The 122,890-nt window shown below is 39.5% G+C and overlaps 4 protein-coding genes across 6 annotated transcripts; all 4 read left to right on the top strand.

Moving 5' to 3' along the window:
• Positions 1 to 21,326: 21,326 nt before the first annotated feature.
• On the top strand, positions 21,327 to 49,412 carry PCF11 (PCF11 cleavage and polyadenylation factor subunit). Of its 3 annotated transcripts, XM_060104371.1 has the most exons (17): positions 21,327 to 21,707; positions 25,429 to 25,554; positions 27,485 to 27,673; positions 28,028 to 28,222; positions 29,630 to 30,747; positions 31,155 to 31,335; positions 31,444 to 31,927; positions 32,712 to 34,276; positions 36,376 to 36,475; positions 41,876 to 41,995; positions 42,482 to 42,587; positions 44,452 to 44,635; positions 45,610 to 45,765; positions 46,171 to 46,263; positions 46,828 to 46,863; positions 48,311 to 48,540; positions 48,959 to 49,412. In XM_060104371.1, the coding sequence occupies exons 1-16, from the start codon at positions 21,516 to 21,518 to the stop codon at positions 48,524 to 48,526; spliced, it is 5,061 nt and encodes a 1,686-aa protein (XP_059960354.1). In that variant the 5' UTR covers positions 21,327 to 21,515; the 3' UTR covers positions 48,527 to 48,540; positions 48,959 to 49,412. The 3 variants fall into 3 exon arrangements, with proteins under 3 accessions (XP_059960354.1, XP_059960355.1, XP_059960353.1); XM_060104372.1 differs by having other exon boundaries at positions 31,444 to 31,534; positions 48,311 to 49,412; XM_060104370.1 differs by having other exon boundaries at positions 48,311 to 49,412.
• Positions 49,413 to 59,776: 10,364 nt separating this feature from the next.
• LOC132494163 (uncharacterized) lies at positions 59,777 to 60,503 on the top strand. Its single transcript, XM_060105187.1, has 2 exons — positions 59,777 to 59,809; positions 59,862 to 60,503. The coding sequence occupies exons 1-2, from the start codon at positions 59,777 to 59,779 to the stop codon at positions 60,501 to 60,503; spliced, it is 675 nt and encodes a 224-aa protein (XP_059961170.1).
• A 268-nt stretch (positions 60,504 to 60,771) lies between these two features.
• On the top strand, positions 60,772 to 96,292 carry LOC132493949 (ankyrin repeat domain-containing protein 42-like). Its single transcript, XM_060104889.1, is given in 10 exon segments — positions 60,772 to 60,836; positions 64,360 to 64,523; positions 72,584 to 72,666; positions 72,668 to 72,689; positions 75,563 to 75,682; positions 76,535 to 76,670; positions 81,202 to 81,402; positions 92,436 to 92,561; positions 94,081 to 94,186; positions 95,810 to 96,292. Coding segments are annotated over 10 exon segments (1,146 nt in total). The 5' UTR covers positions 60,772 to 60,778; the 3' UTR covers positions 95,940 to 96,292.
• A 1,997-nt stretch (positions 96,293 to 98,289) lies between these two features.
• LOC132494162 (ankyrin repeat domain-containing protein 42-like) lies at positions 98,290 to 113,730 on the top strand. Its single transcript, XM_060105186.1, has 5 exons — positions 98,290 to 98,342; positions 98,450 to 98,625; positions 104,749 to 104,875; positions 108,904 to 109,048; positions 113,629 to 113,730. The coding sequence occupies exons 1-5, from the start codon at positions 98,290 to 98,292 to the stop codon at positions 113,728 to 113,730; spliced, it is 603 nt and encodes a 200-aa protein (XP_059961169.1).
• The last annotated feature ends 9,160 nt before the right edge of the window (positions 113,731 to 122,890 follow it).

Raw genomic sequence — 122,890 nt, 5'->3', positions numbered from 1 at the left:
CCAAACTGGGGTATTTTTTTTACTGTCAATAGGCTAGTTCCCCTAGGGCCAGTGACTCTGTAATAATAAATACCCTAGGTTGTGAAGAGGTTGACATTTTTTAAAGGTCCCTTTGGACTCCACAGATTCTTTCAGAGAGATATCATTTGGTAAGCCCCTTTAATATTTGTTTTCTCATTTAATTCTCACAGCTACCTTATAAAGTATCATTTATAGACCTAATTTATACTGACAGAGAAACTGGGGCTCATAAATGTTTAGTTCCCCAAGTTCACCCTAGCCAAGAAGTATTTAGGATTTGAACTTTGGACTGTCCAAAGCCACTGAAGTTTCCATTATCCTACTCTTAGAAATGGCAATATCTATAAGGCTGCCCTTTTCATTACTGGGCCCAGATGCCTCACCTGTGGACTCAGAGTTCTTACTACTTGTGTGAACCCAGTGTGCACATTTGGAGGCACTCTCTGTTCTCAATCAACCATGAAGGAGTAACTCTGGCAATAACATTTTCTCTTAAAACAGAGCATTTAGAGTAAGTCTTCAGGACACCAAAGTAGTAGCTGCAATTTAAAGGCATGATAAGGGGCAGAGAACATTTTGTTCTAGCCAGTCTGTGACTCTATCCGTCAAATTAACGATTCCAAAAGACTTTGAAGGTTCAGACTGCTATAGAAAGACTAATTGGAAAAGCCCTGGACCTTGATTGTATTTAACCCTGATTCAATAATATTAACTGCTTGACTTGCTGGTTAAGTTTTGTTGTGAGTGACTCTTTAAGACATTTGAGGATGTGGCTAGGAATATGGTTGACACCTCCGGTGTTGATATTTCCTATTAAAATCATTATGGACACCAACTTAAATTTTTTTTTATTGAGTATAGTTTATGCACAATATTATATGAGTTTCAGGTATACAACATAGTGGCTCACAATTTTTAAGATATACTCCGTTTATAGTTAGTATAAAATATTGGCTATATTCCCTGTGTTGTACAATATATCCTCGTAGCTTGTTTTATGCTTAGTAGTTTGTACCTCCTAAAACCGTATCCCTAACTTGCCCCTCCTCCATCCCTCTCCCCACTGGTAACCACTAGCTTGTTCTCTATATCTGTGAATCTCTTTCTTTTTTGTTATATTCACTAGTTTATTTATTTATTTATTTATTGGCTGCATTGGGTATTCATTGCTGCACGTGGGCTTTCTCTAGTTGCGGCAAGCGGGGGCCACTCTTCGTTGAGGTGCGTGGGCTTCTCATTGCAGTGGCTTCCCTTGTTGCGGAGCATGGGATCTAGGCGTGCAGGCTTCAGTAGTTGTGGTGCGTAGGCTCAGTAGTTGTGGTGCGCGGGCTCAGTAGTTGTGGCTTGTGGGCTTAGTTGCTCCGCAGCATGTGGGATCTTCCTGGACCAAGGATCGAACCCGTGTCTCCTGCATTGGCAGGTGGATTCTTAACCACTGCACCACCAGGGAAGTCCCTACTTTATGTTTTACATTCCACATATAAGTGATATCATACAGCATTTGTCCTTCTCTGACTGACTTGTTTCACTTAGCATAATGCCCTCCAAGTCCATCCAGGTTGCTGCAAATGGCATTATTTCATTCTTTTTAATGGCTGAGTAGTATTCCATTGTATATGTCTACCACATCTTCTTTATCCATTCATCTGTTGACACTGACTTTTCTTGAAGTAAACAATGCAACCACTAGAAGTTCCACAAATTTATGTTTTTAAGCAGAACCTCAGCTCTATTCAAAAAGAAATTCCGAAATTATTCCATCTCAAGGCATGCTTTTTTAAGTTAACTGTATTGAAGTATAGTTGATTTATAATATATTAATTTCTACTGTACAGCAAAGTGATTCAGTTATACATATATACACATTCTTTTTTGTATTCTTTTCCATTATGATTTATCACAGGATATTGTATATAGTTCCCTGTGCTATACAGAGGACCTTGTTGTTTATCCATTCTATATATATTCAATAATAATTTGCATCTGCTAATCCCAAACTCCCAATCCATCCCTCGCCCACCCCCCTTCCCCTTGGCAACCACTAGTCTGTTCTCTATGTCTGTTTCTGTTTTGTAGATAAGTTCATTTGTGTCATATAAGTAATATCATATGGTATTTGTCTTCTCTGTCTGACTTACTTCACTTAGTATGATAATCTCTAGGTCCAACCGTGTTGCTGCAAATGGCACTATTTCATTCTTTTTTATGGCTGAGTGGTATTCCATTGTATATATGTACCACATCTTTATCCATTCATCTGTTGATGGACATTTAGGTTGTTTCCATGTCTTTGCTATTGTGCCACAATGAACACTGGGGTGCATGTATCTTTTCTAATTATTGTTTTCTCCGGATATATGTCAAGACATGTTTTTTTTTTTTTTGTCTTTTTTTTTTTGCGGTATGTGGGCCTCTCACTGTTGTGGCCTCTCCCGTTGCGGAGCACAGGCTCCGGATGCACAGGCCCAGCGGCCATGGCTCACGGGCCCAGCCGCTCCGCGGCATATGGGATCCTCCCAGACCGGGGCACGAACCCGTATCCCCTGCATCGGCAGGCGGACTCTTAACCACTGCGCCACCAGGGAGGCCCCAAGACATGTTTTTAATGAGAAAATTATCTAGTTCTAAGGTGAAGATCAAGCTAAGCATAAGAACAAATGGATTCTGAACCCTCATTAACCTAGATACCACCTATTTAGACTTGGTGATAATTTTGACTGCGTTTAGGGTAAATTAATCTTAGCTTAGCAAACCCTTTCTTCTTAAGACTAACTCACAATGTGGGGTTCCTGGATACTTAACGGATCTGTGAAAGTGGTTATGGAGGTTTCAGAACAATTTCCAACGTCAAGTGGGACCTATCAGGCTAACTCACATGTTAAATTTGGTGTTGTAATGATCTACTCAGTGTGACAGATCAGCTCCAATGGGCAGTCACAGATTATCTTAACTATTTAAATAAATAATGAAACAAATAATTATCATGAATTATTGTAGTTTGGTTAACAACATTTTTCAAAATTTGGGATACATGATGTTAGGGGGTGGGGTCTATGTGTACAAAAAAGAAGTCCTTGATGGTGAAAAGTTTGGGAATTACTGTCCTGGAGTATAAATTAATAAAATCAGCAAGACCACAGAGGGATGTGTAAAATGTAGTATACTTTTATGTATATTACCCCCAAAATTGAATGGGAATAACTAAAATGTAACAGTGGTTGTTTTTGGTTTATGGTCTGTAGGCAATTAATCATTTTCTTGTTTTCTGTATTTTTTGGATTGTATTTAATGAGTGTGCATTAATTTTTAATTGTAACTACATATAGGTTTTGTAATTTAAAAATCAGATCATGATTTCTAAGCAAGTATTTTAGAGAACACTAATCTATACACATTTATGTATTATTCTTTAAAATTTTTTATTTTGTATTAGAATATAGTTGATTTACAATGTTGTGTTAGTTTCAGGTGTACAGCAAAATGATTCAGTTATACATAAACATATATCTATTCTTTTTCAGATACATTTCCCATATAGGTTTTTACAGAATATTGAGTAGAGTTCCCTGTGCTATACAGTAGGTCCTTGCTGGTTTTCTGATTTATACATAGTAGTGAGTATCTGTTAATCCCATACTCCTAATTTATCCCTCCCTTTCCCCTTTAGTAACCATAAGTTTGTTTTCTATGTCTGTGAGTCTGTTTCTGTTTTGTAAAAAAGTTCATTTGTATCATTTTTTTAGATTCCACATATAAGTGATATCATATGTTATTTGTCTTTCTGTATTATTAACATGTTTCATTTAATCAGGTCCTTAACACCACTACATTTTCCCCTATTTTATCCAACTCAGACCCAAAAAGTATACCTAAAAGTATTTAATGCTTTTAAATTGATGGTGAATGACCTCTTGGAGGTCTGAATCTTGATATTGGCTTGCAACATCCAGAAAATAACATCAAACCTGTCAATTGATTGGTAATAATCTAAAATGGGGTAGGCTGGGGACTTCTCTGGTGGCACATTTCTTAAGAATCGCCTGCCAATGCAGGGGACACGGGTTCAATTGCTGGTCCGGGAAGATCCCACATGACGTGTAGCCATGTGCCACAAGTACTGAGCCTGTGTGCCGCAACTACTGAAGCCCGCATGCTCTAGGGCCCATGTGCCGCAACTACCGAGCTCGCATGCTGCAACTACTGAAGCCTGCGCGCCTAGTGCCCCTGCTCCGCAACAAGAGACCTTGAGGGTAAAGTCTGTGACTGTTTATCTCTGTATTCCCAGCATTTAGCCTAATTCCTGGTTCATGGTCAGGCTCAGTACATGTTTGCTGAGTTATTAGCAAGATGACAGGTCTGATGCTGTGATTTGCTTCCATTAGTAGCAATAAAAACCATAAAGATACTCTGGATTACTTGTTTTCTGGGAAATAAAAATAGTGTATTGGACCAGGTGAAGGACAACCTGGATGCTAGTGCCAATCCCAGAACTTCCTACCCAGTGAAGTATATTCTTTGAATATTTTTCACCTCTTTGAACATCTATACCCTCATCTATAAACTGGGTTATGATGATCTCACAGGGCTGTAATGAGTATCAAGTCAGCGATTGTGGGTAAAAGCTTTTTGTAAATGAACTAGTAAGCTTCAGGCAAGAACAAATTTAAAACTGCTCAAGTTCTGAGTTTGTCCTTTTTAAGGCAGCAATAATCCCCAGAAAATTCTCTTCCCAGTCCTCTGGGCACAAAGATAACTATGCTATAGTTCAGGTCTCTTCTTATTCCTAGAGCCTCCATGAGCTGAGGCAGCTTTCAAATTTTGAGGCCTCTCATCTTGAATCAGTCTTCTCCCTTTAATGTAGCTAGTATTAGGGATATCTAAATTTAATTTAGGATTAACATTTGTGAGAAGGCCTTTCCTTGCTCCCTGCAGATTCAGTACTAAAGAGTGGCCAAAAGCTGAGGCTGCCTTGTGCTTGAAACCTGGGCTAAATGGCTCCAGCACATGGAATACCCCTCCCCTCAGCCTCTGAGAACTGGGCCTCTTAGTACCATGAGAAATAATGTAACACTCATGTCATTTTTCTCCTGTTCTTTGAGTCTCACCTTGATTTGCTCTAGCAGGCTAAAGAATTTAGCCACTAAGTCAATGAGAGGGAGTCCTTAGGATTTAAAGACTTTTGGGAAGGGTAGAAGAGGGGGCACGGGGAAGATTACAAATGAAAGAAGTGCCTTCTAATTGATTACCCTTAGGGAGGTTTTCATGGGCCTCACCTAGGGCTATACTTAGGATCAAATGGAAAGATGGGATCATTAACTCTGCCCTGGAATGCAGTCTAGCAGCACTGATGAGATGATTGCTACCATCTGATTCCTCACAGAGGCTCTGGTTGTTGTTGGGAGCTGTGAGCATTTTGCAAATTTCTCCAGTGTTCCTACTGCTTCTGTTTTCATGATAGTTTTAACTACCTTTTCCCCTTTATGGGAGAAAGGACCTTTTTCCTTTATGGTGCCTCTAATCTCAGGTTAGGTTTTTGGACTTTAAAGATTTCCTTTCCAGGCCATATGTGTCCCCACGAACACAGGAACAACTATAAGATTCAGTTTTTCAAACCTGCTCCATTCAGACAATTTCTACCACATTGGCCATATTCAATCTTATATATTAATTCCTCACCTTTGCCCCCATTATTGCCCCCACCCAGAATGCTCCTCCCTTGTTAATCTTAAATCATCCTAGGAACTTCTCTGGCGATCCAGTGGTTAAGACTCTGTGCTCCCACTGCAGGGGGCATGGGTTCGATCCCTGGTCAGAGAACTAAGATCCTGCATGCTGTGACGCCAAAAAAAAAAAAAAAAAAAAATCCTTCTATACCCAGTTCTCAAAAGCCGTCTCAATTTAATCCAGCTTTACTCAACCTACTATGTATTGTGTAGTAAGCAGTGTGTTAGATTGTGGAGACACAAAGTTTAAGGAAATGAGAATGTGGTTCCTGACCTATGGCGCTCACATTCTTGGAGGGAAGGAAAGCAGGAAAACTCATTGAATAAAATGTGATCAGAGATATCACTTTTTTTTTTTTTCTTTTGTGGTACGCGGGCCTCTCACTGTTGTGGCCTCTCCCATTGCGGAGCACAGGCTCCGGATGCGCAGGCTCAGCGGCCATGGCTCACGGGCCCAGCTGCTCCACGGCATGTGGGATCTTCCCAGACTGGGGCATGAACCCGCATCCCCTGAATCGGCAGGCAGACTCCCAACCACTGCGCCACCTGGGAAGCCCCAGAGATATCACTTTTAGCCGCATGGGAAATACACATGCCTGAAAGGGTTTGGGGCAACTCATATATCTTCTATGAAACTGTTTTGAACCATTCAAACTCACACTTAGGTATATTTACTGGAAACTCATTATACTCAGAGTCAGTTTAGTTGATGTTATTTTTGTGTCACAATCAGATTTAAGCCCCTTGAGTTTAAGAACCATATTTTTTTTGTATCCCACCAATGGCACATAACACTCAATAATAATTATTTGGCTTAATAGTTGGTTGCTTGATTTGGAGAAGAATAGAGTTGAAGAAAGAGCTTGGATTGGGGAATCCGGCAGCGCTGAGTTCTAATTTTAGCAGTAGCATTTGTTAGTGGTAGACTTTGGCAAGACATTTAGCCTCTCTGAGTCTCAGTTCTTCTTCTTAAAATGGAGATGAGAACACCTTCCTCTCAAGTTGTTATGATTTTATTAGATAAGTGAAATGTTTGGATTTAAAGTCAAATTCTTTCTTCTTCCCCCTCCTCTTTCTGACAGGACTATCGGAAAAGGGATGATCCTTTGCACCTACCTCTTCACAGCCAACGTAACCATATTTTTAAAAATGAAAAATCGGGCATAGGCTTTAAAAGCTTTTTTCCAGCTTATGAAAAGTCTTGCAAAAGCATAAAAATTAAACCATATCTAGTGACTCATGTAATTACAAGATGTAAGCTTCACAACGGCAAGGATCATGTCTGTCTTGTTCAATATTGTGACTTGCTTATCTCATACTGGATGTTCAATAAAAATCAAAGGAAAGGATGAATAAATTGATAATAATAAATTTATATAAAAGAAATATAGCAATTCATAAAAATTAGTTTAGAATATCTGGAATATTTGAAATTTGGACTGTCTCAGAAAATCCAGATCAAATCTTTATACTTCTGACCCCAATATGACTGCCTGTGGCACAAACCCATGGGTCTATAGAGTTTGATTCAGGACAATTGGCAATAGGATTTCATAGTGAAGAAGTTGTTCCTGACAGCTCTGTAGCTGCAGGCAGAATAGGCACAGAAGGGCAGTTTCTCACACAGTACAGTCTGAAAATGCCTCAAAATATCAATTTTGAAATGAACAAGAAGAATATCATCTAGCCAACTACTTTCTGGAAAAAAGTGAAGCTTTCGACCAGTTAAGGGGATAGCACCAGGTTTCTATGATATTTTCTAGTTTTCAAAACACTTTATACACAGACTGTCATTTGATCTCTACAACAACTGTGTGAATTAGTCAATTCAATAAACATTTGAGCATTTTCTAGGTCCCAGGTACCGTGCTTATTACCATAAGACATAAATTTGGATAAGTCATTGTTTTTTCTTTCCAGTAATAATAATAATTATCATTTTATGGGTTCTTATTACTTGCCACGCACTATCCTAAGTTATTTTTTGAAATGTATCATCTCATTTAATCCTCAAATAATCTGTGAAATTGGTATTATTATTATTATTTGTTTTAGACATAAAGAAAATGATGCTTAGAGATGTTAATAACTTGTCACGGTCACACAGTTAACAAGTAAGACTGACAAGTAAATTAATAAGTAAGATATGGCATTCTAACCTGAGCTTACCTGACTCCAAAGATCCTGTTCTCTGAACAAACTACCAAAAAGTCCTAGTAAATAATTTGACTAACAGTTGCTCACTGCTAGAAATGGGTCTCAAGTCCTATGTGAAATAATATAGGATATAGTAATTTAAAAATTAAAAATGTTAAATGGTTCTTGTTAAATAGGCATTCCTTATGCCAACTTTTTTTTTTCAATTCAGTTTTTGTTGTGTTAGATCTTAGTTGCTGCACGCAGGCTTTCTCTAGTTGCATCAAGCGGGGGCTACTCTTCACTGCGGTGCACAGGCCTCCCATTGCAGTGGCCTCTCTCATTGTGGGGCACAGGCTTTTAGGCACGCGGGCTTCAGTAGTTGTGGCACACAGGCTCAGTAGTTGTGGCTTGCGGGCTCTAGAGCACAGGCTCAGTAGCTGTGGCACACGGGCTTAGTTGCTCTGCAGCATGTGGGATCTTCCCAGACCAGAGCTTGAACCTGTGTCCCCTGAATTGGCAGGCTGATTCTTAACCACTGAGCCACCAGGGAAGTCCCCTCTCAGGTTTTTTGACTGAGGTTACACAGCTAGTAAGAACAAAGCTGAGATTTCATTCATTTTTTTTTTCATTCATTTATTCATCACTTCCAGGGAAATCCCTATGCCAACTTTTTTGGACAGTATTGATCAAAATTTGAAATACTTAACACTTGTGCCAGGAATTCTGCTTTAGTAATTATCAAATGAATCCAAGTAAGCAAATATATGATAACATTTTAGTCTGAGTTCTTCCTGAAACAGTCCTTGAGACAAGGATTTGAGTGTAAGTGATTTATTTGGATAGTGGCCCCAGAATCACCTGTGAGGGAGCAGGGAAATGAGAGAGGGAAGGGTAGGTGCAAGATTAATTAACAGATCACTACTGTGGGCAACTGGGGTTCAGTCCTACTCAGGGGAGCTATACAGAATTTGCCTCAGAGGTGTCTTACCCAAGAAAGTTGAGGTAGTTATCCACAAATTCCCATCCATCATTGGATGGTGAGCCACTGATTGTTAATGCCCAACCCATGCATGATGCAGGCTCTCTCCTCCCACTCAGAAAGTCTAAGGCCAAGTCACAGGTGCCTGAAGCAGAAAGAGATCCCCTAGTGTAAAAAAAGCATTGAGGGCCTAGGGAATATCTGTGGGGCACTGACAGCTCTGTTGCAGTATATTAATACTCTACAATGGTGTAGTATATTTAGTGTACAACTATTTTTAGTGTAGTATATTTAGTGTATATTTAGTATACAACCTAAATATACTATTTAAAAAAAATAAATTTATTTATTTATTTTTGACTGGGCTGGGTCTTCGTTGCTGCATGTGGGCTTTCTGTAGTTGTGGCGAGTGGGGGTTACTCTTTGTTGTGGTGCACGAGGTTCTCATTGTGGTGAGCACAGGCTCTGGGCATGCGGGCTTCGGTGGTTATGGCACACGGGCTCAGTAGTTGTGGCTTGCGGGTTCTAGAGCGCAGGCTCAATAGTTGTGGCGCACGGGCTTAGTTGCTCCGCCGCATGGGGGATCCTCCTGGACCAGGGCTCGAACCCGTGTCCCCTGCATTGGCAGGCGGATTCTTAACCACTGCGCCACCAGGGAAGCCCCCTACCTATACTTTAGAGGGAATTGGCTAAAGTTTTCTGAATAAGCTTATGACAAAGAGATATACTTTCTGTTAAGCTTTTTCCAAGACTTAAAACTGGGAGTCCTTAAACTAGTCTGGAGGGTCAGAGAAGGCCTCTTTAGGAAAGCGACAGTAACCATGTGTATGTTGTAGGGAGGGAACGCTGAGGGGAACAATTCAAGCAGAGGAAATGACTTTATAAAAAAATATTTATTTATTTATTTTTGGCTGCACTGGTTCTTTGTTGCTGCGCACAGGCTTTCTCTAGTTGTGGGAATAGGGGGCTACTCTTCACTGTGGTGCGCGGGCCTCTCATTGCGGTGGCCTCTCCTGTTGTGGAGCACGGGCTCCAGGCGTGCAGGCCTGAGCAGTTGTGGCACTCAGGCTAGGTATTTGTGGCTCACAAGCTCTAGAGCGCAGGCTCAGCAGTCGTGGCGCACGGGCTTAGCCGCTCTGCGGCACATGGGATCCTCCCGGACCAGGGCTCAAACCCGTGTCCCCTGCATTGGCAGGCGGATTCCCAACCACTGCGCCACCAGGGAAGCCCAATGACATTGTTAAAGCCCTGAGAAAAGAAGATTCTTGGAGCTCTGCTTAAGTGGGGGGCAAATTAGAGAACAAAGGCTGACTGGCTTTCTGAGGCTCAGGGGGAGGCAGGGGCCAGAGTCGGTGGGAACTTGTAGGATTAGGGACTTGATGCTGGGGCACTGGGAAGCCATGGAAGGGTTTAAGTTTTTGCAGCAGATGTTTAGCGTGGTGGCTCTGCCGCAGAATAGAGAAAGTGGGGAACTACACTACACTGCTTGGCCTATAAGTTCTTTGGCTAAATGAAGAATGTGAGGTTGTCAAGAATATATTCCAAGGTCTCTAACAGGCTGATTATTGTTGTATTTAAACAAAAGAATGATATATTCATTTCAGGTAATCAGAGATACTTTCCATTTTTACTACCTAACTTGATTTAACAAAGGACCTTGTTAATGTAAATTTTTAACTGTCTAAGAGCTTTGCACATAGAAAAGACTTCATAGGTATTGGAGTTATTAAAAATTAATATTCAATATATTAAGATGACAGTTGAAAAAACTTAGTTTTCATTGTCTTTGAACTTAATATATTCAATTATTTTATTTATATATCTAGAAAATGTCAAAAATTGCCTGATGAATGTTCAATCAACTTCACTTGAGTAAACAAATCTTCATCAAACAATTATACTTAATCACGTTTCTTTAAACATTTAAACTGAGTTTATAAATTTAGTACATTCTATTTCTTTTAAACACTTTAAATGCTTGCCCTCATAAGCAAAACTTTCCAAGTTCTTAGTTCTCTTAAATATTGCAATAATATTTATGAACAGTAAAATTATTTTATAAGTCAAAAATCAGTTACTCAATTACACATTTTTGTTTGAAAACTGTAAGGTTATGTATCAGATTCTCTAAAATGTTAAATTCTCTAAAATTGCAAATACTCCTTTTTAAAAGTGAATTACCTAAACTGATATAATAGTCAATTTATTTAAATAAAACCACTCATTTCAAAACAATGAGAGTTCTTTGAGCATATGATAAAAGGTGTAAAGTCTATTATCTGAGGCATAGTGTTACAATTCTTGTTCAGAGGCAGAGGTTTTTAGAGAAGGCTGAGGTTGTTAAGTCCTTTGATTTGTATCAGAGAGAGTAAGACATTTCAAAGATGGTAAGAATAAGACCATGTAAAATGTCTTACAATCAGAATTTTTCTTTGATTTAAAATGAAATGAATAAATAGAAGCATATGAAAACCCTGGCTCCTCCAAGATCATAGGGCAGTTGATTTTTCTGGATTAATCTGTCAATGTCAAAACAATTTAAAAAATAAACACAGTTATTTGTTTATTTGTAACAGAACTTTCTCTGAAATGTTCTAGATGATGAAGGTATATAGGAGGTCATGAGTCCAAAATAGAATGCATTCACAGACTTTTTGCAAAAGGTTAATATTCTTCAACAGAAAGAAAATGAAACAAATCCTCTGAGGAAATGATTTACTTTAGAGCTAAAATATTAATATGTTGCTGATGATATCAAGGTGTTTCACAAGTCTCTTATCAGCTATATCAAAATATTTCACATATCAAATCAAGGTGATTGGGAAATAATGGCCATATATTTACTGAGCTACATTTATAACTTCATGTTTTCTTTTATTTCTGTAATTTCCATTTGGATATTTCTTTTTAGAGATTCATTTCTTTGTTTAAATTATATTTCATTCATTTTGTTCATCTTTTCCTCAAATTCTTTTAATATATTTATGGTAACTATATTAAAGTTCTTCCATCTTAATTCAACATCTGGGTCATCTGTAGATCTGCTTCTATTTTCTATTGACTTTTTTTTTTTTTTTTTTTTTTTTTTTTTTTGCTGTACACGGGCCTCTCACTGTTGTGGCCTCTCCCGTTGCGGAGCACAGGCTCCGGACACGAAGGCTCAGCGGCCATGGCTCACGGGCCCAGCTGCTCCGAGGCATGTGGGATCCTCCCGGACAGGGGCACGAACCCATGTCCCCTGCATCGGCAGGCGGACTATCAACGACTGTGCCACCAGGGAAGCCTATTGAAGTCTATTGACTTTTTTCCTCTTGATTTTGGGTCACATTGCCTAGTTCCTTCTCAAGTCTTTTAATTTTTAATTGATGTCAGCCAGAAAATGTTTTAAAAAACCATAGATACTAGAGTACATATTACCTCCTCTCCCCTCAGAGGACATGCCCTTTCTTCTGTTAGGCATCTAGGATAAGGAGCTGTTCACTTTGGTCCAATCAATAGTTGAGGTGGTCAAGGATGGGTTGCATCTTTAATTAGTTTTGCTTCATTTCTGTTTTCAAATGTCTTGAGGGAAAGATAGATTCTATGTATGTTAGATGCCTCTTTTCTAGTAGTATGTTTTGACCTATGTACCACAAGACCCTGTCTTTGTCATCTAGTGCAGTCTTCAGTTTCATACTTTGGCACACACTCAGCAAAAGTCCTGCTGCTGGGTCTTCCTGTCTTTCATGATCCAGTGTGTGGTAGCAAAGGCACCTTGAGCTGCTGTACTCAGCAAGGTTGAAAGCTGAGGAGGCAGCCTGGGGCCAGAGGAAGGTTGTGGCTCATACTGGCTGCAAACTCATACTACTGCTGCTATCTAGCTCCCTTCTTCAAATAAATACCAAATATATACAGATTATTCCAATATTGGTTTGATTTACTTCATTGTCTCTATGTTTACCAACCCAAGGAAACTGGGGTTACCAGTTCAGCAGGATGAGGTTGTTTATGAAGCAGAGATTTTGTATCTTGGGCTGCATATACCCAGAGTCATTATTCTTAAGCCATTAAGGAGCGCACTGAGCTCTTTTAAAATGATATGATAGATTGAATCATTGCTCCCAATGCTTCATGAGCTTCCTGTATGCAATTCTACATCCACATACTTATCATACTTAGTGTCTTCTACTAGAGGAGGCAGAGGACATCTCCCCTCACCCCAACCGATGACGTACTTGGCCTTGTAACTTGTTTTGGTCAATGAGATGTGGGCCAAAATGACAAGTGTGCTAGTTCCAGGCCAAGACCTCAAGAGGCATCTTATGTTTCTGCTTACTCTCTTGGACTCCAGTGACGCTCCATAAGAACATGTCCCAGGTAGCCACTGGTCCAAGGAGAATGAGGAAATATGTGGCACAGGCTTGAATCCAACCAGCAGCCTGGAGTCAAGCCTAACTGATTCCAGTCAAGCCTGGCAGAGCCACCTCCAACCTACAGACCAGTGAGAGAGGAAAAGCCAGGCAGCTAAAAGCCCCTGACAGTTTAAAGTTGACTGATATGCAGCAAAAACTATTTCAAACCAATGGTTAGTATTAAACTTTTTTTTTTAAAGTTTATGCTGTTTTGGCTCTGTGAAATTTTCTAATTTGTCTTAGGGTTCTTTCTTTATTTTTTTTTTAAATTAATTTTGGCTGCATTGGGTCTTTGTTGCTGTGCACAGGCTTTCTCTAGTTGTGGTGAGCGGGGGCTACTCTTTGTTGCGGTGTGTGGGCTTCTCATTGCTATGGCTTCTCTTGTTGTGGAGCATGGGCTCTAGGCATGTGGGCTTCAGTACTTGTGGTGCACAGGCTCAGTAGCTGTGGTGCATGGGCTTAGTTGCTCCACGGCACGTGGAATCTTCCTGGACCAGGGATCGAACCCGTGTCCCCTGCATTGGTAGTCAGATTCTTAACCACTGTGCCACCAGGGAAGTCCAAGTTTCCTCATTTGATTAGCCAGGTAGCTCATTTATTTGCTACCTGATTGAATTGATGTTATTTTCAGATTTTTGCTTGTCTATCTCTATGATTGTTATGATCATTCTAATAATAGAGGTAAAGTAACTGCAATTATCAGGATGCTTAGATTTTGTGTATTTAATTGTAATGCAGTTTAATAAGAGTGTGTGCATTTGAATAAAAGATTTTTAATTGCTTTACATTTTTCCTAGTGTTAAAAAAAACATTTAGGGGCTTCCCTGGTGGTCCAGTGGTTAAGGCTCCACACTTCTACTGCAGGGGGTGCAGGTTCGATCCCTGGTCGGGGAACTAACATCCCACATGACGCAGCCAAAAAAAAAAAAAAAATTGCAGAAGAAAAAAAAGGCTTTTAAAATAATGGCTTCATCTCAGAATAAAAAGGCACTATATATAATTCATTGAGCATCTGCCAGGCACTGTGGAAAGTATGTATATCATCTTTTTCCTTAAAAACAAATTTAATTTTTTTCATTAGTTAATACTTTCATAAGGTAGAAAGTTCAAAAGGCAAAAAAGAGAATGAAGGGAAAAGATTTCTTCTTACCCTGCTTCCCAGGCTTCCCTGTCCAAGGGCAATTAATGTTACCAGTTTTTTTTTTGTATATTCTTCCAGTGATATTATCTGCACATACAAACATATACATAATACGTGTATATTGTGTTACCCTGATTTTTTAAAATCAATGTAGTGTTCACATACTATTACAGCACTCTGTATCTTGCTTTTACTTATTTATTTTTTCACTTAACAATGTATCTTAGAGAATATTCTGTAGCAACACATGAAGAGCTTTCTCATTCTTTTAAAAAAGCCACGTAGTATTCCAATGCACTGGTTCTCAAACTGATAGGAGTCTTGTGGTCAAAATTATTTTCATAAAACTAGGATGTTATTTTCCTTTTTCAGTATCTTTCACTAGAGTACAGTGGAGTCTTCCAGTGTCTACATGTCCTGTGCTATTGTAACAGAATGAATGCAGAAGCAAACCTAAAAATCCAGCTGTCTTGTATTAAGCCAGACGTTAAAGAGATTTGCAAAAATATAAACCATGCTACCCTTCTTTCTGATTTTTTTTGTGTGTTTGGAAAATGTAATTTTTTTTTAAGAAAATATGTTTTTAGCAGTCTCACAGACTTAGAGAATGAACTTATGGTTACCGGGGAGGGGGTGGGGGGAAGGGATAGTTAGGGTGTTTGGGACTGAAGTGTACACACTGCTATATTTAAAATGGATAACCAACAAGGACCTACTGTATAGCACAGGGAAATTTGCTCAATATTATGTGACAACCTAAATGGGAAAATAATTTGAAAAGGAGTGGATATACGTATATGTATAACTGAATCACTTTGCTGTCACCTGAAACTAACACATCATTGTAAATCAACTATACTTCAATATAAATAAATTTTTTTTTTTTTTTTGGCACGCGGACCTCCCACCACCGCGGCCTCTCCCGCTGTGGAGCACAGGCTCCGGATGCACAGGCTCAGCGGCCATGGCTCACGGGCCCAGCCGCTCCGCGGCATGTGGGATCCTCGCGGACCGGGGCACGAACCCGTGTCCCCTGCATCGGCAGGCAGACCCTCAACCACTGCGCCACCAGGGAAGCCCTAAAAATAAAATTTTTTAAAAGAAAAAAATATGTTTCTAGGGAATTCCCTGGTAGTCCAGTGCTTGAAACTCCGCGCTTCTACTGCGGGGAGAACCCCTGGGTTCGATCCCTGGTGGGGGAACTGAGATCCTGCAAGCCATGCAGTGCGGCCAAAAAATAAAAAATAATGTTTTTATATTAACAAGTAAAGCGTTTATTATTGTTATTTTAAATGAATAAATATTTTTATGTCTAAGTTCTAATTTTTAAAATGATAAACATTAATAGATGTAATCCATATAAACTAAAGCTATTGGGGGTCCTCAATAATTTTTAAGAGTGTAACATGGTCTTGAGACTAAAAAGTTTGAGAACGGCTCTTCTATTGCACAGGTGTACCATAATTTAGTCTGTCCCCTGCCAATGGACATTTCAATTGTTTTCAGTGTGTTGCTCCTTCAAGCCATGCTAAGATGAATAACCTTCTACACACTTCATTTCCCACATGTGAGTAAATCTGTCTTGTGTTCTTAGAAGTAGAACTGCTGGGTCAATGTACCAGGACAAAGCCCACAATAATATCTATCACCTCATTCCATCCTTGTAATTACCTTATGAGGTGAAACGTCATTAATTCCTTTTTACATATGAGAAACCAGAAGCTTAAAGACGGAGATAACTTTCTTAGAGACATTGGGCTAAGAAGCTGCTACAGGGAAAGGAGTGAAACCATTTTATCATCCTCCATGCTTTGAACCACTATTCTGACTTATGGTTTCTCCATGCAGTATATGTATACACTCTTTCAGTTTAATTCACTTACCTGATAACAGGCTCTATTCTTGCCTTGGCCCAGTTTATTTCCTGGCACAGAACAGTCCTGGAATTAGATGAACTGGGCCTCTCAGAGCAAAAGTCAGTACCAGAAAATGACTTAAGTGATAAGAAGAACAGGGCTTTTTATTTTGAATCACAAGAATTTCAACCACCAAATAATCTGGGAAATGAATTTTAGAATGTGATGCAGTTAAATCTAATCCACATAATTCTTAGAGTAAACTTTATAACCAAACCTATACATCAAAATAACATTATGTATAACCACTTTTCCCCCCATGAAACTTACACTGTAGTTCCCTTTGTTTAAGCAACATTTATTTACTTAAATACAAAAAAAGACAACCCTAAATGTTTAAAAGAAATGTAATAATTTTTAAACCAAACCTGGCACTGACAGAATTATCTTTTTGATACAAAAATCTAGCCCACTCCCTCATAAAAATCCTTCAGTGGACTCCCATTTCTTGTACTACAAAGCTCATAAGAGATCATTTGTGATTGGCTCTTATCTCATAAATTCTCCTACACACATTTTTGATCTGTTTTGAAATACTTGCACATCTCAGAGATCTATTTCCTTCTTTGAACAGGTCTCTTCAAATAGGTGGACATATAGTGAAACCAGCAAAAACTCACTTAACATGGGCCATAAAATTTTATATGTGTAATATTGTGTTCTTTTTCTCCAAGAAGGTCTTCCAAGTTGTGTATGCTTTGGGACCCACAAAACCTGGATCTACCTGTCTTTTTACCAGGAATGCCCTTTTCTCCCTTTATCTAGTTACTCCAATTCACTCCTTTGAAATCTGACAACTGTTAACAATTCAGGGAGGGCTTACCTGACCACTCCAGTCTGATTTAGATGCTTCTTTCATACTCATGGTCTATCCTTCTATCTTGTCACACTGTATGGTAATTGTTTAATTGTTGGTTTAATTGCTTATCTCACCCAGCAGACTATGACTCTCTCTCTCTCTCTCTCTCTCTCTCTGTCTCCATACATATATAGAATAAAGACTACATATATACAGTGTAACTATCTCCACAAAAGCAGGGGCCATTTTGAATAGACTAATGAAAAACTGAACAACTTTTTAGCAAGAAAATCTATCTACCTATAATTTGTTATGAAATAATATTTCAGAGTTTTTCTGAGTATACATTTGCTGCATATTCTTTTGCTTTTTTCATGCACAATTGGAAGGAAATGCCGAATGCTTAAGATAAATATATGGGAGCAAAACAAATTGAGAAATTGTATTGTCATATTTTTCTGCAAATGAGTGAAAAGATTGCTAAAAGTAAGGTTGCTGGCAAAATTTCTAAGGCGCAAAAAACTATGAACTGGTTTTTTGAACATGGTAATCACATCATTTGAATTGTCAGTCAGCCTCTCCCCACTGATAATCTCTATCTCTAAACTCCATAACTCAACTGACCCTGTATTTGCCTATTGGAGCTAGTGGAATACAACAGTGGACAAGCTAGGTGAAACTGAAATCAGAAGTTCTGGATCAGTCAACAAGTAATCAACAAGTATTCATTGAATATATACTACATGCCAATTTTAGAACTTCCTTTAGAGCTAACACTAGAACTGCTTTATTCTTGATAGCTATTTTTTCTAAGCAAAAAACTTTAAAAACAAATGCTTTGAATTATACAGCTTTAGGTCTGCTCACGAAAGGATGTCCATTATACTTCCAGTTTAAAAAGCAAGTAATGAACCCATTTTTGTAAAGACCAAAAATAAAAAGCTGTACACGTCATGTTTATGTGTATGTTTATTGAAAAAGGCATGGAAGAATACACAGTAAACTGTGAACAGTGGTTACCTTGTGGCCAAGGGCAGAGAGTGGGAGCTTTAATTTTTTATTTAGATACTTGTATTTGAATTCTTAACAATAAGCATGCATTACTTTTGTAATTTTAAAATGTGCAAATAACAAAGAATGTGTAAATGGATACAAGTTTTGTTCATGTTTTGAGCAAGAATATATATACTATATATAATGTGTAAATATTTTACATGTATACGTATAATATGTACACTGTAAATATTATTCCTGCATATTATTAATACACACTGGATTCACATGTTAAAGGCAATATTCCACCTCTTGGCAGTGTTAGTTAACTATATGTTTTTAAAGGGATTGCTTTTTAATTCTTATTCCCTTATTTCCTTTTTACTTTCTATAGATTTGCTGATTTATATGCTCAATGTGTTTAGTATACACATTTTAGTCTTTCTGATGGCATCAAACATTTACATCAAAAAGGTACTTGAGGACTTCCTTGGCGGCGCAGTGGTTGAGAATCCGCTTGCCGATGCAGGGGACACGGTTGGATCCCTGGTCTGGGAAGATCCCACATGCCGCGGAGAAACTAAGCCCGTGCGCCACAACAACTGAACCTGCTCTCTAGAGCCCACAAGCCACAACTACTGAGCCCATGTGCCGCAATTACTGAAGCCCCTGCGCCTAGAATCTGTGCTCCGCAACAAGAGAAGCCACTGCAATGAGAAGCCCATGCACCACAATGAAGAGTAGCCCCTGCTCGCGGCAACTAGAGAAAGCCCCCGTGCAGCAACAAAGACCCAACACAGCCAAAAATAAATAAAATTAAAAAAAAAAAGTACTTGATTTCCTAGAACAGAGGGTTTTTTTTGGGGGGGGGGTTGGGGCGTTAAGTCCTCTTGTAAGCACTCTGTGAACCAAGGGAGGAGTGTAGTTATTTTCCTCAAAAAAAAAAAAAAAAAGGAAATATAACCAGAGGGTTTGATTTTTTGAAATAGCTCTGGGATGACCACTGTTTCCTGGTCAGGTGTAGTACTTTTTCATATTATCCCATGAGATTATAATTGGGCTATAAATTTCGTGAAGGCCAGGCCAAGGACCTATTATGGTCACCACTGCACCTAGCATAGAGATGGGCTTAATGTTGGTGCAGAGTGCATTAGCTGCATATTTTGATGAAAGAACCGGCACTGAAACTATCACGGGAGAAGTTTCATGCATTCATTTGTGTGTTTAAAAATACTGATTATCTAGTTCGTGGTCTGTCCAGAGGATATAAAGTAAAAGTATTCCTGTAGTATAGCACATGACTCAAATGCAGTTGCTACGTCGCTCTTGAGTTTTCCACGTGTTTTGTGGGTACATAGATTTGCTGATTTATATGCTAAGCATATATTGTTTACTCTCTGTGTAGCTTCGGAGGGATACAATAGAAGCCAAATCAGATCTTCGAAAACTTATTTTTTAAAAGTTCACTTGGTTGTTAAGATGATATAAAAGAATAAGGAAAGGCAGATATTTTCTGTAACTCAAAGTTTAGTAACTAAATTGAGCTTTAAAATTACAAGGAAAACTATTAGAAGGACTATTTTACTGCCGACATGTCCGTCCAGAAAACAGGAACGTTGACAGTTCCTTAATTTTAACTGTGTGTTATATCTAAGTATCATCACTAACAATGGTATGCAGTTGAGATCCATAAATACGTATTCAACAATATTTCTTAGTTTCAAAAGATAAGCTTTCCTCCCCAGCCTTCTCATTTATATGCGATATCACGTTAGGAAGAAATGAAAAACACATGTCAAACCAATCCTGTACACTTTAAATATGTGCAGTTTATTATATATCAATAACACCTCAATAAAGCTGCTGAAAAACCCCCAAAACAAAAAGTAATGAAAATGTTACTTTATGTGGGACAAATAAAGGAATTACTTCATTTATTTCTTAAGAACGGTTTCTTCTGGGGAACAACAAAGTACCTCTGCAGAGCCTAGTAGCCTGAGGACAATGGTGAAGCACATTTTATGTAATTAATACCTAATTTTTTTATTTTAGCCTACACCTTACTGTCTATACTCAACGAAAAAAATACCCTTTTAGTTTATTGTGTTATGCTGCAGCTCCACGGCAGAACTACTTGAATGGTTTGTGTTTTGCATCATTTCCAGCCTCCAAGCAGGATTTCAGAATCCTTACAAGTAAAATATATATTATCTACGTGACCCAAATTGCGTATCCTAGGTGTATTTCGAAGTGCAGAAGATCGAGGAGCTATCGGCTCGGGGCTGGGTGTGGCCGGCTGTTGTGAGAAACCTTTCCTAGAGCTGGGAGTAGGCTTCCCAAAGATCTCCTCCAAATCCCTTATGGAAAGGCCTCTCTCTCTCTCTCTCTCTCTCTCTCACACACACACACACACACACACAACCTCTAAATAAAGGCATTGTCCTCGGGGTTCAACACCAGAGCGCCAGCCTAGGTGTTTTTGTCTGTGGAAGTGGGAAGCAGTGTGCTGAAGCCAACTCTAGGGGTCCTTCCCGAGGTTCCGGGTGAGCCCGGCGCCTCCCTTCGGGCCTCAGTTCCGGGAAGGACAGTCGGCCGCAGCAGCTGGACCCGCCCAGGCTCTCGAGAGCACCTGAGTCGCGAGTGGAGACGTGGGGGGCGGGTCGGGTCGAAAGCCTCCGCTCGGCTCAGCCCCCACCCCCCGTGGCGGCGGCCCAGCAGGCGGAAGGGATGATGATTGACGGAGCGGCTCGGCGGCTAGGGCGTCACCGAGAGAGGGTAGAAGAGGGGACTACTGAGCTTTCCCCTTAAACTGGTTGGGTTGGGCCTCGGGAACAGCCTTCCCCAGGCCTATTGGCCTCCCTGAACGGGTTGTTATGGTAACAAATGACAGACCGCTGCCTTATGAATCGGCCAATGAGAGGGGCCGTCTTTTCCTCCCCACTTCTGAGCAGTGTTGCGAAAGCCCGGGTAGAATCCCGAGAAGAAGGTGGTTCCAGGACTCTCAGCGGAAGGGCCGGGGGCGGGGCTGGCGACCGGGCAGGGAGAGCCAATCACGCTTTGTTTCGTCACAGGCCCCGCCCCTTTACCGCACATTTCCCCTCCCCTAGCTCATTTCGCACGACGCAGCGGTTGGAAGCACAGACATTTTCGGAGCTGGAGCCGCCGCCATTTTGTGTCTGTGGAGAAAGAAGATTCTGTGGCGGCTGGAAGTGGACGGAGATCACCCGTGAGACGGCGGCGTTTCATACCCGAGGTTCCCCCCGTGTCGTCCCCCAACCCCCCTCCGTGGTCAGCATGTGGTGAAGCCGGAGCCGCGAGACCCGGGGAGAGGAAGAGGAGTCGGAAGGGAGGCGGGGTATCGAAAGCGGCTTCAGCTTCAGCTGCGGCGGACCTCGGAGGGGGGCCGCGGCGCAATGTCAGAGCAGACGCCGGCCGAGGCCGGTACTGCGGGGGCCCGGGAGGACGCCTGTCGGGATTATCAGTCATCACTCGAAGACCTGACCTTCAATAGCAAACCGCACATCAATATGCTGACCATTCTAGCCGAGGAGAACCTGCCCTTCGCCAAGGAGATCGTCTCTCTCATCGAGGCCCAAACCGCCAAGGTTTTTATACACCCCGCAGCCTCCTATTCTTCTAATACTCCCTGATTTTAGTGTCAGCCTCATCCCAGGTCTCGCTTCTATCCAAACGGGGACGGTGTTCCTCCTCTCCAACCCTCCCCCTCCAACTCAGGCTCGGTCTCTGGCCCAGGCTTCGAGCGTGGGCCTCTCGGGGGGAGGGAGTGGGGAGGATAAAGGGTGGAGTCCCACTTCCGCTTACCAGCTCCCTATTTAGGCCACCGCATCGTGTATCCCGACGCACACGCTTTGAATAGAGCCCTTCGGGGAGGGGGAGAATTAAAGGCAGTTCGTGGTGTGGGGAAGTAAGAGTTAAAACCAAACCATTTGAACCCCCTGGGATGGTGGGGAGTGGTTCTCTCCCCGTCCCCCCATCCCCCGCCCCGAACTCTTTTGGGTAACTGTGCTCTGTGGGTTGGAAGGAGGTGAAGGGGGACCTGGGAGCGAGCTGTTGGGGGGTGGGAATAGGGCCTTGGCCCCGAGTGGAGCAGCCGCCTGTTAGGAGCCCAACATGGCGCCTGAAAAGCACATGATGCGAAAGGGAAGAGAGGAGAATCCATTCCCTGCCAGCCAGGCAGCTGCTCACACCCGTCAGCCCCATTTTGGGGTGGGGGCGGCTAGATATAATTTGTATTCTCCTATCGGAGGGTCTCATTTGCCCCCAGATACGGGAAATTGGGGTTGAGGGTGGGGTTGGAGGGGGTGGGGAGGAGATCTTATCCAACCTGTAGGTGGAGAACTGGCCCACTGGGTAACAAGTACTTGTAGTTTTTTTTTGAAGAGTTCAGTTCCTCCTCCTCTTCCTTTTCTCTTTTTTTCCTCCCTTCCTTCCCTGAAAGTGAAGACGTGCTTTGCTTCACCCCTTGACAGCAGTGGTCCTCTGCCACCCTATATTTCCCTGTAGTCCTCCTCTTCTGTGGATTCATGTGGGAGCGATTTGTCATTTAAGTAAAGTTACTGTTAAACTTAGTTATCGTAATGAGTTTTAATAGCTTCCCAGTACTACGTTTTAAGTTATTTTTGAAGCTTGTACTTATGGTTTAGTTTTTTTCTAGTTGTTAGTGATTGAAATGATCAGGATGAGCCTCCTTTTAGCAGAGTGAACCCCTTTTAAAAGGCCACTTTAACAACAACCACCAATATATTGTTTAGAGGCGCTTTCTGTCTAGTGTAAAACTGAGTGGTCTGACTTTAATAAATGGTTTTGAAATGTGTGACTGGTATTATAAAATTTGTGAATAAAACATATAAAATATGTATTTGTCTTTTTTATTTACCTTTGTGAGGTGTAGAATTTGTTTCCAAGACTTATTTTTATCTACGTGGTTGTGTGTTTTAAACAAAAGTCTTTAAGTGACTTGGGTTCATTCTTCTTTAGGTTCCTTCCACTCTTTGGGTAAATCTGTTCACAAGATACACGGTTTCAGGTGGTCCTTTCATACCTTAAAGAGGACAAAAAGTAAGGTTTTTTTTTTTTCTCTTTAGGGCCCAACAAGTTTGTCATGCTCAGTCTGACAGCTAAAATACAAGTCCTTATTCACCTTTTCCTGTGAATGTCTGTGTGAAACAGCTATTGTTCTTTTTTTTAAGTATGAGATTTTAAAAGGAAGCACTCCTCATACTCAACATCCTTTTTATTGATACAACAAACATGTTGGACATGAAAACTTAGTTTTGCCTTGTTGAAGGCTTAACATTAAATGCCTTTTTAAAAAAAAAACAAAAATGCACTTGCGTTTTTTAAAAAAATAACATTGATTTTTAAAAATTCTACCTAGTATTTTTGGGGTTACTAATATTCCACAGAGCCTAATATTTAGCAGCTCAGGTTGTCACTCAAAGAACCATTTTCTTGCTGGTTTTTAATGGATCCACAAGACTTTCGGAAGTGAAAACTAAATGCTGAATATAGTGACCACATTAAAATTTGTATTTGTGTGTGGCTACACAGAGTGGTGAAAATAGATGGACTATTTGCTGATGAAAGACAGCTGAAATTTTTTTGGCACACGTTTCCTGGTTATTTTTGTAAAGCCAGATTGAGGAAAAGATGTTAACAGTCACTTTGGGGAAATAATTTAATGGGGTTGGGGTTGAGGGTGAGGGGAGGGATTTTCTGTCATTTGGTAGCAAACTGGCTTGGTTTTGTGTTTCTGGAGGTGAATGTTTGTGTCCTTATCCTCTAGCGTTTGATCAGCATTACTAAACTTAAGGATTCACACTTACTTGACTCCTTACATGAGGCAGTAGTAGCAAAAAAATATTACATATAAGAATTCACTTGTACAATAAAAAGTTAGCCTACTGAACAGATTTTGGTTTTAAAGAGAGCCTGTTTGTCTTCATAAGGGCAACAATGACTAAAATGGTATAAAACATGACATGGTAAGATAAAGACACAGCAATAAAGCAGTTGACGTGTTGGTACTTAATAGTTTACCCACATGCAATAGCCTTGTGAAACCCTTTTATTAGTACTGTAAAAGAAAACTTTCATACAAAGTTATTCAAAGGTTTCCTTAGTCAACTTTGGTTGTTATCAGAAGCAAGAGCACTTCCACACACTTGTATGGGCAATTGGTTTTGTGAAATAATGGTGGCATTGTGTACTGCAGAACTGTGAGCTTACCCTGGCTACAGGTAGCTGTGGGTAAGTGTTGTTCAGGGTTAAGATTCCTATACACGTGGGAAGGGTAAATGGGGATAATTTTTGGTTTTGTTTTTAAATCGTGGGTACTCCTGTGGAGTGGGAGTTAACACTTAGTTTATGTGGTGTGTCTTAATGCTCCTCAACAAGTCTGTGAACCTGCTGATGCTTTCTGGAAACTTGCTGTGCCTTCTAAAAGCCAGTGATGGGTAGGCGTTACAGTTGAGCTGGGGCAACATTTCTTTGCTTTGGAAAGGGCCACCTGTATCGGCATCATCACACTGGCCGTGCACAAATTTAGAACTCCTGGTTTGTGCGTGTCAGAGGAAAAATATTTCGACGGAGAGTCTGTGCTGTGAAGAAAATCTTCAGGACAAATCCTGGTTTCCAGAGTCAAGTTCAACCTGATTTACATGACTCAGCGGCTGCTCCATCCAGTTTTCCTTGTATCAGTAACAACTTGCACTTTCCTGCATGTTCATGTGCAAGTTTAAAAGTTTTTTTGCCATTAACTTCATATGTGAAGTGTACTTAATTTCTTTTGTTCATTGGATTATAGAGAAGTAATCCTAATGATTTTACAAGTAACAAAAGGTTCATAGACCTTGACATATAAAATATGCCTATGGAAATTAGGGTTTCTGCCAGAAGTCTGAAAACTTTGTTTCATTGAGTCTAGGTACATCATAAGTTAATGTGGGTCACAAAAAGCTTACACTTGGATTACAGAAAATATCCTCCCCCTTTTTTTGTCACTTAAAACACAGTTTTGTTTTTTTAACTATACGAACCTGAAATTCTATTGAGTGTTAAGTGAGGGTACTAGAGACTTTTTTCTTTACAGTAATTCTGAGCTTATTTTGTATGCTCAACTAAAGATCATTGTAAGAGGTGAGACCTTGAACACTTAAATTTCATAGAGGTTAATATTGATTCAAAAGTATTTAATATCAACAAAATGTTGAGGTCTGTATTGTAAGTTAAACGCTCACTTTTAAAAGTAGTTCTTTGTTGGCAATTCATTGTACTAAACTTTTCAGTTTCTTTTTATTACTTCAGGCTCCCTCCTCAGAGAAGCTTCCTGTTATGTACCTTATGGATTCTATCGTGAAAAATGTTGGAAGAGAGTATCTCACTGCCTTTACTAAAAATCTAGTTGCAACATTTATTTGTGTGTTTGAAAAGGTATATATACATTTAGAAACATTTGAATTTTTAAAACATGTTCCTGATTAAATAAATACTTGCCTTTGTGTTGGGTTTTCTTGGGTGGTGAAATGTTTTATTCTTTTGGGCATTTAACATGCTAAAGTTAGTGTTTCGTATTTAAAGTGGGTTCTAGGTGTTTTACATTATCCACTCAAAAATAGATGTGTTTGCTTTTAGAAGTTCATTTTTTTGATTGACTTTGTTCACTTGAAGATCTGTTTCATCACTAGAATACAGGCAAGATCTGAAGCTATCGAGAGTACTTCAAATTTCATTGTTTAGGTTTCTGGTGTTAGGATATTGACTTTATGTCTTAAAAAAAAAAGAAAAAGCATAATCCTAGTGTGTGTCAACCTGTGATGGATGCCTGGAACTTGTGGGTTTTTTTTTTTTCTGGAAATGTTTCCTCTTGTTAACTTTGTTCAAGTATATTTTATGTGAATGTTCTAGGTATGTGTGAATGGTGGATCAGTGAATTGCTTTAGGTTATTTTGGAAATACTTCCCCCCACCTCTGGCCCCTCTTAGTGTTTAGAAGAAAGGCTTGTTAGTTTCTATACCTAGAGATTGTAAATTCCTTTCATAACATTGTATCTGGTAGTTTGGTTAATACAGTATTATGTTGAGGAAGACAAAGGATTTGCTGAAGTAATTCTCTTTCCTGTCAGGCTTCATCTTTCACACTGAGAAAAGGGGCATTTATAAGATATTTGGGTTTAAAGATTGTTTCCTAACAAAAAATTGGTGGTTCTTATATTTTAGTAGATGCACCTGTTGTGTCTCGAGAAATCTTAACAGTTGTCAGGCTTGGAGAATTGGGATTATTTTGAGAGAACTCACTATCAGATTTTACTTGTTTGTTAGAACAGAAAATGTGTAGTGGCTACTTGAGTAATTTTTTTCCCTTTAAGTTCTTAGAGAAAATAAATACTGCTAAGTAAGTATATGCAGAAGAAATTTGGAAAGCTGTATTTCAAACTATTATGGAGCTTGTTAATAGTGTACTGTAGACTTTTGCTAAATACTGCTTACCTGAGACTCTAAGGAGAAGTCAACTTTGCATTAGAAATTGGGGCACTAAACCAATTTCTTGGTTTCGGTTTCAGTTTCAGTGTGTTCAAATTCATTTGGGTGTTTGGTAGAAAATGTTTACTGACTCTTACTGGGCCTTAACACTGAAGGTGATGAAAATGACCTTGTCTGTAGTAAATGTTATCTAAAGACTCTAATATAGTCAAGGCTTTATTATTCTAAAGTTAGAACTCTAGCTCAGTTTTCCCAAGTGCTAGGTTTCTCTGATGGCTAATTTAAAAAGTATTATTGTTGTTACTATGCCAGTCACAAGCATGAGCAGATAAGATATAAAACTAAAGCCCATCAGTAGGTAAGATTTTGTGAATTTCAATTATTCAGGTGCCTTCCACACCACAAATAGCTTATTCATAGGTACCAGCCATATTGTATTGCAGGAGATTAGTTAGATAGATTTGTTTAACTTTGTACTAAATGTAAATAACTTAAAAAATTTAAGTCATCAGATAAACTATTTTCTAGTTTTATATTTTTGTCCAGAGTGAAAGTAACAGTAGGAATACTGTGTCGAGCCCTAATATTTGGGAACATTTTGTACTTCTAAAAATTCAGACTTGTCTAATTGTTTGCTTTCATGAAGACTAGGTGATAATGACTTTAATTTTTCTAATTTTTTTTGACAGAAATTTCTTTTATTAACTTTACATCTGCAAACAAATGTACTTTTAATAAATGTTTACTGTTGTATATATTTTCAAATTAGTAGTATGTGTGCTATATGTGAAGTAGAACAGAGATTTAATGTAGCCTTATGCTTAATATATAAAACATCCTATAGTAACTTAACAAGCCATAGAATTGTTCTGTTGTTCTAGGTGGATGAAAATACTAGAAAAAGTTTATTTAAATTACGTTCCACCTGGGATGAAATATTCCCTTTGAAGAAACTTTATGCCCTGGATGTCAGAGTCAATTCGTTAGATCCTGCTTGGCCTATTAAACCTCTGCCCCCCAATGTGAATACATCTAGCATCCATGTGAATCCTAAATTTTTAAATAAATCGGTAAGTTTTAACATGAATGGTATATAACTAATATTTTTAACTGTCAAATTTTGACTTCTCTAAAATTTCTTGCCAGATAAAAGTAACAAGAATACCCTGTGCTGAATCACTTTAATTAAAAAAAAATTTCCACCTTCAGGTGCACAGTACATTTTAAAGTAAATGTTCTCCTTGTTTAGGTTTTACATATTTATTTCGGTTTTTAAATTCCTGAAAATTTTCTGTGTGCTTTTAAACATGATTGGCCATTTAAGATTATGGATAGGGTTTATTAAGAGAGAAGCTGATAATTTTTAGCTCCCTTTTTAGCTGTGATTTTTTTTTTTTTTGTAAACAAATTATTTTTTCTTATAGCCCGAAGAGTCTTCAACACCTGGCACAGTGGTCAGTTCCCCTAGCATCTCCACTCCTCCAATTGTTCCGGATATACAAAAGAATCTTACCCAAGAGCAACTAATAAGGCAGCAGTTACTGGCAAAACAAAAGCAGTTGTTAGAACTTCAGCAGAAAAAGCTGGAGCTTGAGCTAGAGCAAGCTAAGGCACAACTGGTAAGTAGAGGAGATTTGGCATTTTGAGTATTTTTAAACCTGTTTTCTGATGGATATGGAATTATTTTGTATTTGAATTGTATTAACATGTTACTTTTATTAATTGTGTAACTTTTCCACTTTTATTTATTTTGCAAATTATGGTGTGTTTATTAGACCAAATTTGTATATCCTTATTGTAAAAGTCACTTTAATATAAACTGCACTATTTTCTTCCAAATACTTTTTATTAGATTGCTGTCTTATAAGATCGCCCCTTAGTTTTGTTAAAAATTATATCATGTGGGGGCTTCCCTGGCGGTGCAGTGGTTGAGAGTCCACCTGCCGATGCAGGGGACACGGGTTCGTGGCCTGGTCCGGGAAGATCCCACATGCCGCGGAGCGGCTGGGCCCGTGAGCCGTGGCCGCTGAGCCTGCGCGTCCAGAGCCTGTGCTCCGCAGCAGGAGAGGCCACAACAGTGATAGGCCCGCGTACCGCAAAAAAAAAAAAAAATTATGTGGACGTAGTGTCAATTCCAAGATAGTAGGTGTGTTGTGGCGGATGTTTTTGCCTAGTCTTTAATATTTTATGAGCTTATATTTCATGAGCAGAAATCCTTAGCAGTTTCCTTAGAAGGCTACCAAAAAAAAGCCATCACAAAATTAAGGAGGCCAGGAAGATTATGTATTTCTGTGCATGAATAACCTTATATTCAGCTTTTTTTTTTTTTTTTTTTTTTTTTTGCGGTATGCGGGCCTCTCACTGTTGTGGCCTCTCCCGTTGCGGAGCACAGGCTCCGGACGCGCAGGCTCAGCGGCCATGGCTCACGGGCCCAGCCGCTCCGCGGCATATGGGATCCTCCCGGACTGGGGCACGAACCCGCATCCCCTGCATCGGCAGGCGGACTCTCAACCACTGCGCCACCAGGGAGGCCCCAGCTATTTTACTTAATTACTTAGCACTTGACCTTATTTGAGAGTGAGGGAGTACAGGAAGGCAGAATTTTATAAGTGCATTATCAGTGCCACTTTGAGAGGAACTAAATTTTATGACTTAGAATTTACCCGGAAAGACTTGGATGCTTGTGCAGCTGGAGTGCAGTGATTTATTTAGTAGTTTCTTAATATCAGTGTGGCCCAGAATTCTGAATAATTAGGAAGAGGGAGGATTTTTTTTTTCATTCTACCTAGAAGTTATAAAACCCCAAAGTAGAGGATTAGTAAGAAATAACAGGCCACATAAATATTGTATATGACCTTTTTCCTTTCATTTTAATCTCCACTTAAATATTAGAAGTATACACTATAAATACGGAATTGAATAAATGGATTTATTGAATAAAGCATTATATTCCTTAGTTTCCAGTTTCTTGACAAATAATCTGAATGTTTCACAGTTGTAACATGAATGTTTGTCTTGTATTTCAGGCAGTTTCTCTTAGTGTTCAGCAGGAGACATCCAACTTAGGTCCTGGAACTGCACAATCCAAATTACATGTTTCACAAATTACCCCTATGGCAGTTAAAGCTCCCCATCAGGTTCCTGTGCAACCTGAGAAAAGTCGTCCAGGTCCATCCTTACAAATTCAGGATATGAAAGGAACTAACCGGGATCCCCGTCTTAATAGGTTGAGTCAACATTCTTCTCATGGAAAAGATCAGAGTCACAGGAAGGAATTCCTAATGAACACATTGAACCAGTCTGATATTAAGACAAGTAAAACTGTACCCTCTGAAAAACTAAATTCATCCAAGCAAGAAAAAAGTAAATCAGGTGAAAAAATAACCAAGAAAGAACTTGACCAATTAGATTCTAAATCCAAATCCAAATCTAAATCACCATCACCTTTGAAAAACAAATTATCCCACACAAAAGACTTGAAAAGTCAAGAATCTGAAAGTGCAAGGGTGTCTGATATGAGCAAGAGAGATCCAAGATTAAAAAAACATCTTCAGGATAAGACTGATAGCAAAGATGATGATCTAAAAGAGAAGAGAAAAACTGCAGAAAAAAAGGATAAAGATGAGCACATGAAATCATCTGAACACAGACCGGTGGGAAGTAGAAATAAAATCATAAATGGCATTGTACAAAAACAGGATACAATAACGGAAGAATCGGAAAAACAGGGGACAAAACCAGGGAGATCGAGTAGTAGAAAGCGATCAAGATCACGATCACCCAAGTCTCGGTCACCGATTATACATTCTCCCAAGAGAAGAGATAGGCGGTCACCCAAACGAAGGCAAAGGAGTATGTCTCCAACCTCAACACCCAAAGCTGGGAAGATTCGCCAGTCAGGAGTTAAGCAGTCACATATGGAAGAGTTTACACCACCTTCCAGGGAAGAAAGAAATGCAAAGAGAAGTACTAAACAGGATGTTCGAGATCCAAGGCGAATAAAAAAGACTGAAGAGGAACGACCACAAGAAACTGTAAATCAGCATTCCACCAAGTCAGGCACTGAACCAAAGGAAAATGTAGAAAATTGGCAAAGTTCCAAGTCTACCAAAAGATGGAAATCTGGTTGGGAAGAAAATAAAAGGTAGGTTGTTAACCTTTTTAATTGAGTAGAATAATGTGTACATTTAAAAATACAGTGTTGATTTAAAAATTAGATAATGTTTATTGGGTGCTATAATTAGTACTTTTTCCCCTGTTTAATTCTTAAAACCCTGTGGGTTAAGTACCGTTATTATTGCTGTTTTACGTATAAGGACACTGAAGTTTAGAAAGGTTAACTAATCTGCCTAAGGTGGCACATCCAGGACATGCAAGAATCAGAATTCATATCTGATTTTCCTGACTTCAAATCTTGTGCTCTTAATCTTTAAATTAACTTTTATGGTTACATATATTCATTTTAGCCAGATCCTATTAAGGATCTTTAAATATGGTCCTGAGTATTTAAAAATTTTTTATGAAGTAACATAATTGCTTTTATGGTTTCAGTTTACAACAGGGTGATGAACATAGTAAAGCTCCTCATCTAAGGCATAGGGAGAGCTGGTCAAGCACTAAAGGAATCTTGTCACCTCGAACTCCAAAACAGCAGCATCGATTAAGCGTAGATGCCAATCTTCAGATTCCTAAAGAGTTAACTCTTGCAAGCAAAAGAGAATTACTTCAAAAGGTAGCTACTGTGCTCCCATGTAGTCATTATTCTCCTTTTGTCTGTAAGTTTTTTTGTAAGTACTTCTTATATTTAAAATATTGATTTCCTTTTATCACCCCTGTGCAGACGAGTGAACGTTTAGCATCTGGTGAAATTACACAGGATGAATTCCTTGTTGTTGTGCATCAAATTCGACAGCTATTTCAGTATCAAGAAGGTAAACATAGATGCAATGTACGGGATAGTCCTACAGAAGAAAATAAAGGTGGATTAAAAAAGAAACCTCTCTTAACTGATGCTGAATTAACCTACTATGAACATAAAGCAAAACTGAAAAGGACACAGGTTCAGCATTCATTTCCAAGACTTGATCTCTTAGATCCTGATATTTTTGACTACCCTTTGACTGATGCCTTGTTGTCTGGAATAGAATGTGAGCCATCCAAAAGTAAACATGCAAGTAGGAATAGTGGAGCACAGTTTGACAGAAAAGAACAATTTAGTGAAAGAGCAAGACGTCTTTCTCCTATATCTGGGAGTCGTACTTATGCTGAGAATCTTTCACCCCATGAGGGCCGGAGAAGACATGACGAGCAAGTCTCTGCTAAAGGTAGAAAAAGTTAAATCAGATTATGCCTATTGAATCACACAGCAGTGAAGGGAAAATGAACAAGCTAAGTGGGGATGGATTTTTGTGACTGTTCAGACTTCTGTTTTGTCGTTGTTTGTTTCGGTTTTTCCCTCAAAGGGAAGGGAAGGGAGCTGTTATTTATAAGGCCAACTGTGTGTTAGGTACTTTACTAGGTTCTTTATATATGTAATCTGAACTAATCCTCACAGTGACCTAATGAAATATATATTATCCCCATTTTACAGATAGGAAACAAGACCAGAGAGGTTAAATTGCTCTCAAAGTCAAATAATTAGTAAATTGACTGAATGGGTATTTTTTTTTTACCCAGGTGTATCTGACTCTAGAGGGCATTCTCTTACCTGCTGCTTGTTGCTGTCTTTTTCCCTCCCCTCTCATAAAGTGAGATAGTTATGGATGTTTTTGAATAAACGTTTACAAGAATATATGAGGGTAGTGCGCTATGCCGATCGGGTGTCCGCACTAAGTTCGGCATCAATATGGTGACCTCCCGGGAGCGGGGGACCACCAGGTTGCTTAAGGAGGGGTGAACCGGCCCAGGTCGGAAACGGAGCAGGTCAAAACTCCCATGCTGATCAGTAGTGGGACCGCGCCTGTGAATAGCCACTGCACTCCAGCCTGAGCAACATAGCGAGACCCCGTCTCTAAAAAAAAAAAAAAAGAATGTATGAGGAAGATTTTAGGATAATTTGATATAAATTATCAGATTCAGGGAAAATAAATTTTTTTTTCTTTTTAAAAGGTGTACGAGAAGAGCAGAGATCACCATTCAATGATCGTTTTCCAATTAAGCGACCTAGATACGAAGATTCAGATAAACCATTTGTAGATAGCCCAGCATCAAGATTCGCCGGCCTTGATACAAATCAGCGACTTACGGCTTTAGCTGAAGATAGACCATTATACGATGGACCTAGTAGGCCATCAGTAGCGAGAGATGGCCCAACCAAGATGATTTTTGAAGGACCTAATAAGTTAAGCCCTAGAATTGATGGACCTCCTACACCAGGTTCTCTTCGGTTTGATGGGTCACCGGGACAAATGGGGGGAGGTGGCCCTTTGAGATTTGAAGGACCACAAGGCCAGTTAGGAGGTGGGTGTCCTTTGAGATTTGAAGGTCCTCCAGGACCAGTAGGGACACCTCTGCGGTTTGAGGGGCCGATTGGTCAAGCAGGAGGAGGTGGTTTTCGATTTGAAGGTTCCCCGGGTCTGAGGTTTGAGGGATCTGCAGGTGGTTTGCGATTTGAAGGACCAGGGGCCCAGCCTGTGGGTAGTCTCAGGTTTGAGGGACACCGGGGTCAACCTGTGGGTGGTCTGAGGTTTGAGGGACCTCATGGTCAGCCTGTGGGTGCACTTAGATTTGATAATCCCCGAGGTCAGCCTGTAGGTGGACTTAGATTTGAGGGAGGTCATGGTCCATCAGGGGCTGCAATTAGGTTTGATGGACCTCATGGTCAGCCATCAAGTGGGATCAGATTTGAGGGCCCATTGCTACAGCAGGGAGTTGGGATGAGATTTGAGGGCCCCCATGGTCAGTCAGTAGCTGGTATGAGATTTGAAGGACAACATAATCAACTTGGTGGGAACCTTAGGTTTGAGGGTCCACATGGTCAGCCAGGGGTTGGGATCAGGTTTGAAGGACATTTAGTCCAACAAGGAGGTGGAATGAGGTTTGAGGGTCCTTCTGTACCAGGAGGCGGCCTGAGAATCGAAGGACCTCTGGGTCAAGGTGGTCCAAGATTTGAAGGTTGTCATGCTTTAAGGTTTGATGGGCAGCCAGGTCAGCCATCACTCTTGCCAAGATTTGATGGATTACATGGTCAGCCAGGTCCTAGATTTGAAAGAACTGGTCAGCCAGGCCCACAGAGATTTGATGGACCACCTGGACAGCAGGTTCAACCACGATTTGATGGTGTACCTCAAAGATTTGATGGTCCACAACACCAGCAAGCATCAAGGTTTGATATTCCTCTTGGTCTTCAAGGCACACGATTTGACAATCATCCTTCACAAAGGCTTGAATCGGTATCTTTCAATCAGACTGGCCCATATAATGATCCACCTGGCAATGCTTTTAATGCCCCATCCCAAGGACTGCAGTTCCAAAGACATGAACAAATATTTGATTCACCTCAAGGACCAAATTTTAATGGACCACATGGCCCTGGAAACCAGAGTTTCTCGAATCCCCTTAACAGAGCTTCTGGACACTATTTTGATGAGAAGAATCTTCAGAGCTCTCAATTTGGAAACTTTGGCAATTTACCTGCTCCAATAACAGTAGGAAATATTCAGGCATCTCAGCAGGTAAGTCTGTTACAGTTATTCTAAAAACATATTGTATGCAGATATGAACCATTTTTAATGTTTCTAGTGTTTGAGGAAGGTTTTAAGGATATAGTTTATAGGTTGGAAAGGATTTTTTAAAATTTAATTTTTTTAGTAAGTTTTTTTTGTGGGGGGCAGTTTTTAATGTACTTCAAAACCCCACCTGCTGGGCTTCCCTGGTGGCGCAGTGGTTGAGAGTCTGCCTGCCGATGCAGGGGACACGGGTTCGTGCCCCGGTCCCGGAGGATCCCGCATGCCGCGGAGCGGTTGGGCCCGTGAGCCATGGCCGCTGAGCCTGCGCGTCCGGAGCCTGTGCTCCGCAATGGGAGAGGCCCGCGTACCGCAAAAAAAAAAAAAGAAAGAAAAAAACTACAAAAAACCCACCTGCTAGGAAAGTGAGATGAGTCTTCTGGGGCTAAAATTTGCAGTTTAAATCCAAAATTGATCTTAGTTCTTCCAGGATCTAGAGAACCCTCTCAATCTCAATCCTCCGCCCCCCCCGCCAACAAATCTTTTCTTTTTTAATAGACTTTATTTTTTAGAGTAGTTTAGGCTCACAGCAAAATTGAGCTATGAGGTATAGGGATTTCCCATGTACCCCTTGCCTTCACATATGCATAGCCTCCTCATTATGTCTTTTTGTTTTGTGGGGTTTTTTGTTTTGTTTTTGGCTTCAAAGGTATTAAAGTATAATACAGTTGTGTGTGTTTCATAGACCTCTGCTACATTGTACAACTTTTGAGCCATGATGAGCTTTATAGTAACCATAGAGCTGATTTTATAGACTGTTCTTCGATTAAGAACTTCCTTAGCCTGAGTTAACAAACAAGAAAATCAAATTGCCCATGCTTTTACAGTCTGTAATTCTTTTTCTTCCTCTCTTCCTACTTTTCACCACCTTTCCGTCATTCCAGTCAACTGCAGTTGTTTGATATTTACTTGTTCTGCATACATTTAAAAATGCTTATTGAAATAGTGTTAAAGCAATATGCTTATAATTTGTGGTTAATTCAGTTGATATTAATGACTACTTTTGCTTGCCTGCTGAAATTCTCCTGGGCTAAATTTACTTTTTTCCGGGTAGTGACACTTTCTTACTAGGACAGATTTATTTTATGCCAGTAACATTGCATGGAAGAAAGTGTAAAACAAGAAGAAAGGTTTTAAAAGCATGTTAGAAGCATTATGGATAGAAAGCAGCCTTCTGTCCATATCCAGTGGTTTGGGAAAACAATTGGCCTCCTTAGTTAGACTTATACTCTATTGTATGTTTTTAAGAGAAATGATACTCTTAATTGACAAGATACTCTAGAATGGGACTTGAGTTAGTCTTGTTCCTACATTATAAAGAACTGTTGGGGTTTTTGTTATGCATACATACCACTGAAGGTTCACACAGGATACTGAGCAAGGCTTATAAATGGACATTTGTTTATATAGTAGCAATATGTAGAAGTCCTACCTCATTCTTGACTACAAATACAATAATTGTATGCCTGTACAGTACTTGTTTCATGACTTTTATTTTTTAACATTCCTTTAAAATCTTTTACAGTCTACTTTGTAACTCAGTTTGATGGCTCACAGAATGATCATAAAGGAGTTCAGATTGTTAATTAAAGCAGGCTTTTGACGTCTGTGTAAAGGAGTTAGGTCACGAGTTCTGGCCTCAGCTTTGCTGTTTACTGGCCATTATGATTGTGTATAGGTCACATCGCTGGATGTCAGATTTCTGTTTGTAAAATAAGAGAAAACACTGGCAAGGTAAAGTGATTTGTGTAAGGTCACACAGCTAGTTTTTGGCTACCTTATGTTTGCATGGTATCTTAAACTTTTCAAAGAACCTTCACATCCATTATCAATTTCTTATAATTCTGTGAAAAATATAAGGGAAGGTCTTATTGTTCCTTTTTATAGAAAGCCTAGAAGTGAAGTGACCTAGTCAGGTTACACTTGTAAATTTTTATTATCATAAACAGGCCTCATGATATTTGTGAATATATTAACGTAATTTGAATGTTAAAGTTTTACTTAAAAATATAGAAAAGATGTTCTTAAAACCAAGATTTCTCTTAAAGGTTCTGACTGGTGTTGCTCAGCCAGTAGCATTTGGCCAAGGACAACAATTTTTGCCAGTTCATCCACAAAATCCTGGAGCATTTGTTCAGAATCCTTCAGGTATGTAATTTCTGAACTTTGTGTTTTTCAAAAGACAATTATTGTTTGATTGAGTAGCTGCCTTGTCAGTTTTAGAAAATGACAATTTTGAGAGGGCATATGCAATTTAGAGAAATTTAATCTGACTGGAATGTTTTGTTTTCTTTATGAGTTTGTTTACATTGTTGATGTATATTCACACTAATCCCCTTTACAACTAGAGATGGTTAGCCAGCACTTGTAGACCACAAAAAAGAGGGAAGGAGACCTAGTAGGTGGAAGCTAGAGGGTAGGGTAGGAATGTGACATTTGTATTTAGGTAAAATGAAGTAAATGACAAACCTCAGAAATATCAATTACTTGATACCTTGAATTTTTGTTTTGTGTGTGTGTGATGTTCCAATAAACATTAAGTGAATACTGCAGACATCACATTATAAGCTGATTCATTCATATGTCTTTATGGGCACTCAAGTAATAATTGTATACAACATGTTAAAAGGATTTCCTAGCTAGATGCCCATGATAAGCATCTATGGGGTGAGGCTTAACAATATTGTTATGGATACAATAACAATAGTAGATACGGGGGCTTTAAAAATAAGTTTTAAGGAATTCCCTTGTGGTCCAGTGGTTAGGACTGCATGCTTTCACTGCTGAAGGGCCCGGGTTCAATCCCTGGTTGGGGAACTAAGATCCCTCAAGCCGTGCGGTGCAGGCAAAAAAAAAAAAAAAAAAAAAGTTTTAGTTTTAATATGTGAAAAATGAGAAGTATATAAACTAAAATTACTGTAAAGTCAATATATTGAGAGCTAACTCAACCAAATTGTAGTGGTACTTGCTTTATTTCTGAATCATTAAAACAGCCATCTTCAGAAACATGCTGTAGCATGGCTCTATTAAGTTTACAAATTTGGAGAGTTTTCCAGAAGATCTGAGGTAACTAGGGAAGTCCTAGCCAAGCTCTAGTTTATACAGTAAGTATTAAACTGTATCACCACAGGAAGCTCACTCAATTAATTTGAAAACGTTTTATTTTTAATTGCTAGATTGACAATTAGGATTAGTATTCTTATTTTTTGTTTTCACTATAATGAAAAGGGAAGGAAAGTACTGAATATTTGGGGTCTAAAGTCAGAAGACCAGGGTTAGAATCTCCACTCTGCTACTTTACAGGTAGGTGGAGTATAAGCAAATATCCTTTCTGGGGTTCAGTTTTTTCCTCTGCAGATAGCATATGATAAAAATCAGGATTTGCCAGGAAATTTTTTTTTTCCCAGATTATCAAATGAGATAGTATATGCAAAAGTACCGTGTAACTTGTGAAGTGCTATATTGGTGTATTTCCCTTTAGAACTCAGTTTTTCTTGTAGAGTAGAGGATTTGTTGTATTGGAGTTGGTAGCTTGAGATAGCGTGCAGCAACTGCAAATTTTGCTCTTCTTTGTATGAGATAATATACAAAACCTGCATGTTTTCTTTTGCTTTTATAACCTTGAGGTGCTTATGTATACAAGGCATAGCAATGTCACAGAGGAAATCACATCTTATTTCCTGGGTTGGAGGTTATTGAATGAGATGTTAGATACGCCTTCCTTCTTCAAGTTTTACTTAAAGAGATATGAAAAGTATTGAGTGTTCAATATTTGGCTTCTGTAAGGTTTTTTCTCAAAACTTAAAGTAAAAACACTCTTTTCCTAGTAGTGAATATACTCATGTTCATTTATTCATCCATACAAATAGTGATCACTTGCTATATTCTAGGCATTGTGCTAGGATGACTTTATTAAGGTTTATCCTTCTAAGGGCTTTATAGTGTAGCAGGATCTATGGACTTTTTTCTTTTTCCTCTAAATAGTTGTTCAGACTTCCCTAGTGGTCCAGTGGTTAAGACTCTGCGCTCCCAATGCAGGGGGCCCGGCTTCGATCTCTGGTCAGGGAAGTAGATCCTGCATGCCGCATCTAAGAGCTGGCACAGCCAAATAAATTTTAAAAATAAAATAAATGTTAAACAGCTGTTCACTTGGTTGATAAGCTAGACACCATCATTGGGTACCTGATTATGAAATTCCAAACCTGTTCTGAGAATCACCTCTTATTCCTGTTTCTAAATGCACAGAAAATCAAATAAAACCTGAAAGTGTCTCAAGCTTTTTTTTGTTTCATGCAGCTCAGAGTATTGTTTTATTTATTTATTTTTTAAATCTTTATTGGAGTATAATTACTTTGCAATGATGTGTTAGTTTCTGCTGTACAACAAAGTCAGCTATTATGTATGTGTATATCCCCATATCCCCTCCCTCTTGAGCCTCCCTCCTACCCTCCCTATCTCACCCCTCTAGGTCTTCACAACACATGAAGCTGATCTCCCTGTGCTATGCAGCAGCTTCCCACTAGCCAGCCATTTTACATTTGGTAGTGTATATATGTCACTGCTACTCTCTCACTTTGTCCCAGCTTCCCCTTCCCACCCTGTGTCTTCAAGTCCATTCTCTACGTCTGTGTCTTCATTCCTGCCCTGCCACTAGGTTCATCAATACTGTTTTTTCAGATTCCATCTATGTGCGTTAGCATATGGTATTTATTTTTCTCTTTATGACTTACTTCACTCTGTATGACAGGCTCTAAGTCCATCGTCTCGTTACAAATAACTAAATTTTGTTCCTTTTTATGGCTGAGTAATATTCCATTGTATGTATGTGCCACATCTTCTTTACCCATTCATCTGTCGATGGACATTTAGGTTACTTTCATGTCCTGGCTATTGTAAATAGTGCTGCAATGAACATTGTGGTACATGTCTCTCTTTGAATTATGGTTTTCTCAGGGTATGTGCCCAGTAGTGGGATTGCTGGGTCATATGGTAGTTCTATTTTTAGTTTTTTAAGGAACCTCCATACTGTTCTCCATAGTGGCTGTATCAATTTACATTCCCAACAACAGTGCAGGAAGGTTCCCTTTTCTCCACACCCTCTCCAACATTTATTGTTTGTAGATTTTTTTGGTGATGGCTATTCTGACCAGTGTGAGGTGATACCTCATTGTGATTTTGATTTGTGCTTCTCTAATGATTAGTGATGTTGAGCATCTTTTCATGTGTTTGTTGGCAGTCTGTATGTCTTCTTTGGAGAAATGTCAATTTAGGTCTTCCACCCATTTTTGGATTGGGTTGTTTGTTTTTTGATACTGAGCTGCATGAGCTGCTTCTGTATTTTGGAGATTAATCCTTTGTCAGTTGCTTTGTTTGCAGATATTTTGTCCCATTCTGAGGGTTGTCTTTTCATCTTGTTTATGGTTTCCTTTGCTGTACAAAAGCTTTTAAGTTTCATTAGGTCCCATTTGTTTATTTTTGTTTTTATTTCCATTACTTTAGGAGGCTTTTTTTTTTCATTTTTTTCTTCTGTGTGGTTTTTTAAATTATATAAGTTATAGGTGTACAATACAGTGATTCACAATTTTTAAAGCTTTTGCTCCGTTTATAGTTACTATAAAATATTGACTCTATTCCCTGTGTTATACAGTATATCGTTGAGTTTATTTTATACCTAATAGTTTGTATCTCTTAATCCCTTACCCCCTATATTTATTTTTTTTTGTTTTTGTTTTTTTTGCATTACGCGGGCCTCTCACTGTTGTGGCCCCTCCCGTTGCGGAGCACAGGCTGCGGACGTGCAGGCTCAGCGGCCATGGCTCACGGGCCCAGCCGCTCCGCGGCATGTGGGATCCTCCTGGACCGGGGCACGAACCCGTGTCCCCTGCATCGGCAGGCGGACTCTCAACCACTGCGCCACCAGGGAAGCCCTACCCCCTATATTTATATTGCTCCTACCTTCTTCCCTCTTCCCACTGGTAACCACTAGTATGTTTTTGTTCTTTGTGTGTCTACCTCTTTTTTGTAATATTCCCTAGTTTGTTGTATTTTTTAGATCCCACGTCTAAGTGATATTGTACAGTATTTGTTTTTGTCTTATTTCACTTTGACTGTTTTTCTTTAAACAAATATTATATATACTGCCAAACACCTCAGTGCTTTACAAATATTAATTCATTTAATCCTCATAACAACCTTAGGTAGGAACAATTATTATTACCCTTTTACAGGTAAAGAGAACAGACACAGACAAGTAACTTGATCGTGTCACACAACTAGAAAGTGGAATTTCTAGTTAGAATCCCAGGAGTCTGGTTCCATAGTTCATCCTCTTTTTTTTTTTTTTTTTTCCATAGTTCATGGTCTTGATCACTAAACTTGGCTGCTGGAAGACATGTGATTAGCTAGTTACGATTCTTAGACATATAAATAGCTAATTCTAGTGAAAGGTAAATGTTAAACTGTTGTGTGAAGTGGCTGTTGTAATTGATCGTTGAGGTTGATTTATTCATTCATGTAGTCAGACATTTCATTTCAACAGACATTAATTAGACTATTGTATACAAGGCACCGTGCTAAGTATAAAGAGTGTGCAATGGTTAAGGGCAGAAGATTATGTATTGTATTGTGGATGCAAATTGAATTTCTGCCATTAAGAGGAATTTTTAGTGATTCAGAACTTTTTTCTAGAGGTGTGATAAATAAGATGCATAATAATGACATACAAATATATTAAAATACTGTTTTTATAGTTGAGTTAAAGAATTGTAATTTTTAAATTAGTGCTTAGGACAATATGGAATTGGATTGATTCCTCACCAGTGAGCTTAAGGAAAAGATTGTTATCCTTGTTTCATTTATTCAGATTTTTGAAGCTTTAGTAAGCCTGACACCTTTTCAGCAATAGCCTGAACTGCTTTGCAAGGGCAGTAATTGAGCAAGGGTCAGCGGGGCAGGAATATTCTGAGCCACATGGCTCATCTCCCTGCATTAGTTCCCCTGGGTAGTTATGGGAAGGTGGGGGAGCTGGGGGGCTGGGCAGGAGTACTTCCATTTAGGTTCTGGGTATTTTTTTCCCCTAGAAATCTGTGCTAAGAGATGTTAGCCTACTTCATCTATGCAAAATGACCTTTCCCAATATGGTTAGGTGAAGAATAGGGAATTGGAAGGGTGAAAAGTTGGACCTAGAGGTGTGGTGCTGCATTGCATAGAAGGGAGCACGAAGCTCTCTGCCCTCAGTATTCTGCTTTTCTTTGGCATGGATTTAATTGGGCAACAGTGGGTAATACTGGTTTTTTAAGGTAACACGTATGTCTGTATAAAGTATTAGTGGGTTTCAGTATTCGTCTTAGAATATATTTTTAAGAGGTCATGATTTGCTGACATAAATGCAAAGTTCACTTTTGGGGAGCTTTTGGTAATTACACTGATCTTAACAAGATTTCACTAAGTTTAATGTTGATAGGATATCTTGAAGCAACTTTAAAAATCCTTACTATAATTTGCATCTTTAAGTTCTACTTTTATTTTAAGAGTGTTATTTTTTTAAAGGTGTCCTTCCTAAGGCATATCCTGATAATCATCTCAGTCAGGTGGATGTAAATGAATTGTTTTCAAAACTGCTAAAAACAGGAATTCTCAAATTGTCCCAGCCTGATTCAGCTACAACACGTAAGTATGGTTCTGTAATTCATCTACACAAAGCTTTATTAAGTTATAAAGATGTATGATATGATACAATGATGTGTTCTATGATAAAATTTCTTACAGTGATTGAATTCTTAGGTATACTTATATAACTGGTTTATAATGAAATAAAAATTTTCTTACAAGGAACTGTTACCTTTATAGTGGACATTGTTTCAGTTAACTAACATTCCTGCAAACACCATGTGCAGACTTTTTCTAGTTATTCTGTATTATTTTAGCTTATAAAAAATAATTAGAATGTTGATGAGTTTCATGAAGATTGACTTTTAAGAGACCAGACCTAATATCACTTATCAAAATAAAGAATTGTCTTAGGTTCCTTGGCCAGTAAACCTAAGATCAGGAGGACTGAATAGGCAAGATGGGGCTATACACTATAGTGTTCCCCTATAAAGAGTACATGGAAACTGGTTTTGAGATATTTGTTGTGTTTCTTTTCAATTGAAGAAGTAAATGAAGTTGCTGCTCAGCCCCCTGCTGAGGAGGAAGAAGATCAAAATGAAGATCAAGACGTTCCAGATCTTACCAATTTTACAATTGAAGAATTGAAACAGTATGTAATCTAATTTTCTAAGGTAGAATGGACGGTGACTTTAATAACAGTGGATATTATCACTAGTGCTATTCGTCTTACCCCTCTCACTGTTTTTAAAATTTAGGAAGCCTGTTTTCCCTTTTTTAATGTGGTAAGATATACATAACATAAACTTAAGGAAGCCTGTTATCTTCTTTTTAAATATGTTTGCTGCACAAGTATTTAGGCCAGAAGTCTACCCCCAGATTTCTATTTTTTATTATCTCTGTTTAGTATAGCAAGTATAGGGAGTTTAAGGATTAGGTATTAGTAATCACTCATGTTTTCCTTTTTATCTCTATTTTCTCTTAATCATCACTGTTTTTTCTGTATTGATATTCTCATGCTTTTGAAGTTAAGAAAATGAGGTTTTTGTAGTCTAGTATTTAAAAAATTAAAAATTTTTTCATTTTATAGAAAATACAAATGAAGAAAATAAAATTACCTACAATTTCCACTTTACTGATAACCAGTGTTAACATTTGGTGCATATATTTTCATAAATATTTATTGCCTATATTATATAAAAAACATTTACAGTTGCTTTATGGATCCATTATATTGTTATGAGTACTTTTAAAAATAAAAGAACAGCTAATGGGTTTCATCTTTTTTTTTTTAATTGAAGCATAATTTATTTACAATGTGTTAGTTTCAGGTGTACAGCAAAGTGATTGTTTTATATATATAATATATATATAAATATATACTTTTTCAGATTCTTTTATTATAAAACATTGAGTGTAGTCCCCTGTGCTATACGGGTTTCACCCTTTTAAAGGCAATGTTTCTCAAAGTGATACTTTTCACATAGTTAAAACTTTATAATGAAAGTCTTACAGTAAAGGCTTATAGTAAAAGATGGCATGCCTTTTTCCTAATACTACTTTTTACCTGAAGGCAACCATTTCTTAACTCTTTTATCTGTGGTTCTTGGCATTTACTTCTTTATTTCTTAAAAGATACATAGTTTTCTGATTTATTACATTTCTTGATTTATCCCATTTAGACAATTTATTGACTTCCTGAAAGTGAAGATTTAGGTAGCTCTTCTACAGTCCTCCCAACTCTCCTCCATATAGTTATAAAGCCATTTCTCATTAAATTTTTATTCAGTATTAATATTATGACTCTAAATATTTTGTTTTCTGGTATACAAAGTACTATGTACTGTGCTTTGCTTTATTCTACTATTTAAAAAAAATTTCTGGGGTTAATAATTGCACTGTTTATTCACTTAGTTATTCTGCATACCTATTTCTTTCCGGATAGGGAGCCCAGAATTTAAAAAAACTGATTATTGCTGACTTCAGTTTCCCACTAGTCTTCTACTTTTTCTTTTTAGTTACCCATACTATTATTATTTCTTCTGTACCTCTTTCACTATTCTTTACATCAGGGTGGGACAGTTGAGTTATTTAAAACCGCGAAGATCTGGAGAGGTGAAATTTAATTGTTCTGCCATATCCACCCTGATATTGACATTACTCTAAGAACAGGCCAACTATTGCCTTATTAGTTAGCAGATGATCATTCCATTATTAGCTAGAAGGAAATAAGTAACTGGGCTAGGCCTATTGATAAGAGGGTAGACACCATGTTCCAAAATTAACCAAAGTTAAGGTAAAGAGAGTCACTGACACATTACTAGAGAATATTATTGACCTTTGGATATTAATTCTTTTAGCCAGCTGTTGGCTGAAACATTATTTTGTCACATAATAATGGCTTAACCATTATCAAAATATGGAAAACTGAAGTACTTATAACTGCCTTTTTTTTAAGGCCATTAAGTCAGCCACAGTATCAAAACTAAAGATTATTTCTGTATTTTTCAAAACAGACGTTATGATAGTGTTATAAATCGACTGTATACTGGTATTCAGTGTTACTCTTGTGGAATGAGGTTCACAACATCACAGACAGATGTATATGCAGATCACTTGGACTGGCATTATCGACAAAATAGAACTGAAAAAGATGTAAGCAGAAAAGTCACTCATAGACGTTGGTACTACAGTTTAACAGTAAGTAATTCATGTGCCTCTGAACTGTCTTTTAGCCTTTAAATTATATCATTCAAAAGTATATTAGTTTAGGGCCTCCCTGGTGGCGCAGTGGTTGAGAGTCCGCCTGCCGATGCAGGGGATACGGGTTCGTGCCCCGGTCTGGGAGGATCCCATATGCCGCGGAGCGGCTGGGCCCGTGAGCCATGGCCGCTGGGCCTGCGCGTCCGGAGCCTGTGCTCCGCAACGGGGGAGGCCACAACAGTGAGAGGCCCGCGTACCGCAAAAAAAAAAAAAAAAAAAAAAAAGTATATTAGTTTAAGTAATTGCTGAGCAGTAACTAGTGAATTTTTTGAATAAAATTTGACCCTTAGAATATAAAAGGTTTTTTTAATTAAAAAAATTTTGAAGAGTATGTATTTGTTTTTTGTTGAAATTAAGAGTAGAACACAGGTTTCTTCTAGTTCTAAAATTCCAAGGTTCTGTGACTGATTTTTTTTGGTAAAAAATTGTGCTTGGGGCTTCCCTGGTGGCGCAGTGGTTGAGAGTCCGCCTGCTGGTGCAGGGGATGCGGGTTCATGCCCTGGTCTGGGAAGATCCCACATGCCGCGGAGCGGCTGGGCCTGTGAGCCATGGCCGCTGGGCCTGTGTGTCCGGAGCCTGTGCTCTGCAATGGGAGGGGCCACAGCAGTGAGAGGCCCGCATACCGCAAAAAAAAAAAAAGAAAAATTTTGCATGAAATTTATCTTATTTACATTAGTAGTTGTAATTCTATAGTTAAAGGAATGTTAACGTTAAGATCTTAATTGTTCATTAGTTGCTTTATGTTGTCTATTAGTTATGGGGCTCAAAGAGATGGTGTAATTCTAAATAATCAATATTAAAGCATATTGTAGAAGAAAGTACTCTTACGTTTAAATGGCATTGTATTGAAGGTGTTCAGTAAGGGTCTAGAAACAAATGAATGTACTCTTTTTAAATTAACTCTTTTTAAGGACTGGATAGAATTTGAGGAAATAGCTGATCTGGAAGAACGTGCAAAGAGCCAGTTTTTTGAAAAGGTGCACGAAGAAGTTGTGCTCAAAACTCAGGAGGCTGCTAAAGAAAAGGAGTTCCAAAGTGTACCTGCTGGACCAGCAGGAGCAGTTGAGGTAAAAGAACAATGTTCAATTTTCTACCTCTGGTCATGCCTTTCACGTCCTTTAAGTAAATAATCATAAATATAACTTTATTTACATCCCTCTTTTAATGATTTTGAGACTTCTTGTAAGCTTTACTCTTCAATGTTATTCTTGTTATCTGGCTTTGGGTTTCATAACCGCTGTAGTTACTACATATTTATCTGTGACCAGGAGCTGTGTAATGTTAACTATTTTTGCATGGAAGAATGCGAAATCCTTAGATCTTACTTTGTATTATATATTTGAACATTGTTTAAATTTTCAGAAAACTCTTAAATTCTTTTCTCCACTTAACAAAATGTTTCTGTATTTTTACTTAATGGCATTAAGTGTGTTCTCTTATGTAAACTTCATTTTTATATGGTTCTATTTTAGAGTTGTGAAATTTGTCAAGAACAATTTGAACAGTACTGGGATGAAGAAGAGGAGGAGTGGCATTTAAAAAATGCTATTAGAGTAGATGGAAAGGTAATTTTCAGCTCTTTATGAAGTACTTTAAAAGGAAGTATTAAGATTTTTTAAAAAATTTTTATAGGGGTAGCTCACTACTTTGAAAGAAAAGTGTTAATTGTATTTTTATTTTGGTTTTTAATAGAAGTGGTATTTCTAAGGTATTGAACTTTAGAGAGAGTGTGTGAGTTGGAAGGCATTTTAGCAATCATCTGGTCCTGTACTCATTTTATAAAAAAGGTTGCGTAACTAGTTAATGATAAATCCAGGACTAGATCTTCTGAGTCTAGTTAGTCTTCTTTCTGCCTAACCACACTATTTTGATTCTGAATTTATATTTCATCATCAAAACTGTTTCTGTCTTAACATACCATGTTATCTACTTAAATATATAAAGGAAGTTTTAAGGGAAATCAGGATGAAAATTTTGTTTTTATCTGTTTTTGTGACCAAATGATTTTCGTTGCCTTTCCAAAGATAGTTTATCTCTGGTTTAAATTTAAAAAGAAAATCATACCAGAATAGTCCATTAGAAATGAATATGCATGTGAATACTTACTTACTTTTTTGTTTTTGCTTCAGATTTATCATCCGTCATGTTATGAAGATTATCAAAATGTAAGTTCTTTTTGGTTACTGTTTGTTCTTTACATTGATAAATTTTATTTTCAGTTATTTTTTGCATCTGGGCAACATTTTAATTTTAATCTTGATGTGTTGAGCTGTCTTACTTTTGATGTAATATTTAGGTTGTTCACTAAATATTGGTGCTAGATTGATAGGGTCTGATTTAAATTTTGAAATTTTTGTATCATTCCTTGCATGCACTTCATTTGAATCTTGATGATGTCTTCTACTAGAGTACTAGACCTAGAGAATGAGAAGGTTCATGATGGGAATAATTTTCTAAAAGTTATGGGTAGCATTTACTGCTTACTCCACTCGGCCATATAATATAGGAATAATTTTTAAATTATCATACATGAAATACAAAAAAAATCAGTCTCTTGACCTTGTAAATTCAAATTTTCATATTTGTAGAGTGACCATTTTTTTTTTAAACCAAACAGTGGAACATCTTAACTTTCAAATAATATTTGTTTCACAAGTTCAAGGGGCAGTTTGGAAGATATACTTAGGTCATCAAAAGACTAGAGTTTGTAGGATGTTTTGATGGTTTTGAGGGATTTTTAAAAAATCCTTAGGGTAGGGCTTCCCTGGTGGTGCAGCGGTTGAGAGTCTGCCTGCCGATGCAGGGGACACGGGTTCGTGCCCCAGTCCGGGAAGATCCCACATGCCGTGAAGCGGCTGGGCCCGTGAGCCATGGCCGCTGAGCCTGCGCATCTGGAGCCTGTGCTCCACAACGGGCGAGGTCACAACAGTGAGAGGCCTGCGTACCGGGGAAAAAAAAAAAAAAAGTCCTTAGGGTATTTGAAATAAGGAGCAACAAATCCCAGGATATATGTAGGGGGTTATATTGGGATTAAAATATAGAAACGTGTCTAATCATTGATCAGCTTCTTTTGTCATTATATTTGTTACTGCTTTTCTTACCATAGCTCATTGCTAAGCACATATCAAATGCTCAATATAGATTTTATTTATTTATTTATTTATATTTATGTTATTTAGTTGGTTGTGCTAGGTCTTAGTTGCAGCAGGCAGTCTCCTTCATTGCAGCCTGTGTGCTCCTTCATTATGGCATGTGTGTTCCTTCATTGAACCAGCAGGCTCCTTAGTTGCGGCTTGCTGGCTCCTTAGTTGTGGCCTGCAGACTCTTAGTTGTGGCATGCGTGTGGGATCTAGTTCCCTGACCAGGGATCAAACCTGGGCCCCCTGCATTGGGAGTGTGGAGTCTTAACCAGTGTGCCACCAGGGAAGTCCCTCAATATACATTTTATTAATTGGCTGCCTTTATGGCATGTTTTGTGGGAAAGCAGGGTTTTCAGTTGCGTTTGGTATATATTTGTTTCTTTGCCCATACAAGGGTCTTATAAAATTAAATGTCATTTAATGTGATATTTGTGAACTTTAATCAGTACTTAAAGGGTTTTTCGTTTTGTAGACATCTTCATTTGATTGTACACCATCTCCCAGCAAGACACCAGTTGAAAATCCCTTGAACATTATGTTGAACATTGTCAAAAACGAATTGCAGGAACCCTGTGAAAGTCCCAAAGTTAAGGAAGAACGGATTGATACTCCACCAGCTTGTACAGAGGAAAGCATAGCAACAGCCACTGAAATTAAAACAGAAAATGACACAGTCGAGTCAGTTTAAGTAAAATGAGAAAGGTATGTTTTCCTTTTTTAAATAAAAAAAATAATAAAAGCTGCTGTTGAAAACTAGAAGGTGAATTTTTTATGTATATATAGACATATCTATATAAATTGTCTAGCTGAGGCAGGGCCTTCAGCTATCATTTGGTTAATAAATACATTTTAGTATTTGCATTTCCTACTGCCTGCACAGTTTCAGGTGCTTGTTGTGTGAAAGTTCTGTAGATGTGTGCAAATTTAACAAAATGAAATTGTATGTGTAAAAATGTATGATTTTCACTTGTGAAACTGTAAATTATAAATAAAAAATATTTTTGCTATCCATGGAGTGTAATATTTATGCACACCATCAAATAAAGACAGTGTTTCTGTACTTTTTATTGGGTGAAAATGGAATTAAACAGCAATTTCAACATAAGATTTTTTTTTCCAGGAGCTTCCCATGATTAAAGAAGCAAAGTCTGAGTTAGTTTTATCCTTCAAAAGGGGGTTGTGAGAGCACTGCAGGACTTTTCTCAAATTGAAAAGCCAGATTTGAAAAAAATTTTTAAATGAAATAGGACATATTTGCATATATATATATCTCCAGCTATAGAGAACCATCCAGATGTCCATTTTTGAAAAGTATCTAATGAAGCAACTTTTATTCTTGAACTTGGACACTGATGCCATCAAATGATTAACAAATATATTTAAGTACTAAAGGTGATTTTTTTTTTTAATGACATTTTTCAAATTTGTCAAATAACTTAAAGCAGATGAACATATTTCTATTTTAAGTTACAGGGGGATCTGTAAGAATGTTAATTTGAAACATGGTTAACATTTTTTCCTTTGTTTTGACTGAATTAGATGGATGCCATGAGATGTTAATATTCATACATGTAATAAATAGAATGATGAAGAAACTCCAGTTTGTATCTCTTTTATTTCTTAAGTGCCTTTAGAAAGTGACTTCTTTTTCCTGTCTTTCATCACTCTGTTCTTGAAAACATGAATGAGGCACCTGCTATGAGCCAGGCACTCTGAGATGCAAGATTAATCTTTCTGCCATCTGTTGGAGGAGATAGGCATGTAAAACAATGAAATGTGTTGAGCACTTACTATATGGTAGGCATTGGCAAACTCTTTACATATATTTCCTCTGTTACTTACAAATAATTCTAAATGGTAGATGGTATCCCCAGTTTACAGATGAAATTGAATCATTCACTTATAAAATTGTAGAACAAGAATGAGAACCTGGCTTTGCTTCATTTCATTCCATAATATTTCTGCAATTTACAAAAATACCCTAAGATAATAGGCACACCAAACTACCTGGAGGTTGGTTAAGGAAGACTTTATAGAGGTGGTGGTATTTGAGTCTTGGAGGATAAATTGAAGTGGAGTCCACATTGGTAGGAGGCAAGGGTATCTATGAAGAATAAGCAGCAAAATTGAAGGCTCGAAAACACTTCATGTGTTTTTATATGGTTAAAACCCAGTAATGTTGAATAGAACGAGTCTTGGTCATGCTAAGGAGTGTGTATTATACTGATGACCACAGCAGCCACTAGAAATTTTAAACAGAGGTGATATCCTTTATGCATCTAAGGTTGGCCTTTGTGTTTAAAGAATCAAGTGAATAAAAATTTAAAGAGATTAGCAAATGCTACAGAGAGGTCGAGTGAGAAAACGTGTCCACTGAAAGAGAAACACATTATGTGATACCCCAACATATGAATATACATGAACAATATCATGGAAGAAATGCTGGGGTCTGAATCTAAAAATGTAGGCAAAACTTCCTGTTGTGCCTTTTTTGGGGAAGACCATCCATAGCTTTTACCAAATGCTTGAAAGTATGTCACAATCAAGAGGAAGGCAACATTCAAACCTACAAGTGTACCAAGGGTATTTGGGAAACATTTAAAGACTTATAGGTGGAGAGGTGAGAAATAAGCACAATTAAAGAAGTAAAATAGGGCTTCCCTGGTGGCGCAGTGGTTGAGAATCTGCCTGCTAATGCAGGGGACACGGGTTCGAGCCCTGGTCTGGGAGGATCCCACATGCTGCAGAGCAACTAGGCCCATGAGCCACAACTACTGAGCCTGCGCATCTGGAGCCTGAGCTCCGCAACAAGAAAGGCCGCGATAGTGAGAGGCCCGCGCACTGCGATGAAGAGTGGCCCCCGCTTGCCACAATTAGAGAAAGCCCTCGCACAGAAATAAGATGCAACACAGCAAAAATAAATAAATAAATTAATAAACTCCTACCCCCAACATATAAAAAAAAAAGAAAAGAAAAAAGTAAAATAAAACCAGCAATGGGAAAAAATTTTTTAAATAGGTAGTCAACAAAGTTATGAAATACGGAAAAATCGAAACGTATCCCCAATTGACTGAAGAACAGTTGAGTATGGGTGAGAGGTGACAAAACAATAAAAGCTGCTCATCTCTGAAATTTAACTGGAGAGATTTAATTGTAGTTGGACAAATAGGAGAGATGTTAGTACTTAACGTTTTAAAGGAACTTGTTGAAGAAACAGATTGAAGACAGATGACTGATAGGTCAGTCTCAGAGCTAGGAGATACTATCAATAGCACAAAAGAATTTAGTTGGAATGGCGGAGGGACAGTATTTCTCTGAGATGTTCATAGGTATTTGCAGTTGAAATTGAGAATTCCTAGTTTTTGTTTGATGTAGATGTCGGTTATTGATTTAGAAGTGTGCTCCCCAATTTGGCTGTGCATTAGAATCACAGTGAATGCTAAGAAGAGATTGCTTATCTCGAGAGTCTTATTTAGTAGATTCTCATTCAGAGACACTTCTAATATTTAAGAAGCTCCATAGCTTTTTAAACACCAAAGCTAATGTTTTATGTCAATTACATCCCAATTTTAAAAAGCTCCATAGTTAATTCTATTATAATAAACAGCTAGATCTGACAAATGACCTAGAAATCAGCAACACCTAATTTTAGCCCCTAAAAAAATGGAAAAGTAGTAAATACATACCATTAGGAACTAGAACCATTATTCTACACAAGAGAGTATAGCAAAGAAAACTAAAGGAAGCCTCAGGGAAGCTGGAATATTGTCTTGTTTTTTTTGGCTGCACTGTGCAGCATGTGGATGTTAGTTCCCTGACCAGGGATCGAACTCACGCCCCCTTCAGTGGAAACGCAGAGTCTTAACCACTGGATCACCAGGGAAGTCCCTGGAAAACTGTCTTTTGAAGTAAGAGTTGAAGTTTGTGAGAAGAAATAAAAGGAATATTGTATTAAAATCTACAAATTTCATCGTTCATACCCTCTTTACAATGTTCTCTGACTTCAACTTAATTTACCTACTTTTAAACATCCAACTTTTAGGTTCCATTAAATACTACAAAGGAATTTTTTATTAAGCTCAAAGTAAAATAAGCTTTGGGGAGAAAAATAAGGACCTAATTATTATATATATTAAAATTTAATAAGTACTGTATGATATCACTATATGTGGAATCTAAAAAATAAACTAGTGAATATAACAAAAAAGAAAACGACTCATAAATATAGAGAACAAACTAGCAGTTACCAGAGAGTGAAGGGGGAGGGGCAAGATAGGAGTAGGGGATCAAGAGGTACAAACTACTATGTAGAAAATAAATAAGCTACAAGGATATATTGTACAGCACAGGGAATCTAGCCCATATTTTATAATAACTATAAATGGAATATAGCCCTTAAAAATTGTGACTCACTGTGGTACACCTGAGACTTACATATATTTCACTATATTTCGATATTAAAAAAAGAAAAAAAACTTAAAGATTCTCACGGAATAGTTTAACCTAAAATAGACAATTTTAGATTCTAGTTATATTTTCCTGGCTGTCTTTCTTTACAGCCTATTTAACATCTAACGAATGCTTCGAGGGGTTTATACAAAACATTCAGGAAGATATAAGGAGGCATCTAAGCATGTGTACAAATGGAAAGATTTAGCTGACCAAAGAGGTAATCTGGAGGGAGAAATGGAAAATCAGACTAGTGTCAAGAAAGGCCTGAATTTCTACTGTAGGAGTAGGAAGTTTCCTCCTACTCCTACATGGGGTCAGCTCTCTGAAATAATGAACACTTTGTTGGGCAGGTGGGGAAGAGCAAGTTAAACAATAAGAGCAAAAATGCACCCATGGTGCCCCAGTGAGGGATTAGAGGAGAGCACCAAAGGGAAAGAAAGAATGCTTGGGAAGCAAGAGGGTATATAGGCAGAAAAGAGTAGAGACAGTTACCAAAATCCACTTAATTCTTGTCCTGGAGTTGGTCCTACTCCCTCCTCTAGAACTAGATGGAAAGAGCTGTTTTACAGGGGATTAGAGGAACAACCTGATTATCACCCCACTTTGAAAAAATTGAGGTAGAGATGGAGGACTAGCCAATTTTACTCATTGTAACCATAAGCTTCCTACTTAAAAGGGTTTTGAGTCTCTGGAATGCTGAGATGCCCACTTTAGTGTGTTCTGAAACCTGTTTCACTTGAGAAACTTCCTTCATAGTCAGTCCCTCACTTATCCTGAAATCCCGTGCAATCTGGTTTTTACATCTTGCCTATTTCATTAAAATTGCTCTCCTGAATATTATCAATGACTCCTTGCCAAAACCAGTGTGCTTTTCTTAGCCTCTTAATCGATCTTGGCCCATATACTTCTTCTTCTTCTTTTCAATGGAATTTTCTTTAAAATTTTATTTATTTATTTTTGGCTGCGTTGGGTCTTTGTTGCTGCTCACGGGCTTTCTCTAGTTGCGGCGAGTGGGGGCTCCTCTTCGTTGCGGTGCACGAGCTTCTCATTGTGCCTTCTCTCATTGCGGAGCACGGGCTCTAGACGTGCGGGCTTCAGTAGTTGTGGCACACGGCTCAGTAGTTGTGGCTCACGGGCTCTAGAGCACAGGATCAGTAGTTGTGATGCACGGACTTAGTTGCTCCGCGGCATGTGGGATCTTCGCAGACCAGGGCTCAAACCCGTGTCCCCTGCATTGGCACACGGATTCTTAACAACTGCACCACCAGGGAAGCCCTATACTTCGTAAAGTCATCTTTCTTTGCTTTATGTGACAGTGCATGTTTTCCTGTGCTTTTATAGTTTTATTTAGGATTTTTTTTTAAATTAAAAAATACTAGAAGTATAGAAAATAAAGTCTCCTTTCATATCTTTCTTTTTCTATAAAGTAACCACTGAGTTAACAATTTAGTATAGATCTTTACCAAATTTTGAAAAAAAATTCTTTTAAAAAGTAGTTTTTTGAAATCAGATGACATCACGTATGTATTCTTCTGCCTCTTTTTTCATTTAGTCTATCTACAACCCTTTCCATTTTGATTAACGCATGTAGATCTGCATTTCTCCCCGTGTAATATTTCATCATATGAATATAGCATAATTTATTTAGCTATTCTTTCCCTGATGTATATTCAAGTTCCTAATTATTTACAAAGTGTTGCAATGACTATCCTATTACATACAGCTGAGTAAGTTATTTTTGAAGATTTTACAACTGAATAGTTGCTGGTTCAAGGTTAATGTGTACTTAGAATTCTGACAGATACTGCCAAATTGTCCTTCATGGGTCACTCCAATTTAGCCTTTCACCAGCAGGATCTTCAGAGTGCTTTGTTTAGCCAACCTCTTCCAAAACTCATTATCCAGAATCTTTTAGTTTTTATCATTGTGATGCACAAACAGCAGTCTTTCTCTATTGAGCGTGAATATCTGTTCTTTTGTAATATGCTCTTGGTATTTTTATGGTTTTTGCTCGTTAATTTTTCTATCGACTTACCCTTTTAAAAAAAAAATAAATTTATTTATTATTTATTTTTGGCTGCATTGGGTCTTCGTTGTTGCGCATGGGCTTTCTCTAGTTGCGGTGAGTGGGGGCTCCTCTTCGTTGAGGTGCGCAGGCTTCTCATTGTGGTGGCTTCTCTTGCTGCGGAGCATGGGCTCTTAGGTACACGGGCTTCAGTAGTTGTGGCACGCAGGCTCAGTAGTTGTGGCACGTGGGCTTAGTTGCTCCACAGCATGTGGGATCTTACCGATCAGGGCTCGAACCCATGTCCCCTGCATTGGCAGGCGGATTCTTAACCACTGTGCCACAAGGGAAGCCCCTATTGACTTACTCTTTATCACTGAGTTAAATTGTTAGAAGACAATAAACATTAAGCCTATCTCTGGTCTCAACTTTATGGTAATGTATCTTGTAGCATAAACACTTAATTTTATATAGTAAACTATTTTTCTGTGGGGCTTGTTTTGCTTAAGAAGGCCTTCCTAAGATTTATAAAACAATTTTTCTCATTTCTTTCTAACACTTTATTTTAATATGTTTAATTCTTCTGAAATTTTGTATATGGAAATTCTGAAAAGCCCTCATTTCTCTATTTGAAATGCCACCTCTATAATAAACATAAACAGGGGGTTATTTCAGGATTTTAGTTTGTTCCACTAACCTATTTGTCCAGTCCTGTTCCAATACTATCGTGTTCTAAATACTCTAGCCTTACAGTTCTGATATGTATTTGGGTAAGTACTCAGTAGTTCTTTTTCAAAAATGTTTTGGTTAATACTGAACATTTATTCTTCCAGATAAATTTTAAAATCATCTTGCCAATCTCCACTAAAAATTACATTAGAATTTTTACTTGAAGTGCAATGAATTTACAGTTTGAAGAGAATCGTTATCTTTACAGTACTGAGCCTACTCATGTAGGGAACACAGGTTATCTTTCCATTTATTCGGATCTTCTGTAACATCTATAAATGAAGTTTTATGTTTTTTCACATAGGTTTTGTTCATTTTAAAAATAGATTTATTTATTTTTAAAATATTTATTTTGCTGCTTCGGGTCTTTAGTTGCAGCACGTGGGATCTTTTGTCATGGTGCGTGGCCTTCTTTCTAGTTGTGACGTGGGCTACAAAGTGCGCGAGCTCAGTAGTTGTGACACATGGGCTCTCTAGTTGTGGTGCGCAGGCTCTAGAGTGCACAGGCTTAGTTGCCCTGTGGCACGTGGGATCTTAGTTCCCTGACCAGGGCTCAAACCCTCATCCCCTGCATCAGAAGGCGGATTCTTAACCACTGGACCACCAGGGAAGTCCCCTCATTCACTTCTTGATAGGTTAATTTCTAGGATATTTTGCCATCATTGCTATTGTGAACAAGATCTTCCTTTACATTTAAAATTTAATTATATCTAGTATATAGGTAATCTTAATTCTGTAGGTTGCTCTGATAGCTTATTTTAATAAACTCTTTATTCTAATATTTAATGGTATTTTAGTTGTCTTCGATTTTCCAGGCATACAATTATCATGTCTTAATTTCTTCCTTTCCAATTTCATACTTTATCTTGCTTATTATACTGTGTCCAAAATTCTCAAAACAATGCTGAATTATAGGAATGATAGCAGATAACCTGGACTATGACATTAGCATGCTGTTTATTTCTGGTTGATACCCTTCATCCAGTTAAGCAAACTTCCTTTTATTACTTGCTTAATATGAATTTTATTTTCTTCTTTTTGAATCAGTAATAGATTTTTTTTTTTTTTTTTTTTTTTTTGCGGTACGCGGGCCTCTCACTGTTGTGGCCTCTCCCGTTGCAGAGCACAGGCTCCGGACGTGCAGGCTCAGCAGCCATGGCTCACGGGCCTAGCCGCTCCACGGCATGTTGGATCTTCCCTGACCGGGGCACGAACCTGTGTTCCCTGCATCGGCAGGCAGACTCTCAACCACTGTGCCACCAGGGAAGCCTGATGCTAATTTTTCAAGTGCTTTTTCAGTATCAATTAAGATCATAGTTTTTCTTTTATCTATTAATGTAGGAAATTTTCATTACTATATTGTCTAATGCTGACCCATCCCGTACTAGTAGGATAAACCCAGGTTGGTTATGACATTATTCTCTAAATGCACTGCTGGCTTCATTAGTTTCCTTAGGATTTTTGCATGTATATTCATAAGTGAGACTGAGGTGTAAGTTTTTCCTCACTATCCTTGTTTAGATTCTGTTAGGGTTATGTTACCTTCAAAGTTGGAAAGTACTCCATTTTCCTCTATGCCTTGTTCCTAGTGACTTTTGTCTGGGATACATAAGGCATTCTTATTTTTTTTACATTTTTAATTTTATTTTTTTTACATTTTTAATTTTATTTTTATTTTTGGCTGCGTGTGTCTTTGTTGCTGTGTGCGGGCTTTCTCTAGTTGCAGTGAGTGGGGGCTACTCTTCGCGGTGGTGCATGAGTTTCTCATTGCGGTGGCTTCTCCTATTGTGGAGCACAGGCTCTAAGGCGTGCAGCCTTCAGTAGTTGTGGCAGGCGGGCTCAGTAGTTGTGGTTCACAGGCTCTAGAGCGCAGGCTCAGTAGTTGTGGCGCATGGGCTTAGTTGCTCCGCGGCATGTGGGATCTTCCCGGACCAGGGCTCGAACCCGTGTCCCCTGCATTGGCAGGCAGATTCTTTTTTTTTTTTTTTTTTTTTTTTGCGGTATGCGGGCCTCTCACTGTTGTGGCCTCTTCCGCTGCGGAACACAGGCTCCGGACGCACAGGCTCAGCGGTCATGGCTCACGGGCCCAGCCGCTCCGCAGCATGTGGGATCTTCCTGGACTGGGGCATGAACCCATGTCCCCTGCATCGGCAGGTGGACTCTCAACCACTGCGCCACCAGGGAAGCCCGGCAGGCAGATTCTTAACCACTGTGCCACCAGGGAAGCCCAGGCATTCTTTTGTAATTATCAGTTTATTAATGTTTTCTAACTCTTCAGCCAATTTTTTTAAATTTATATTTTCCTAAAAAATTGTCCAAGTCAGTTTTCAAGATTATAGGGCTTCCCTGGTGGCACAGTGGTTGAGAGTCTGCCTGCTGATGCAGGGGACACGGGTTCGTGCCCTGGTCCGGGAAGATCCCACATGCCGCGGAGCGGCTAGGCCCGTGAGCCATGGCCGCTGAGCCTGTGCGTCCGGAGCCTGTGCTCCGCCACGGGAGAGGCCACAACAGTGAGAGGTCTGCGTACTGCAAAAAAAAAAAAAAAAAGATTATAAGGTTACGCTAAATAATTCACTTGTTTTCAACGTCCCTCATATCTGTAATGCGTTCCCTTTACTTCTGATATTTTCTCTCTTCTTCTTCCTCAGATTTGCTGTCTATTTATTGTTCTTTTTGAACACCAGCTACTATTATGATCAATTTTATTTTCTATTTCATTAACTTCTGCTTTTATTTTTAATTCCTTTCAAGTTTATTTTGGGAGATTTTACTTTTTCTGCTTCTCTATGTTTCTGTTTCCTTTTCTGATCCTTTCCACCAAGTGTGTATCCTTTGAGTGTGCTGCCTTATTCCCTCAGCCTCAGGGTGTTTATCCATACAACAGAGCAAAAAAGTAATGCCTTTACCATTATTATATAAGTGGCTACAAACACTGTATTAATTTGGAGTTCGGTCATAGTGGGTTCCAACTCCCCACCACCTAGTTATGGGATCTTGGCCAAATCTTGATTTCTTCACCTGTAAAAATAGAAATAATAATACAGATTAAGTTTAAGACTATTTGCAAATCATTTAGCATAAAAACTGGCCCATATTAATAACTCAATAGATGTCTGGTAAGACAATAGGCCTCAGTTGCCCCATTTCCAAAAATGAGGGGATTGGGCTGACTAATCCCAAATTCCTTTTCAACTGAAAAATTTTACTTTTTTTTTCTTACTTTTCTTTTGGCCATGCCAAGCAGCATGCAGCATCTCAGTTCCCCGACCAGGGATCAAACCCATGCCCCCTGCAGTGGAAGTGCAGAGTCTTAACCATTGGACCACCAGCAAAGTCCCTGAAAAATTTTACTTTCAATCTATCAGTTCATCCACCAGACAATCAACCAACCATCAACCCACTTACCCACACAACAGTTAGTAAATCCTTCCCTTCAACTAAGTATTCTAGATGTTAGGAATGCCATGATGAATAATGATACAGTTTCTACCTTCCAGAAGGTCAGAGGGGTAGGGGTAAGCACCAACTGTTAAATAGGTAATATACAGTATAAGTGGTCTAATAAAGGCTGTGGGAATTCAGAGACTTCGAGGAGTATGCACAGCAAAATCAAAGATCTAGGTTGGAAACCTAATGCGGGGACTTAATACTTACTAGCTGTGTACCCTCAGGCAATTAACTTTGGTGCTATACTTCTCTAACTGTAGAAAGGAACAGTAATACTATCCTGGTAGGTTATGTGAAAGATTAAACAGAAAAACTAATATAAAGCGCTTAGTACAGTGCCAGATTCATCATAAGAACTCAACAAATGGAAGTTATTAATGTTACAAGAGGCCATGGAAGTTAAAGAAAGGCATTTACTGTATTTCAAGAGAGGAAAGGTAGGGTCAGGGGAATTTGCCAGCTGTGTTCACTAAACAAAACCTGTGGCAAAAGGATGGGAAAAAACAGGGTAAGAGGAGAATCAAGGTGGGTGATGCCCTTGGAAGGCAGAGAATTCTAATTTCTGTGTTTTCAGCTGCTAGCACAAGACCTGACCCATATATTTGCTATAAATATGAATGGAAGAATACACGTTATGCAGTAGGGTTGCAGAAAAAGATCTGGGCCAAACTGTTGAAAGTAAACATTTTACAGTGAAAGGAACCTTGGAGTCAGGAGACCTGGTGCAGTCTTTTGACTGATGACCTGTGTTTTTATAATGGCTTCACAACTTACCTGCTGTTGGATCTTAGCAAATTACTGATACCTTGAATTTCCTCACCTGTAAAATGGGGATAACACCTACCTTACAAAATTAGTGTGAGAATTAGTACCAAGCGATTATCAAAGAGCCTGGCAGTAGTAACACGCAACAATGATAGCGCTGCAGTTGCTAACTCCTCCGTTAGGTCTTTTGTCCATACTTATTAAATGATAGGGTAAGAATATATTTTCTCCAGTGCTCCAACCAGCACTGATAAATGACACTCGGTTTGCCGAGGATAAAAGGCCCTGCCCGGCCCGAGGCACACACGCAGGTCACCTACGCCGACTGCAGTCCTGGAGTCTCCACGTGCGTCGCCAAGCCACGGCAGGCGCGACCTATGCCAGGCCGTTATAGAGGCGGGGCCTAGACAGGCTGAATGTGAGACCGAGCGGAATTTCACCGAAAACCGGTCCATTCCACCATCTCTAGAGGAGAAGCCTTGGGGGAAAAAAAGAAAAAAAGAGAAAAAAAAGATTTTCCAGCGAAGCCGGAAGTGACGCATGACCGCGAGGAACCGGAAATTACCGCAGCACGCCGGAAGTATACTCAATTCCAAGGCGACGGCTCCACTACCCCTGCAACCAGGTGGCTGGAGTCGGGACGCTGGAAAGGGTACTCGCCGACGGCGGCCGCCGCCACAGCGAATCGCTGGGAGTGGCAACCGAAGACGGCGGCCGCCGCACCAGCCGTCGCGTGTGGAGGATAAACGGCCGGCACGGCCATCGCGGCGACCAGTCCAGGGAAAGAGTTAGCGAAGGCCAGGGCTTTAGTCGTAGCGAAGACAGGGAAAGAATCCGTGAAGGCAGCGACCACCGCTGCAGGGTACCGACAGGAAGAGCAAGTGAAGACGTCGGCTTCTCCCGCAATGTCTCAAGAAGGGTCAGTGAAGACCTGGGCCACCGTCGCAGTGTCTCTCAGGAGAGAGTCAGGGGAGACGGTGGCCACCGTCCCAGCAACTCATGGGAGAGAGTAAGGGGAGACCGCAGCAGCGACGTGAGTTTAACTGAAGTCGGAAGCCACCCCACTAGTGACTCCGGGGGAACGGTCAGAGAAGACCGCGGCCTCCGTCTCAGTGGGACTTGGGAGGGAGTCAGGGAGGTCCGGGGTCCCCGAACCAGCGACTCCGGGGAGAGAGGCAGTGACGACCACAGCCTCCGCCTCAGTGGTTCTTGGGAGGGTTCTTGGATGGCGGCCGCAGCCTCAGCAGTTCCTGGGAGGAGGCGGTGAGTGAAGATCGCGGCTACGTGGCCAGCGACTCCTCCGTGGTGAGCGTCAGCGAAGACGCCAGCCGCCGCCGCCGCTTCTGGGAGAGAGAAAGCGAAGACGAAGGTTCCCGCTGCCGGGGCTCCTGGGAGAGAACGACAGGGGACGGCGTCCCCGGGCCTAGCGACGACGAGGAAGACAGCCGCTGCTGCACTGGCTCGTAGGTGACAGCGAGCGAAGACCGCCGCAGCAGCAGGGGCCTGGACTCCACTCCTCCCCGGAGTCCGAGGGGTCGCACCATGCCCGGGGTGACCGGTTTAGGCCCCTCCACCTTCTCCGTGGAAACTGCGACCCCGTGTGAGTCAGATTATTTCACTAGCCCTCGTCTCTGCCACACTCCTTTTCTCACTTCAGTTCACAGGAGTTTTGCCCCTTCTGGCAGTTCCCTTTCTCACCTGTCACTCCTCATTTCCCTTAATTGACCTGTTTTCAGTAGGTCCCAAAGCTGCTCACCTGGCCCCCATCCTTCCTCATAGCAGCTTTACTTCCTTTTTTATTTTTCTATCTGCGCGCATTCCTGAGACTTCGTTCCCAGCTGACGTCAACTCTTGTTAAAATGTATGGACCCTTTTAAGTTCTTACCGTCTCTGCAGCATGTGACTCTGGAGATAATATTAGACTTATCTCATTTTCTTCCTTCCACTCTACTGACTCTATCTATCTACCTACCTACTACCTACCTACCAACCTATCTATCTACTTATCTACCCTGAATTTTCTTCTATCCTCTTCTTAAAACGTTGCTTTTTTCCTTGGATAGTGCCATCATTAGTTCTTTTTTCCTTGTCATGTACTATGGCTTCAACCCTAGTGATGACCCCGGAATCTGTTATTCATTCAGTCATCCAGTAAATATTTATTGAGTGCCTATTATGTGCTTTGTCTTAAGGATATGTAAGCAGAGAAGACAGGCACATTCCTTCCTTCTAGTGGGGAAGATAAATACTCAGCAAGTAATTACTGGTGTGATGAATGCTATAAAGAAGAGTAGAGAGCCATTGGCTCCAGTATAGGGTGAGGTTGGGAATCAGAAAAAGCTGCCTGATACTGAGACACGGCTAACACTGAGAACTCAACTCCAGACCTCTCACTGGAGCTGCAGACTCATATGTACAACTCCTTTCTGGAACTCTTCCATGGGCACCTCAAGATCAACACATTCAGAATATAATTTTGTATTCATATGCCCTCTCTGTCCTTTAGTGTTCGCTATCTCAGTGGCAGTACACCACTTATGTAACTAAGCCAGACACCTTGGAGTTGTCCCGTTACTTTTCCCGTATTCCACTCACTATATTCATCCAAGTTCAATTCATCCTGCTTCCTTAATACATGTTGAATCTGTCTCCTTTTCTGTTCCTACTGCCATTCACTTGGTTGAGGGTCCCCACCTCTCTGGTGTAGACTACTGTAGATACCTTCCTACATGGTCTCCCTGAGTCTCTTACTCTTGCCCTTTGCTCAATGAATTCGCCTCACTGCAGCCAGCCATATAAACTCAGCATTACAAATCTGATCATTCTTATTCTTCTGCTTAAAATCCCTCAGTGACTCCCCACTCTCTGCTCAAGTTCAGCAAGTTCCAGCACAGCCTGCCTCTTGTCTAATTCTAGCCTCTTTTCCTTCCACTTTATGCTTCAACAATAGGGTGGGTATTTTTATAGTTTCTTGATCTGTCCAGGATGCCTTTCCCCGCATCCATTTCACCTGGCAAATTCCTGCTAATCCTTGAAGATTCATCTTAGGTGTTACTTTCTCTAGGAATCTTTTTCTGCTCTCCTTCCCTCCTACCCTAGCTGAGTTAGAAGTCTTCTGTGCTTTCATAACTTCTTATGAATATTTCTGTCATTGCTCTTACTACATTGTTTTGTAATTTGTGTTTGTATATCTCTGTGAGTTCCTTGAGGATAGAGACCATGTCTTCTTTATCTTTTTATCCTTATGGTAGATACCAGATTAATGTTGAGTGGATGGATGGGTGGATGAATGAATAAATTGGAACGGAATGTGGTGAGAAAAAAGGCTGTCAAATTAGATGGAGCCAAATTATGGGAGGGCATAGACTGTCATACTGAGGGTTTGGATTTGGTTCTCTAGACTAGCAGTGGATTACCAGAAGCAGTTCAGAGTGGAGGAATGAAGTGATCAGAATAGTGTCCTTGTATACGATGGATTAGAGCGTCCTTGTATAAAATGTATTAGAGTGGGTAGAACATCATTTGTAGATCTTGCAGTACTAGTTTAAAGGAGAATAGTGGAAGTCCCTGGAAGTCCAGTGGTTAAGACTCCGTGCTTCCACTGCATGGGGCACGGATTCGATCCCTGGTCGAGGAGCTAATACCCCACATGCCTTACGGCATGGCCAAAATATATAAAAAAAAACAAACATAAAGGAGAGTAATGAAGGTCTGACCTAGGGGATTAACATCATTAAACATTTACCAAGTGGTTTGGTTTTCTCGGGGTGCTTCCTTACTCTCTTCCCCGTATGCATAGATCTTAATTGTTCTTCAAAGACTTGCTCGAGTGTTTCCTCCTCCTCCTTTATTTACCTGTAATCTCTTAGGATGTTACTGTCAGGTTTTCGATTTCATCAAATTTATCCCAATAGATTTTAAAGTGTCAGTGGAAAGAAAATGTCTTAAATCCATGTCTATTCATTGTGTTATTGTAGTGCCTGGCATATGGTACATGCTCAAAGGACTTTTGAGTAAAATGCATAGCATTTTGCTAAGGGTTGGTATAAGATATGATTTCAGCCGTCAAGAAATTAATATGCTAATTGTGGAGAGAGGACATATACATAGATAAATAGTAATACAAGGCTGCATAGATTATCTGCCAGAGGTGTTGGTGAGTTCTTTTCAAAACAGTTTGAGTTCAGGAATTGTGCCTGTTTGTTTGGTTTAGGAAATGCTTTGATTGAACTATTTACTTCTTCCTTCAACAACTGTCTGTTCGTGCTTAGATACTTTTATTACTTCTGGTTCACAATGCACATTAAAATATTTCACGGTACAGTAAGGGTGACAGTCCGGTCTTGATGTTTGGAACATTATATTATAAAATATAAGACACTAGAATATATGAAGTAAAAATTGTGACCTGCCATTCCTTTCTTAGTGTAGGACATATGAGAAAGATATGAAAAATATTAGTAAAATATATTTGCCTATGTGAGATAAGGTTCTGGTAAAGTCTTTTTCACTGGAGAGTAGGCCTTTGTTACAGAGAATACCTGGGCAGATTTCAAAATGGTTACCTCTCTCCTCCTTTACCAAAGACATGAGGTGATTTTTCTTGGTTTTTCACAGTGATAACCTGGTGGAGTTTTGAAGGTAAAAAGCTATGAAAATGAGGGGACCTCCTAAGACTATGGCCCTGAGGAGTTTCTCACTGTTAGGCTACTACATACCCAGACCCCAGCAATTTGTCAAAATTACTATTTAAGTGCTTTTAGAAGCTTATGGTTCTAGTGACTTCTGCTCCAGGTAAGCTGAACTTGACCGTGTTTCTCTGTATTTGCCTGTCTCTCCAAATTCAGGGTGGCCGTTTGTCCTGAGACCTCAATTCTTTGATGAGTGCAAGAAAAGTTGTTGACTTTGTTTGTTCTGCTTTTTTCCTGTATGGATGGGGGTGACAACGCCCGTGCTCTTTACATATTAGAGATGAAATTGAAGTCAGATTAAGATGTTAATCACAAACATCTTTGTAGTAAATTATTTGGAAAGCCAAAGTGATTTTGTACTTTCAGTTCAATCGTCGCTTTAGTCTTTTTTTAGTTTTGTAATGTATTTTAAGCAATTTTGTTTTTCAATAGGTGCCAGGAAGAAAATGCATTTTGGTAGCATACATGATGCAGTACGCGCTGGAGATGTAAAGCAGCTTTCAGAAATAGTAGAACGTGGTGCCAGCATTAATGAAGTTGATGTTCTCCATAAATTTACCCCTTTACATTGGGCAGCACATTCTGGCAGTTTGGAGGTAAGAAACTATATAAATTATTAAACTGAGGTAAGTTTAGCCCTGTTGACAGTTTTGTAAATTTAGCAAACAGGACTGAGGCCTTATGCTAGGCACTGAAAATATTTTTCTTTTTTTTAAAATTTATTTTATTGAAGTATAGTTGATTTACAATGTTGTGTTCTGCTGTACAGCAGAGTGATTCAGTTATACATTTATATACAAATATTTTTCTTTTCAGTTCAGTCTAACATTTGGGTGTTCTGGTTGCCTTTGTAATAAGTTATCCTAAAACTTGGTGGTATAAAATAACCATTTATTTATGCTCAGGAGTGAACCAGGAATTTGGATTTCAGGGACAGCTTGTCTCTACTCCATGAGTTTGGGGCTCCACCTAGAAGATTTAAAAGCCAGAGCTGGAATCTTCTGAAGGCTTGTTCACGCAGACATCTGGTAGTAGATGCTGGCTGTAGGCTGGGCCCCTTGATTCCTCTCCACGGGGGTCTTTTTGTGAAGTCCCCACACGTGGGTTAGTCTGTGCTTCCTCACAGGGTGGCAGCTGGGTTCCTAAGGCAAGCATAGAGGGTAACTTGCAGAGGATAACGTAATGCATACCTGGCTCTATCAAATCCTAATATTTTTGCTGTAGTTGCTTCAGATTTTTGGAAAAGAAATAGAGTATCACAGATACATTTGAAGTCCCTGAGCACCCCTCCCAGGTGTCATTTCTCTCCTTCCAATTCCAGAGATAACTATTACCCTGAATTTGGTGTTTATTATTACTATATATGTTTTATGCTGTTATTACATATGATTATATCACTGTTTTAAAGGACGTTTTATATAAATGTCATCATATTATTTGTATCATTCTGCAGCTTGCTTTTTTTGTTCAACAATGTGTTTTTTTTTTTTTTTTTTTTTTTTTGCGGTATGCGGGCCTCTCACTGTTGTGGCCTCCCCCGTTGCGGAGCACAGGCTCCGGACGCGCAGGCTCCGGACGCGCAGGCTCAGCGGCCATGGCTCACGGGCCCAGCCGCTCCGCGGCATATGGGATCCTCCCAGACCGGGGCACGAACCCGTATCCCCTGCATCGGCAGGCGGACTCTCAACCACTTGCGCCACCAGGGAGGCCCCAACAATGTGTTTTTGAATTTTAACGACGTGGTTACATATATATACTCTAGTTCATTCCTTTCAGCCATGTTGTAATAGTATATTCTTAGATGAATATCAGAATTTATTGATTTTTTTTGATTGATGAATATTTCATTGGTTTCAATTTTTCACTAGTACAAGCAGTGCTTAGTGAATATTTTTATGCACAACTTCTTTTTTTATTAGTTTATTTTATTGAAGTATAGTTGATTTACAGTGTTGTCTTAATTTCCGCTGTATGGCAAAGTGATTCAGTTATACGTATGTATATACATTCTTTTTCATATTCTTTTCCATTATAGTGAATCACAGGATATTGAATATAGTTCCCTGTGCTGTACAGTAGGACCTTGTTGTTTATCCATTCTGTGTATAATAGCTTGCATCTGCTAATCCCAAACTCCCAATCCACCCTCTCCCACCCCCCTCCCCCTTGGCAGCCACAAGTCTGTTCTCTATGTCTGTGGGTCTGTTTGTGTTTCATAGATAAGTTCATTTGTATGCACAACTTCTTATTCTTGGGCTGTGTGCAAAGCCAACTGGAATTTTTCTCATGATTCATGGTTGTGTGTGGGGAGCTTATTTTAGCTATTACATTCCTCCAGTCTGTAGGCTGCAGTAGGTCTATTCACTATGCAACTCTCTTTTTTCCCTGCCACACAAACAGAGTCTGCTTTCCATGAATATGGCTTCTCTGTGTGATTTCTTTGCTTGGACTTTTCTGCTTTTTGGAACCAAATCTGGTCCAAAGAATCTCTCTCCATCAGTTTGTGTGCCCCACTTGAACTGTAGGGGTTTTTGCTTTGGCCTTTTAGTGGCTTCCTCTCACCTGGGAGAAATGTGCCTTGACGGGTCTTTATGTGCTTGCAGCCCTGCATGGGGATTTTCTCTGCTCTTTGCTCCCACATTCCTGTTTGATCTATACTTTGGCAGCTTTCCCATCTGTTTTGTGGTTTCAGATATCTCCTAGCTTCATCAAAGATGGGGTTTTCTTGCTCTTTTTCAAATTTTTAAAATGATTTTGAAGAGAGGAGGAAATACTGATTTTACTCTGCCATATTTCAAATAGGATAGGACTTGTTGCTATAACATTTATTTCATCTCTTTCCTGGGGATCTTTTCAGCTTCTCTGATTAACCTACCCTGCCTTCTCTAAAATTAGTGGTTTTCTTTATGCTCTTGCCAATGGGTGTCTCTCTTCAACTTTACACTCTCTCTCCAGGCCATTTTTAGACTTCCTTGGCTTAATCACTTCTACATAATAATTCATTGATTCGCTTTCTCTCCAGAATTTGAATTCTGGTTTCTGCATCCGGCGCTTATCAAACAGCTCATGCATATCTGACTGGCATCTTTTTTTTTTGTGGTATGTGGGCCTCTCACTCTTGTGGCCTCTCCTGTTGCGGGGCACAGGCTCCGGACGCGCAGGCTCAACGGCCATGGCTCACGGGCCCAGCCGCTCCGCGGCATGTGGGATCTTCCTGGACCGGGGCACGAACCCGTGTCCCCTGCATCAGCAGGCGGACTCTCAACCACTGCGCCACCAGGGAAGCCCTGACTGGCATCTTAAATTTAGTTGGTCTAAAACTAAACTGTTATTCTTTTCCCTCCCTTTCTTAGCTTTCCAGGCTAATGTCCTTTGCATCATATTGAGTTGTCTCAGGATTTTACAGAAGCAAAACACAGTATCAGCATTTGTCTAGGTCAAGTGCTTCATGACGCACATTGATGTAGTGAGAACTGATCCCTAAGTCAGTTGATTCTGTTCCGTCTTTGTCTCTCAAATTTGTCCTTTCCACCTTCATAGCCACTGCCTTAGAGCTACTTGATTTCCTTCTTTCCTATCTTGTCTACCTCTAGTTCATAACTGGCATACAAAATTATTGCTCGAAAACAAAATTCTGCTATTATTTAAAACCTTCCTTAAGTCCCTGTAGTGACTCTCTATACCCTGTAGGATAAAGTTTAAGCTATTTAATATGGTAGACTTACCTCTCCAACCTCATCTCCCATCAGACTTGTTTCATGTTGCAGTACTGGTGACTACTGTCATTTCCCAAGCTAGTCCACTGTTTCATATTATCACAGACTGTGTACATGCCGTTTCATCTGCCTGGTATCACCTCTTCCCAGTGGTTAGCTTGTTGAAATCCAGGTCAGGTAGCACCCACTTGGCAGGGCCTTCTGTGTTTCCCCCCTCAGTATCCTCCAACTAGCATCTTTTCCCTCAATTTTATATACATTTAAAAAATTGTATTTATCACATTGAATTGCATTCTCTGTTAGATATTTTTTAATATTCTTTTAAAAAAATATTTATTTGGCTGTGCTGGGTCTTAGTTGCAGCATGAGGAATATAGTTCCCTGACCAGGTATCGAACCCAGGCCCCCTGAATTGGGAGCATGGAGTCTTAACCACTGGACCACCAGGGAAGTCCCTCTCTGTTAGATTTTGAGCTCTTTGAAGGTACCATTTGGGTTTTATTTATCTTTTTTTTACACAGCATAGCATAGTGTCTGGCATATTGGAGTCACATTGCGGGTTCCCAATAAATGTTTGTTGTATTGATGAATTTGTTGAATTAAATTTATATTTTTACTGTCCAGCATAGTGCATAGCAGCTGTTCAAGAAATGTTTGTTAAATTTTAAGAAAAATAAATCTAAATCAAAAGGTTTTGGCGACTTTCTGCTTTCCCATTTGAGGATCATCTCCTAATTCTCTACTTGAATACTGCATTAATACCTTTACATTTTGTTATCCTTTCTGAAATTTCTTAAGACTCATGGTACTTATGTTGGTAGTATAAAATGATCACTAAATTAACAGCTGGTGAAAACTGTGCTTTGTTAGACTTCACTTTTTTCCTCCTGTCAGATGAAATCAGCTTTTGAGCCCCTGTAGTAAACTTTTTTTTTTTTTTTTTTTTTTTTTTGGTGCGGTATGCGGGCCTCTCACTGCTGTGGCCTCCCCCACCGCGGAGCACAGGCTCCGGACACGCAGGCTCAGCGGCCACGGCTCACAGGCCCAGCCGCTCTGCAGCATGCGGGATCCTCCCAGACCGGGGCACGAACCTGCATCCCCCCGCACCAGCAGGCGGACTCCCAACCACTGCACCACCAGGGAAGCCCCCCTGTAGTAAACTTTTATTTCAGATATACTTTGCACCTTCAGAATTTTCTTTTTTTAAAAAAAAATTCTGTCTCTTTATTTTCTATTTGATGAATCATTGTCATCATATTTTCATTTAATTCATTAAACATAAATTAAAAAAAAATTATTTATTTGGCTGCATTGGGTCTTCATTGCTGCATGCGGGCTTTCTCTAGTTGCAGCGAGCGGGAGCTACTCTTCGTTGCAGTGCGCAGGCTTCTCATTGTGGTGGCTTGTCTTGTTGAGGAGCCCAGGCTCTAGGTGTGCGGACTTCAGTTGTTGTGGCACGTGGGCTCAGTAGTTGTGGTGCACAGGCTTAGTTGCTCCACGGCATGTGGGATCTTCCTGGACTAGGGCTCCAACCGGTGCCCCCTGCATTGGCAGGGGTTTTTTTAACCACTGTGCTAACAGGGAAGTCCCAACATAAATTCTTTAAAAAATAATTTCTTTTAGTTCTCTAAAGCTATATGTAATAGCTGCTTTGAAGTCTTTCTGAGCGGAGCATCTGGGCCCTCTCAGAGATGGTTTCTTTTTTTTTTCTTTTTTTTTTTTTTGTCCACACCTCATGGCATGTGGGATCTTAGTTCCCTGACCAGGGATGGGTGTGCCCCCTGCATTGGAAGTGTGGAGTCTTAACCACTGGACCACCAGGGAAGCACCTCAGAGATGGTTTCTATCGATTCCTTTTTTTTCCTGTGTATGTGTTATACATTCTTGTTTTCTTTGTATGTCTCATAATTTTTTAGTTTGGACATTTTGAAAACTGGACATTTTATTTTTATTTTTTGCAGTGCTTAGTATTTATTAGGTGCCTTGAGTTTTGGTATGTATTGACAAAGTATATTGTCTATTCCTCACAATAACTTTGATATTAGAATTCTTTTTTTAAAAAATTTTATTGAAGTATAGTTGATCTACAGTGTTGTGTTCATTTCTGCTGTACAGCAAAGTGACTCAGTTATACATATATATCCTTTTTATTTAATATTTATTTATTTATTTATTCTAGGCTGCGTTGGGTCCTTGTTGCTGCATACGGGCTTTCTCTGGTTGTGGCGAGTGGGGGCTATTCTTCGTTGCGGTGAGCGGGCTTCTCATTGTGGTGGCTTCTCTTTTTGCGGAGCATGGGCTCTAGGCATGGGGGCTTCAGTAGTTGTGGCACAGGGGCTTAGTTGCTCCACGGCATGTGGGATCTTCCCATACCAGGGATCAAACACTTGCCCCCTGCAGTGGGAGCGTGGCGTCCTAACCACTGGACTGCCAGGAAATTCCCCTCTTGTTTTTATTTTTAAGCCTGGCTTCATAGGGGTCACCCCTGGGTCAGCATAGCTTAGTGTTCAGCCAGTGATTAATCAGAGGTTGTGCCTAAAAACCTTGAGCCAGTAAGGAGTCCATCTTTTGCTGATAGATCTGTGTATGGTTTGGGGAATGTTTTCAAAGTCCAAGCAGTTTACAAGTCAGCCTGGCTTCCCCCCACCCCCCACCCCGCTGTGTTTTCAAGGCCTTATGTCTAGCCAAGAATGTCTAGCCAACTTGGGACCTCTTCAATCTTTCCTGAGTGTGAGTGACTTTGTATATGTACACAGCTTTTTATATCACAAGGGATGAGTGGAATCTTAGCAAGGCCCACTTTGGCTGTCTCATTTCTTGTATTTTTCTGTTAATTTTCTAGGTGGTTTTTAGTTTTGTTGTTTGCCCCAACAATTATCATGACTTCAGGCTAGCTCTGATGTTGGCTTTCCTAAATTGTTGCCACTGAGGATTAGAATTGTTTTTGAAAATGTGCCTGGGCATGGACTTTTCAGTCCCTCCAGCAGAGCAATGGAGCTGTCCATCTGGGTAGAACTTACGCATCATGATGCTGGGGGTAAGGATCCTTGTAGTCCCAGGCTACTCTGCCACGGGCTCTCCCTGTTCTAACTGAGAATCAGTAGATTTTTCTTGAATAAATGCTCTTCATTTTGTTGTATGCCTTCCAGAGTCTTTAAATGGTTTTTTTTGGCCGCACCACGTAGCATGTGTGATCTTAGTTACCCAACCAGGGATCAAACCCGTGCCCCCTGCAGTGGAAGCTCGGAGGCCTAACCACTGGACCGCCAAGGAATTCCCTAAATGGTTGTTTTTGACAACTTTGTCTAGCTTTGTCATTGCTTCTTGGGGAGGATTTACCAAGCTCCTCACTTAGCCATTTCTGAAGTCCTGCTGATTGGTCAGTTGATTTTTGACAAAGATGCAAAGGCAATCTAATGGAGGACAGATAGGATTTTTATTAAATGGTGCTGGCACAGTTGGACAGTCATACGTAAGAAAGTGAGCCTCAACTCATACTTGGTACCATATGTAAAAATGTACTGAAAGCAGATGATAAACAAGTGTAAAACTTAACCTTATAAAACTTCTAGAAGAAAACATAGGAGAAAATCTTTGCAAATCATAAATATGACTAAGAACTTGTAGCCAGAATATATGAGACTCTCACAATTCGATAGTAAGAAAACAACCCAATTAAAAATGGGCAAATGACTTCATTAGACACTTTCTCAAAGAGGACATGTGGATGGTAATGAGCACATGAAAAAAGTGTTCAACATCATTAGCCATTAGGGAAATGCAAATTAAAACCACAATTAGGTGTCACTACACACCGGTTAGTATGGCAAAACAAAAACAAAAACATAACCCAGAGAAATGATAATACCAAATATTGACAAGGATATGGAGCGACTAGAACTCTCATACACTGCTGGTAGAAATGTAAAATGGTACAGTCACTTTGGAAAACAGTTTGGCAGTTTCTTATAAAGTTAAACAACATATACTTACCTGTGTCCCAGAAATCTCACTTCTGCATATTTACCCCGGAGAGATAAATAACTTGTACATGAATGTTTACAGTGGTTTTATTCTCCAGTACCTGTACAGTGTTAGCATATAGTTGGTTCTCCATAAATATTTGTTGAGTAAATGAATGACTTACTGTGATTATTAGTGAGGTTCAACTCCACCCCTCCCCATATTTTATTGGACATTAATCTCCATGACAGGCAAATGATACCTAAATGATTAACCTGTTCAAAAAATGATATCGCAGTGATTGATGTGACAGTGTATCCCAATGATACAATCAATTCTTTTATAAAGAAAGAAACTTCTTTAAGGTAGAATCTACAAACTTGAACATATAAAGAGAGTAACACTATATGTGGCACAGACCTCCAGTACTGAATTATATTGAGACTTAAGTTAATTTAAAAAAATCTTAAATGAAGATGTATTTTACTCCCTCACTTTGTTTAATATGCCACTTATTTTCTTAGAAAGTATCATCAGAATTACAGTGTCTTCTCTGATACAGAAGTTTCTGGACCCATTTAAAGATCTATGGCAGAGATTGTAAATTGGCAGCCATTGAGTGAATTTGACCACAGATGTGTTTTGTTTGGCTTTCAGAGTATTGGTCAAACGTAAGATATGGACCAGCATTTCACTCACTGCAAAAACTGGCTGGGATTGAGTAGTAGTTCACCTTATGGACAAGGAATGTGGTCTCCAGTTTGCCACAGCTCCTACCACTCCATATTGTTTACCCAACCAAATGTGGGTTACCATATCATTGTGCTTGTGCTTTTGTTTTTCTTATACCTGGCCCCCTCATTCACTTTTGATGCTTCTCAGGCTGTAGTATTTCATGATGATAGACTAACTTTAAAGATATAAAAATGTTAAAAATATCTGCTAACATGGTTAACATGGGTATTTTCTTAACGTAGTGTCTTCATTGGCTCCTCTGGCATGGAGCTGATCTCTCACAAGCAACCGTGAGAGGTTGGACGGCAGCTCACATAGCTGCCATCGGGACAGGATGCTTGCATGCAGGTAATAATAACTTTGGTTACTTTTTAAAAAAATTCAGTAAGTTTAATTACTTTAGCATAGTTCTGTTGAGCTATTGCATTTATTCTAATAATTTGATCCCATAGACTTAGTAGTTCTATGTTCTAAACAAAAACTTACTGGTTTCCAGGACTCATATTTTGGTACCAACTGTCACTCAAACAGGTTGTATAAGATCGGAAATTATAGTATCTCTAAAGCAGTTGGCTATCTGTTTGGGTTGTTTTAAGGGATGTCATAGTCATGCCCAGATTATCTTCTTTATAGCTTGCCATGCCTAAAATTCCTCATTTAATGTATTTCCTGGCCAGAGTTACACATTAATATGTGGCAGGATCTAGTTTATTAGAGTAAATAGACTTAATCAATGTTGTGAAATGGACTGGAACTTCGAGGAATACAAAATCATATAAGCAAACAGTCCCTGCCTATAAGAAGCCTGAGAGTCTATTGGGAATGACAGTAGCTTTACTCAGTGAGTTACAAAACAGTACAAATCACAGTCTCTGAGTAAGGTTCTCATGAAAAGTATAGATGAGAAGAACTGTAGAACTTAAGATAGGGGAATCATAAATGGAGGAAATGAAACTTCAGCTAATCCTAAAAGAATGGGTCGATTTTAAAAAGATAAGTAGTGAGGAAGCATTGTAGGTAGGGACAGTGTCAGGAGCAAATAAAAATAATGATTTTAATTTATTGAACACTTTTTATGTGTCAATCACCATCTCCCATGCATCACTTCATTTAATACAATAATCTTAAGAGTTTCCCTTCATGTAGATTAGGAAACAGATTCATAGAGTTAAGTTCGTTGCTTAAGTTAGTGACAAAGCCAGGGTTTGAACCTAGACTTTGTCCCATTAACCTCTATGCTATAATTCTATGTGAAATCTTTGAATTGGAAAAATGAGGTATGTTCAAGGAATATACCATTATATGAGTTTGACTGAGTGTAGATGATTTGTTCTGAACTAAGTTTAGATAAAGCCAGATTTGTAAAATGTCTTAGGAATAGAATAAAGATTCATTTGTATAGGAAAGAGAATTTTATATGTATACTATACACATGTATATGTGTGTATATATATGTATGTATATACACACATACATACATACACACACATGCACATAGACATTAACAGGGGAATGTGGTAATGAAAACAGTATTTCAGGAAATTATTCTAGCAAGATGTATCCAGGATTATGTAGGATGAAGAGAGAGTTTGGAAGCAAGATAATCAGAGACTTTTGGTATTATCACTAACCATAGAGGGTGAGATTAGTTGGTGGCAGTGGGAAACAAAGAAAATTATTTAAAACATCTTGCATAGCAGGCATTGGCAAAGTGTAGTGAGACTGTAAGGTTTTGAGTCAGAACGACAGATAATTATGGCACTGTAGATAGGGACATCTGAAAGGCAGGGGAGATTCGGGAGGAAGGATGTTGAGTTCAACTTTGGCCCATGTTGAGTTTAAGGTGCCTATAGGTCATTCGGGTGCAGAAGGACAGGGCAGTTGAAAAGGACACTGGTGACAAAGATTTCAGGAGTAATAAAGCTTAGAGAAGAGTACAGAGTACTGAGGATTGAATGTTGAAGAATGTTACTAGTAGGGATGGGAGGAAGCAGCGAAATGAGTAAGGAATTCAGAGGAGAAAGAGAGATAGAGAGCCAGGACCCATTAGCGCTGTGCAAGTGAAGGAAGAAGTTGAAGTCAGGCAGCGTATCACTTACAGAATAAAACTAAGGGGAATAGCACTTAAGGAAATGCCATTGAACTAGAGAACTCTCTATAGGGGGAGGTTAGCTATATTTCTATGCAGTGATAGGGACAGCACCCAATTTGCAGGTGGATTTGAAGTTGAGGCATTGAGGTATTTGAAAAGTAGGCAGTGAAAGGAAGGAGCAGATACAATAGTAACTTAAGGGGATATCAGGGTCAAATGAAGCTTTACTTGATGCTTTCCTTCCTCTAAGCATTAGTTTAACCTACTCCCTCTCCCTTGATTGTCCTTCTGTTCCCCAAAGTGATCTCTTCATTCTTAGAGCTTTTGTGATGCTTTGGGGTACTATACAGTATAGTTGTTACTTACCAAGGACTGCTTTGTATAGTTGATTGTCTTTGTCTCTACATGTGTCCTAATTCCCTAAGTTGATATATCTTCATATTCTTTGTAGTGACATAGTAAGCACTCAGTATATGGTTTGTGATGATTATTGACTAGTTTGTTAATGGGAGTCAGGCAAAATCATGGATATTGTTCTTCCTAAAACTCTTGGTAGGAATTATGACTAAGTAAACTTTTGCTGAGATGCTGGTAAATATAGGCTGGTTAAAGGAAAAAAAGTCTGAGGGAGATATATACAGAAACTGGGCCAATTGTAAATTCAGATGGAATCTCCTCAGATGCCGTTAGAATTTTGATTTGGAGCTTAGAACTGGTTACTTCAGTAATGAAATCCTTTTATTGTATTCAAAACCCAGTTAATAAAAGATTCTGCTTTTGAAATAGAGGAAGTTTAAATTTGAATTTTATTAGCTTAGCACTAAATTATTTAAGTTAGTGGTTGTTAATCTGTACTCATGAAAAGTTTGTTTTATAAATTGTATGTACATGCTCAAACCAGAATGTGAAATGGGTATACATGTCTCCTAGGCAATGTTAAAAAGGATCTCAGGCATTTTCTTAGGACTAGCTAAGAATTTCTCACATTTTGTGTGTAGCACACATGTAAGAACTTACATAATAGCTTAGCTATAGGTTAATAAATTCCTTGCCTTTAAATAATCTGCATCTGCATTTATGATTTAACATCTCTATTCATATAAACTCATTCTTATTTCTCTACTTTCAGGCTCTTATAATTAATGGAGCCAATCTGGCAGCTCAAGATGATCGTGGATGCACTCCTTTACACCTTGCTACAACACACGGACATTCTTTCACTTTACAAATAATGCTCCGAAGTGGAGTGGTGAGGGATTCCTGTTAATAAGTGAGAATGTATAATGTTATGGACTATAGTCCATACAGTCCATATCATATGGATTAACATTTGGTAGTCTGGTTTTCTCTTCCTGACTTTGTAAATCCCTTATGTGACTTTGAGGAAGTAATTTGATCTCTCTCTTTAGCTTTTCTGTCTTTAAACATGGGAGCAATACTTTAGATAAATCATCAACAACAACGAAAAAAACAGTTTAGTGGTACAAAATATTTCAGAGGCTATGGATTCTTCATGTCAGGTCAGAGTTTAACAGGGAAGATTCTGAAGCTTCCAGACACATCTTAACCAGGGATTGTAAATCTTTCTGAATTGCTGTGTGTTTACCTCTTTCTTTTGTAACTCTTATTTCATACATTAATTTAGAAAGTGATTTATATCTCCAGAAATTTCATTTATTGTGATATTTATTTTTAATATTACCCAGTAGCTGTAAAAAATAACTTCTTATAAGAGTTAAATATTTTTTCATTAACTCTTTGATTATGCTCCCAAGGATAAGATTTGATCATTTGAATCCATCTCTTTCATTTTATTGGTCAGGAATTTGTGACCAGTAAAATGACTAGTTAAGTTCCTTTTTAGAAAGGATTTTTATGTGGCTAGTTATGTTCTTTTTTAAAAGACTTTATAATTTCATTTGTGTATTATTAGCTCATATGTTCAAATCAGTGGTTGCAGTAAATATTTCTATGATATTTAGTGTTTGCCTTATAGTTTTAAGAACAGCCTCCAATTCTCATTTGCAGAATTAAGCTGCTAGACTTAGTGTTTCCCCTACAAAACGTAAAAAAACTGAGTCCTTGTGAACGTTACCTCTAGGATCCTAGCGTGACTGATAAGAGAGAGTGGAAACCTGTGCGTTATGCAGCTTTTCATGGGCGGCTTGGCTGTTTGCAACTTCTCATTAAATGGGGATGTAGCATAGAAGATGTGGACTACAATGGAAACCTTCCAGGTATCGCAAAAGCAAATATTTTGTTTTTCTATTAATGTAAACTTTAACAATGTTTGATCATGTTTAAGAAATTTGAACTGTCGTCATTCTAATATTTCCTAACAAAACTAAAGTAGTAAATATGTTGACATGAACATTTTTTATCTTATATTATGTCTATGTTATGTACTCATCATGTGACTGATTTTTTTTCTGGAACCATATTAGCAAAAGAGAAATATCCAAAATTAAACTTGGATTTACTCTTCCCACCAGCTGTTTCCCTCATCTACTCTCTAGTGTTATTGTTTTTTAACTTCATATGTCTCTTCCCCACAGACTACTTAAAAAAGGAATAGTACAGATAGTGGACACTAGTGTATTTGAGTTAATTTGCTAATTGCAGTTGTCTAGCCTATGGTCAACTAGCCAGTTGAGACCTATACTCTTAAGTACCCTGTCTTCTTCTAAGAGGTGCTGTAGAAGTTCAGAAGAGAGTTAGCCCACAGTGAGATTGGTTACTGAAACAAGACTTGAACTATGTCTTAAAAGAATCTTAAGTAGCAAACAAATGAAGGGGAAGTCCAGGCAAAATAATCACTTTGATTATTAAAAACTCCCTAGATCCCAGTGGATCTCTGATTCCTTAGCTTGGCATGCTGGGCCTTCATAATTTGGCTCTGACCTTCCTCCTGCCCTCATCTTCCATCCCTTGACACTGCTATCTTGGATCATTTTGCTTCTTTCCGAAGGACATCTTTTAGTGTTCATTTAGTGAAGGTTTGTTGGTATGAACTCTCTCAATTTTTGTGTATCTGGAAGTAACTATTTTTACTCTCAGTCTTTTTAAAAAAATTTTTACATTTGACATATAACATACATACAGAAAAACGCCCAATTCAAATGCACAGCTCACTAAATTTTCACAAGTGAACACTTCTCTGTGACCATCAGCTAAATCAAGAAACAGGGTAGTCTCCTTCGTGTCCTCTTTCTAGTTACTGCCAACTTCCAAAGTTAATCACTACCTTGACTTCCAAAATAAAAATTAGTATTGTTTTTTTTCTGAACTCCATGGAATAAAATAATACACTGGTGTCCTTTTGTGTGTGACTTCTTTTGACTTTCCAAAGTGGTTGTTATCAATTTATACACCCACAAGCAGTGTTTAAGGCTTTCAGTTACTCCACTTTCTCATCAGCACTTGACACTATCAGTTTTTTTAGTTTTAGTCATTCTTTTGAGTGTATAGTAATATCTGATTGTGGTTTTAATTTGAATTTTCCCTGATGACTAGAGATGTAGAACATCATTTCATATGATTAATGGCTGTTTAGTTATTTTCTTCTGTGAAATACCAGTTTGAAGCTTCTGCATTTTTTTTTTCTTGCTATACGCGGGCCTCTCACTGTTGTGGCCTCTCCCGTTGCGGAGCACAGTCTCTGGACACTCAGGCTCAGCGGCTATGGCTCACGGGCCCAGCCGCTCCGCGACATGTGGGATCCTCCCAGACCAGGGCATGAACCCGTGTCCCCTGCATCGGCAGGCGGACTCTCAACCACTGCGCCACCAGGGAAGCCCTGCATTTTTTTTTTTTTTTTATTGAGTTGTTCCTCTTTTTTTCTAATTGATTTGTAGGGGTTCTTTATATATTCTAGCCACAAGCTCTTTGTCACTTACATGTGTTGCAAATATCTTTTCCGTTTAAGTATCTTTTCCATTCTATTGTCTTGCCTTTTCATTCTTTTAAGATATCTTTTGATGAATAGAAGTTTTCATTTTACTGTAGTCCAGTTTAATAAGCTCTTCCTTTATGGTTAGTACTTTCTGAATCCTGTTAAAAAAAAGTAAGGAAAGACTTTTTTTAACAGGATTCAGAAAGTCTTCATTTCATGAAGACACTCTTTTATATTACCTTCTAGGAATTTTATTATCTTACTTTCACATTTCCACCTGGAATTGACTTTTCTTTAATACAAGGTAGGGGGGAATTTCATTTTTATTTAGTTCTTTATTGAATTTGCCTGATCACTTTGTTAGTCTCTTGTTGCCCACACATTGAAAAAAAATTCAACTTTTATTTCCTTAAACATGTATAATTATTTTATAACCATGTGTAGTATATATATATATATATATATATATATATTTTTTTTTTTTTTCGGTATGCGGGCCTCTCACTGTTGTGGCCTCTCCCGTTGCGGAGCACAGGCTCCGGACACGCAGGCTCAGCGGCCATGGCTCACGGGCCCAGCCGCTCCACGGCATGTGGGATCTTCCTGGACCAGGGCACAAACCTGCATCCCCCGCATCGGCAGGCGGACTCCCAACCACTGCGCCACCAGGGAAGCCCCATGTGTAGTATATTTTTTAATAGTATAAGGTAGAGGTTAAGAATGTGGCCTCAGGACTAGACTGCTTGTATTCAGACCTCTCTGTTAAAAATTATTAATTCAAAATTTATTAAGCATCTGTGTGTCAGTCCCTAGGTGCTGGGGATATCACTGCAAATAAAACAGACAAAAGTCTCTGCTTTTGTGTGTGGTGAGGGGGGAGACAGACAATAATAAAAATGAATGAACAGAATATATATTATATTAAATAGGGATATGTGTTTGGATTAAATAGCAAAGGGGAGTAGAGTGTTACAGGGGATGAAGTTTGAAATAGGGTAGTCAGGGAAGCCTTCACTGAAGAGGTGACAGTTGGGTGAAGACTTGGAGTTGGGGGAGCAAGTCTTGATATCCTGGGGGAAGAACATTTTAGGAAGACGTAACAGCAATGTGTAAAGCTCCTGAGGCAGGGTTGTGCCTTGCGTATTTGAGTAACAGCAAGTCAGTGTTGTTGGAACAGAAGTGAGGGGGTGATAGATGATGAGGTCAGAGAGGTAACAAGAGCCATTGAAGGATTTTGAGCGTGGGAGTGACATGATCTATGTTTAAAACCATCATTTTGGCTATTGTGTTTATAATACTAGATTGTAGTGAGGGTGTGGGCGTGAGCAGTTAGGAGCTTGATGTAATAATTTAGGTTACTGTTTGGTTGGACTAGATAGTGAGAAGTAATTGGGGTCTGTGTATCTTTTACAGATAGAGCCAGTAAGATTTGCTGATTGATTAGATGTGGGGAGTGACAGAAATGGGAGTCAAGGATGGCTCCAGGGTTTTTGGCCTGACCTTCATGGAAAGGAGAGCATTTCCATTAACTGAGATGGGGAAAGCTGTGTAAGGAATATGTATGCAAAAAGGATAAGGAGTTCAATTTTTGACCTGTTAAGTTTGAAATGCCTATGATACATTTCATGTATATGATGAGTAAGCAGTTAGAGGAGTCTGAACTTTCTGGGGGAGTTTTTTAGTGGAAGGTTCAGCTGAGAAAGTGTACAGTGGCATGTGCCAACTACTTATCTTGTGGACATTGTTACTTAATTGATTCTCCTGAGTTTTACTGGTGACTTGGGCACTGCCCTACTTCTCCAGAGCCAAGATTTGTACACAATTTGGAGTCTTTCCCAAATAGTCACTTCTCAAGAGGTGTAAAGTCTCTCTTGTTTTTGTAATCATTGCCTCTAAGCTTGTAATACCCCAGAACCATTCCTGTTTTTTGCAGCTTTTGGGTTATGGCTGTCCCTCAATCTGATTCATTATATTGATATTTTCTTTCAGGGATTCCTTAACATTTCTTGTCTGTTCGTGGTGTTCTTGTCTGTTTTTCTTGTCCTTCATGGCTTTAAAAAATATCTTTCTATTATTTTCAATAATTTAAGAGAAGAAATGGTGAGATAGTGTGTGTGCTTAGTCTGCAGTTTTGATCTAGTCTTCTTGTTTATAATAAAAATAATGTTTATGAAAAAGTGACAAAATACATAGTGATAAAAATAACATCACCCCTACTTGCATAGTGACTATTTTGGTTTATTTCTTCCACTTTCTTCTGAAATATTAAGATAAATTTATCTATCTAGCACCTATATTACATAGAAGGCATTTTTTTTTTTTTTTTTTTTTTTTTTGCAGTACACGGGCCTCTCACTGTTGTGGCCTCTCCCGCTGCGGAGCACAGGCTCCAGACGCGCAGGCTCAGCGGCCATGGCTCACGGGCCCAGCCGCTCCACGGCATGTGGGATCTTCCCAGACCGGGGCACGAACCCGTGTCCCCTGCATCGGCAGGCGGACTCTCAACCACTGCGCCACCAGGGAAGCCCCATTTTTTTCATATAATTATAAGCTGCACAGTTCGGATTTCACTTTCCAAGAAAATTTTCTGAAACTTGCTCTTTGGTGACCCTCACTTGGCCTCTCTACATTCACAGTAAGTGTAGCTATTCAAACATTTAATCTACAGTTGTGGCTGGACTAGAAGGCTGACTGAGTAAGGACATGTAAGCTGGAAAAATGGTCTGTTATCCTAGCATCCAGAGTACACCCCTGTTATATAGGATAGGGATAGTTGTCTCCCTAGGAGGATTAGAGTTAATGTGTTGTTTCTTTTTTCAAGATATTTTATTGTCAATTTAAAATTAAATTATTATTATTTTTTCTCTCACCTATAGTTCACTTAGCAGCCATGGAAGGCCACCTTCACTGTTTTAAATTCCTACGCAGTAGAATGAACAGTGCCTCCCAAGCTTTGAAAGCCTTCAGTGATAATGGAGAAAATGTATTGGACCTAGCCCAGAGGTTCTTTAAGCAGAACATTTTACAGTTTATCCAGGGGGCTGAGTATGAAAGAAATGATCCAAAAGATCAAGAAAGTAAGTAATAAACCTGAAGTGTTTTAGCATTTAATAAGTAGAATAAATGGAGGAGGAAAAGAAAGGAGTTATAAGACATGTTATATTAAAATATGTTATGTATCATTGTCCACACATTCATCCAGATTCTCTTCTTTATATGAAATATTTTAAGCAGAAATATAGAGAGATTAATGTAATATAATGAACACTTCTTTTTTTTAACATCTTTATTGGAGTATCATTGCTTTACAATGGTGTGTTAGTTTCTGCATTATAACAAATTGAATCAGCTATACATATACATATATCCCCATATCCCCTCCCTTTTGCGTCTCCCTCCCACCCTCCCTATCCCACCCCTCTAGGTGGACACAAAGCACCGAGCTGATCTCCCTGTGCTATGCGGCTGATTCCCACTAGCTATCTGTTTTACATTTGGTAGTGTATATATGTCCATGCCACTCTCTCACTTCGTCTCAGCTTACCCTTCCCTCTCCCCGTGTCGTCAAGGCCATTCTCTATGTCTGCGTCTTTATACCTGTCCTGCCACCTTCAGGATTCTTCAGAACCATATATTTTTTTTAGATTACATATATATGTGTTAGCATATGCTATTGGTTTTTCTCTTTCTGACTTACTTCACTCTGTATGACAGTCTCTAGGTCCATCCACCTCACTACAAATAACTCAATTTCATTTCTTTTTATGGCTGAGTAATATTCCATTGTATATATGTGCCACATCTTCTTTATCCATTCATCTGTCGATGGACACTTCGGTTGCTTCCATGTCCTGGCTATTGTAAATAGTGCTGCAATGAACATTGTGGTACATGACACATTTTGAATTATGGTTTTCTCAGGGTATATGCCCAGTAGTGGGATTGCTGGGTCATATGGTAGTTCTATTTTTAGTTTTTTAAGGAACCTCCGTACTGTTCTCCATAGTGGCTATATCAATTTACATTCCCACCAACAGTGAAAGAGGGTTCCCTTTTCTCCACACCCTCTCCAGCATTTATTGTTTGTAGATTTGTTGATGATGGCCATTCTGAGTGGTGTGAGGTGACACCTCATTGTAGTTTTGATTTGCATTTCTCTAACGATTAATGATGTTGAGCACTCTTTCATGTGTTTGTTGGCAGTCTGTATATCTTCTTTGGAGAAATGTCTATTTAGGTCTTCTGCCCATTTTTGGATTGGGTTGTTTGTTTTTCTGTTATTGAGCTTCATGGGCTGCTTGTAAATCTTGGAGATGAATCCTTTGTCAGTTGCTTCATTTGCAAATATTTTCTCCCATTCTGAGGGTTGTCTTTTGTCTTGTTTATGGTTTCCTTTGCTGTGCAAAAGCTTTTAAGTTTCATTAGGTCCCATTTGTTTAGTTTTGTTTTTATTTCCATTTCCTTAGGAGGTGGGTCAAAAAGGATCTTGCTGTGATTTACGTCATAGAGTATTCTGCCTATGTTTTCCTCTAAGAGTTTTATAGTATCTGGCCTTATATTTAGGTCTTTAATCCATTTTGAGTTTATTTTTGTGTATGGTGTTAGGGAGTGTTCTAATATCATTCTTTTGCATGTAGCTGTTGAGTTTTCCCAGCACCACTTATTGAAGAGGCTGTCTTTCTCCATTGTATATTCTTGCCGCCTTTATCAAAGATAAGGTGACCATATGTGTGTGGGTTTATCTCTGGGCTTTCTATCTTGTTCCACTGATATATATTTTTCTTTTTGGGTCAGTACCATGCTGTCTTGATTACTGTAGGTTTGTAGTATAGTCTGAAGTCCGGGAACCTGATTCCTTCAGCTCCATTTTTCTTTCTCAAGATTGCTTTGGCTCTTTGGGGTCTGTTGTGTTTCCATACATATTGTGAAATTTTTTGTTCTAGTTCTGTGAAAAATGCCATTGGTAGTTTGATAGGGATTGCATTGAATCTGTAGATTGGTTTGGGTAGTATAGTCATTTGACAGTGTTGATTCTTCCAATCCAAGAACATGGTATATCTCTCCATATGTTTGTATCGTCTTTGATTTCTTTCATCAGTGTCTTATAGTTTTCTGCATACAGGTCTTTTATCTCGTTAGGTAGGTTTATTCCTAGGTATTTCATTCTTTTTGTTGTAGTGGTAAATGGGAGTGTTTCCTTAATTTCTCTTTCAGATTTTTTGTCGTTAGTGTATAGGAATGCAAGAGATTTTTGTGCTTTAATTTTGTATCCTGCTACTTTATCAAATTCATTGATTAGCTTTAGTAGTTTTCTGGTAGCATCTTTAGGATTCTCTATGTATAGTATCATGTCATCTGCAAACAGTGACGGTTTTAGTTCTTTTCCAATTTGGATTCCTTTTATTTCTTTTTCTACTCTGATTGCTGTGGTTAAAACTTCCAAAACTATGTTGAATAAGAGTGGTGAGAGTGGGCAACCTTGTCTTGTTCCTGATCTTAGTGGAAATGGTTTCAGTTTTTCACCATTGAGGACGATGTTGCCTGTGGGTTTGTCATATATGGCCTTTATTATGTTGAGGTAAGTTCTGTTCTGCCTACTTTCTGGAGGGTTTTTATCAAAAATGGGTGTTGAATTTTGTTGAAAGCTTTCTTTGCATCTATTGAGATGATCATATGGTTTATATCCTTCAGTTTGTTAATATGGTGTATCACATTGATTGATTTGCGTATATTGAAGAATCCTGGCATTCCTGGGGTAAACCCCACTTGATCATGGTGTATGATCCTCTTAATGTGTTGTTGGATTCTGTTGGCTAGTATTTTGTTGAGGATTTTTGCATCTATGTTCATCAGTGATACTGGCCTGTAGTTTTCTTTCTTTGTGACATCTTTGTCTGGTTTTGGTATCAGGGTGATGGTGGTCTCATAGAATGAGTTTGGGAGTGTTCCTCCCTCTGGTATATTTTGGAAGAGTTTGAGAAGGATAGGTGTTAGCTCTTCTCTAAATGTTTGATAGAATTTGCCTGTGAAACCATCTGGTCCTGGGCTATTGTTTGTTGGAAGATTTTTTTTTTTTTGCAGTACACAGGCCTCTCACTGTTGTAGCCTCTCCCGTTGCGGACCACAGGCTCCAGACGCAAGCTCGGTGGCCATGGCTCATGGGCCTAGCCGCTCCGCGGCATGTGGGATCTTCCCGGACCGGGACACGAACCCATGTCCCCTGCATCGGGAGGCGGACTCTCAACTACTGCCCCCCTAGGGAAGCCCTGTTGGAAGATTTTTTAATCACAGTTTCGATTTTAGTGCTTATGATTGGTCTGTTTATATTTTCTATTTCTTCCTGGTTCAGTGTCAGACGGTTGTGCTTTGCTAAGAATTTGTCCATTTCTTCCAGGTTGTCCATTTTATTGGCATATAGTTGCTTGTAGTAATCTCTCATGGTCCTTTGTATTTCTGCACTGTCAGTTGTTATTTCTCCTTTTTCATTTCTAATTATATTGATTTGAGTCTTCTCCCTTTTTTTCTTGATGTGTCTGGCTAATGGTTTATCTATTTTGTTTATCTTCTCAAAGAACCAGCTTTTAATTTTATTGATCTTTGCTATTGTTTCCTTCATTTCTTTTTCATTTATTTCTGATCTGATCTTTATGATTTCTTTCCTTCTGCTAACTGTGGGGTTTTTTTGTTCTTCTTTCTCTAATTGCTTTAGGTGTAAGGTTAGGTTGTTTATTTGAGATGTTTCTTGTTTCTTGAGGTAGGATTGTATTGTATAAACTTCCCTCTTAGAACTGCTTTTGCTACATCCCATAGGTTTTGGGTCGTCGTGTTTTCATTGTCATTTGTTTCTGGGTGTTTTTTGATTTCCTCTTTGACTTCTTCAATGATCTCTTCGTTTTTAAGTAGTGTATTGTTTAGCCTCTATGTGTTTGTATTTTTTACAGACTTTTTCCTGTAATTGATATCTAGTCTCATAGCATTGTGGTTGGAAAAGATACTTGTTACAATTTCCATTTTTTTATATTTACCAAGGCTTGATTTTTGACTCAAGATATGATCTATCCTGGAGAATGTGCCATGAGCACTTGAGAAGAAAGTGTATTCTGTTGTTTTTGGATGGAATATCCTATAAATATCAATTAAGTCCATCTTGTTTAATGTATCATTTAAAGCTTTGTTTCCTTATTTATTTTCATTTTGGATGATCTGTCCATTGGTGAAAGTGGGGTGTTAAAATCCCCTATTATGATTGTGTTACTGTCAGTTTCCCCTCTTATGGCTGGTAGCATTTCACTTATGTATTGAGGTGCTTCTATGTTGGGTGCATAAATATTTACAGTTATATCTTCTTCTTGGATTGATTCCTTGATCATTATGAAGTGTCCTTCTTTGTCTCTTGTAATAGTCTTTATTTTAAAGTCTATTTTGTCTGATATGAGAGTTGCTACTCCAGCTTTCTTTTGATTTCTATTTGCATGGAATTTCTTTTTCCATCCCCTCACTTTCAGTCTGTATGTGTCCCTAGGTCTGAAGTGGGTCTCTTGTAGACAGCATATATATGGGTCTTGTTTGTTTTTTTTTTTTTTTTTGTGGTACGCGGGCCTCTCACTGCTGTGGCCTCTCCTGTTGCGGAGCACAGGCTCCGGATGCGCAGGCTCCGGACGCGCAGGCTCAGCGGCCATGGCTCACGGGCCCAGCCGCTCCGCGGCATGTGGGATCCTCCCAGACCGGGGCATGAACTCGTGTCCCCTGCATCGGCAGGCGGACTCTCAACCACTGCGCCACCACGGAAGCCCTGGGTCTTGTTTTTGTATCCATTCAGCCAGTGTATGTCTTTTGGTTGGAGCATTTAATCCATTTACATTTATGGTAGTTATTGATATGTATGTTCCTGTTACCATTTTCTTAATTGTTTTGGGTTTGTTTTGCAAGTCTTTTCCTTCTCTTGTGTTTCCTGCCTAGAGAAGTTCCTTTAGCATTTGTTGTAAAGCTGGTTTGGTGGTACTGAATTCTCTTAGATTTTGCTTGTCTGTAAAGGTTTTAATTTCTCCGTTGAATCTGAATGAGATCCTTGCTGGGTATTTTTCCCTTTCATCACTTCAAGTATGTCCTGCCACTCCCTTCTGGCTTGCAGAGTTTCTGCTGAAAGATCAGCTGTTAACCTTCTGGGATTCCCTTGTATGTTATTTGTTGCTTTTCCCTTGCTGCTTTTAATATTTTTTCTTTGTATATAATTTCTGATAGTTTGATTAATATGTGTCTTGGTGTTACGTGTCTTGGCGTGTTTCTCCTTGGATTTATCCTGTATGGGACTCCCTGCTCTTCCTGGACTTCATTCACTATTTCCTTTCCCATATTAGGGAAGTTTTCAACTATACAGCTATAATCTCCTTACATATTTTCTCAGCCCCTTTTTTTCTCTTCTTCTTCTGGGACCCCTGTAATTCGAATGTTGATGCATTTAATGTTGTCCCAGAGGTCTCTGAGACTGTCCTCAATTCTTTTCATTCTTTTTTCTTTATTCTGCTCTGTGGTAGTTATTTCCACTATTTTATCTTCCAGGTCACTTATCTGTTCTTCTGCCTCAGTTATTCTGCCACTGATTCCTTCTAGAGTATTTTTAATTTCATTCATTGTGTTGTTCATCATTGTTTGTTTGCTCTTTAGTTCTTCTAGGTCCTTGTTAAACCTTTCTTATATTTTCTCCATTCTATTTCCAAGATTTTGGATCCTCTTTACTATCATTACTCTGAATTCTTTTTCAGGTAGACTGCCTATTTCCTCTTCATTTGTTTGGTCTGGTGGGTTTTTACCTTGCTCCTTCATCTGCTGCATATTTCTCTGTCTTCTCCTTTTGCTTAACTTACTCTGTTTGGGGTCTCCTTTTCACAGGCTGCAGGTTCGTAGTTCCTGTTGTTTTTGGTGTCTGCCCCCAGTGGGTGAGGTTGGTTCAGTGGGTTTTGTAGGCTTCCTGGTGGAGGGGTCTGGTGCCTGTGTTCTGGTGGGTCGGACTGCTTCTGGTGGTGTGTTTTGGGGTGTCTGTGAACTTATTATGATTTTAGGCAGCCTCTCTGCTAATGGGTGGGGTTGTATTCCTGTCTTGCTAGTTTTTTGGCATAAGGTGTCCACCACTGTAGCTTGCTGGTTGTTGAGTGGAGCTGGGTCTTAGCGTTGAGATGGAGATCTCTGGGAGAGCTTTTGCTGTTTGATATTACTTGGGGCCGGGAGGTCTCTGGTGGACCAATGTCCTGAACTCGGCTCTCCCACCTCAGAGGCTCAGGCCTGACACCCGGCCGGAGCACCAAGACCCGGTCAGCCACACAGCTCAGAAGAAAAGGGAGAAAAAAAAAGAAAAGTAAATAAATAAGTTTATTAAAATAAAATATAAAATATTATTAATAATAAAAAATTGAAAAATAATAAATAAAAAAGAAAGGAAGAAAGAAAGAGAGCAACCAAACCAAAAAACAAATCCACCAATGATAAGAAGCACTAAAAGCTATACAAACAAACCAAAAAAAAGGGACAAATGGCAGAAGCAAAGCTATACAGACAAAATCAGATGAAGAAGCATATACATACACACAAAAAGAGAAAAAGGAAAAATAAAATATATATATTAAAAAAAGAGAGCAACCAAATCAATAAACAAATCTACCAATAATAATAAGCTCTAAATACTAAACTAAGATAAACATAAAACCAGAAAGAAATTAGTTGCAGAAAGCACACCCCAAGTTTACAGTTGCTCCCAAAGTCCACTCAATTTTGGGGTAATTCGTTGTTTATTCAGGTATTCCACAGATGCAGGGTACATCAAGTTGATTGTGGAGATTTAATCCGCTGCTTCTGAGTCTGCTGGGAGAAATTTCACTTTCTCTTCTTTGTTGGCACAGCTCCTGGGGTTCAGCTTTGGATTTGGCTCTGCCTCTGCGTGTAGGTTGCCTGAGGGCATCTGTTCCCCACCCAGACAGGAGGGGGTTAAAGGTGCCACTGATTAGGGGGCTCTGGCTCACTCAGGCCAGGGAGTGGGAGGGGAATGCAGGGCGAGTCTGCTGAGGCAGAGGCCGGCGTGACGTTGCAACAGCCTGAGGCGTGCCGTGTGTTCTCCCAGGGAAGCTGTCCCTGGATCAGAGGACCCTGGCAGTAGCGGGCTGCACAGGCTCCCGGGAGGGAAGCTGTGGATAGTGACCTGTGCTTGCACACAGGCTTCTTGGTGGCTGCAGCAGCAGCCTTAGCGTTTCATGCCCATCTCTGGTGTCCGCTCTGATAGTCACGGCTTGCACCCGTCTCTGGAGCTCGTTTTGGTGGTGCTCTGAATCCCCTCTCCTCGCGCACCCTGAAACAATGGTCTCTTGACTCTTAGGCAGGCCCAGGCTTTTTCCTGGACTCCCTCCCGGCTAGCTGTGGCGCACTAGCCCCCTTCAGGCTGTGTTCACGCAGCCAACCCCAGTCCTCTCCCTGGGATCCGACCGAAACCCGATCCTCAACTCCCAGCCCCCACCCTCCCCGGCGGGTGAGCAGACAAGCCTCTCTGGCTGTTGAGTGCTGGTCAGCACCGATCCTCTGTGCGGGAATCTCTCCACTTTGCCCTCCACACCCCTGTTGCTGTGCTCTCCCCCGTGGCTCCAAATCTTCCCCCCTACCCACCCCCCGTCTCCGCCAGTGAAGGGGCTTCCTAGTGTGTGGCAACTTTTCCTCCTTCACAGCTCTCTCCCACTGGTGCAGGTCCTGTCCCTATTCTTTTCTCTCTGTTTTTTCTTTTGTCCTACCCACGTACGTGGGGAGTGTCTTGCCTTTTAGGAAGTCTGAGGTCTTCTGCCAGCATTCAGTAGGTGTTCTGTAGGAGCTGTTCCACATGTAGATGTATTTTTGATGTATTTGTGGGAAGGAAGGTGATCTCCACATCTTACTCCTCTGCCATCTTGAGGGTCTTCAATGAACACTCTTTATACCACTAGATTTAAGAATAAAATATTATAGATAAGATACACTTGAAGCTTCCTGGTTCTCTCTCCTTAATACCATTCATTCCCTTTTCTCCCTCCTCAGAGGTAACCATTATTTTGGATTTATAATTCCATTCTCTGGTTTTATATTTAGTATATATATACTCACAGAAATTTGCAGTAGCATTTTGGGTATTTTTAGATTAAGAGACTAAACTTTTATATCTAATAAGAAATCCTAAAATTCAGCAGCTTAAATTATATAGAAGTTTATTTCTTTTATATGATAGCCCTGGTTGGAGAGTGCATCTGTTCTATGTAGTCATTCAGGGACCTGTTATCTTCCTAACTAGCTCTCTCTAGTTGTTGTTAATCCAGCAGGAGGTGGGGAGAGAACAAGAGTATAAGCTAGGATTTTTTTTTTTTTTTTTTTTTCCGTACGCGGGCCTCTCACTGTTGTGCCCTCTCCCGTTGCTTAGCACAGGCTCCGGACACGCAGGCTCAGCGGCCATGGCTCATGGGCCCAGCCGCTCTGCGGCATGTGGGATCTTCCCGGACCGGGGCATGAACCCGTGTCCCCTGCATCGGCAGGTGGACTCTCAACCACTGCGCCACCAGGGAAGCCCTAAGCTAGGATTTTTAAGGTCTAATTTGCTGTCATAACTTTTGCTAACATTCTGTTGGCAAGAGTTTAGTCACATGGCCACACCCAGCTGCAAGGAAGCCTGGATAATTTAGTACCCAGCTGAGAGGCCTCAGCTCAGATGCAACTCTTGTTACTGTGGAAGGAAGGGGATTTTAGTGGACAATTAGAAGTCTTTGAAACTTCTTTTAAAACTTTATAAAAATGGCATGAAACAGTAATGTATCCTCCTCTCTAACTTTATTTTTTCACAAAATGTTATGATTTTTGAGGTTTATTAGACATATAGATGTATTCTAGTTTATTCTTTTAAATTGTTTATGGTATTGCATTTAATAAAAAGCACTGTTTATCCATTCTCCGATTTGACATATAGATTGTTTACAGTTTTCAGAATTACAATCAAGGTGGTAATGTATATTCTTGTATGTGTCTTTGTTTACATGCACAAGATGTTCTTTAGAGAAGCGCTTCCCTACCTACCCTTTTCACACTTTGCCCACATAGAAAATGATACTTGTATGGCACACTGTTGGATGAGGCTTCTTGAGGTACTGCCTATCTTCTCTGAAGATTGAGAGTTAAGAGCTCTGCCTTGGTAAATAGTTGGGAAACTCTACTTTAGGTTTTGCTTGGTGGGATATGCCCATTTTCAGTATAAATAGTTATAAATGCTGCATTCTATATCAGAGTGGTTGTAGTAATTTACACTGTCATCAGCAATGTTTGGTGAGAATTTAGAGAAACAATATTCAGTATTGTCAGACGTAAAAAGTTTTGCCACTTAGTTGGGTATGAAGAGGTTTAACTTGTGTTTTGATTTGCATTTTTTTGATTACTAATGAGGCTGAACATTGTTTAATAAAGTTACTGGCTATTCTAGTTTTCTCTTCTATTGAATTGCCTGTAAAATTGTGTTCTTTGTCCTTTTCTAAATAATTTGACCTCTTTTATATAGTTCTGATACCAATCATTTATTAATTTTATCTGATATAGATATTTTCTCTCACACTGTGGCTTGTTTTTTCACAAATGATATCCTTATTTAAAAAAAGCAACTTTATTAAAGTATGATTTACATAAAATAAACTGTATTTATTTAAAGTGTGCAGTTCATCTCAAATGTTTTTTCATACCCTCTTGCAGTTCATCCCTCTTTTCACCCTGGCTGCACACAGCCACTGATTTGTTTTCTGTCACTATAGATTAGTTTGGGTTTTCTGATGGAAATGGATTTCTAATGGGTTTCTCTAATCTTTTGAGATTCATTTGTGTTGTGTATATTAGTAGTTCATTACTCTTTATTGCTGAATAGTTTTCCATTGTACGGATGCATATTTCGTTTATGCATTCAGTCTTATTGGTATGTCTGTTTGCCAGTACTACAAAGTGTTTTTTTTTTGAAAGAGAGGAAGCAAGCTCTCGTGTCTCTCTTTTTTTTTTTTAATAAATTTATTTATTTTATTTTTGGTTGCATTGGATCTTTGTTGCTGTGAGCAGGCTTTCTCTGGTTGCGGTGAGCGGGGGCTACTCTACTGTTTGTTGCGGTGCGCGGGCTTCTCATTGCAGTGGCTTCTCTTGTTGCGGAGCACAGGCTCTAGGTGCACAGGCTTCAGTAGTTGTGGTTCGCGGGTTCTAGAGCACAGGCTCAGTAGTTGTGGCACACTGGCTTAGTTGCTCCGCGGCGTGTGGGATCTTCCCGGACCAGGGCTCGAACCCATGTCCCCTGCATTGGCAGGCGGATTCTTAACCACTGCGCCACCAGGGAAGCCCAGTACTACACAGTTTTGATTACTGTAGCTTTATAGTAAGACTTCCAGTCAGGTATTATAAGTCTCCAACTTTATTCTTTTTAAAATACTCCTTGGGTATTCTAGGTTGTTTCCTTTCCATATATAGCAATGAGAATAGCTACCTCAGGGTCGTTGAGAGGGTTAAATGAGGCAATCCTTACAATTGCTTACTACCATGCTTGGCGTTCAGTAAGGGCTCAGTATATGTCGTTGTCATCATTAAAAATATTTTATTAAGTATTTACTATGTGCTAGGCACTAGGTCAGGTGCATTCACACCTGTCTTTGTCTATGTTTATGTATAGATACACACATATACTTTATCTCCTTCCAGTTTCTTTTGCTTTCTTCACTTGTAAACAGGGAGGGAGTGGTCTGTGCAAATGTAGGACTTGAGACCAAGTATGTCTTCATACAAAGGGTTGAAAATGACCATCTCCTTGTGTTTTGTGGTGGCCTGAGAGAAACAGGGAAGATGGCAAGAATAGTTTTGGTACCATATATTCCTGGCATGTTTGAGATCCTGAGGGATGGAAAGGCTACACAATTAATAATAATCTTATTTTATGATTCTCTTTTTATTACTTGTCATTGCATCAACTGAACTAATTCCAATATAACATTCTCATACTTGAGTTAATACTGAAACCTGAAATGTGTGACTGATTAAGGCAGGGAAAAGGAACGAATTTGTATGTTTCCTGAAATGCTGAATTTTTTATTCATAGCTTTAGCATTTCCAGGTCATGTGGCTGCCTTTAAGGGTGATTTGGAAATGCTTAAGAAATTAATAGAAGATGGAGTAATCAGTATTAATGAACGTGATAATAATGGATCAACTCTTATGCATAAAGGTAAGTTATGATTCCTGCTTCATCTTCAGTTCTGACACAATTGCTGTTGAGTTATTTACATTTATTTATGTATGTATGTATGTATGTATGTATGTATGTATGTATGTATTTATTTAGCTAGTGGTACGCGGGCCTCTCACTGTTGTGGCTTCTCCCGTTGCGGAGCACAGGCTCCGGCCACGCAGGCTCAGCGGCCATGGCTCATGGGCCCAGCTGCTCCGCGGCATGTGGGATCTTTCCGGACCGGGGCACGATCCCGTGTCCCCGGCATCGGCAGGCGTACTCTCAACCACTGCGCCACCAGGGAAGCCCTTATATTTATTTATTTTTTAAATTATTTATTATTTATTTTTGGCCGTGTTGGGTCTTTGCTGCTGTGCACTGGCTTTCTCTAGTTGGGGCGAGCAGGGGCTACTCTTTGTTGCAGTGCGCGGACTTCTCATTGCAGTGGCTTCTCTTGTTGCGGAGCACGGGCTCTAAGCACACGGGCTTCAGTAGTTGTGGGTTGTGGGCTCTAGAGCACAGGCTCAGTAGTTGTGGCACACGGGCTTAGTTGCTCCACGGCATGTGGGATCTTCCCAGACCAGGGATCAGACCTGTGTCCCCTGCATTGGCAGGCGGATTCTTAACCACTGCGCCACCAGGGAAGTCCCCCCTCAGGTTTCTTGACTGAGGTTACACAGCTAGTAAGAGCAAAGCTGAGATTTCATTCATTTTTTCCATTCATTTATTCATCAACTCTATAGACATTTATTGAGTGTCTATATACGCCAGCCACTTGCTAAGTTCTGTCCTGTCCTCCAGTCTGTTGTTCAGTGGACCTAAACTCAGATCTTTTTAGACTGAGTTTCCCCCCAACAGTTTCCCTGCATTTTGAGATGGACCTAGAAAGAGGGGAGAAATTAGATGATCATATGATTGAGTGATGGGCACTAGGTGAGCAGACACATAAGCAGAGTTGTGGAGGTGAAAATTAATATTGAGTGCATGTGTTTTAAGGAAAGGTGGTGAACAGTTTAGGTAATCACTGAGGGGCCCTGAACATTTTGAGATATGAGGGTCAGAGGAATAAGCTACTTATACAAGATGGCAAAAGATTTTCTAAGTCTTTCACATTCACACAGATTGCACTTACATTTGGCCTGATACAAGATTGGTCAGGAGCTATGAATACAGTAGATGAGCACTGGATAAGGATTAGAAAAAACCTAGATTATAGTTTCAAATCCATTACTTACTGGCTGTGTGATGTTAAATAGCCTCTTTGAGCTTCAACGTCTATATCTGTATGTAAAGCTCTCTGCATAGGGGCTGAGTACAGCAGATACTTGATTAAATATTTGTCTAATGAATGAATAAATGAAATAGAGAAAATAACATCTGGCCAACCTACTTCTGTTGGTTATTGTAAGGATTAGTATTTACAAAAGTACTCTGCAGTGGTACTGTCCAAAATTCTAGAAAAGTGTTCTAATAAACAATAACTTCTGTGTGTGTACATTTTGTTTTGTTTTTACAGCTGCTGGGCAAGGCCACATAGAGTGTTTGCAGTGGCTAATTAAAATGGGAGCAGACAGTAATATTACCAACAAAGCAAGGGAGAAACCCAGTGATGTGGCTAAGAGGTATCCCTATCTGCTTTGCTTCTTTCTTTTGTTTTTAAAGTTTTGCATTTACTCTCCTATACTCAGAAATCTCTGAAGATTTCTGGATTATAGGACTCAGTCAAATGCTGATGGAATGATAATTTTCAAGCTGAATTGACATTTAACAACATCAGCTCTTCTCTCTAAAACAGTGATTCTCAGCTGGGAGGTAGTAGTCCCCCTTCTCGGGGGGTGTGCATTTGGAAATGTGGGGAGGGGGTTGTCACAGTGATGGAGACCATCATTAATGTTTCATGAGGTCAGGTCCAGGAATGCCAGACATTCTACAGTGCTCAGAACAGTAGTGTACAACAAAGAATTGTCCCACCCAAATGCTGGTACCCTTTGAGAAATGCTGTGTGATAAAAAGGAGTAATCAAAAGGAGTCACACAGATTTTGAAACAAATTTTAATATTTATATTTGAATTAAATGTAACACCTATTATTGAACACCTCCAGCTCATTCAGGTCAGGCCCTCGTGGAGTATTTAGTTCATCCATTTGTTCATTTGATTGTTTTTTCATTCAACTTCGTGTATACTTACCATGCTCCAAGTGCTATGGTTAGCATTAAGTTTACCAAGATGAAAAAAATAGTCCTTGCCCTCAAGAAACTTACAGTCTCATGGAGAGACAAATGTGCAAACATAACTTTTATTGATTATAATCAGTATGTCGTATTACATGTCATGTATAAGGTGCAGTAAGAGCACAGAAGAAAAAGTACCCAAGTATTTCTATTCTAAAGTTGTGGGGGAGAAATGTTAATACAGATGATGGTAAGAGTTATGAAGGCAACTGCGGGGGACAGAATTTATATAGAAGTCTGGGAAAACTTTTTTTTGGAGAAAGCAACATTTATGCTGACACTTGAAGAAGGAAGAGTTGTAAGATAACACCTTGTGTGTCTGAGGAATGCATGTGGTTCAGAGCTGCTTAAATCTAAAGTAGGAGTGTGGGCTAAAAGTTGCACATGAGGCTTGACGGGATGCAAGGGCCTAATTATTCATTAAATTGCCATGCAATTTTTGTTTGTGAGTTCATGTTCCTTAAAATTTTGTCTGTGGGATCTCTTTGAAGCCATGGAATATGGTTTTGTTTTACCACATAGTAGCATCATTATCAACTCAGGCCCACTATTTTTTATTTTTTAAAATAGCTTTATCAAGGTATAATTGGCATATAGTAAAGTACACATATTTGTACAGCACAAACTAATGAATTCTGATATATGTATATACCTGTGAAATCATCACCACAATCAAGATAGTGAACATATCCATCACCCCTTAAAATCTCCTTGTGCACCTTTGTAATCTCTCCCTCCTACTGCTTTCCACTGCCCCATCCCCAAGCAGACACTAATTTGCTTTCTGTCACTATACATTAGTTTGCATTTGCTAGAATTTTGTATAAATGGAATCATACTGTATGTACTCTTATATATCTGGCTTTTTTCACTCAGCAAAATTATTTTGAAAGTCATTCATGTGTATTAGTGGTTCATCTCTTATTGCTGAGTAGTATTCCATTGACTGTGGAATTTCATAGTATTCCATAGTTTGCTTATCCCCTAACCTGTTTTTTTTTTTTTTTTGTAGTATGCGGGCCTCTCACTGTTGCGGCTTCTCCCATTGCGGAGCACAGGCTCCGGACACACAGGCTCAGCGTCCATGGCTCACGGGCCCAGCCGCTCCACGGCATGTGGGATCCTCCCGGACCGGGGCATGAACCCGTGTCCCCTGCGTCGGCAGGCGGACTCTCAACCACTGTGCCACCAGGGAAGCCCTCCCCTAACCTGTTGAAGGATGTCTTGTTTGTATCTACTTTTTGGGGATTATGAATAAAGCTGCTATAAACATTCACATACAGATTTTTGTGTGAACATAAGTTTTCAGTTCACTTGAGTAGTACGTAGGAATAGGATTGCTGAGTCATATGCTAAGAGGGTGTGTTTATCTTTATAAGAAACTGCCACAGTGCCTTCCAAAGTGACTGCACCAATTTGCATTCCATCAGCAGTGGATGAGTGTTTCTGTTGCTTCTTATCTTGCCAGCATTTGACATTGTCAGATTTTTTGATTTTCGTAATTCCAGTAGGTGTGTAGTGGTGTCTCATTGTGTTTTTTGTTTTTTCCTAATGGAAAATGATTTGGGGCATCTTTTCATATACATATTTGCCATTTATATGTTTTCCTTTGGTGAAGTGACTGTTCAGATCTTTTATCTGCTTTTAAAACTTGGGTGGTTTTCTTATTGTTGAGTTTTAAGAGCTCTTTCTATATTCTGGATACTAGTTCTTTCTCAGATTTTTGTTTTGTGAAGATTTTCTCCCAGTTGTGGTTTGTTTTTTCATTCTCTTAACAATGAAGAGCAAAAATTTTTTTATCAGTTTGCTCTTTTATAGGTTATGCTTTTGATATCATATCTAAGAAATCTTTGATTTACACCAAGTCATGAAGATTTTCTTTTATGTTTTCTTTTAGACATTGTTATAGATACAGTTTTAGGTTTTACATTAAGGTCTGTGATCCATTTTGAGTTAATTTTTGTATGTGGTATGAGTTATGTATCCAAGTTCTTTTTTTTGCATATGGATATCTAATTGTTCTAGCACCATTTGTTGAAAAAGCTATCCTTTTTCTTCTATTGCCTTTGTGTCTTTGTCCAAGTCAGGTGTCCATGTATGCGTGGGCTTATTTCTGTAGTCTGTATTTTATCCATTGATCTATTTGTCTGTCTTTATATCAGTATCACATGGGTGATTTAGTACTGTATCTGAATATATTCATAATTTCTGGCACACATTTCTTTGTCATTCATGCACCAAACTGCTAGTGTGAGTGTAGTGTTATAGAAATAACCTTGAATCTGGCATAAAGCAAGTACTCATTAATTATAGCTGTGAAGTGACAATCTAGTAATAGAGATAATGAATTCTATTAACTGTACAACTTCCTATGTTTATTACTATATTGTTAATGATTTGCAGTAGCTGGTGAAAGGTAAAGATATATGTGTGCATGTGCACATGGTTATGGAAGTGTGTGAACAAAATAGAATTTGAGGTTTTTATGTTTAACGAGTAATTCTCCATGTCCTAAGAGAAAGCATTGAACGTTTTTTTTTAAATTAATTAATTAATTAATTTTTGGTTAGGTTGGTTTTTTGTTGCTGCGCGCGGGCTTTCTCTAGTTGCGGTATGCGGGCTTCTCATTGTGGTGGCTTCTCTTGCTGCAGAGCACGGCCCCTATGCGCATGGGCTTCAGCGGTTGTGGCACACGGGCTCAGTAGTTGTGGCTCGCGGGCTCTAGAGTGCAGGCTCAGTAGCTGTGGCCCACAGGCTTAGTTGCTCCGCGGCATGTGGGATCTTCCCAGACCAGGGCTCAAACCCGTGTCCCCTGCATTGGCAGGCGGACTCCTAACCCCTGCACCACCAGGGAATTCCCAGCATTGAACATTTTAATTAGCAAAACTGTGGGAAAAATATGCAGATTACATACAATCACAACAACAACTTGAAAACCAAGGTTATATTATTAGAAGCTTCATAGAGATGTGGGAAAGATCAAAGAAAATAAGAAATGTGGATATAAAAGTCATTATTTTTCCATTAAATATCAAAGCTATGCTGAGTGCTTTGAGGGTTGAGGAAGGATGAAGATTAAGGGGGCTAGAGCTATAGTTTTCCCTAAAACTGGAACCAGAACTAATTCTATGATCTAAATTAGGCCATCAGGAAAAGGTAGTAAATACAGGTAAATCAAGTAGGGTGGTTCTGGGCTTTCTACTCAGTTGAGCAGCTCCGTTTGGGGGCACACCAAATATTCTTTTGATATTGGGTCACTTCTTTCAGTTGGGTTTTTGCCACTAAAAAATGGAATCTGGGAATTCCCAGGCAGTCCAGTAGTTAGGACTCCTCGCTTTCAGTGCCAAGGGCCCGGGTTCAATCCCTGGTCGGGCAACTAAGATCCCACAAGCCCTGTGGCGTGGCCAAAAAAAAAAATTCTGGAATCAGTCTTTAATATGACTACTTGTCCTTAGTTTCCACTAATTGTTTGAATTCCCCACATTGCTGGATATGCATCAAATTGTCACTGACCTTCAGATACAGTTTTCGTTCTTCACTGGTGCGTGAGTTGGTGGGATAATGTAGAGTGTAATTCCCTAAATTAAATGCAAACTGCTATTTCAATTTGAAAAAGGTTGTGGATCTTGTAATTACTAATTCTTTTCTACAGGTTTGCCCATTTAGCAGCAGTAAAGCTATTGGAAGGACTACAGAAATATGATATAGATAATGAGAGTGAAGTTGATGAAAATGATATTAAGTTTTTCATAAGACATGGTGTTGAGGGAAGCACTGATGCCAAGGATGATATAGGTCTCAGTGAGTCGGATAAAACAGATGCCAGAGGTAAGTGTGCCCTCTTCCATGATTTTTCCTTTAAAAAATACCACAGATTTGGGAATTATTTTAAAGACAACTACCATCTACAAAGTAAAATACTTCGATATTTTTTGGGGAACCAGAACTAGTACAAATTTTTTTTACTATGGGTTGTTGAACATATAAAGAATGTGAGACATGATCTTTGTCCCTCAAAGAGGAAAGGGGTATTTTCCTGCCATATAACCCTGATTTCACTTCTCATGATATTTGTCAGAGAGCCATGGTTCATATGAATGGATGAGAAGAACTGTTTCAATGGCACTCTTTCATAGAAGAAAGGTGAGAAGGATCTTTTGAACGGAGGCTAACCAAAGCAAAGGCAGCTGTAGTAAAGTGAGCAGAGCTTGGGCACTGGATTCAGACATCAGAGCTTCACCTCTTTCTAGCTATGTTACTCTCTGAACCTCGGTTTTCTCATCTGTAAAAATGAGAATATTAATGTAATGTCATCCCACAGACTGCACTAGAGAATGGGAAGTGCCTAGAGGCTTAGTAAATGTCAATTCCCTTCCTCGTGATCTCTGGAAAGTATTTTCAGTTATTCTGGCAGGAAAAACTAGTTGTACCAAAACTATATTGTCTGAGAAAAACTTCTAATTCATGTCTAAATTAAAAAAAAATTTTTTAAGAGCTCCCAGAACATCGTCAGGCAGAACCTCACTCTCCAGGTGATGGTAGAAGCCTCTTTCCTGGTGAATGCAACCTAAAAGATGCTGATATTAGGGGCTCCCAACAAGCAGCCCACCTGGATCACCCCACAGTGAGGCTCAGAGTCAGTGTTCCCATCAGAATTTCCTGACAGCTTTATTTTAAATAGCTTCACTGAGATATAATTCATATACCATTCAATTTACCCATTTAAGGTGTACAATTTAATGGTTTTTAGTATATTCAGATTTATGCAACTATTATTACAATAAAATTTCTAACATTTCCATCACCCCCTAAAAGAAACCTCATACCCATTAGTAGTCAATCCCCCTAACCTCTACCTTCTTCTCCCTTCCCCTCAAACCACCCCCCTATTAGGCAACTGCTAATCTACTGTCTGTCTCTGTAGGTTTGCCTATTTGGGGCATTTCATATGAATGGGATGATACCATATATGGTCTTTTATGACTGGCTTCTTTCACTTAGCACAATGTCTTCAAGGTTTATGCACATTGTAACGTGGATCATTACTTCATACTTTACTCCTTTTTATTGCCAAATATTTTTGTATGGATATACCACATTTTATTTCATTTTTAATTTTTAATTTTTATTTATTTATTTTTTCCTAAATTTATTTGGCTGCACTGGGTCTTAGTTGTGACACGCAGGATCTTTGTTGTGGCATGCGAGCTCTTAGTTGCAGCATGTGGGATCTAGTTCCCTGACCAGAGATCACACCCGGTCCCCCTGCATTGGGAATGTGGAGTCTTAGTTACTGGACCAGCAGGGAAGTCCCTATACCACATTTTATGTATCTATTCGTCAGTTGTTGGACATTTGAGTTGTTTCCACATTTTGGCTATTAAGAATAATGCTGCTGGGACTTCCCTGGTGGTCCAGTGGGTAAGACTCCAAGCTCCCAGTGCCGGGGGCCAGGTTTCGATCCCTGGTTGGGGAACTAGGTCCTGCATGCCGCAACTAAGAAGTCCGCATGTTGCAACTAAAGATCCCGCATGCCGCAACGAAGATCCCACGTGCCACAACTAAGACCCGGCACAGCCTAAATAAATACATAAATATTAAAAAAAAAAAGAATAATGCTGCTATGAACATTTGTATGCATGCATTTTTGAAAATGGAAATGTATTTTCATTTCTCTTGGATATACACCTAGCAGTTGGAATTGCTGCATCATCTGGTAAAAATATGTCTAACATTTTCAGGAACTTTCAAACTGTTATGCAAAGTAGCTGCACCATTTTATATTCCCACCAACAATGCCTGAGGGTTCCAGTTTCTCCCCATCCTTGCCAATACTCGTTATTGTTTGTCTTGTTGATAACTAAAACTGTTTTAGTGAGTGTGTAGTGGTATTGCAGTGTAGATTTGATTGGTGTTTCCCTAATGAATAATGATGTTGAGTATCTTTTCATGTGCCCATTGATCATTTGTATATCTTTTGGAGAAATGTCTATTCAAATCCTTTGCCTATTGTTCAACTGAGTTGTTTATCTTTTTACTATTGAGTTGTAAGAGTACTTGCAGATGTAAGTCCCTTATATCTGCAAGTATAAGTATTTGCAGATACTTTCTCCTTTTCTGTGGGTTGTCTTTTAACTTTTTTTTTTTAACATCTTTATTGGAGTATAATTGCTTTACAATGGTGTGTTAGTTTCTGCTTTATAACAAAGTGAATCAGTTATACATATACATATGTTCCCATATCTCTTCCCTCTTGTGCCTCCCTCCCACCCTCCCTATCCCACCCCTCTAGGTGGTCACAAACCACTGAGCTGATCTCCCTGTGCTATGCGGCTGCTTCCCACTAGCTATCTGTTTTACGTTTGGTAGTGTATATATGTCCATGCCACTCTCTTTGTCACAGCTTACCCTTCCCCCTCCCCATATCCTCAGGTCCATTCCCTAGTAGGTCTGTGTCTTTATTCCCGTCTTACCCCTAGGTTCTTCATGACCTTTTTTTTTTTTTTCCCTTAGATTCCATATATATGTGTTAGCATACGGTATTTGTTTTTCTCTTTCTGACTTATTTCACTCTGTATGACAGACTCTAGGTCCATCCACCTCACTACAAATATCTCAATTTTGTTTCTTTGTCTGTTTGTTTGTTTGTTTGTTTTTTGGTACGCAGGCCTCTCACTGTTGTGGCCTCTCCCGTTGCGGAACACAGGCTCTGGATGCGCAGGCTCAGCGGCCGTGGCTCACGGGCCTATCCGCTCCGCGGCATGTGGGATCTTCCCAGACCAGGGCACAAACCCATGTCCCCTGCATCAGCAGGCGGACTCTCAACCACTGTGCCACCAGGGAAGCCCCATCAATTTCTTTTCTTTTTATGGCTGAGTAATATTCCATTGTATATATGTGCCACATCTTCTTTATCCATTCATCTGATGATGGACACTTAGGTTGCTTCCATGTCCTGGCTATTGTAAATAGAGCTGCAGTGAACATTGTGGTATATGACTCTTTATGAATTATGGTTTTCTCAGGGTATATGCCCAGTAGTGGGATTGCTGGGTCATATGGTAGTTCTATTTTTAGACTTTTAAGGAACCTCCATACTGTTCTCCATAGTGGCTGTATCAATTTACATTCCCACCAACAGTGTAAGAGGGTTCCCTTTTCTCCACACCCTCTCCAGCATTTGTTGTTTGTAGATTTTTTGATGATGGCCATTCTGACCGGTGTGAGATGATATCTCATTGTAGTTTTGATTTGTATTTCTCTAACGATTAATGATGTTGAGCATTCTTTCATTTGTTTGTTGGCAATCTGTATATCTTCTTTGGAGAAATGTCTATTTAGGTCTTCTGCCCATTTTTGGATTGGGTTGTTTGTTTTTCTGTTACTGAGCTTCATGAGCTGCTTGTAAATTTTGGAGATTAATCCTTTGTCAGTTGCTTCATTTGCAAATATTTTTTCCCATTCTGAGGGTTGTCTTTTGGTCTTGTTTATGGTTTCCTTTGCTGTGCAAAAGCTTTGAAGTTTCATTAGGTCCCATTTGTTTATTTTTGTTTTTATTTCCATTTCTCTAGGAGGTGGGTCAAAAAGGATCTTCCTGTGATTTATGTCATAGAGTGTTCTGCCTATGTTTTCCTCTAAGAGTTTGATAGTGTCTGGCCTTACATTTAGGTCTTTAATCCATTTTGAGTTTATTTTTGTGTATGGTGTTAGGGAGTGTTCTAATTTCATACTTTTACATGTACCTGTCCAGTTTTCCCAACACCACTTATTGAAGAGGCTGTCTTTACTCCTAACTTTCTTAATGATGTCCTTGCCAGTGCAAGTTTTTAATTTTGATGCAATCCATTTTTTCTATTTTAAGATTTTGTTTGTGCTTACATTTCTTTTTTGTTGATTGTACTGAGAATTAGCAAGGACTTATTAGAACTGCAGAAGATGAACAGTTGATTTGTAGAATTTCAGGGTCTTCTGAAATTAGTTGAGTAGGAGATTTTTGTGAAGTGATCATTGTCAGCGAATCACAAAAATTTTAAAAGATGTTTCAGGAAAGACCAAGAACGAGGCAAGAACAGTTTCCTTCTGTGGTGTGTTTGACACAAATGCACTCTTACACCCTTGCCATATAGTGAGGCTCTGGCTGGTGCCCAGCTGGGTTGCTTGCAGCTAGTGAAGGTACTATATATGAAGTCATGTACTATTTTCTTGTCCCTATTTAATTTTATTCCAGGGCAAAATCCAAAGGACTGGCCAGTCTCTTCTTGGAATACTAGGTTTTGCCAGAGTGCCTACAGGGGACTGATTGGATTTCTTGTCATCACAGACTTCTTGGAACTGAACCTCAATTCAGAGCATTCTTTAGTGAATTAGGTTTAGGGTCATGGCATCATAGAACCCCATTTGAGGTTTGACTCCTGGCTCAACATTCCTGTCACATGTCATCCAGCATCCAATCACCTTCAGTGACAAGGCCCCCACTATCACCCGTGTGGCCCATTTCTACCTTTTGACAGGGGTAAATGTATAAGGCACTTATCGTAGTGTCCTTCCCATCACAGGCACTCCAGAAATACATGATAGCTCTTAACTGTTTTATTTTTTTTTAACATCTTTATTGGAGTATAATTGCTTTACAATGGTGTGTTAGTTTCTGCTTTATAACAAAGTGAATCAGTTATATATATACATATGTTCCCATATCTCTTCCCTCTTGCATCTCCCCTCCCTCCCACCCTCTTAACTGTTTTTGTTGAAAAGTTTCGCCTTTGTTAAGATCTTTCTTCCTGGAATGAATCCCAATTAATCCTAGCTCTTACCTCCGATGATCCCATAGAACAGCTCTTTCAAAACATAGCCTTCAAATGTTAAAGAATTAAATAAACCATAACAATTCTTTCCATTTTATGTAACATTAAAAAAAAATCCCCTCTACTTGTTTGCTATTAGTTATGGTGGATCCCAAACCTATCTGCCCATCAGAATTGTCTGAGGAGCTTTTACTAACTACTGATACCTGAATTTGTAGGACTGCTATGGGGCTCAAACATACACATTTTAAAAAAGTACCCCAGTTGATTCTGATGTATGTAGTTTGGAACCTGCAGCTCTAACCTATCGAGAGATAAATCAGAGTGGTGAGTGTCAGGGAGAAGAGGCTGTGATTTGCTAACCTGGTTGTAAAGCAGTTTTTCTCAGCTTCTGTGTCATTGACATTTTGGGCCAGATACTTATTTGTTGAGGGGGGCCCACCTGTGCATTTTAAGATATTTAGTAGCATCCTGAGCCTCTACATGCCAGTAGTCTGTTTCCCTCCATCCCCCGAGGTTTAACAAGTAAAAGGTCTCCAGATATTGCCAACTGTTCCTTGGAGGAGAAAATCACCCCAGGTTGAGAACTTGTACCACAAAGGATAGAAAAAATCATGGTTTTGATAGCTGGAGAATAGCTCAAGGTAGCTCTCAACACACTTCTTTCTCAATATCCTCTTGCCTAGATATTACAAGTGACTAATCATAAAATTTGGGGGCTGGATTAGTTCTGAGTTATCATAAATAAATCAAGCATATTTCAGTTTTTCTAATTTTCTGACATAAAAAAATTGTGCATGGTCCTGTAATATACAACTAGTCGTAAAACACTGCTAGCCAGCCTCCCTCCTCTCCCCTCCCCTTCCCTTCCCTGGTATTAATAGTCATAACAATGATATATCCTCCAACAGCAGGAACAGAATCCTCCATTTAGATATTTCACTGCTTGTTCACCCTAATGCTCTGCTACTGATATGTATCCTTCTATGTAGACACCACCCTCCCTCCATCTCCTTCCCCGAACCACACAGACACTGACCATGCAGACACTGGCTTTAGAGGAAGAGTATGCTCCAGGACCAGCATCCTGTGAGCTCATGAGCTGTTATCTTTCTAAACTAGGTTCCTGTTCAACTCTGTCTTGCAGTGAGAGCTTATAAGAAAATTGTAGAATTGAGACACCTCCTGGAAATTGCTGAGAGCAACTATAAACACTTGGGAGGCATAACAGAAGAAGATCTAAAGCAGAAGAAAGAACAGCTTGAGTCTGAAAAGTAATGTCCTCAAAACTTTGATGGTTTGTTTTTACTTACCTTTCTAAATGCCATGTGAGGGTTTGTTGATCAACAACTTATTTTTTCATCCCCACCAAAGGGTGTTTCCAGCCTGTTTTCCTCCTAAGCCCCCAGATGGAGAAGGTGTTAAGATTTTTAAAAAATTGTGGTAAGGGACTTTCCTGGTGGCACAGTGGTTAAGAATCCACCTGCTAGTGCAGGGGACACGGGTTTGAGCCCTGGGACGGGAAGATCCCACATGCCGCGGAGCAACTAAGCCCGTGCGCCACAACTGCTGAAGCCCGCATGCCTAGAGCCTGTGCTCTGCAACAAGAGAAGCCACTGCAGTGAGAAGCATGTGCACCGCAACAAAGAGTAGCCCCCGGTCACCGCAACTAGAGAAAGCCTGCGCGCAGCAACAAAGACCCAACACAGGTCTTAGTTGTGGTGCAAAAAAATTGTGCACCAATTAAAAAAAATTTTTTTTAACTTTTTTAAAAATTAAAAATAATTGTGGTAAAATATACATAGCATAGAATATATCTTAACCACTTTTAAGGCAGAATTCAGTAGTGTTAAGTACATTCTACATTTTTGTACAACCATCCTCCAGAACTTTTTGTCTCGCAAAACTAAAACGCTAAGAAGAGTTCCTGTTTTCTGTTTTCGTTTTTTTTTTTTTTTTTTTTTTTTGCGGTACGCGAGCCTCTCACTGCTGTGGCCTCTCCCGTTGCAGAGCACAGGCTCCGGATGCGCAGGCTCAGCGGCCATGGCCCTTGGGCCCAGCTGCTCCACGGTGTTTGGGATCCTCCCGGACCGGGGCATGAAACCGTGTCCCCTGCATCGGCAGGCGGACTCCCAACCACTGCGCCACCAGGGAAGCCCCTTCGTTTTTTTGAGACCACAGCTACTTTGAGCTTTTCAACCAACACAGTCTCTAGCCATTCCTATCGAATTGGACTGCTTGCTCACAAGTCACCAACCTAGTCCTATGTTCACGGACAGTGGCACCCCTCAGAACACTTGCATATTCCCTCACCTTTCACTTCCTGCACTTGAAATTGTCTCTCGGTACATATGGTACCTCTCTAGTTAATTAATGGCTGCTGGGATAGAGGATGCCAAGTGCTTATTTCCTCCCACTGCCTCTTTGCTTGTCTCTCTGCTTTCCACAGTGGACAGGGAACACAGGGAGACAGGAGGGGAGACTTCTAGTTTAATCAAAACATGGGTCTGTAAAGAACAGTACACATGGATTCTCCGCTTCCCCTGCCCTTTCCTTTGGTTGGGCCTCTTTCCCTCATACTCTTAGAACCTCCTGTTTCTCTTGCATTCACCCTCTTCTGAATTTAATCTCAGTAAGAGGTCTGGTAAATGTATTCAGAGTAACATCTAAATCTTTGATAAGATGGGTACTTGGGAGTTTGAACAGAAAACAAAATCTTAAGCCAAAATACTCTGTCTCTTAATGGGATTTTTAGGCACTAGGAAGTTGTGGTAGACCAAAAAGAAATTTTCTTTTTTTTACTCAGGGGCCTTCTTGGTATTTCATAAATCACATCACATAAGTAGCTGTCCACTGCCTGCCCCTCTCTCTCTCTGTCTCTCTTTCTCTCTATATATATATTTATATATATATATATATATATATATATATATATATATATATATGTATGTATGTATGTAGGTATGTATATTTTGGCTGCATCGCACAGCATGCGGGATCTTAGTTCCTTGACCAGGGATTGAACCCATGCCCCCTGCAATGGAAGCGTGGAGTCCTAACCACTGGACCGCCAGGGAATTCCTGACTGTCTCTGTATTGATTAAAGTGTTTGAGATGTAGAATATTTTTAGTATTGGCCTCTGCCTAAGAACCTAGCCGAAAGTTCTTAGCTCCCTTGTAGTCTAGAAAAGTACTTCACGGTAGAGCAATTATTTCCTAGATAATGAGCTTTAAGTTTTGTTCCCTTTACTTCTCTTCCAAGGCATATTACTGTATTACTGCTAGGGATGCTTGTAGTACTTCTGAGCACTACTGTATGGTAGGCACTATATAAGCCTCTTGTATATATTCTTTCATGCAGTCTTCACAGCTCCATTAGCTATTATCTCAGTACGTGGATTAGGAAACCAAGACTGAACTTACAAGTTAAGTAACTCTGCATGAAGTCACAAAGGGAGGACTAAGGGTGGGGGGTGGAGACAGGATTTGTGTCTGAGTCTGTATGACTCCAAACCTATTATCCAAGGTCATTACAGTTTTAATAATAGTCTTTAATGGAACTTTTAATTCTAATATTCACATTTCAGTGTGAAATGGTTATTGTATTGATGTAAGTCATTTGAGCAGAATTTTTTTTTAATAAAGATTGCTTTAGCCTTTGTGCCAGATTGTAGTTTCTTATTAGCTGAGACTGCAGTGTTTCCTCTGAGTAAGCTTTACTTCTTCTCTAGTATGTGTTTCTCACTTTGTGTTGAGTACATCTGAAGACATTTATTCTTGGGGTACAAACTCCTGATCTTATATCTAATTGTAAAGGAAACCTGGATAAGTATTAGTTTGAGGGATGTCCTTTTGCCTTTTTTGTTGTTGATTGGTTAGATGAAACTCAGAATACAGCAAAACGTGGTTGTGTTATTCTGTCCTGGGGCTGATTTTCTTTTCTCATTTGCTGAATTCTAGTTTTCCACAGTTAATGTTCTTCTTTCCTATATCCAACCTCAACCCCACTCACTTCCATACCAGAGCTACTACTGTATACTCTTAGATTGCCCTCCTTCAGACCTGACATCCAACTCAACATGCCTTGGGAGTTCTGATGCCCTCACCATCCAGCAATAAGGCAGAAAGAAACTCTGGTTCCAGTCCTAGCATCGCTTGTCTGGGTATATTTTAACATCTTCCTGATACTTCCTGTCTCCCAACTTCCTGTCCCTGCTCCCTCACCCCCCACCCTCATCCCCTGCAGTCTGCTCATCATGTTAAAACCTAAGTCAGATAAACCTCACATATTGTTGACTGAAAGAAGCCAGGCACACAAATGAATATAATGTAAAATTTCATTTACAAGCAGAGACAAAACTAATCTAACACGATAGGTATTCAGAAGTGTGGTTACCTCTGCGAAGTGGGGGTTGCCTGGGAAGGGCATGAGGGAACTCTCTGAGATGATGGAAGTATTTTGTATCTTGGTAGTCATGGTGGATGCATTAGTGGAAACTCATTGAATTGTTTACTTGATATTTGTGTAATTCACTCAAAGTAAATTTTACATCATTAAAAAAAACAAAGCTAAACAAAGCAAAAGACATTTAAGTTAGAGCATGCCGTTTCCCTGTTGAGATCCTCTAATAGCTTCCCATTTCACTCAGAGTAAAAGCTGAGTCCTTGTTGCGACTTACCAGGCCCTACTTGTTCTGGCTCCCTTTTACCTCTCTGACTCTACTCCAGCCACATTGGCTTCTTTCTTCAAGTTCACCAGATGTTCTTCTGCTTTAGGGCCTTTGCACTTGCTATTCTCTCTGTCTGGGTTGCTCGTCCCCCAGATGTCTACTTGATTATCTCTTATTTCCTTTGGGACTTTGCTCACAAGCCCCCTTCTCAGTAAGGCCTTCCCTGCTCATTGTGTATGGGGTATTAACCCCCTCCTCAACAACATTTCTATTACTTTCTTGCTTTATTTTTTTCTCCCTTAGCATTTATCACCTTCCAACATACTTATATTTACTTACTTATATTTAAATACATATATTTACTTATTTATTTTCTTTACTGTCTTCCACTACTGCTGCCAAGGTAGGCCCCACAAAGGCAGATTTGGCCTGTTTTGTTCACGACTTTTATCTCCAGTATGTATAGATCAGTGCTGGCTCATAGTACACTCTCAATATATATTTGTTGAAAAAATGCTTTCTTTGTTTTATCTGCCTTAAATATAATGTATATAATGTATGGATACTTTTCACTATTACCAAAAATAATTGCTAGTTGATATTGGAGATTGAAACCAAATTTTTTTTGACAGGACTATCAAAGAGCTGCAGGGCCACCTGGAGTATGAACGACTACGCAGAGAAAAATTAGAATGTCAGCTGGATGAGTATCGAGCAGAGGTGGATCAACTCAGGGAGATGCTGGAAAAAACTCAGGTTCCCAACTTTGCGGCTGTGGTTGGTATCCTTAACACATTTATCTTTCTCAAGAAGTAGTATACAGGAGTAGCTAAGAGTACCAGCTTTGGAGGGGGTATTTGGGTTTGAATCCTGGCTGCAGCCATTTTTGGTTTGGACAAGTCATTTAACCTCTCTTTGCCTTATTTGTAAATTGGAGTTAATAACTTATATTTTCTAGAGTGTTGTAAGGAGTAAAGGAATATACATATACACATACATATATATATACACACACACTCACACATTACTCTATAAAACTATATATACATACACACACATATGTGTCTGTCTATCTACCTATCTATCAGTTGGAATAGCAACCTGGTTCATATGTGTGCAGTAAGTTTTATTCTTATTATTGTATCATGTAAGGAAAAAAAATTTATAAGAGTAATCAATAAGAATTCTGAGACAGCTATGGAGTATGTATGTTTTAATTCTAAATATTCAAAATAAACTCCTCTGAAAAGAAACTGACATGAGAAACAGATAACAAAGAACAAATGAAGAAAAGCAGGTGGAGTATAGAAAATAGAATGAAAGTGACAGCAAGAAACCCCCAATGGTGCTTGTATTTCAGGCCATCCAGTCTCAGTAGAGCAGGCAGAAAGCTCACCAGGGAAACTTTGACCCTCACTCTCCTCTGCTCTGAAGATGTGGCCTTTGTGGGCAGTTCATGTGACATAGTGTAGGGATTCAGGTACGTTTCATATTTTCCTTCCATAGGGAATTTTTTTCCTCAGTCCTCGTGGGTAAGTTAATTTTGTTCCATATCTACATCACCTCAAATATGATATATAATAAAAACTTCCTGGCTTCTTTTTATTTTGTACAAACTAATCATTAGTCTCTTTAATAACCACTTAAAAATATTAATGCATGTGTTTGTTGTAAAATGTTAAAAACAGGGCAGACGCTTCTCCCCATACCAAGTTCCACTCTCCAGAGAAGCTGCTGTTAATGGTTTGGTCTCATATTAGACAACATTCTGTTCATCTGCAAATGTGTGTATTTCTGTATAAAAATTCACTTTTTCTGGGTTTTGGTATCTCACAAGTGCTTAATTTTCCAAGGGATAGAAATAATCATCATAATTAATCCATTATCTTCATTTTTGCAGTGACCATCTTACACCACGTTTAGCCTCTGGGGACACTTTAGTATGGAGAGGCTGGCTGGGGCAGTCATGTGGTGTTGGTTAGTGGACACACACCTTTTATAAACTACCACTGACACTCCAGATCCGCTCCCTCTCTACCTTGTGGCAGGAACTCTGCCTATTCTAGTCTCCTCAGAGGCAAGAACATACATTGTTCTTCGCTAGCTAGCTGCCTAGATCTTTTGGAGATCACCCAAGCTGCACACCTTTTGAGTTGATGCAGATTGATGGTCTACATAGAAAATTTTTGGGTTTTAGCTATTTAAAATTATTCTTTTCTTGCCCAGAAATGTCTGTTCCCAGGGTGGTTTGATGTCACACACTAATAGAGCACATCCTTCCTAAGACCTTGCTCTCTACCAACAATGTGAAGCTTTCAGGAGCGCTGACTCGAGGTCCCTGTACTCTGGGCCCATCGTTCTTTGCGGTCCTGCTGTAGGTTACACGAGTTTTTGTAAATGAGCAAATGTCACTGACCTCTCATGGCAGCTGCTTATTTTCTGTTCTGCAAAAGCTTCTGGGTCTCAATTTCCTTATCTTTAAAATGAGGATAACACCTACCTCATGGGATGGTATTGATATTAGATAAAATACTGTGTAGAACTCCTGAGGTATTTTCTGTCTACTAGTATTCATGGTATTATATTCTCCCTTCCTCATATCCTTTTCTCTTTTTTCCTTTCTTTCAATTTTCTGCATTTGAGTTGTATAAACAGTGGATAAATGTGTGTAGCCCTATGCATCTGAAAGGAGGAGGAATTAGTTTATTGTGGAGACTAAATATGTAAAGTATAAATAAAATGAACTTTTGATCCAGTGCTCATTTATATAGAGGCTTCAAGAAGCTCTGACTAAATGTCTCCTGCCACCTTCTGGTAAGGACCTATGATTGCATATGACTTTTTCCCCTGTAAAAGAATCTGCAAGAGCATAATTTTTAGCCAGAAAAAAAATTCCTAGGATAGTCTGACATAAAGCACTTAAATAGGTTTTTTTATAATAACTGGTTTTGATGATAATAATAAATTTTTATAGTGCTTTTTCACATATTATCTCAGCCTGCATTAACCCACTTCACCAGCCTTATTCTTTTCTATTCTCCTACACGTCGCCTACCTTTTCTGAACTTGCCCCACACTTTCCCACCCCCAAGCCTTTGCTCGTTTTGTCCATATACCTTGAAGCTTGTCAACTCTGCCTCTCAAAATCCTCTTTAGGAACCATCTTGTTCATCAACCTTGTCCTAGCGCCCCTGACCACAAATGATCTCTCCTCCTTTCAGCAAGCACTTTGTACTGCTCTGAGGTCACCTCATCATTTGTATTATAGTTTAATTGGCTACTTTACACAGAGCACTGAAAATTTAAGTTCTGTGAGATCATCTAACTTGCCTTGATTAATAGGATCATCATCATCCACAGTTACTGAGTACTTGCTATGTGTTGTGCTCAGTGCCAGGAACTTTATACCTGGCAGATGTTATTATCCTCATTTTACAAATAAGAAACCAAATCTCAGAGAAAATAAGGAATTCGCGTAAAGTCACACAGCTTGTTAGATGGGCAGCCATGATTTGAACCTAACTGCCTAACCCCCTTTTAATGACACTTGTTACTGCCAGTATAGCGCCCTTGCCCTTCCAGCTCACTCACTGTGCTTATGAGAAGATTTAGTTTGAAAAATTGGTCTTCAAATTTTTTTTTAAAGAAGATGTTGGGGGTAGGAGTTTATTAATTTTATGTATTTATTTTTGCTGTGTTGGGTCTTCGTTTCTGCGCGAGGGCTTTCTTCAGTTGTGGCAAGCGGGGGCCACTCACTATCGTGGCCTCTCTTGTTGTGGAGGACAGGCTCCAGACGTGCAGGCTCAGTAGTTGTGGCTCACGGGCCCAGTCGCTCCGCGGCATGTGGGATCCTCCCAGACCGGGGCTCGAACCCGTGTCCCCTGCATTGTCAGGCAGATTCTTAACCACTGCGCCACCAGGGAAGCCCGGTCTTTAAAATTTTTGATGTTAGCTCTTCAAATAAGTGAATTTATTTATGAAAATTTAAATATAAAATTTATAGTAATTTGATAAAATGTTACTTATACTGGAATTATACACAGTAATTCAAACATTTATTTCAAGATATGTCTTAAATACAAAGTTGAGGTGATGAAGCTTCCAAAAGATAATGCAGTGGGATATCTTTGTGACCTTGGGGTAGAAAAAATATTGATAGATTCAACTTTATTAAAATAAGACTTCACTTTATCAAGGACAACATTAATAGATTGAAAAGGCGAGCCAAAGAGTATGAAAATATATCTCCTTCCTTCTTATTTTCCTTCCTTCTATCCAAAAGCACAAAGAACTTACACAAACCAGTATGAAAAAGACAGACAACCCAGTAAAAAACCGGGCAAGACATGATCAAGTACTTTACAAAAGAAGATATCCAAGTGGCCAATAAACATGAAAATGTACTCAGAAGTGTTACCAGAATTATTAGTTATCACAAATATAAATTAACACCCAACAAGGTGTCAATATACCACCAAAATGGCTAAAATTAAAACAATACAAAACAGACATTACCAAGTATTGATGGGGATGTGGAGCAAGTGGAACTCTTATACACCACTGGTGGAGTGTAAATTGATTTTAATCACTTTGGACAATTGTTTGGCCATATTGAGTAAAGCTGAACATATACACATCTGTGACTCACTTCCCAGTGCAATGAGTACATGTCTCTTCATGTACACAGATGGGCACCAAAAGACATGAACAAGAATATTCATATTAGCATTATTATAAATATCCCCCGAACTAGATGAAAAATTCCATCAACAGTAAGAATAAATACATTTTGGTGTAATCATACAATGGAATATTATAAAGCAATGGAAATGTATGAATTACTGCTCTACACATCACTGTGGGTCAATTTCACAAACAATGCTGAGCAAAAGAAAACTACAGTATGATGCCATGCAGTCCCAAAATATGTAAAATAAATCAAGTTAATAGTGCCTGGGAGGAGGCAAATGGATGCTTCTGGGATACAGGTAATGTTCAGTTTCTTGTTCAATTTCTTGATTTCAGTTGTGGTCACATTGGGTGTTTTTACTTTGTAAAAATTCATCACACTGTACACTTTTTGGGGTGCTCTTTGATAGGTGTATTGTACTTAAATAAAAATGTTTATTTAAAAAATGTAAACTAGATGGGAACTATAATAGCTTTGGTAGAGATGTCTGTCTGCAGATTGATGCAGCACTGAACTCCTCATAGCTTCCATCTCCAAAACCAGTATCATTCGAGAAGTCGTTGGTCTAAAGCTTTGGGCCATGCTTGCTAATCAAGAATGGCCAACCTGGAACTGGTAATATTCTATGAATACTTCTGTGTTTAACTTACCCTTGTTTTCTACCTAGGATGTGGAACCGGGTTGGGCTTTGATATGGTCTCTGCTGGGCTTCTCCCTGTCCTCTGACATCCTAGCCTGTGAGCCTGTAAGAGTCCTTGGAGCAATCTGAGGGCTTAAGTGAGTTTATCCAATCTGAGCTGTTAGTCTAAGGAAGTTCTAGAAGTTTGTGATTTTTCTCTCTCTATTGGTTATACTGCTTTGACACTGATAAGAGACTGTTCTGGTAATCAAAGTGGGATTTATCTCCTTTTAGTTGTGTATGCTTCCCAAAACTTATCAGATTGCATGAAATTGTTTTAAAAACAAGAGTTCCATATACCCAGGCAATAATTTGTAGACACATAACCTGTCAACAGTTTCACGCAGTATTATTAATCTCTTCAACAAATCTGTAAATTCTTTCAGATGGAAACCGGTTAATATTTAAAATATATACATTTTCACACAGGGGTGGCTGTTTAATTTACACTTAGAATTGCTTTAGGTGCCTAAGCACCATGATTCATGTGTTTAATATCTCAGTGTTGCAGTTCTCTTTTCCTGAGTTTGGGAGAAAACACGTATTAGGGAGAAATATGTTTCTGGCTATAATTTATGATGAGGAAATGAGTAATCTTGGTGAAGAATGTTCCCCAAATGCAGAAACTTCTGGAATTTGAAAGTTTGGAACTTTTGACGAACACTTACTGGAGGCCTGTTGAGTGCCAAGCACATATTTTCTTTTGAACCAGTTTACAGTAAGGCTTGCTTGGTTTGATAGAACAACTTACATATTTGATGTTAGTAGATGCTTTGGTATTTGACCACTATATAGAGTATTTGGGATTGTTTAAACTCCTTTAGGAGTTAGCATATATGAAAAGTAAAGGAAAATAAATATAACTGTTTCTGAAAGTCTGGTAACTATTAAGCACTAGAAAATTGGCTACCTCTGACAAGTAGCTTCCTCTCTTTTCCTACATTTTCTATATTCTTTCTCTAATTCTATCTAGTTGAATGAGGTTAGTAAACTCCTGCCCTACCTCAGTGTTCTTCTTTCCTAGACATTTTTGCATTCATCCCCTAATGATCTTGAGGACCTCTTGAAAGCTGGAGAGTGAACTGAGCACCTCTTTTATATCTGCTATTCCACCACAGACTCCTGAGTGGGAACCAGATCTCATTCCTTTTTGTATACCTGTAGCACAGTATATACAGTATACAGTGTAGTTTTAGGAACTGAATGAGCAAATTTTTTGCTGGAAGACAGGATGGAGGAATGGTTACAACATGAACTTTGGTGTTGGACAAAATTTGGATTTGAATCCTGCCATTTACTTAGTTTTGTGACCTTGGGAAAAGTTGATTAACCTCTTTGATTTCTGTCCTTGTATCTGTAAAATGTTGGTAATACAACCTACTTCACCTTGTTATATATGTAAAGTATGAAATACAGTGGGTACCATATGCTAAGCCCCAGTAAAAGGTTTGTTGTCACTGGTCTTCAAACTGGTTGGCAAGCTTTTTCAAGAGAAGGGACCATCACATTGCCCTATGCCCTACAGTGCCTGGCCACTATAAGGGAGGGCCAGCAGATTCCCCATTTATTCCCCTCTCAAGGGGGAGGGAACATGTGTGGTTCTGTTTTCCTGGGTGGTGTTGGAAAAACAGCAGTTTGCTTCTATGTTCACACACTACTATGAGTTAAGCTGACTGACCTTATTAGCAAAGGTGTAGGTGGGAACACCTTGGGGAATCCTACCTCCAGCCAGGGGCTCTCCTGATGGACACGTGGCCTTGTGATGTTCCTGAAACTCCTGCATTCAGATCTGTCCTGCCCAACTGGGCACAGAGCATTTTTCTGACTAGAAGAATTATTCAAAGATGACTAACATCTACTGAGTATCCACTGTGTTTCTAGTCCTCTCTTACTCCTTCCGAGAGCACTTATTAAGAATCTTCTGTGCTAGGTACTGAGAGTACCACAACGGATGAGAAATATTCAGAAACAGTGTGTGGCAGGACAAAGTGAAAGAGACGAGCAGTTGAGGGATGTTTTGTGAACAGAGAAGGAAATACAGGATCCAGGAAATGGGATTCCTAACAGAATGGGGCTTGCAAAGAATCCAGAGGATGCCATGCTAATGCTTTGTGTTATTTTGTTTAGTAATATGTTGTAAAATGTTGGTCTAAAATAGAAGCAGAAACAACAAGGTGTTGTTCTGTGTGGGGGATGTATGAGGTAAAGGTAGGACTGGATGATTTCTCAAGGTGCCTCCCAGTCTGATGAATCAGCACAATATGAACTGGTACTTCTGATGTAAGTATTTACACAAAAGTCTAAAAGAAAAGAAATATAAACCAGAGTTGAAAATGTTGTCATGGTTAAATTTTTTCTTTTGGAACAGTAACGTAGAAAGACAAAAATGTGGCTAGCATAGAAATCTTATTTGGCTCTCTTTTCCTTTGTAGGAAGATGACCCTTCCTGTGAGTCAAGCAAAGAGAAGAGGTGAGTGAAGAAAAAGGTGTCTTCTGGGGGAGTTTTTGTGAAAAGGTACTAATCAATGAAATAACTTTAAATAAACTTGCTTGATTTTTCTTTTATTTTTAAATTGATATAAATGTAAATCTATAAATTCTTTTCAGAATTACTCTGACATGCTGTTATTCCAGTTCTGAAGGCAGAAGTGTATAATGTCAAAGGGATTAAAATTACATGGACTCAGTTGTATTCCCCCTCCCAATATACTTTTTATATATTTATGTAGGCAAGTCAAAACTCTAGATTTATGAGTAGTTAATTTTGCAAGTATTGACATAAACTTTACAATATAAGAGAACAACAGTAATCAAAAGGTCTAGTTATAAGGATTATTAGAAGTTCTATTATGGCTTCATAATAGATTTATATTTCTTTTACTTTCTCTAGAGAGTACCATTTTACTAGTGTAGGTATAGCTTTTCTTCCAACTTTTCAAATGACTTGATTTTTTAAAAAAAATTTATTTTATTGAAGTATAGATATATAATGTTAATTTCTGCTGTACAACAAAGTGATTCAGCTATACACACACACACACACATTCTTTTCCATTATGGTTTATCACAGGATATTGAATATAGTTCCCTGTGCTATACACTAGTATCTTATTTGTTTACCCATTCTATATTTAATAGTTTGCATCTGCTAATCCCAAACTCCCAATCCATCCCTCCTCCACTTCTCTCCTCCTTTGGCAACCACAAGTTTGTTCTGTGTTAGTGAGTCTGTATCTGCTTGGTAGATAAGTTCATTTGTGTCATATTTTAGATTCCAAATATAAGTGGTATCATATATCTGTCTTTCTCTGATTTACTTCATTTAGTATGAAGTAAATGTTGCTGCAAATGGCATTATTTCATTCTTTTTTTATGGCTGAGTAGTATTCCATTGTGTATCTATACCACATCTTCTTTATCCATTCAATTGTTTTTCCTTTCTTCTTTTTTTTTTTTATGGTATGCGGGCCTCTCACTGTTGTGGCCTCTCCAGTTGCAGAGCACAGGCTCCGGATGCGCAGGCTCAGCGGCCATCCTCACGGGCCTAGCCGCTACGTGTCATGTGGGATCCTCCCGGACCGGGGCACAAACCCGCATCCCCTGCATCTGCAGACAGACTCCCAACCACTGTGCCACCAGGGAAGCCCTATCCATTCAGTTCTTGATGGACACTTAGGTTGTTTCCATGTCTTGGCTATTGTGAATAGTGCTATGAACATAGGGGTACGTGTATCTTTTTGAATTATAGTTTTGTCTGGGAATATACCCAGGAGGTGGGACTGTTGGATCATATGGTAGCTCTATTTGTAGTTTTTTTTTTTTTTTTTTTTTTTTTGCGGTATGCGGGCCTCTCACTGCTGTGGCCTCTCCCGTTGTGGAGCACAGGCTCCGGACGCGCAGGCTCAGTAGCCATGGCTCACGGGCCCAGCCGCTCCGCGGCATGTGGGATCTTCCTGGACCGGGGCACGAACCCGTGTCCCCTGCATCGGCAGGCAGACTCTCAACCACTGCACCACCAGGGAAGCCCTATTTGTAGTTTTTTAAAGGCACCTCCATACAGTTGTCCACAGTGGCTGCACCAATTTACATTCCAACTAACAGTTTAGGACAGTTCACTTTGCTCCAGACACTCTCAGAATTTATTTGTAGGTTTTTTTAATTGTGCTTACATTTTTTTAACATCTTTATTGGAGTATAATTGCTTTACAGTGAGTGTTGTGTTAGTTTCTGCTGTATAACAAAGAGAATCAGCTATACATATACATACATCCCCATATCTCCTCCCTCTTGGGTCTCCCTCCCACCCTCCCTATCCCACCCCTCTAGGTGGTCACAAAGCACCAAGCTGATCTCCCTGTGCTATGTGGCTGCTTCCCACTAGCTATCTATTTTACGTTTGGTAGTGTTTATATGTCCATGCCACTCTCTCACTGTGTCACCGCTTACCCTTCCTCTTCCCCATGTCCTCAAGTCCCTTCTCTAGTAGGTCTGCATCTTTATTCCCGTCCTGCCCCTAGGTTCTTCATGACCATTTTTTTTTTTTTTAGATTCCATATATATGTGTTAGCATATGGCTATTTGTTTTTCTCTTTCTGACTTACTTTACTCTATGACAGTCTCTAGGTCCATCCACCTCACTACAAATGTTGCCATTCTGACCAGTTTGAGGTGGTACCTCATTGCAGTGTTGATTTGCATTTCTCTAATGATTAGCAATGTTGAACATCTTTTCATGTGCCTATTGGCCATGTGTATGTCAAATGACTTGAGTTTTAAAAAGCATCTGAGCTTAGGAGAAAAAGACAAGTAAGTTTTAGAAAAGGACAACTTTTTACAATAACAACCAAATATCTCCAGGGAAGTTTACATAAAATGAAAATCAGCTCTCATAAAAAGAAAAAAAACCGTAACGCATGTTTGCCAAAAATATACATTTAAATAATCTGCTTTAGAATTCAACTATTGTTTTGTCTTGCAAGCCTTATAAGAAAGGAATAACAGGGCTTCCCTGGTGGCGCAGTGGTTGAGAGTCCGCCTGCCGATGCAGGGGACATGGGTTCGTGCCCTGGTCTGGGAGGATCCCACATGCTGTGGAGCGGCTGGGCCTGTGAGCCATGGCCACTGAGCCTGCGCATCTGGAGCCTGTGCTCCGCAATGGGAGAGGCCACAACAGTGAGAGGCCCGTGTACCACAAAAAAAAAAAAAAAAAAAAAAAAAAGGACTAACAGAGGTGAGGTTGACTGGACAGGATGAAAAATATGTGGCTTTATTATTCTTTCTCTTTTTTCTCCTTTCCCTTGACTTTGCTGACCAAAAAACCACCATGGCATTTCATTTCAGTTCTGACTTCAATTCCCTCACTTTTCCCACCCCACCCTTTTCTTCCTTGAGCTAGCAAAGACGTGTGACTCTCTTGGGGCACTTGTCTAGTTTCTGCCTCCCTTTGAAGATCTGATTGCTGGCTTTGAACTTGCTTCACTGGCCATCAGCCTTCCCACCATACCCCAGACTGCCCATCTCTAGGCCCTGGCAAGTACCTTATATGGACTGGCCATTTTGGCCCAGTATCATCAGGACCAGTTTGCCCTGACATGAGTGCATTTGATTGCTAAGACCAGTTCAGCCTGGTCAAAGGCCTGTAAGCAAGTGTTCAAAAATGGCTTACCTATCCTTTTCATAACCTTTATAGTCATTATTGTTAAGTTTCTCTGTGGTTTCCAATAGGCTTTCAATCTGTAGTAAAAACAGCTGTCAACACTTATTGGGCACTTACTATGTGTGTGATCTGTACCAAGTCCTTTACATGTATTACTGCTTAATTCTCACCACAGCTGTATGAAGAGAGGTACAGCATTTCATACATGGAGATTAAGAAAGTCACCCAGAGTCACACAGCAATGTGGAGCTGGGATTCTAACCTTAGGAGGGGAATTTCAGAGTCTGCATTCTGGAATTCCCAAAGCCAACATTTCTCTTACCTTCTGGGACTACACACAGCCTTACTTTTTCCTTCTAGCCTGATGACTCTAAAGTAATCCCAACCCTGGAAGTAGTTTGTTACACTTCCTCCTGTTTTCTCAAGGCCACATCTCCAGTCTCTGTACAAGTGAGGTAGGAAATACCCTAAGAGTGTTGTAATAGAAGCATGCACCCTTGTGGCAGAGGTTCCCTGGATGTCTCCCAATACCTCTTCTCCCCTTTTTCTATAGTATTAGGGTTTACCTGGGCTTGTGGCTGCTCAGGATAAGGACTGACTTCCCCGTCTTCTTTTGCAGCTAAGATACCAAGTATGGCCAATAGAGTGTGAGTGAAAATGGTGTGTAAAACCTTAGGGGTCATGTCCCTAAAGGGAAAAGGCTTTCCCACACCTTCCCCTTTCTTCTTCTGGAATGTGGGGTGGTAGTGAGTCACTGAACTTTGCAAATGAGAGCACTACCAGGGGTGATGGAGCATAAGACAAAAAGGAGCCGGGACACATGGAAAGAAGAGCCTGGACAGCATTGCTAAGTATTAGCAAAATGCAAATCACAACTACAGTGAGTTCTCAGAGAACTCAACTTGGACATTACTCTTACTATTGAGTAAGAGCATAAAATCTTGAGTTAAAGTCTTGTGACTTATCTGCCGTGTGATCTTGGCAACTTCACCTGTGTGAAGTTACAACTGTGTGACCTTAACTTCACTTACCTGGTTTCTTTAGCTGTGAAATGAGGATAATACCACCTACCTAAGAGGACTGTGGTGAAAAATAGGTGAGTTGATATATATCATTTAGTATATTCACTGTTATATACATAGTCAATGTAGCTATTCTACAAAATGACAATCACTAATTTTAGTGTTGGTGATGACCATAGTGCTTTCCACTGCCTCATTTTTTTCCCCTTTATAAGTAGAGAGATGTGGAGCTCACCTCCTCCCACAAATACACCAAAAAATCCATCCACATGTGGAATAGTTCTCACAGAACACCCACTGAATGCTTTCAGATCTCATACAACCAAAGCTTCAAGAAGGATCCCCATGTAACTGGGTAGGATGAAGGGAAAAGGGAGAAGAGGAGGAATTGGGATGGGACCTGCACCCCTGGGAGGGAGCTGTGAAGGAAGAATGCTAACCTCACCCTGGGAAACTCCTTCACCAGCTGGGAGGTATGCCAGGACAGGTAGATAGGGAGCTTCAGAGGCTGAAGAGGAGGGTATGGGAGTTGGCCTGAGGCACTGCAGGGTGCGGAGAGACCAATGCAGAAGGTCCTGACCACGTCACCACACTTCCCAGCCCAAGATGTGCGCCTGCTGGTGTGCAGAGTGACTGGGTGCTGAAATTCGGGCTTCAGCAGACAGACCTGAGGAGAGGACTCGGTTTGGTCACATGGAGACAGACCAAAGGGTCTGGAGCATGGTCCGGACCATAACTGGGGGCATGTGCTTGTGGAGGTGGGGCTGAAAGCTGAACTGATAGCTGGCCATCCCACTGTGGTTGCTGGGATGCAGCTTTGGCAGGTCCCTATTCTGGCGGACTTTTCACTGGGCCCGCACACGTGTGCCTGAGGGTGCTGTGAGCCGACTGTCTGAGGGTTCAGGGGATGCAGCTCCAGTGGGTTTATGCGGTGGTGGCTTGGTGAGCGAGTATGCTCTGAACTTATTACCAGGGCCCCCAAGAGGAGGTGGGCCCAAAGGGCAGTGCCAGCAACACTGATCTTTGTGGGTGCGCACACCGGGTGGCAGGTGGCATCACAGAATCCCACGTCTTGGCAGGCAGCTCCTGGGGAGGAACATGCAGTGGCTCCTCTCCCAGAGGGAGCACTCCAGTCCTGCCTACTTCACACCACAGCTTGGCACCAGATCCGGGGATTTGCACTACGACAACTGGGGAGCAGACCCTGCCCCTGACAGGGCTGTGACACCCACAGAGCAAAGAGGAGGCCTTGCTCAACATCCAGTGTGGGCTCTGACACTAATCACACTCCCCTATCAAGGGGATAATGGCCAGCACACAGGAAAGATGTGGCAAGCATCGATACGAAAAACAGCCCTTGCACCAAAGATGCTGGACTCAGGCAGGCTACACTGGGATGCCCCCACATAAAAACAGCCCTTCCAGACCACAGTAGATAACTGCTTCTCCTAAATTTGTAGTCAGAGAAATATAAGAAAAAAGAAGCAAAGGAATTACTCCCAATTAAAAGAACAAGAGAAATCCCCTGAAAGGACAAACAGTGAAACAAACCTCTACAGTCTACCAGACCCTGAGTTCAAAAAGGAGGTAATAAAAATGCTGAAGGAATTAAGAAATGCTATTGATAGAAATGTAGATCACTGTACAAGGAACTAGAAACTGTAAAGAGGAGCCAATCAAAATTAGACAACTCAATTGCTGAGATGAAAACCGAATCTAAAGGCAATAAATAGCAAAATAAATAATGCAGAAGAACAAATAAGTGATCTGGAAGATAGAATAATGGAGATCACCCAGTCAAAACAGCAGACAGAACATATGCTATCTATGGGATAATATAAAGCACACCAATCTACTATGTCTAATAGGGTTCCCAGAAGAAGAAGAAAGAGAAAAGGGGATTGAAAGTGTATTCGAATAAATTATGGCTGAAAAGTTCCCAAACCTAAAGAAGGTATTAGATATCCAGGTCCAGGAAGCACAGAGGGTCCCAAACAAGATGAACTCAAACAGATCTACTCCAAGGTATATCATAATTAAAGTGGTAAAAGTTAGGATTCTAAAGGCAGCAAGAGAAAAACAGTTATAAGGGAACCCCATAAGGCTATCGGCTGATTTCTCTACAGAAACGTTCCTGGCCAGAAAGAAATGGCAAGATACATTCAAAGTCCTGGAAGGGAAAAACCTGCAACCTAGGATATTCTACCCAGCAAGATTATCATTTAGAATAGAAGGAGACAAAAAGAATTTCTCAGACAAGCAAAAACTAAGAGAGTAAACAGCAATACTAAACCTATCTTAAATATTGAAAGCTCTTCTCTAAATTGAAAAGAAGCAACTCTATAGGAAAGGGAAGAATCACAATAGAAAAGGTAAATATATAAAAGGATTGAAGATCATTTAAATAAGACAGTACACAAACAATCCAAAAAATTCGTGAAAATGATTGAACAGAAAAGGATAAACATGAAGATGTAAAATAGGACATGAAAATCACAAAATGTAGGGAAGGGGAGTAAAAAATGTAGATCTTTTAGAATGTGTTTGAGCTCATATAACTACCAGTCTAAAG

Source organism: Mesoplodon densirostris, chromosome 7 (genome assembly GCF_025265405.1).
Source record: "Mesoplodon densirostris isolate mMesDen1 chromosome 7, mMesDen1 primary haplotype, whole genome shotgun sequence".
NCBI classification, from domain to species: Eukaryota; Metazoa; Chordata; class Mammalia; order Artiodactyla; family Ziphiidae; genus Mesoplodon; species Mesoplodon densirostris.
This window is presented reverse-complemented; position numbering and strand designations above follow the sequence as displayed.

Coding starts and splice junctions, on each gene's coding strand:
- LOC132494162 (XM_060105186.1), top strand. CDS start 98,290: ATGCATCAAATTGTCACTGACCTTCAGATACAGTTTTCGTTCTTCACT. Junction 98,626..104,748: donor GGATAAAACAGATGCCAGAG/GTAAGTGTGCCC, acceptor TCTGTCTTGCAG/TGAGAGCTTATAAGAAAATT. Junction 109,049..113,628: donor TTCCCAACTTTGCGGCTGTG/GTTGGTATCCTT, acceptor TTTTCTACCTAG/GATGTGGAACCGGGTTGGGC.
- PCF11 (XM_060104371.1), top strand. CDS start 21,516: ATGTCAGAGCAGACGCCGGCCGAGGCCGGTACTGCGGGGGCCCGGGAG. Junction 21,708..25,428: donor TCGAGGCCCAAACCGCCAAG/GTTTTTATACAC, acceptor TTATTACTTCAG/GCTCCCTCCTCAGAGAAGCT. Junction 46,864..48,310: donor GTTATGAAGATTATCAAAAT/GTAAGTTCTTTT, acceptor TTCGTTTTGTAG/ACATCTTCATTTGATTGTAC.
- LOC132494163 (XM_060105187.1), top strand. CDS start 59,777: ATGACCGCGAGGAACCGGAAATTACCGCAGCAC. Junction 59,810..59,861: donor ACCGGAAATTACCGCAGCAC/GCCGGAAGTATA, acceptor CCCTGCAACCAG/GTGGCTGGAGTCGGGACGCT.